We start from the raw sequence: 144,179 nt of genomic DNA, 5'->3' as shown, positions 1-144,179 counted from the left end.
CTACTCCTAGACTTGCCCTGAGCTGGGAGGGTCCGAGGAGCACCCTGAGCAAGCCAGACTGGGAGCAGGTAGAGCCGGAGACCATCAGAAGTAGGAGATACTTGGCAACGTGTAATGCAAACGTCTGTGTTTGCTTTACTTCAGGCCTGATGGAAAGGCCAGGTGAGCAGGCAAAGAATGACAACAAGAAAGTTTAAGATTGCTTTGAAATGAAAAAAACGAGAGAAAAAAGAAAAAACCATAGGGGGAGGGGCCTCGTCCACAATCCAATAGTCCCCAAAGGGGGACCCTATCTACTGGTCTCCTACATGGGGTTTTCCTGGCCGGACAGAGAGCCCACCCCACCCCACCATGGCCCTTAGTCACTAGACCTCATTAGAAGAAGGCAGATAGCTGCTGAGCAGAACTGGTATGCTCCAATAGGTCTACCGTTCTGGTGAACACCTAGAAGGCAGAAATGCCCTTCCAGCCTGGCAAGGGCCCCTTCAGGGGCAGATGCCTTACAACTCTTTCTTGGGAATGTTGCCCCAAATTACAGGCCATGCTTGCTGCCCCTAATTGGACAAACACCTGCTGTAACAGGTACCCTTGAAGGATTAGAATTACAGGTGGCCATGAGGCTCTCCCAATTCTTTTTTTTTTTTTTAAGATTTTATTTATTTATTTGAGACAGAGAGAATGAGAGACAGAGAGCATGAGAGGGAGGAGGGTCAGAGGGAGAAGCAGACTCCCCGCCGAGCAGGGAGCCCGATGCGGGACTCGATCCCGGGACTCCAGGATCATGACCTGAGCCGAAGGCAGTCGCTTAACCAACTGAGCCACCCAGGCATCCCCAATTCTTCAATCTACCCAATTCAAGTACAAAAGAAGCCCTTTAAACAAAGGTACTAATAAGGGCTTCTGGGGCCAAAATTGCAGGATCCCCAGCAGACTAACGGGTACTGGAAACTTAGAAATGGAGGCTCTGGCAGCCACTAAATCTCAGTAAAAACCATCTCAGAAGGACAGGCCATCTTAGGATTGTCCATACAAATAGCCGGACGGATGTAGCACCAAACCAAAATAGTTAACAAGGTAACAAAATTTCACACCAGGTGCCCTGAACTCCCGTGGACCTTTTCTCCTGGGTGACCGCCCCCCTCCACCTCCCGGCTCCACCTAGAGGTTCTTCTCACTTTTGCCTACTGCCAGGTGAGAAGACCCACTGGTTAGAAGGCTCTGTGATGTTCAGGCAGAGGAAAAGAGAGAGTAAGTGCCTGGAAACACACACACACACAAGACAGGAGCCTACCTACAGGATTTTTGAATAATGCCAGGTACTCAGTCTGGTGTGGGGCAGGGTTTAGGGGATGGGCTCAAAAGAATCAGGGTAGTTTGTCTCATAAGGGACTTATTGGGCATAGTGAGTACAGCTGGGGCTTCTGGCAGTTTCTGACATGACAGATGTAAATGGTTTGGTCAACTGTCGTTTTCTAGGAGTGCCTTACTGAGCTCAAACTCTGTTTTCCCACAAGTCACCCCCAACATTTGGTTCACCTTGCCAGGACTCTTGGAAGTAGCCTTGTGTGTCCGTGGCACTTGTTTACCATGCCTGGCTAAGTACGTAAGTCTGCCTGCTAGCAGGAGGGACCCTGGAATAAGACGCATAGCCAGTCACCCCAGGGTGCAGGGGTCACCCTGCAGGAGAATTTATTTGGAGTTATTTTCAGGAATCTGATGGGAATGGGGAAGGAAGGCTAAAGCACCCCAGTCCCTCAAGCTACTTCTTGACCCAAACATTTTGTGAGGGTAAAAACAAAATAACAGTGTGTGTAAAGTATCGACTACAGTGCCTGGCAGGTAGTAAGTAGAAGCTTAATAAAATCCCATTATACAATGTGGTCCACAAAGACTAGACTTACGCTACCACGATCAGCAGATTGGACTAGATTTACAATGATTCTTAGTTGTCACTATGCCCCAGAATCATTTGGGGAGCTTTTAAGAGATACCTATGCCTAGGCCCCAGCCCCAGAGGCTCTGAATCCATTGGTCTGGTGTGGGTCCCTATCATCTGTATTTTTTTTTTAATCTCACAGTGATTCCTAAAGTGCAGCAAGAGTTGAGACCAACATTAGGGCCTGGAGATACTGCTGAGGCTGTAGCTGGGGGTTAAATTATCATAGTCTAGGAAGAAGGGAGACCTGAAGGCTCTGGGGATGAGTCAGAACCTTCAAAAATAGGGGTGGGGGGGCGCCTGGGTGGCTCAGTCGGTTAAGCGTCTGCCTTTGGCTCAGGTCACGATCCCAGTGTCCTGGGATCGAGTCCCACATCAGGCTCCTTGCTCGGCAGGGAGCCTGCTTCTCCCTCTGCCTGCCTCTCCCCCTGCTTGTGTTCTGTCTCTCTCTCTGACAAGTAAATAAAATCTTTAAAAAAAAAAAAAATAGGGGTGGGGGGATGATAAGTGACACATGGATCAAACCACTGGGTGTTTCCTTTTCCTTTCTTTTGCTTGTGAGATATAGCATTGTGTCAATAGCATGATAACCACAGTGTTTTTTTTCTCATGCTGTTCCCAGTGGAAATGCCATCTCATAAGTTACTTCGGGAACCCACTGGTTAATTGAATGAATAATTCAATCTTCAGGCAATTAGAAGCAGCACAAGCAGCCTTTTTTAAAATTTCTACTTTGAGCTCAAGATGTTGCTTGGCAAATGCATTTGAGAATATATCTATCTTGTTTATTTCTGGGTCCACAGCATCCATTCCGGTGACTTATACAGAGTAGGTTCTCAGTGATTATTTGTTGAAGGAACGAATGAATGAATGAATGAAATGAACATGGCTCCCTCCCCACGCTGATCAATGGGACTGAGCTTACCTGCTAAGACATATTCTACTTTAGAAATACATACATGAGAGGCAGGTCTTTTGTCTTTCTATTACAGAGTTAATGTTACTTTAAAACAAGTTATTGTAACAAAGAGTTCTCATGTGTGTTGCCACCCTCAGAAGACTTGAGTGAAGAAGAGGTAGAATTATGACTCTGAGCTATCATAGTTCTGATACTTCCTTCTTGAATATGTGCCACTAGATCTGTGCAAGCTTGCGTCTTGATTATTGAAAAAATATTTGGGTCATAGGATACGAGATCAACACGCACGATTCCATCACATCATGTAGTAGCAACACACATGTGGAATGGAAATTAAAAACATAATACCCATTTTTAATCACCCCAAAGAAAAGGTAATACTTAGGTATAAATCTAACAAAATGTGTATAGGATCTCTATGCTGAAAATCATAAAATGCTGATATAAGACATCAAAGATTTAAATAGACATATCTTGTTCACAGATTGGAAGACTCAACATATTAAAAATGTAAATCCTCCCCCAGTTGGACTATAGGCTTAATGCATTTCCTTCTTTTTTTTTAAGTAGGTTCCACACCCAGCGTGGAGCCCAATGTGGGGCTTGAACTCATGACCCTGAGATCAAGACCTGAACTGAGATTAAGAGTCAGACGCTTAACTGACTGAGCCATCCAGGCACCCTACTTAATGCATTTCTTATCAAGGTCCCAGCAAGATGTTTTGTAGATATAGACAAGATTCTTTCAAAAATATATATGGAAAGGCAAAGGAACTAGACTAGCTAAATTAGTTCTGAAAAAGACTAAAGTGGAAGGACTCATTCTACCTAACATTAAGACTTACTATATAGCTACAGTAACCAAGACAGCATGGTATTGGCAAAGAAATAGACACTTAGATCAGTGGAACAGAATAAGGATCCTAGAGTAGATGAACTCCAATATGACCAATTGATTTTTTTTTTTTTTTACAAAGATGCAAAAGCAATCCAATGGGGGAAAAGATAGCATTTTCAACAAATGGTGATAGGACAATTAGAAGTCTGTCCACAAAGCCAGAATGGACCTCAATGTAAACTTCACGCCGCACTCAAAATTGAAAACTGATAATAGATTTAGATAAAAACATAAGATCCTTTAAACATTTTTAGAAGAAACCATAAGAGAAAAGCCTTTGGGATCTAGGGCTAATAGGCAAAATGTTCTTAGACACAATGATAAAAGCATGATCCAGAAAAGAAAAACTTAATAAGTTGGACTTCCTCACAATTAAACCTTTTCTCTGGAAAGATCCCGTCAAGGAAGTGAAAAGACCAGAGAAAGCCTGGGAGAAAATATTTACAGACTGGATTCGTTTCCCAAGGTTGCCGTAACAAATCACCGCAAACTTGGTGGCTTAAGACAGCAGAAATATATCCTGTCACAGTTCTGGAGGCTAGAAGTCCAAGACAGAGGGGTCAGCAACTTTCTCTGAAGGCTGTGTGAAGGATCCTTCCTTGCCTCTTCCTGACTTCTGGTGCTTGGCACTCCTTGGTACTCCTTGGCTGCAGACATACCGCTCCAATCCCAGTTTCCTTTGTCCCATGGCGTTCTCCTTATGTGTCTGTGACCAAAGTCCCCTCTCTTATAAGGACACCAGTTATTGGATTAAGGCCCATCCTAATCCAGTAGGACCTCATTTTAACTTGATTATAGCTGCAAAGACCCTACTTCCAAATAAGGTCACATTATAGGTATTGCGGTTTAAGACTTGAACATCTCTTTTGGGGGAATACAAATTAAGCCCACAACATAAACCATATATTCAACAAAGGTCTTACAATCATTATATATGAAGAACTTTCAAAGCTCAACAGTAAAAATGCAATGCATCCAGGTATAAAATGGGCAAAAGCCATCAACAGATATTTCGCCAAAGAAGAGACATATCTGGCAAATAAACACAGGAAAAAATGTTGAACCCTATTAGCCACCTGGGAAATGCAGATTAAAACCAAAAGGAGTGCGGGCGCCTGGGTGGCTCAGATGGCTAAGCGTCTGCCTTCGGCTCAGGTCACGATCTCAGGGTCCTGGGATCAAGTCCCGCATCGGGCTCCCTGCTCCGCGGGAAGCCTGCTTCTCCCTCTGCCTCTCTCTCTCTGTCTCTAATGAATAAATAAATAAAATCTTTAAAAAAAAAAACAAATAACAAAAGGAGTGCTCATTACACATCTATTAGAACAGCTAAAATAAAAAATAGTCATAGTACTAGATGCTGGTGAGGATGTGGAGAAATTGGACCATTCATGCACTGCTGGTGGGAAGGCAAAATGGTACAGACACTCTAGAGAACAGTTTGTCAGTTTCTCATAAATTTAAACATACCTTTAAACCATATGACCCAGCAATCACACTTCTGGGCATAAATAAACGGAAACTTCTATCCACACACAAAAAAAGTGTGCACTATTATTCATAGCAGCTTTACTTGCAATAGCCAAATATTGGAAATGTTCAAACGTCCTTCAGTGGGGTAGCACAAATTCTAGTATATCCATATAGTGGAATACAGCAATGAAAAGAAATGAACTATTACTGATACACACAACTTGGATGGACCTCAGTGGTATTATGTTTAGTGGACAAAAATAAATCTCAAAAGGGTATATACTGATTCCATTGATATAACATTTTAAAACGACAAAACTTCAGAGATGGAGAACAGACTAGTGGTTGCCAAGGGACAGGGATGGGGGTTAGATGCAAATCCACAAAGGAAGCATCAGGGAGTTATTTTATAGTAATGGAAGCAGTTCTGCATCTTTGTAGGAGGGGTTGCAGGAATCCACACTTGGGGTAATACGCACACATAAGTGAATGCAAGTTTAAAAATTGTGAAAACTGAGTCTCCTGGGTCGGTCGGTTGGTTAAGCATCCGACTCTTGATTTTGGCTCAGGTCATGATCTCGGGGTCGTGAGATCGAGCCCCATGTCCAACTCCATACTGAACATGGAGCTTGCTTAAGATTCTCTCTCCCTCCACCCCTCCCCTCCTGCTTGCATGCACATGCTCTCTCTGTCTAAATAAAAATAAAAATTGTGAAAACTGAATAAAGTCTTTAATCTAGTTAACAGTATTACACCAATGTCAATTTTCTGATTTTGATATTATACTACAGCTAGATAAGATGTCACCGTTGGGGGAAACTGGGTGCAGGGTAGGCAGATCTTTCTATTCTTTTTACAACTTCCTATAAGTATATAATTATTTCAAAGTACAAGTTATTCTTTTTTTAAGGTCTGCATGCTAGGTGTGTGGATTCTATTAAAGTATCGTAATCATCTTTAGCAGGATGATCAGAGGTATTATAAGCTCTGTGTAGTAATAATAAAGATTTACTGAGCACTTAGTATGGGTGAGCCACTGTGCTAAGCTTTTTACACTCATCCCATTTGATCTATGCCAAAGCTGGAAGAAGTGGGGAGTATTACATCACCTGCCTTTTATAGATCAGGAAACTGGAAATCAGAGAAGTTCAGTAACTTGCGCCAGATCAGAGTTAAAATTGGTAGAACTAAGTCTTGAATCTAGGGCTATCTAACTCCAAAGCTGGTGATCAAAAACGCAATGCCATAATGACTCTGTACTTGGGCAGCTGGGAGGCCAAAAGTAGGCCTCATGTGTCAAGTGCCTAGCTCTGTGTCTGGAACATAACCGACATCCAGTGACCAGCACGCTTTTCCTCTCCTCATCTTCATCACTATTATTTGCTGACTGCAGTCTTACCCTTAGCACCGAGGGGCATCTATCTGGTCCTTACACTCAGAGAGGTGTGAATCGTGCCAGAAGAAAAGTCAGATCCTCATTGGTAAAATAATAACAATGCCTACCCACACCGGGGTTATTGTGCATTTTGAGTAGAATTAAAGGTGATAATATATGTGAAAAGTGCTCTGTAAACAGTGAAGCTCGCTGCATTGCATTTTGTTCTTTTACCTTCCCTCTAGCTTGGCAGCTAAAAAGCTTTTTGCCTCTCAGCCGTGCTGCAATTCACAAGCTCATCACCCTGCTCGCTCGCTGTGTGTTTCTATGGCATCAATCACCATAGTTTCTAGATTCTCTGACAGAAATATTAGGTGAAAGGCAGTTTAACAGAAGGAATCGGTGAATTTGATTCAAAGAACTCCATTCTGTTCACCTCGAAGCAGTGTTTAGCTGAGCAGCAGTGGGTCACATATTCATTGCTTCCCCATTCACTGCTTCCAGATCCCTTTTGCAAAACTTAAAAATAAAGTGATGAATTTAGAGTTATTTGTGAGGCTTTCAATAATTGATACGTTTCTCTTGAATCAACTTCGCTCTTGGGATAGAATTTCACAGTGGTTCCTTTACATCAGGGGTTGGCAAACTATGATCCATGGGTCAAATCTGGCCTGCCATTTGTTTTTGTATGGTCCTCAAGCCAAGAGTGTTGTTTTTTTAAAAAAATATTATTTAATGCTTGAAAAAAAAAAACCACACACAAAAGAACACTATTTCGTGACACATGAAAATTACATGAAATTCACATTTCAGTGTCCTTCCATAAAGTCACATTGGAACATAGACTCTCATTTTTCAGGCCGAACTGAGTAGTTGTAAAGCTGAAAATATTTGCTATCTGATCCTTTACATCTAAAGCTTGCTGATCCCTGCTCGACGTAAGAACATCAGTGACTCAATATGGAGGCCAAGAAAGGCTAACTAGGTCTACACTCAACCTACATTTATCCCCACCCCTTCCCCCCTACACACCATCCTCCACTCCCATATCTTGAAGCAAACCTATCTCTGACGCCACACCGCAAGCTCTTTGGATGGAAGGATGCATTTTGTCTTTCACCTTTGTATCCCTCAAGGTGCTTAACACAGTGTTTCACTCTTAGAGTAAAGAAGACCTTTCTAAATATGCCAGAAAACCCAGAACCACAAACGAAAAGATTGATGCATTTGACTACACAATAATAAGGAATTTCCGCATGGCAAAAACCACCTAAACAAAGCAAAAAGACAAGCAAACTGGGGGGGCAAAGGGGTTAATATAAGATAAAGAGCAGATTTCCCTAGAGGAATACCTTTTACAAGTGAATAGGAAGAAGACCAACAAGCCTTATAGAAAAATAGGCAAAGGTGAATGAGCAGTTCACAGAAGAGCAAATACACATGACTATTGACATACGAAAAGGTGTTCAGCTTTAGTAATAATAAGACAAATGCAAATTTAAAGTCCACCATGATGCCATTTTCACCTATAACATTGACAAAGCTTAATGGCACATTTCACTGACAAAGATCTGGGGAGACAAGCCCTCTCGTGCATTGTTGGTGGAAGTATAAATTTTCTCTATATTAAAATACCCATGGGGTGCCTGGGTGGCTCAGATGGTTGAGCGTCTGCCTTCGGCTCAGGTCATGATCTCAGGGTCCTGAGATCGAGTCCCGCATCGGGCTCCCTGCTCCTTGGGAGCCTGCTTCTCCCTCTGCCTCTCTCTCTCTCTCTGTCTCTCATGAATAAATAAATAAAATCTTTAAAAAAAATAAAAATAAAATAAAATACCCATGCCTTTTGACTGACAACCTCCATTTCTAGATATTCTCTATATCTAGAATATCTATAGATATTCTAAGGTATGTGTTAAATAATTTACATACAAGGCTAGTCACTGCAGCATTTTTTATAACAGCAAAATATTAATCAGTAGTTGACAGGTTAAATAAATGATGTTAAATTCATATAGTAGAATACTAGGCAGCCTTTAAAAAGAGTAAGGGAGTGCTTTACAGACCAGGGACAGGAAAAATGGTAGAATTCTCCATATATAACCCTTTATAAATTTGGAATTTGTACTATGTGATGCATTACTTATACAAAACTAAATTTAATTTTTTTTAAAGATTTCATTTATTTATTTGAGAGAGAGAGAATGAGAGACAGAGAGCATGAGAGGGAGGAGGGTCAGAGGGAGAAGCAGACTCCCTGCCGAGCAGGGAGCCTGATCTGGGACTCGATCCCGGGACTCCAGGATCATGACCTGAGCCGAAGGCAGTCGCCCAACCAACTGAGCCACCCAGGCGCCCTAAATTTAATTTTTTTAATGTGTGGCTACTTTCGGGGTTGTTTTCCATTCCTTACCATTCAAAATAGACATTTATTTTTGATGGGTTTTATTAACTACTGAGTAGATACATTTCTATCTTTGTTAATTTAAGGAAGACTGTAGGCTACTGGTCATAAATGTTAGCACATAAAAACTGAGTCTGATGCTTTGCAATGAAAATCAAGGTTTGTGGAAATATAAACACATTTTCAATTAGTCATGGCACTGATGGTGATGAATATAGGCAAAACCTCTCACTTACACTGAATCATTAATTTTGATGATAGAAGTGTAAATAGGACCATAAATAGAATTTCCAATTATTCTCCTGTGCCAAATAAATCAGATAGGGTTTAATTATGACATATTTACAACAAGTGCTATTTCTCCCTTATTTTCTGTGCCCTGTTCTGTACAGCCTAGTATTGATTACAGGAGCATGAAGGATTCTGCCCCTCCCCAGGTCTGTTTGGTTTGTTATTTTTCCAGATAAATAGCAGACAAATTGGAATCATTAATGGCTACTGCATAAGCTAATGAAATGAGAAAAATTCTTTAATCTCTGAGTGTATTGTTTCTAAGGATGGAATTTGATTTCAAGCACGTCTATACACATATAAAATGAACTGTTGGGGTGCCTGGGTGGCTCAGTTGGTTGAGCGACTGACTCTTGATTTCGGCTTAAGTTATGATCTCAGGGTGGTGAGATCGAGCCCGGGGGCAGGGCGGGGGGCTCTGCGCTCAGCAGGGAGTCTGCTTGGGATTCTCTCCCTCTCCCCTTGCCTCTCTCCCCACTTGTGCTCTCTCTCTCAAATAAATAAAATAAAAATAAAAATGAACTGTTATAATGGTCATTAATTTTACTTACACTAACTACTAGATCTGAACTTCCTCAAGGTCCAGTGTAAGTCTCCAGTATCCAAATAATATACTATGTGATTTCAAAACTCTAGGGGCGCCTGGGTGGCTCAGTCGGTGAAGTGTCTGCCTTCAGCTCAAGTCATCCCAGGGTCCTGGCATCGAGCCCAGCGTTGGGCTCCCTGCTCAGCGGGGAGCCTGCTTCTCCTTCTCCTACTCCCCCTGCTTGTGTTCCCTCTTTCGCTGTGTCTCTGTCAAATAAATAAATACAATCTTTTAAAAAAAATAAAACTCCAGGACTAGCCAATGCTTTCCAATGACACTAACAATATCACACCCCATCCGAAGTGCTGTTTCTGGTTTGCTGGTCTACCTCCCCGACTAGCTCGTGCGCTCTATGAGAGTAGGGACGTCGCAGTTTGTCATCCTTTCAGCTTCCTGCTTTAGGTTCCCATGATTGTCATCATAGGGTAGACGTTCAGTCAGTTGTCAAATGAATGGATAAGTACCCCCTCCCTGTTGTTTTCTGCCACATTTTTAAAAGCAAGAGTAGAGACTTTATTGTGTAAGTTTTGGGGTAGAAGTCATAGGGAGGGTGAGCAGGACTTCCCAGGAGTGCTTTACTGTCCCTCTGAGCCACTGATCCACTACATCCTAAGTCATATTGTCTGCAACTACTGGCATTCACAAAGAATCAAGTATAGGAACCCAAAAGAATATATAAGCGCTAAGTTTGGACCACTGCACTCTTGGCTCCCATACCAATTTGTGCCTTGTTCATTTTGTTTCGGCTTCTGCTGCTTGATTCATTTACCAACACGGATAAAACAGAACCAGACAACATCCAACAGAAAAGCTCAGAACTCACACCAAGTTGTCTATGGAGTAAACTTCTGCTCATTAGTTTAGTGGAAATTAAGTGCTTGCAATTCATTTGAGTATGTGTTCCTAAGTAGACTTCCTGCTTTTATTCATTTTTATCTTTAAGGTTCTTGCCACACTATAAACCAGAAGTTGGCAAACTGTGACCCACGCATGGGCTGGTCACCTGTTTTTGTAAATAAAGTTTGATGGGAACACAGACACATCCCTTTGTTGGTGTCTGTGACTGTTTTCGCGGCAGGAGCCGAGCAGCTGTGACGGAGAGCATGTGGCCCACCAGCCTAAAATACTTACTATCTGGTCCTTTACAGAAAAACTTCGCTGACTCCTGCTATTTCTGCGTGATCATATAGCTTAGGATCCAAAGGAGGGTACACTCGCTCAACAAATAACTAATATTTAACTGAACTCTACTATGTGCCAGACACTAGGAATTAAAAGATAACGAAGACCCTGAATAATGTTTGTACAAGACATACTTTCGGCACCAAAGGAAGTACACATTCTCCTTCCAGATGACAAGGTAAACAACGCTGCATTTGAAATCTAAATGTTACCGTGAAAAGCCACCAAACACAGGATGGAGATCAGAGGCAGACTAATCTGCTCTGCTCCTCACAGAAGCAATTACAGACTTTCCAGAAACCTGAAAAATGTCATTCATTCCAGCTGAGAAATACTGAACTCAACCAACCGATGTACCGGGAAGCATCTAGGACTGAAGGTAGGGAGGCTCGAACTTGGCAGCTACTAATGATAGCTAATACGTACAGCATGAATTACATGCCGGGCACATATATTAACTCATCCAATGCTCATAAAAACTATGAGCTATGGGCTTTTTTAATTGAAGTATAATTCACATACGATGTTATATTAGTTTCAGGCGTGCAATGTAGCGATTCAACAATTCTATACATTGCTCAGTGCTCCCCATGAGAAGCGCAGTCCCCACCTGTCACCAAACAACATTATTACATTATTATAGACTATATTCCCTGTGCACCTGCACTTCACACATAGTGGAAACTGAGGTGCAAAGAAGTGAAATAACTTGCTCAAATCACACAGCTAGTAAGTGGGAGTAAGGATTTGAACCCACATCTTCTGGCTTTGAGGTCTGGGCTCTTCACCGTCAGTACCACCTTCAACTGCCTCTCTGACTTTGGACAACTCATCCCATCTCCCTGAGCCTCAGTTCCCTCCTCTGTAAAATGAAAACGCGGTCTTGATCTCCCAGGTGCTTATAGCTATAATATTCCAGGATTCTTGGTTTTGTTTTTTGTTTTTTATTTTTTTTTTTAAAGATTTTATTTATTTGACAGAGAGAGGCACAGCGAGAGAGGGAACCCAAGCAGGGGGAGTGGGAGAGGGAGAAGCAGGCTTCACGCGGAGCAGGAAGCCCGATGCGGGGGCTCGATCCCAGGACCCCGGGATCCTGACCTGAGCCGAAGGCAGACGCTTAACGACTGAGCCACCCAGGCGCCCCCCAGGATTCTTGGTTTTAAGAGAAGTTCACATGTACCTAACATTGTGGCAATTGCAAAAGACAGTATAAAACACACATGATCTATCTAACAAACAATTAATGAGTCTCTGCTATGTACCAAACTGGGTTTCAGTCACTGGGGATACAGCAAAGAACAAAACAGTAATGATCCTGACAAAGGCTTGCAGAGCCCTGACATCGTGCTCTGTCATTGACATGGCTTGTCTCTTTTCATCTTTACAGCAGTCATGAGCCCTATCGCACAGACGACAAACCGAGACTTGGAGAGGTTAGGTACTTAGCAGAGGTCACAGCTAGTGAGTGGCAGAGCCCAGATCTGTCTTCTCACTGAGTTCATGTGCTAGCTCGTGTGTTACGCCATTTTCCTTGTAAGGGCTTTATAACCAATTAACTGGTTAACATCCGGTTATAGTGAACTGGCTTAAAAAGAATTTCTTGGTATTTTGATCATTTTTCAAAAGTGAAGCAAGTAATCTGCAAAGTCACTTCAGAAACTCTGAGATGACCACCAGGAACACAAGGATTCCTATCTCTAATGACCCTTTGGCCTCTTGAGAGAAATCACAAAAGGGATTCGGAGATTGACAGTCTCCTGTATTAGGATTAAAATTCTGGGTTAAAGCAGGAAGGCAAACAGTGCCCTCACCTCTGTGGAGTGGGTTCAGGCCCCAGGATGACAGGGGATTTATGCTAAGGGAAAAGAGAGAGCAAGCAAGCAAGCAAGCGAACATACTTGTGGTGATTTGGGTCTTGAGTTTGAAGTAATCAAAAATGCACTGTGACCCCAAGTGGTCTCAATCAAAGGCTCTCCAGCCCTGATCCCGGAGGAACTAGAGTGTGTTACAAAGCAGGGGACCTGGGAGTCTTACAGTTTCTATGGCAAAACCATACAAGGACTCAGAGCCCAATTTTGTGAATGTCCTCAAGTTGGATGGGACATTAGGGAACAGTGTTTGCAAAACCTGAATAAATTTGACCCTTAGTGGACTTTAGGAGGTCTTTAAGTCTTTCATTATTGTGGGTCTATAGCTAAAGTAAAGCCAAAGGCTATAAAAATATCCAGTGAATTTAAAACATTACGTTGTCGCAACCATCGTACAAATGTCTTAACAATCAATTGTTGCACAAGGGATCCAACTGACTGGGTAGATGCTAGGATTTGGCTCTGTCGGTGGGATGTGTGTGGGGGGGGTGGGTCATTCAGGTTTGAATCTTTTTTTTTTTCTTTTTTTTCAGATTTTATTTATTTGACAGAGAGAGAGAGAGCACAAGTAGGCAGAACAGCAGGGAGAGGGAGAGGAAGAAGCAGGCTCTCCACCGAGCAGGGAGCCCGACGCGGGGCTTGATCCCAGGACCCTGGGATCATGACCCAAGCCGAAGGCAGCCGCTTAACCGACTGAGCCACCCAGGCGCCCCTCAGGTTTGAATCTAAGTGAGGACTCAGACATGTCTACATTCTTTGAGCTCATGGAGACCTGTAATCCACTGTTCCATTGCTTTTCCTCTTGATTCTTCAGCTGCCTCTCAACCTCCCTTCTTTGTTGTGCTCAGGTTCCATGAACCATTATTATAATCACTTCTTTACAACTTTACAACCCCCAGGTTGGTTTCTCTCTCTCTCTCTCTCTCTCACGCCTCCACTCCACCGTAGTGTTCATCTGGCAAAACTCTAACTCTGACTGAACTCAGCATCTGAGCCACTAAATGTTTCTGGACATAATCACAGAACTGGGATGCCAACCTTCACTTTAAAGACATGATCACAAAGATCAAATGTCAGTTAATACCACCAGGCAATCCTGGTACATTTCCCTGGTAAATTCATTTTCTCACTCTCCAGAACAATTATTTCATATCTTCTCCCCTCTCTCCTCAACCCTCCTACACACCTCATTCTCAGCTGGTGACCTCACTTTATATTTCATTGAGATAATGGAAGCCCTCCTGAAACATTCTTCCCTCGTATTCTTTTAGGTCTTTGCTCCTCAGAGAGGCCTTCTGTGGTTACCCTTGCAAAAAGAACCACTTCACTTCCCTGTGCACACAACTACCCACTAACCCTTTACCCTATTTTATGGCTCTTCATAATGCTTCTGTCTCTGAAATTGTATCGCGTATTATGTGTTTTAAATTCTTCATTACACGTCTTCCCCCTTAGAATGAAAACTCCATGCCATGACAACGGGGACTTTGCCTATTTCACAGTATCCTCAGATATAGCCCCAAACAGTGCCTGGTATGTGTTCATTGAATAAATGAGTCTTCTCATCACCAAACCCATGTTTCTAATCTGCAACTGCTCCTCTTTCCTCTCGATAGGATGAAAGACATCTCCCTCTTCCCAACAAAGACCAAACTCACCACTGTGATCTGTATCCCAACTCTGCCCACTCACTCGAGGCTTTGATTCCTTTCATTATCCCCCTCTTTTCTACATCTTCAATCACTCCATCTCTAGTAGAACATTCCCATTCAGCATTTGAACATACTCTATTATCTCTTTTCTTAGAAAGATCATATAACTCCACATCCCCTCCAAGATGTCCCTGCTCCCCTTTGGGGCAGAAGTCTTCACATGTTGTGCTGTCTCCACTTCCTGACCTCCCATCTATTCCTCAGCTCCCTCAGGATCTGGCTTCTTTTCCCATCACTCCATTGACACAGCCCTGAATAATTTTATCAACAATCTTTGTGTTCCCAACTTCAGTGGACCCTTTAGAGTCCTCGAATTACTTGACCTGCTAACAGCATGTGAGACCATCGATGACTCATTCCTTGAAACTCTCTCCATTCATGATGTCAGTGAATGACATCATACTTTCTGTTTTCCTTCCTATCTTACTGGTCATTCTTTCTCAGTGTCCTTTGTAGGCTTCTTCTTGTCTACCTGACCTCTAAATGTCATGATTCCTTAGAGTCCTCTTTCTCTCTGACCAGGTGGTATTATCTAGTCCCGTGGCTTTAGGGACCATCTATGCGTCAATGAGAGCTCTTGGAAGGCACTGGAGCTCAACATCTCTCCTTTAAGTTCCCCTCTGATAGGGTGTAACGACAGAACCAAAAGAGAAGAGAGACATCTTCTCTCACTGGGAAGCAGGGTAGTATAGCTTTGGTATGCTAGATGCAGTGAAAGATAGCCAAAACTACCACATATTTTCTATCTGGTGCTTTTCAGGATATTGACATGAGGGAGGGAGGGGCAAAGTTTGTGTCTGACTCTATCTTGCAAAAGCGCTTCTCACTACTTGCCCCCAACTACTAATAAATAGAAGGGAATGTCAGTCACTTTGCAATCATTATTTACTTGAGGAAACTTTAAGGGACGCAGCTGGCCAAAAAAATAGTTGAGTCAGTACATTTAGTCCATTAGTTTTCAAAACTTTCTAAACAACACAGATATAATTAGATAACCATTTTAAGTAAGTGTGGCCTTCTACTTTGATCCACCAACAGTGGCTTGTGATTTTAAAAATGGGTTTTTTTGGGCGCCTGGGTGGCTCAGATGGTTAAGCGTCTGCCTTCGGCTCAGGTCATGATCCCAGGGTCCTGGGATCGAGTCCCGCATCGGGCTTTCTGCTAGGCGGGGACCCTGCTTCTCCCTCTGCCTCTGCCTCTCTCTCTCTCTGACTCTCATGAATAAATAAATAAGATATTTAAAAATAAATAAATAAAAATGGGGTTTTTTGAGTAAAGGTTTCTATAATTTTATCAAAGAAATGACCAATTACCTGGGCCAAGTTGTCTTCCTTAAGACAGAGGAACAGGGCGCCTGGGTGGCTCAGTGGGTTAAGTGCCCACCTTTTGATTTCAGCTCAGGTCATGATCTCAAGGTCATGAGATCGAGCCCACGACGGGCTGTGTGTTGGGCATGGACACTGCTTGAGATTCCTTCTCTCCCTCTCCCTCTGCCCTTCTGCCCCTGCTCTCTCTCTCTAAAAAAAAAAAAAAAAGAAAGAGGAGCAATCATGTCCAACACAAGTCACTGCCAGTGCTGTTAGATGAAAAGCACAATAGAGTAGCAACATTCTGTGCTGACATCCAAGGGTATAGTGTCAGTTCCCTTGAAACTATGGGACCTTAAGAGATTATTAAAGTAACTCTAGCCAATGAAACGGGTATTTCCTGTTTGAGTCTACAGTATATTTTTTCTGAGCTTTTTATCTATTTTGTATTTTTATTTTTTTGTTTAAATTTTAGTTAACATACAGTGCAATATTGGTTTCCGGAGTAGAATTCAGTGGTTCATCACTTACATACAACACCCAGTGTTGAGCTTTTTATGTATACAGGGGGCGGGGGAAAGTTTGGGGATACATGATTGTTATCTTGCAGCATCCATCACTCCTGGATCATCTCTCGGAGATAATACCAGATAAATTCATGGGAATGTGATGGTCAGTGGCTGTTCTCTAACTGATGTCAGTTACAGTACTAAACCTTTTTTTTTTCTAAAGATTTTATTTATTTATTTGATATATAGAGAGAGACAGCGAGAGAGGGAACACAAGCAGGGGGAGTGGGAGAGCGAGAAGCAGGCTTCCCGCCGAGCAGGGAGCCCCATGTGGGAATCGATCCCAGGACCCCGGGATCATGACCTGAGCCGAAGGCAGACGCTTAACGACTGAGCCACCCAGGCGCCCCACTAAACCTTTTTTTAATAGATTTATTTATTTTAGAGAGAGAGTGTGTGCACGAGCAGGGGAGGGGCAAAGGGAAAGAATCTCAAGCAGACTCCACACTGAGCACAGAGCCTGAGGCAGGGCTCAATCTCACAACCCCGAGATCATGACCTGAGCCGAAACCAAGAGTCCCATGCATAACCAACTGCGCCACCCAGGCGTCCGTACGGTACTGAACTTCTAAGTAGAGATGACCAATGACCCTTATACTTACTTTAATCCGTGAGATCTCTGAGCCACTTTGTCCTCAGCCATCCTAATATTGGTCACCATGGGGATAACACTTTTTTGTTTTTAAAGATTTTATTTATTTATTCATGAGAGAGAGAGAGAGAGAGAGAGGCAGAGGCAGAGGGAGAAGCAGGCTCCCCGCGGAGCAGGGAGCCCAATGCGGGACTCGATCCCAGGACCCTGGGATCATGACCTGAGCTGAAGGCAGACGCTTAACCGACTGAGCCACCCAGGCGTCCCCATGGGGATAACACTTTAAGAATAGAATTGAGAATGTCGATATCAGAAAAGGCATAATGAAATGACAATGATCACAATAACAACAGCTACGGCAAATACTTACTGTAAACATATTATGTCTCAGCCCTGTGTGGAATGCCTCGTGTGGGTTATCCTACCTCATCTCCACATCTCCTATAAGGCAGGTGCTCCTTATTGACTCCATGTTACAGGAGGAGCCATTAAAGCTCTGAGAGATTAAATGACTCGAGGTCATAAGACTAATACGTGGCAGAGCCTGAATCCAAATCTGGATCTGTCTCACCTGAACACATACTGTGTGGCATTCACTACGCTAACCTGGAAGAAAGGAAAAGGAAGTGAAGGAGAATGACAATGGATAAAACGTAAGCTGTTATCCTGAAATGCCGGAAGATACCAGTGATGTGTCTCCAAATTTTCTCCCTCCCCCAACATAACTAAAAAGCCCAGGAAAAATAAATGTATTTCGGGCGCCTGGGTGGCTCAGTTGGTTGAGCGACTGCCTTCGGCTCAGGTCATGATCCTGGAGTCCCTGGATCGAGTCCCGTATCGGGCTCCCTGCTCAGCGGGGAGTCTGCTTCTCCCTCTGACCCTCTCCCCTCTCATGTGCTCTCTCTCTCTCTCTCTCAAATAAATAAATAAAATCTTTAAAAAAAAAAAAGTGTATTTCAGATGAAAGTCAGGCCTCTGTGGAAATCAAGAGTCAGACGCCTAACTGACTGAGCCACCCAGGCGCCCTGGCTTCATTGCATTCTTATTCTGTCTCTTGGGGTGACCTTTGGTGCAAGAACCCCCACCCCCTGCCAAGTCTCTAGCTAGGACAAGGTAGACTGCCAGGAAAGTTGTAATAGTCCCGCAGCACCATGCCAACTAGCAGAGTTCCTGTCTGACTGAGCACGCTGCTCTCTGTCCCTCCTTGCCCATGTAGGGAAGTTGGCGATGGAGGCAGAGGACCAGTGAGGATATAGACCAGAAGTGGTTGGACTTGGATGCCAAGGGCTGGAGGCTATGACGGGGCATTCCCCAAGGCAGCCAGGAGTAGAAAGAGGCAGAAGGACCAGTATAAGTCTTAAGTGGGTCCTGAGAACCAGGCTGGGGAAGCAGGTACAGTCACTGTAGCCCACCAGCAGAAGTGGGGCGGAACCGAATGGGAAGAAGGCCAGAGCCAATTGAGAAGGTCCCCGAGGACCAAGTAGTGCCTTCAAACACCTGAGCTCAGCATTCTGGGTGCTCCAACTTCCTTTCCATCACCCTCTCCCCTTCCCCCCCCCCCCCAGGAACCAACTCATCTTTCAAGGATCTACTTAAAAGCCACCTCCTCCGTGAAGCCTACCTCATCCTCCTCGACTGAGAATTAGTCACCATTGCACCCCATCTGCCTTCAGCAGCTTTAATCGTATCCTTCAGGGCAGTGAAATCACATGTGATATGGCCGTTACTGTGAACATGTCTGTGTCTCTTACTAATGTGTAAGCTCCATGAGGGCGCTTTTGTGTCTCCCTCAGACCCTGTGCCTTGAGGACATGGACTTTTCATCCTGTCCTACTTATCTTTGCGTCCCCAGAGCCTGGCAAAGGATCTGGCACAAAGTGAGGCTCTTGCTGAATGCTTATCAAATGAATGAATGAATGGCTTTGAATGATGAGCTAATGAATGGTGGAGACAAACCATGGCATATAAAACGTGAAAACAGCAGACAAGACCACCTCCCGTGCCCGACAAAAACTTGTTTTATTTGCACACATCTTGTTTCCAAAAAGAGTTTGACGTAGCTTGAAAGTCACATATATTTAGATCGGGGCAAATATACAATGAGGACGTGGCTGAAGAAGACAGCAAGTGAGTGATTTTGTTGTAACCACTAATCTCCTGGTTTAACAGTAAGAAATAAAAATCCGTCTTCAAAATCCCGTTTTCTGCTTTTTCACTCTTGGCAGAAGCACTCTAGTCTCAGCTCAGATACACAGGATACAAACACACATTGCCCTTTCCATTAAATTTTTGTTATTCCTTTCTCAGAGCTAACTGGCAGTGTACATAGGTGAGAAAACAAATGGCAAGTAGAGAAGAAGAAGAGAAGTGTCAAAAAGAAATAAAGACTCAAGGAAGAAGATGAAGTAACCTTTGCCCGCTGGGATATGCTGTTGAGTGAGTCACCTGGCTTTAAACCTAACTTCCAAATCAACTTCACTTAAACCAACTTCTAAAGAGGATTCGAAGGGGCTTACTGTGTGTGTGTGTGTCTGTGTGTGTGTGTGTGAGAGAGAGAGAGAGAGACAGAGACAGACACACACATACAGAGAACATATACCCAGATCAGTGAGAGGAAAGATAAGAAGGAAAAATCAGCCACTCCATCAGGAAAGGGGGGACAGGGCAGGGACTGAAGGTGAGGAAGTTCCTGCCTCTGGAAGCTGAAGGCGGTCTGGCTTTTCTGGCAATCAAGACAATAATTCACGATGGGCTACGAATCTCTCCCTGTCTAAAGAAAACGTAGCACTGAGAATCATCACTCTGGGCTATCTCTCCCAGGGAGGAAGGCTCTGTTTGAAGCCTTCCCCCACCTTGGCCGGCACCCTTTGTGAGCTCTGACGCACTCTGGTAGGGTTGGCTGTGACCTCGGGGTGGGGGGGCTCTGAACATTGCTGGCTCCGGGCATCCCGCCCACTGAGCTGCCCAGCCGTGGACTTTGACAAGCGGTAGATAAGAAACATCCCCCTGAAGAACCGTATTTTTAAAACAAAGATTAATATTTAAAATACAAACATTTCGATTATTTACCTTGGCTTCCTTTTTGAAAAGCAAACTCTCGAAAAGTACAGTGATGGTTTATTTCACTTCTCAATTTAGAAAACCTTTGCAGAATACAGGGACGTAATAACTGAAATTTTCTATTTCTTAATTAACTTTCCCCATTGCCAGCAGCTTAAACCTAATCCCCTCCTCCCCAGAAAGACAAGTTACAGCTAATGCTTAAACACTCATCTGCCCCTCCTAATTGCTGTGTAGGAGTACTTCTGTGATTCTGGAAGGAAACTTCAGTGAATAAACGAACGACTCTCTCATTTGCTATTTGGAAGTTATAAAAATTACAAGACATCATTCCATTATATTCTCTCATTTCCTTGTCATTGGAAAAGGTTCCAACCTTTCATCATATTAAAAAGCAATTATCAAAATGTTTTATTCCATAATAAGTTTGACTACTAGGAGAGAAAGTATTCCGAAATCAAAATAAGGGGGTTCTTTTTAGCATATAAACAGGTGAGTCAACGCTCTGAATTTGAAAAAAAAAAAAAATTCTTGGGAACTTGGTGTCTTTTCCGTTGGTGTCTCTCTCCTTCCTGTTCCCTGTGAGGCCACCGTGCTCGTCCTCTTGCCGCCTCGGCCGGTCGATGGAGTTGAGCACCGTGAGCTGCGCTCCGTTAGAAAGAATGCGGGGAGGACCCGCTCCCGCAGCCGGGCAACCAGTCGTGGGCTCCGGAGCCACCGCGGGCAGGGCACCGTGCTTCTGAGCCAGGGAGAATTACAGAGGGATTTAAAGATATGCCACGTAACCCCTTCGTAATAATCCTTAACATTTGTACAGAACCTCACAATTTACAAAGGGCTTTCCCCTAGGTTATCACTTTTGATCCTCACAATAACCCAGAGAAGCCAAGGCTCAGAGGGTTTATGCGCCCTGCCTGAAGTCGTGAAGTGAGTAAAAAAGGAGCCGGGGCCCGAGCCCACGTCCTGCGATGAGGACTACTCGGCTGCTTCTTTCGTATCAACATGATAGTGGCTGAGCAAAATCCAGTTGTACACAGAATCATCGACCTGAGTGATCAGTCAGAAAGGAGCAAAGGATAAAGTGTGCAGTGGGCTGGGCTATCACCTATGGCCGAGGCGGCCAGACCATATGGCGCTTTTGTATGAGTTAGAGAAAAGGTGCTTGCTTCCAATGGGTGCGGTCCCGGGGGTACACGGAACTTCCTGAGCCTTTGTGCGTTGCAGAAACAAAGGGGGGAAGGTGCCCCTTCCTTCCAGCATGTGTGGCCAGTACCAGGGTGCAAGGGTTGGTGGGCAGGGTTCAGATTTCAACCCTTGCCATCCTCCTTGGCTGGCTACCTTGGTACTGGGCATCTCTACCCACTGGACACGGGGGTCCCGGCTCCAGGGACTAGAAGGCCTGAAGATAGGTAGCGAACGTGAGCTGGAGTCTTCACTGCTCAAAGTGTGGTCCTTGGCCTGATGGCATGGGATTCAGCTGGGAGCTTGTTAGAGAGGCAGACTCTCAGGTACCCCTTCCCGACCTGAGCTGTGATATGATCCATGGCCCTCGGCTTGCAACTCAGTTTAGCATGACTCTTCTGGTGGCGCTGCTTGAGCCATCTCTGGCCCACTAAGCCCTGTGCGTCCCACAGTCCCTGTTCTCGAGGAGGTCACTGTCATAGGATAAGAGAGAGTGTCCAGGGGCGCCTGGGTGGCTCAGTTGGTTAAGCGACTGCCTTCGGCTCAGGTCATGATCCTGGAGTCCCGGGATCGAGTCCCGCATCGGGCTTCCTGCTCGGCGGGGAGTCTGCTTCTCCCTCTGACCCTCCCCCCTCTCATGTGCTCTCTCTCATTCTCTCTCTCTGAAATAAATAAAATCTTAAAAAAAAAAAAAAGAAAATAGCAAACCACCTGTGCCTGTGATCTTTGAGGTGGGTGTGGAAACATGAGGAGCTGCTCACACAGAGAAGGGTGTCTCTCCAGGCAGAGGTGTCCAACGCCCCGCTGAACTGTAGACCTTTTGTGGGCACTTGGTTTCCAGATATCTCCTTCCCCTTCCCCAATCTCCAGGCTTAGTGCGGGGGGTGGGGGGGTGTCAATCCGGAGCTGTTCCTCAGTTAGTGCTTGTTAACCTGTTACTCAATGAGTGCCTGTTAAGGGGACAGGCCCCTGAATAAGTGAGTGACCGGCTTTGGGGGTGGGCGGGGAGGAACCATGCAAACACGGGACCTGCAGAGACCTTATAAATGCCCAGGAATGAGGTAATTAAGATCTGCATTGGGATGATGGCTGGAGAGATGAGGGAAAGATCTAAGAAATACTGTACTATGCGAGGATCTCTCTGGAAAGAAAAATGTAGCCACGAGACAAAGACATTTTTAAAATACACCTTTGTTAAATCTGAATGCTCCTTAACAATGAGCTGAGCGAACTGCAATCAGATCCATTCTCTCCAAATGGGTTGAGTGGAGGGCGCTGGGAAAGGCTGCTGTCAGGAATTAGACCTGCTTTATCCAGCTCGCCGTGGGGTTCCATTTTTGCTTTGGGGGAGAGAAGGGGCATTTTCTTTTTACACACCTCCATTGCACAGAGCAAGGCAGGAGTCCCCTGAATGAAGTCCAGCCATTAGTCTTCCTTTTATAATCTGCATAATACTTCCGGGGAAGGGCAGAGGGAGGCCGGTCCCAGACCGATGAGCCGATGGGCCCCGGGGACCCAAAGGGGCTCCTCCCGGCCCTGTTAGCACAACAAAGCACATTGCAGCCCACCAGCCCGCAGAGCCTCCTTGCACTGAATATTCAGTTATGTAGCATAATTGGCTTGGAGGCTGCATGTACTGTAGGTTGAACACAGATGGCGTTTTCTACAATATAAGAAATACATTTCAGAAGTGTAAGTTAGACTCGGCTCCTTAGTGTAAGAGATGATCAGACATTGGGGGAAGGCTATGTAGTTCAGGGTGGTTGCAGTCAGCAGAGTCGGGGGGTGGGGTGGAAGGGGCAGGAGGGACTTTGCTTAAAAAATGTGGAGGCCCTGAACCCAGCCAGTGGTACCTGGGGAAGAAGAGGGGAGTAGGCATTCTAGAGTCATTTTGGAACCGTGGAACACATTAGATGCAGGTGGCCAGAAGTTGGAGGCAACAGAGACAGACTCCCAGCTTTCCAGTTTGGGCACTGGGACAGACTGGGGCAGACGGGGATGAAGGTAATGAGTTTGGATGTGAACACGTGGAGTTTGAGTTTATGAGTCATTTAGGGGCAGGAGTCCAATAAAAGTTGGAAATATGGGGCTGGAGTTCAGTAGAGAGCTTTGGGCTACAGATACAGACATGAAAGTTACAAGCCTGTTTCCGCTAAGGAAAGCCCTGGAAGTGAAGTCCCTCTCCCAGGGAGAATACACAAAGCAAGAGAACAAGACTAAGGAGGGGGCCCTGGGAGAAGCGGAGAGCCAGGACCGAGTAGTTAGTTGTCAAGGAAGCTGAGGGAGGACGATGCGTCAGACTGGAGAGGATAGAGGCTGGGGTGCAGGAGGGGGTCATCAGATCGGCCAATCAGTGGGTCCCCGGTGATCTTTGCCAGAGCAATTTCGGTGGTGCAGGGGACCACGGAGCCCGGTCGCAGGGGAAGGAAGAGTGGGGACTGTGAGGGGTTGGGTGTTGGCAGAAAGAAGAGGGGGCGGTGGCCTGAGGAGGAGCCAGGGCCTGGGGAAGGAAGCTTAATATGCCAGAGGGTTGGGCATTGTGAGCAGAGAGGGACAGACTTGCCTCACGGGGTGGTAGGTCGCTGAGGGGGTGATGGGAGGGTGGGTGTTAGAAAGGAAGAACTCCTTCTCTTTGAAACAGGAAGGAATTAACAAATAAACACACACAATAGAATGTGCTGTTTTGGAACACATTCTCATCATCAATAGAAATATTAGTGCCTGGAAAATTAACAGAGGAAAGATGCAATCAGACTTGGCTGTGTAAAACAATAACTAATTTGAATCACTCATGCCAACTGCTCACCAGTCATGCCTAATTAATATACGGCACCCTAACGGTCCTGTGTAACCGAGACGTACCGGTCAGGTTCACTTCGTTTTAAGTTGTGTTTTCTTTCACAACTAAACTCTCTTCCGGACTGTTCAGTCTTCATAACGCTTATGTAATACTGTTTGTTCACCATCTTAAAAAAAAAGTTTAGAGGGAGCGTCGGCTTGGACAGGAAAAAGAAAACGTCTCAGATGTCAGTTTCCTTCTATGGTACTTAACGTGGCATTTAGGGGATGAGAGAGGAAAAAGATTGTATGTACAGGAAAAAAGGAGGCAACTTTACAGCCTTGTGATACTCAAGAGACATGCTCGCTAATGGAGATGCTTGTCCCATTTTGAGAGAAGATTGTGTTTTCGAAAGAAGCTTTTTTCTTAGGCCTCTGGTAGTTACATATAATTACTATATCCTAGGGAACACAAATGTGATGAAAACTCAGCAGATGTGTTCTTTGGAGGTCATCTTGTGAGATGTGGTTTGATGTGCACTACAGCAAAACTTGTTTCTGAGATTTTTTGTTCGTTTGTTTCCCTTACACAATGACTCATCTAAGACCTCGGCCTAAGACATTAAAGTCTGTATTATGTAAAAAAGGTGTCAGAACATACTTTCGATTCCAGCGTAAACGACGTAAAGATAATGGCTGCCATTCACTGAGGACCTACTGTGTGACAGGCATGTTACATGCATTATCTTAGTAGGCAAAATCGTCTTGTTGAGTCTTGTAATTTTTTCTTTTCTTTTTTTTTTTTTAAGATTTTATTTATTTGACAGAGAGAGACACAGCGAGAGAGGGAACACAAGCAGGGGGAGCGGGAGAGGGAGAGTCAGGCCTCCCGCGGAGCAGGGAGCCCGACGCGGGGCTCAATCCCAGGACCCTGGGACCATGACCTGAGCCGAAGGCAGACGCTTAACGACTGAGCCACCCAGGCACCCCTCGTAATTTTTTCAATAACACTGAGACATAGGCAAGACGATTAGTCCTTTTTGACAGAGGAGCGAGGTAGGGCTACCACCCATTTCTTTGTTCCCATTCACAGCACATTTCATTAAAGAGTTGTCCCTATTCCCTGTCTCCAGTTTTTTTCTTAGAGCCACTCCAGTTAGGTTCTTGCCTCCACTACTCCATAAAACCTGCTCTAGTTAAGTCACCGAGAGCTTTCCCATTCCCAGCCCATGGGTCAGTTCTCAGTCATAGTCTTTCTTGATCCATCAGCAGCATTGAAGATGGTGGATCGCTCCCTCCTCCTTGTTGCACTCCCTTCCCTTGACTTTCAGGACACCATGCTGTCTTGGTTTTCCTCCAACTTCTCAGACACTTCTTTTTTTTTTTTTTGAAGATTTTATTTATTTATTTGAGAGAGAGAATGAGAGAGAGAGAACACATGAGAGGGGATAGGGTCAGAGGACGAAGCAGACCCCCCGCCGAGCAGGGAGCCCGATGCGGGACTCGATCCCGGGACTCCAGGATCATGACCTGAGCCGAAGGCAGTCGCTTAACCAACTGAGCCACCCAGGCGCCCTCTCAGACACTTCTTAGTCTCCTTTGCCGTTCGGGCCTCTCCCCTGACTTCTCCATGCTGTGGGGCCTCAGGACTCAGTCCTTGGGGCTCTTCTCTTATTTCCACTCACTCCTCTGGGGGTCTCACGAAGTCATCTCTACACCAGTGACGCCCAGATTTATACCTCTAGCCCAGACTTCCCCCTTGAACTTGTGTATCCAACTTCCTGCTCAACATCATCTTCACTTCGATTTCCAATAGACATCTCAATGTGCCCAAAACACTGCTCTTGATCTTTCCCCATGATGAAAAAGTAAGACAAAAGAAAAACCTGCTTTAAACTGTACTCTTTATCAGATGTAGGCAGTATCTCCATTCTTCTCATCGTTCAGGCCAAAAACCTTGGGGTCATTCTTGATATCTTTTTTTTTTTTTTCTCAGTCACCATACCCCAATCAATCATGAAATCATGATGGATCTACCTGCAAAATATATCCAGAATTCAACTATTTCTCACTGCTACCCCCACACCTACCTCCCCATTCCTTGATCTTGCCAAGAATACCCCTCCCTACCACGCATAGACATGTGGCTAATTCCCTTTTCTCTTTGTTCAGATGTCACCTTCTCAATAAGACCTACCCTGATCACCTGTATCCTCTCCCCGGCAACCCAATGCCCAAATATCCTTCTCAGCTTCTTCTTTAGCCCATGACACCACCTCCTACCAACATCACATAATTTACTTATTTATTATGTTAATTGTTTGTTGTCTATTTCCCCCTATTAGAATGTCAGCTCCACGAGGCAAAGGGTTTTCATCTGTTTGGCTTGCTACCCTACCCCCAAGCACCTAGAACAGTTCCTTGCATATAGCAGACCCATTTATGTTTACTGGCTCCAGTTAAAAAGCTTAAGTATCTTGCCAAAGGTTGGTTACATGGTGATAGGTCTCACATCTAAACTCTGGAGTCTCTGATACTAAAGCCCCTGCCCTTAACTATATCTCATTGCAGCCTGGAGCAGTGGTTCTCAGCAGGTGTGCCCCGAACCCTTCCTGAGTGCCAAGAAAGCGCTGTAGTTTTGTGACACTGAGCATACAACCTGTTATGACGAGGACTGTCCTAAAGAACATTGAGTTGAGTAGGTCATGTAATATAGAACAGACTGGAATTCAGTTTGTGTAAGAGGGAGGAGGCATAGGGCAACATCAAATACATGGAACAAATCTTGCAGAAAAGTATCACCCGGGTCTCCAGAAAGCTTTCACGTTCACTTGTCTCCTGGGTATATAAGTTAGGGTGGTCAGGGCAGGGAAGTGTTCTACTCAAACCATGACCCAAGGTTGACATGTGTTGAGAAGCAGAAACCACAAGATGGAGTCGAATTCATTTAAGAAGCAGACAACACACACACACACACACACACAAAGAAGCAAACAACAACAAAACATGGGAGAATTCTCCTGAGTGGGTACGCGTGGTCAGGAGAAAGGAGTCCTGGGCCCAGGAGGCCTGGGTCTAGTCTAAGCTTTGCAACTGAGGGCGTGACTTTGGCCTGGTCATTTCTCTTCTCAGGGACTCAGTCTCCTCATCCATAAAATGAACGGCGAGGGGAGGGGCAGCCCTACATGACCTGCACGCTCTCGCCCAGCTCATCCTCCTGGGTGAGCCCGTTACTCTGGGTTGGATGTAAGGTGTGGCTGGAAACAAAGTCTTCAAGAGGCTAGGAAGTGTTTCCATTTGTTTCTTTATCTTGGCATTTAGGTAGTGCCTTAGCTGCAGAGGGTTGAGTTCATCAAACCCAGCTCACGATTGGTATCTGGTTTAATTTAAATATTACTGCCTGTCACCCCCACGCTCCATTCACATGCTCCCCTCTCCCTCACTGGCAACCTTTCTCTTCTGTTTAAGTACTCTATTTTTGTTTGTATGTGTTCTTACAAAGTGTGTATTCTCATTTTCAGTAAATGTCTTTTTAAATTTCTGTAAATGATATGGTTATATATATTATTCTGTCTCTTGCTTTTTTTTTTTTTTTACCCAGCATGATGTTTTAAAAGCCTACACATGTTGCTCTATGTACATCGAATCCCCTGGTTCGAATTGCTGAAAACTACTCCAGTGTGCCTCCAACCACATTTTGCCTCTCCACTCTCTTGGTGATGAATGCCAGATTGCTTCCAACTTCCTGTCACCATAAATAATGCTGCAATAAAACGCTTTCCAATTTAGAACAGAATTGCACGTGCGGGCATGAATAGGAAAGGGGCCACTTCTGAGCTGTGACTAGAATGGCGAAGTGCTCCTGGTAGGGTCTCCTTTGCCCCAACACACTCGAGAGCCTCCGGTGACGGAATGACATCCAAATGTTCAGCTAAGGCAGTAAGCAGAATTGGGGTTCTTGCAGTGCTGAGTAGCTATAGGAGTAGGTTTTCTTCACTGAATCGACTAGGGGTTTGAATCCATCAATCTAGTTGGTCAGAGATTTTGCCGTCATGTAGACCCTCTACCTCTACCCTTACTCCCAGGAGATGGCCTCCCATGACCCCCCCAAATGACACAGACCATGGTCCTTCCCAGCAAGCGGAGCTTTAAGGAGGCCTCCCAATTCTTCTGTTTCCCTCCTCAGCACTTCCTCCTGTTCTCCATCTTATCACTTCTCCCCACACTCTCAGCAGGTTCTATCACCTCCTACTTCGTGGAGAAAATAGTAGCTATCAGATGAGAGCGCCCTTGAATTCTTTGTACCAACTCTATCCATTTGCCTGCATCTACACCCACCCTCTCCTTCCTTCTTATGGATCCCATCCCCCTCCTTCCTTGCTCTAGTGGCTAAATTACGCCCTGTCCCCCTCAATATTTGGGTCTCTACACTTCTTCTAGCTACTTCCCATCACCACGTCACCATGTGTTCAAGCCTTTCTGATTTTAAGACTACATTTTAAAAATCTCTCTCAGGGCACTTGTCTGGCTCAGTTAGGAGAGCTTCCAACTCTTGATCTCAGGGTTGTGAGTTCGAGCCCCAGATTGGGTGTTGAGATGACTTAAAATTAAAATCTTTAAAAGATTATGTAAAAAAAAAAATCCCTCTCAACCTCAGTCCCTTCCAGTGACCAACTCCTGCAACTTAGCAACTACATTTATTGAAAGAGCTACATTTGCCCCCATATGCACACAACCTCCTGGATCTCACCAAAGCTCTCTTGTCACTAAATCCAGAACACACGGTTCTCTCCTTATCATATGTCCATTTGCACCAGCATTTGTCACCACTGAGTACTTTGTCCATCATGAACTTATCTTTCCTTGGCTTGAGTGACACCTCATACTCCTGATTTTCTTCCTACCTCTCTAGTCATTCCTTCAAGGTATCGCAGGCTGATCCACTTCTGTCTGTTCCTTGATGTTCCTCATTTCTGGGTCCCTTCGCTCCCCTTAGTCCTCCACATACTATCCCTTTGTAATCTCACTCATTCCTACAGTGGCTTGGATTGCCATCCATATCCCCGAATCTTGGTCTCCATCCCTAATTGCTCTCCTCTGCCCCAGACCTACAGGTCACCTCCCTTCCAGACATCTGCATCTCAAAACCAGATGTCCAAGACTGAATTTATCATCTTTCTCACCAACCCCCCCTCTGATCACCTCCACTATGATTACCTTAGTGAGTGAAGGGCATCATCAGCCATTTGATTTCCCAAGCCAGGGAAATTCATAGCACTGTATATATTCCGATCATTGCAAAAATTTTAAATTACAAAAGTTATAGATGCTTGTTATAAAAATGAAAGCAGTACATGAGTATTTAAACTAAAAACTGAAAGCCCCCACCAGTCACTCTCCCCAGAGGTAAGCCACGGTTGACGAGGAGGGTAGCATTCACGCACACAATTTTGTTTGTACACATACTTCATTATACTATATGTACTGTTTGGCAACTTGCTTTTTAGAATAAAAATATATTGTGGATATCTTTACAGTTTTAATCATATTGATATAACTTATTCTTTTTATCAGCTGCATATCATCCCATATTACATATAGGCCATGTTTATTTATGTATTAGGATATCGCCGGACTTTAGTTTATTCCCAGTTTTCACTCTTCCAAGGTTTCAGTAAATAACTTTGCCCACGGACAAAAATAGATAAAGGGGATTAAGAGGTACAAACTTCCAGTTGTAGAATAAATAAGTCACAGAGACAAAAAGTACAGCAGAGGGAATATTAACAATAATATCATAATAACGTTGCATAATGACAGATGGGGAGTACACTTATCGTGGTGAGCACTGAATAATATAATATGTAGAGTTATTATTATTATTATTTTTAAAGATTTTATTTATTTATTTGACAGAGAGAGACACAGCGAGAGCAGGAACACAAGCAGGGGGAGTGGGAGAGGGAGAAGCAGGCTTCCCGCCGAGCAGGGAGCCCGATGTGGGACTAGATCCCAGGACCCTGGGATCATGACCTGAGCCGAAGGCAGACGCTTAACGACTGAGCCACCCAGGCGCCCAGTTATTTATTTTTTTTTTTAAGATTTTATTTATTTATTTGACACAGAGAGAGACAGCGAGAGAGGGAACACAAGCAGGGGGATTGGGAGAGGGAGAAGCAGGCTTCCGGCTGAGCAGGGAGCCTGATGCGGAGCTGGATCCCAGGACTCTGGGATCATGACCTGAGCCGAAGGCAGACGCTTAACGACTGAGCCACCCAGGCGCCCCTAATATGTAGAATTATTAAATCAATATGTTGCACACCTGAAACTCATATAACATTGTATGTTAATTAAGTTCAATTAAAAAATAAAAGGTGAACATAAGAAAAAGAATAAAACTGAAAAAAAAAAACTTTGTCCATATATCTTTGTATTCCTGTGCTGGATAGAATGTTGGAAATGGGATTTCTGGGGTGAGTATATGTACATACACATTTGGACAGATACCGCAAACGGGCCTTCCAAAGAAGTGTGCAGCTTTTTGCCTTCCACCTTTCAACTGAGACACAGCATACACACAGTAATGCATAAAGTACACTATTTCAAGTGTGCAGCTGGATGAACTCTTAAAGGTATATATTATCTGTGTAACCACCATGTAGACCAAGATCTGCACCATTTCTAGCACCCCAGAAGTTCCCTCTTGCACCTTCCCAGCACGTGCCCCTGCCCCAGAGATCACCACGATTGTGACTTCTAGAATCATCAGTTATTTTTGCCTTTATAAATAAAATCATGCACTATATACCTTTTTGTGTCTGGCTTCTATGACTCAACATATTGTTTATATTTATCCATGTGGTTACGCATACCCAGAGTTCATTCTTTTTCTTTTTTTTTAAAGATTTTATTTATTTATTTGAGACAGAGAGAATGAGAGAGAGAGAGAGAGAGAGAGAGAGAGAGAGCACATCAGAGGGGGAGGGTCAGAGGGATAAGCAGGCTCCCTGCAGAGCAGGGAGCCCGATGTGGGACTCAATCCCGGGACTCCAGGATCATGACCTGAGCCGAAGGCAGTCGCTTAACCAACTGAGCCACCCAGGCGCCCTATGTTTAACTTTTTATTAGAAGCTACGAAACAGTTTTCCAAAGAGGCCATACCTGTTTGTCCTCTCCTCAGCTGTGTAAATTGGAACCCTCAGTTGTAGTGGATGAGAATATCACACAGTGGATTGTGATTGCACGCTTCACTTTCCGTCTCCCCAGACGATTGTAGGAACTGTATCTGTCTTGTTTGGTTCCTCAATCAGAGTGGATGCTCAATAAGTATTTGTGGGATTAGATTCATAATTAAGGGGCTACTGTGTATTATACCTAAAGGTCCCTATCACACAATTTGAGGAGTGAACATATGTTACTGTGGACAGACTGTTACAGGTGTGGATGTTTTATCACCCCAACGATGGTCCCAGTTTGTTATGGGTTGAACTGTGGCTTATTCGTTGTTCTATTTTCCATGGCATAGAACTGGGCACAGAGGAAGTGCCTATAATGCCCAGCATGCTGTACTTGGTTAGATAACGGGTAGAAAGAACTTCAGACCTTCCTCAAACCTTTACTTGCTCTCATTTCTAGACTCAGGTCAAAAGGAGGCAGAGAGGGATCCTCTTCTACCACTCATTAGCTACATAGTTACTGGCCCCGATACTAGGAAATATTCTCCCAACGTCAGGTCCACAACCTTTCTGTTTTTTTTTTCCCACAGGTACAAGGCTATGTATTGCAGCATTTATTTGAAAGAGCAGAAGCTTGGAAACCGTCATTAGGGAATCTGCTTAAAAAGTTATGGTATAGCCATACCATGGATTACAATGCAGCCTTTAGAAAAAAGGAAGCTCTTTGTGTCCTGATGTATTGTTAAATGTGATGCAACAAAAACAATAACAAAAAAGTCAAGGTGCAGAAGAGTATGTCTATTACACTACCATCTGCGGTCAATAAAGTGTGGGAGAGGACTTTCTGGATGGAAGACAGCTAGAGTCTGCTGTCAGTCTTCACAACCTCATTTCTTCAGTCCATGAAAGACCCAGATGATGCTGGCTGGGGCAGTCCGACCCACCACAAAGTATCCCCCTCCATCTCTACCCCTGAAAGGGCCAGTGTCTGAAGATTGGATGGAGCCTGTTAACACTAGGTCTTCATTCTTCCCCTGTAACTGCCTCTAAAGTTTGCCATTCCTCTGGGAATTTATGGGCTGAGGATTTTTTTAAAAATTTTTCTTGCATGAACTAGGCCTTCATCAAAATTCACTGCAACTCAGATTCATTTCCATTTCTACTCCCATTGCTGCCCACAACCAAGCATGATGGATGAGCTGGCTAACATTTTGAAGGGAAAAACTCTCATCTATCTATCTATCTATCTATCTATCTATCTATCTATCTATCTATCTATCCATCCACCCTTACATCTAGCCAACCATCCATCCATCTATGATGAATACTAGGTTAACATGAGAAAAATCTTGGAAACTTGGGAATTTGCCAGTTCCAACTTTTGGGTTAATTTACATAATCATTTGCATAGGACTGCATATGTTAAGGAAACATCTGTAGTTTTCTTATATATTTAATGAGATGAATTTTTTTCAATATTTGAAGTTACCACTTACTCATGTCTTCTGGTTCCTTTTTTTTATACTCACACCAGAGTCTTTCAATGCAGGGCCCTGAGTGCCGTATGCCTCCCCCTCTTCTATGAACCTCACTTTGTTACTATCCTGCCAATAGTATGGTGAGCTGGAGAATGTAAGCTGCATTTCTTCCTTCTTAGACAACTCAGCCCCCCATAATCAGAGCTGAAGGGTCCTAGAAGTTGGGTTCAAAATATATTTTCAGATATGTGGGGGAACTTTTAGAAAGCAGTACAGCGAAGCAGCTTCACAGAAGAATATAATGAGTTGTTTTTAAAAATTATTTATTTATTTATTTATTTATTTGAAGGGGGGGGGCAGAGGGAGAAGGAGAAGCAGACTCCCTACTGAGCAGAGTCCAATGTGGGACTCTGGGATCCCAGGACCCTGCGATCACGACCTGAGCCGAAGGCAGACGCTTAACCAACTGAGCCTCCCAGGCGCCCCAAGAATATAATGAGTTGTGAAGTCTTCTGGAGAGATGGCGCAACACCATAGACCACCAAGCTCGTTTTCATATATCGATTTTCCTCAGAGTAAGGTCAACCTGTGTACCCAAGATCTCTTAAAATCACCATTTATAATAGCACTGTTCTCCATCATCCCGGGATGCTTATTTTGAACTCTTCAGCTTTCTCAACATGTCCTGATATACCCTAGCCTTTATTTTATTTTATTTTATTTTTAAAGATTTTATTTATTTATTTGACAGAGAGAGAGAGAGAGGGAACACAAGCAGGGGGAACAGCAGAGGGAGAGGGAGAAGCAGGCTTCCCGCAGAGCAAGGAGCCCGATGCGGGGCTCGATCCCAGGACCCCGGGATCATGACCTGAGCCGAAGGCAGACGCTTAACCGACTGAGCCACCCAGGCGCCCCTACCCTAGCCTTTAAAAAACAAGTGAATACATGAATGAGGTGTGTGTGTGGGGGGGGAAATCCTCTTCCAAGCATGGTTGCACTCTCATTGAAGAAGTATGTTACTGAATGAGCCATTCATTCAACCAAAATACACTCAGTCCTGTATTGTGTGCAGTGGGCAAATGGGGGATTTTCCCTACCTACTTGTCCATTCTTAACAGCACCCTCATTTCTTTTTGCAGAATGACATCTCCCCCACTGTGGGTGTTCTTGGTGGGATGATAAATCCAAGCTCCTGTCCTACCACTACCAAAACCAGGTTTCTTCTGCCATATCCCTCATCCGACTGCTTAGTGCAGCACAAAATCTAAGCTCAGCTGATCAGAAGCAGTCTCGTGAGACTCTGAATCTTAAGCTGACAACATGAGGATAGAAGAAATTACTCTTTATTTTTCCCAGGATTGATGCCCTTACAAGATGTTTCCTGGCTAGGAAGCTACCCCTATGGTTCCCGATCTGCAGACTTCTTTTTTTCAAGCCCTATTCTTTAAACTTCCCATAAATTATTTGAGTTCCCCAAGCCCATTCCACCAATTCCCTTTCCCTTGGGTAACCAGAACTGACAATATTGTCAATTTAAAGACATTTTGTTTCAGTCGCTAGCCGCCAAAGAGCCTTGACCGAAACAGTGTGTCAGGCACTGACTTTAGAGCAATTGACAAGACAGACAAGGAAGGGTTCTGCCCTCATGAGGCTCACATATGCGTGGGTAACATAGGTTTACTTAGCGCTAAGATAAGAAACCCTAGATAAGGAAGTCAGCCATTGCTTTCATATACTCCGCATTATAGACCATTCACTCATCCATGTGTATGATGAATATGTACGGAGGGCCTATGAGGTGCCAGACGTTATAAGAATGAATTTAATCCATCTCATTCTCTAATCAACAGAAGTATAACTAGGTCCTTTCTCCATTGCTCCAGACTCATCATGTCCCCTAAATGCTTGAGGGTCAGGACCAGAAAGACATCTATTAACGATAGGCCTGAGCTGTCAAAGAGACGAGCCTTACCTCCTCTTACCCTTCCAGCCACCAACCTTCCCGCGTTTCTGGGTTCAGGGGAGGCAGACCATCACAGATGGTCACCGTCACCTTTGGGACTTCTGACAAAACAAGTAAAGATTCAGGTACTAGGCAGGAGCTTCTTCAGACTTGGTCCAGATAAAGTGTAGTACTGTTCAGTGCTTTCAAGCTTGCCCGCAGGGTAGCTAAGACACAGCAGAGAATCAGAAGACAGAGCCCATGCCTTGTAGCTCCAAAGGGGCTTTGTAAATTTTCTGACCTGTACTTCATACAGATCATTTGCCTGTGGTATTGAGAAATGAAATCCTGCCTTACCGAAGCTGCCCCCCTCCAAACCTAGAATACCCCACCTTCAGCATGACTAAAAACCACATCATTGACTGCCTGTGAAGCACTACTCTTCCACCATATCTTCGCTGCTTCAATCGTTGACTCTTCTAGTGTGTGTATCTGGTCTCCTCAAGTGGACGGTAAGCTGTTGGAGGTAGTGACCTACGGATGACACCTCTGAATCTTTCTCTCCATGGCATGGCTCAATGAATACTTGGGGGTGGATTGTTGATTGAAAGCAGGACAAAGGTTCTAGGGTCTCTTCCATAATCATGTGGGCCTGCCTTCACACAAGTGTCAGCCATTTTGGGGACACAGGAGGAGCAAACCAAAGGATGCCTGAGAGATGTTTAATCGGTGTTTTCCCTATAATTTCAAATTGTTGTCTAATTTGTGGAAAACCCATGTTTTACTAATTAGTAGGAGGAGTCATGACAGGAATCATGAACTTTTCTATAAAATGTTTTTGTTCTTTTTTTTTTTTAAGATTTATTTATTTATTTGAGAGAGCGAGAATGAGAAAGAGAGAAAGAGTACATGAAGGGGGGGAGGGTCAGAGGGAGAAGCAGGCTCCTCGCCGAGCAGGGAGCCCGATGCGGGACTCGATCCAGGGACTCCAGGATCATGACCTGAGCCGAAAGCAGTCGCCCAACCGACTGAGCCACCCAGGCGCCCAAAATGTTTTTGTTCTTGACAGCACGTCAGGTCATTAGAGACGGCTGTACATTCATCGCTCCAGCAGGAGTACAACAGTCATGGGCATTTTCACAGCCAAAATGATCCCCCAAGTCAAAGCATTTGCAGAATGTATATATTTGTAGATTTGCTAATTATACCCAAGTCCTGTCCCTAAATTTGTTTTTTGAATGAAGGTGACAATATTGTCAGTTCTAAGACATTTTCCAACATTCAAGACACAGTTTGTTCATTCTGTTAGTCCTCTCACACATACACACACGCACACACACACATGCACACACGCATGCATGCACGCACACACACTCACACACTCACCTTCCCCTACAAAAAAAAGTACACATACAGACCTATGGAAAACGATGGTTGTGGGATTACCTCAAGAGCAAAATTTCGTAGGCAAGGGGATTGACTCTGAGGCAGGTATCCAGGGGCCTAAGGGCCTGCCTACGTTTTTTTATGTTACCTCAGATGGTAGAAGGGGCGGAGGGGAGTCTATGAGCTTCGTACCAGTGACCGGCACCAGCGCTCTGGTCCATTTAGTAGTCAGCATTAACTCTTGCTTACAGGATCCAAGGGGGTAGCTTTAATGGGGCAAATACGGTCGGTGCGCTACAAGGGGATCAGAGGTAAGAGGGTTAGTGGGTTATAAAGAGAAAGGGGTTCAGATGTACTGTGTTTCACTGTGCTTGAAAATGTGTAGCCTTCATGTAAGTCTCACTTGAACTCTGTAACGAATGTACTACTACTGTTATTTCCCTGGGTCTCAACTCTAAGAAGTGACAAAGCTGGGATGTGAAGCCAGCTCTTTCTCATTGGAAAGGTCCAATCCCCCATTTAGTGCCTAAAGAGCAATATATTCTCTCAGTAAAATATTCAAAAGATATCAAGAGGCATAGGGTGAAAAGTCAATCTCCCTTCTTCCCAGATACCCAGTTCCCCTTCCTGAAGGCAACCACTGATACCAGTTGCTTGTGTATCCTTCCAAAGTGTTTATCTCTTTATTTCTTGCTACCCAAGGCCATATGTGAGCAACCTGCCTGGCTGGGAAGGCTCAGTAGCAATATTTGGGAGAGGATTAAGAAGGCCACACAGCGTCATTTGCAAATATCTTCTCCCATTCTGTGCACTGCCTCTTTGTTTTGTTGACTGTTTCCTTTGCTGTGCAGAAGCTTTTTATCTTGATGAAGTCCCAGAAGTTCATCCTCAGTGGGGAAAAGCTGAGAGCCTTTCCCTTAAGATCAGGAACACGTCAAGGATGCCCACTCTCGCCACTATTGTTCAACATAGTACTAGAAGTCCTAGCAACAGCAATCAGACAACCAAAAGAAATTAAACGTATTCAAATTGGCAAAGAAGAAGTCAAACTCTCTCTTTTCGCAGATGACATGATACTTTATGTGGAAAACCCAAAAGACTCCACCCCCAAACTACTAGAACTCATACAGCAATTCAGTAATGTGGCAGGATACAAAATCAATGCACAGAAATCAGTTGCTTTCTTATACACTAACAATGCATCTGTAGAAAGAGAAATTAGAGAAATGATTCCATTTACAGTAGCACCGAAAACCGTAAGATATCTCAGAATAAACCTCACCAAAGAGGTAAAGGATCTATACTCTAGGAACTACAGAACACTCATGAAAGAAATTGAAGAAGACACAAAAAGATGGAAAAACACTCCATGCTCATGGATTGGAAGAATAAACATTGTTAAAATGTCTATGCAACCCAGCGCAATCTACACCTTCAATGCCATCCCGATCACAATTCCAATGACATTTTTCAAAGTGCTGGAACAAACAATCCTAAAATTTGTATGGAATCAGAAAGGACCCCGAATCACCAAGGAAATGTTGAAAAAGAAAAACAAAGCTTGGGGCATCACGTTGCCCGATTTCAAGCTATATTACAAAGCTGTGATCACCAAGACAGCATGGTACTGGCACAAAAACAGACATAGACCAATGGAACAGAATAGAGAACCTAGATATGGACCCTCAACTCTATGGTCAAATAATCTTCAACAAAGCAGGAAAAAACATGCAATGGAAAAAAGACAATCTCTTCAATAAATGGTGCTGGGACAATTGGACAGCCACATGCAGAAGAATGAAACTCGACCATTCTCTAACACCATTCACAAAGATAAACTCAAAGTGGATGAAAGACCTCAATGTGAGACAGGAATCCATCCAAATCCTAGAGGAGAACATAGGCAGTCACCTCTTTGACATCGCCCACAGCAACTTCTTTCAAGATACATCTCCAAAAGCTAGTGAAACAAAAGCAAAAATGAACTTTTGGGACTTCATCAAGATAAAAAGCTTCTGCACAGCAAAGGAAACAGTCAACAAAACAAAGAGGCAGCCCACAGAATGGGAGAAGATATTTGCAAATGACACTACAGATAAAGGGCTGATATCCAAGATCTATAAAGAACTTCTCAAACTCAACACCCAAAAAACAAATAATCAAGTCAAAAAGTGGGCAGAAGAGATGAACAGACACTGCTCTGAAGAAGACATACAAATGGCTAACAGACACATGAAAAAATGTTCATCATCATTAGCCATCAGGGAAATTCAAATCAAAACCACACTCAGATACCACCTTACATCAGTTAGAATGGCAAAAATGGACAGGGAAAGAAACAACAAATGTTGGAGAGGTTGTGGACAAAGGGGAACCCTCTTATACTGTTGGTGGGAATGCAAGTTTGTACAGCCACTCTGGAAAACAGTGTGGAGGTGCCTCAAAAATTTAAAAATAGAGCTACCCTATGACCCAGCAATCGCATTTCTGGGTATTTACCCCAAAGACACAGATGTAGTGAAAAGAAGGGCCATAGGCACCCCAATGTTCATAGCAGCAATGTCCGCAATAGCCAAACTGTGGAAAGAGCCGAGATGCCCTTCAACAGATGAATGGATAAAGAAGATGTGGTCCATATCTACAATGGAATATTACTCAGCCATCAGAAAGGAGGAATACCCAACTTTTACATCAATGTGGATGGGACTGGAGGAGATTATGCTAAGTGAAATAAGTCAAGCAGAGAAAGTCAATTATCATATGGTTTCACTTATTTGTGGAACATAAGGAATAGCATGGAGGACATTAGGAGAAGGAAGGGAAAAATGGGGAGGGAATTGGAGGGAGAGATGAACCATGAGAGACTATGGACTCTGAGAAACAAACAGGGTTCTAGAGGGGAGAGGGGAGGGGGGATTGGTTAGCCCGGTGATGGGTATCAAGGAGGGCACGTACTGCATGGAGCACTGGGTGTTATATGAAAACAATGGATCGTGGATCACCACATCAAAAACCAATGATGTATTGTATGGTGACTAACATAACATAATAAAATTAAAAAAAAAAAAAAAAAAAGAAGGCCACACAGCATCGAGCTTAGCTACAGAGCAAAAAGCGGGCAGAATTCATCCTCCGCGCTCACTGTTGCCTCTGGGTGACTCTTTTTCACCTCTATCCCAGCACTCTCCCGCTCACCCTGACTTGTCCCTTCCTCCATAGAGAGAACCACCAGCCTCAAGCAGCAACTACTCGTTATATTCCTCAGAACCCTGCTCACTGTCCCCTCAGGGGCTGCCTTGGCTGAGAAATCCATCCCCACTAAGGAGTTCACTGGTGTCTCTGGATTAATGAGCCACCCTCTTCACAAAACATGTTTACATGTCAACAAAGGGATTCAATCAAAGAGTGACTTGAATAATGGGGATTTCAGATGCTTTGTCATGACAGGCCAACAGGATATTTTTTCCCAAAAGGTATGACCTTGTGACTCTTCCTACTTCCCCTGTGAGTGTCAAGCCAACTGGATATCCAAAAACCTTGGCCACCTGAAATTATTTCATTCCCAGTGCAGTAAGGACCCTGATCTTGATTCTTTTCTCTCAGGATAGGACACTTAGAGTTTCTGAAACAAAATCTCCAGTGCTGTAGACATGTGTCCCCAAATATACCATAACTATAGGCTCAAATCTTACCTAGAAAAAGAAAGCAACAACTATAACAATGAATAGGAGAATTATTCTGACTTTAATATCCACTAAATGCTATTTCATTCTGCTCCTTCCAAAATAAAATTTAGAATAAAAGTCGGAGCAGATGGCTTCACAAACCCAACATTTTCCCTAATCTGGGGCTGGGGGGAGGTGGGTATCTCTGCTGGGAATTAGTCAAGAAATCTTTGTGAGTGGAACTCATTTTGACTTCCACAGGTAATATTCTTCCCACATAATTAGGCACAACTTCACAACTCAAGGGAGAGAAACAGTAGGGATCTTCATCAAAGTCACCTGCGTTAAAGAAAAAAAGAACATTTTCAGCCATGGCATCGGGGACTTCGCAGATAGTAGAAGCATCAGACATTTTTTTTACCACACGAAGGAGCGAGTAGAGGAATTAGAAAGGAAGTAAATGTGGTGGGGCTTTCCTTGGATAGTTTATACAGATCCAGGGTAAATTCATTCATCCCAACAGCACTGTTTGGGCTATTACAAGTGCATATGTTCTTCCCACATTGTGAATAACTGGCTGTATTATTCATAGTAACCTTAACCTAGGGGAGGATATTCCTGGACAAACCTTGAAGGCCTTCAGGAAGGGACAACACAAACTGGTAACACACACATATCTACAGCCCCTGTGAATCTGATATTCTTGCTCGGAAGCCTTTGCCGTTTGTCAAGCCTGAGAGCGCCCAGTGGTACAGAAGGCTCGGCTTCACTCCGTGCTAATGGAAATTAAGCGGCTAGCTCTGATTTTCTGAGGGCCACATCCAGACTGCAGATTTGGAACCTGTGGTCCAAGAGGCTACACTACCTGCCCTACCAGCTGAGTCACGGTCACAACCCCAGGCCCCTCGGCTCTCCGGATCTATCGCTTGGTACAACAACACTAAAATCCTGGGCATGGTATTAAAAACAACCCTAAAATCCTAGGCACGGTGGGCTTACCCCCCCCCCCGAAGAAAGACACGTACATTCAAGCCATATATTTGCTAATGAAACTATATCCCCCAGGGACAGCAGGAGAGCCAATACCAATTAACCCTTTTGCAAAAATGATATTTCCCTATCAGCCTCAACTATTATCTACTAAGCAGCTTCCACAACTCCTGCCCTCTATTATATGCTATGGCTCCCCAGTGCCTCCATATGAGCACCAGAACGTATCTGCAAGTTAGCTGGCCAGAGTGATGGACACTTGTGGGCACGGAAAGTGTCTTTCCATATGCATCAACTTTCCCATACAGAGAAGGAGACTGAGACTGTACACTAGTTAACCAGCCTAAACTGGGAAACAATGTTGCCCCACACAGTCCAGAAGCTGGTAGGCACTTTGGAGATTATCCACCCATCCTAGCCTCCTCATGTTGAAGGTGGAGAGAATGTAGCTCTGAGTAGGGGAGAGATGTGCCCAAGGTCACAGAGTTAGTGACAGAGCTGGGACTTGAACCAAAGCCTTCTGACTCCAAGTTTTGTGCCTTTGTCTTTTTTTTTAAGATTTTATTATTTTTTTAAATCTTTTTAGTCATCTCTACAGCCAACGTGGGGCTTGAACTCATGACCCCACGATCAAGAGTCGCATGCTCTACCAACCAAGCCGGCCAGGTGCCCCTTGGTGCCTCTATTTATTTTTTTTACCCACCATGCTGATTCCAGATTGGCCGCAGACCTTGGAAATAGAACTGCTGTGTGAAGCCAACATAATGAAAAATACAAGTGGCAGTCCCACTACCAGCCCTGAGAAGGTGTGAGAATGACTACAGCCGGGCCGCCAAAGCTGTTCTGTATGTGTGAACTGGAATCGACTTTGGTCCTTAAGAAAGGCAACCAAAGGTCACTGCACCATTGTCCAGCTGGAAGTACACAACACAGAGGCATCACAACATCAGCTTGAATTCCCAAGTTCTTGTTCCCTTTGCTTTTCCCTTCACTTTGGGCCTTCAGATCAATCCTTTCCTGGAGTGCCTGGGTGGCTCGGTCCTTAAGTGTCTGCCTTTGGCTCAGGTCATGATCCCGGAGTCCTGGGATGGAGCCCCGCATCGGGCTCCCTGCTCGGCGGGAAGCCTGCTTCTCCCTCTCCCACTCCCCCTGCTTGTGTTCCCTCTCTCGCTGGGTCTCTCTCTGTCAAATAAATAAATAAAATCTTTTAAAAAAAGATCAATCCTTTCCTTACATTTTCCCTCCCAATACCCACCTCCACCTCAACAACTATCTCTGTACCTAGAAATTTAGCTTTCTATGGAAGAAGTTGAGCAACTAAGAGTGTCGTGCAGCTCAGTGGGTGTTCTTGGTGGCGTGCGAGCCAGGCCACCTGAGTTCTGGCCCCAGTTCTGCTGCTGACGGTGAGTGAGTGTCCATAAGACCCCTTTCCTTTCCCTGCTTAAGGTTCCTCATCTGGAAAATGAGGGGATCACACTGGACATTGTCTAAGGTTCCTTCTGGCTTTCACAGTCTCTGACCGTTGTTTTGAATTACACATGAATTTGTTTTGACCTCTAGTCTCTTCCCTCCCATCTTAGTTGAATAACCCACCAGGTTTGCACTTACTAAGTTCACTAGGTGCTTCTATATGCACTTTCTCAGCCAGGAATGAGCCCAAGTATATACGTGCACACGTGTTTTCAGTTTTGAGGAGGTAGTATCTCCCAAGACCACGTATGTGGCCTCACATTAACTCAATATTTCTGGAATGCAAGGGTAGACAGCATAGATTTTCTCTCACCATTTGGGAAGCTGATTTCTGAAAGAGTGCATTGTGCAGAGCCTGAAGATTTGAAGGTAGAACTCGTGGCAGTCGACTTGAGGGATGGTGTCAACAATTTGTCCTGGAAGGTTTTCTTCAGTCTCTCTTGTTTATACCCAACATGTAGCCCATACCTGCTGTCCCCATCTGAAATGACACCAGAAAAGTTAAAACCATAAAACGCATCAAATTCTACACTTAACACAGGCGAATTGCATGATGTGTAAATTGTACCTCGATAACCTTGTTAAAAATATAAAGCTCAATGCACAGAGCATCTACTCTAGGTACCTCAAGGAGTCAGCTTCTCTATGAAGTTGTGAAAAGTAAAATTTATACTGTAATGTGTGATACAGGCAGAGCTAATCCATTTACCAAGGATGCCTGCTTTCCTTAGAGCTTGGCACAGAGACCAGTGGGTTACTGACATGCCCAGCATAAAGGAGGAAGTTCTCTGTGCTACTTGTAAAATCTTCAAGTTCAAGCACTTGCCTTCCCTAAAAGAAACAGACTGGGCTTTGCATTGAGGCTGAAAGAAGCTGTCTGAATTGGATGGAAGAGACTTTGATACATAGAAAATCAATTTGCAAAGATACCATACGATCCAGCAATTGCACTACTGGGTATTTACCCCAAAGATACAAATGTAGGGATCCGAAGGGGTACATGCACCCCGATGTTTATAGCAGCAATGTCCACAATAGCCAAACTGTGGAAGGAGCCAAGATGTCCATCGACAGATGAATGGATAAAGAAGATATGGTATATATATACAATGGAATATTATGCAGCCATTAAACGGAATGAAATCCTACCATTTGCAATGACGTGGATGGAACTGGAGGGTATTATGCTGAGCGAAATAAGTCAATCAAAGAAAGACATGTATCATATGACCTCACTGATATGAGGAATTCTTAATCTCAGGAAACAAACTGAGGGTTGCTGGAGTGGTGGGGTGTGGGAGGGATGGGGAGGTTGGGTGATGGACGTTGGGGAGGGTGTGTGCTCTGGTAAGCGCTGTGAATTGTGCAAGACTGTTGAATCACAGATCTGTACCTCCGAAACAAATAGTACATTGTATGTTAAAAAAGAAGAAGAAGAAGAAGAAGATAGCAGGAGGGGAAGAATGAAGGGGGGGAAATCGGAGGGGGAGATGAACCATGAGAGACGATGGACTCTGAAAAACAAACTGAGGGTTCTGGAGGGGAGGGGGGTGGGAGGATGGGTTAGCCTGGTGATGGGTGTTGAAGAGGGCACATTCTGCATGGAGCACTGGGTGTTGTACGCAAATAATGAATCGTGGAACACTACATCAAAAACTAATGATGTAATGTATGGTGATTAACATAACATAATAAAAAAAAAAGAAAAAAGAAAATCAATTTGCCTGGACTGGAGATATTCTCAGAGACAACATCGGGGTCTATCTCATCTTCCACTGTATAGGATGGGCCATCGCTCCATCCAGCTAGGCTTCTTCCTACCTCCACTCTCTCTCCTTGCTTCCCACATCCACTCCACCCACTGTTGGCTACAGGCCAGAAAGCCCCTGTGACCCAGGGCCTGAAACACAGTAGGGCACTCAATCAATATTCTTTTGAATTGAGTTGAGACTGAGGTGACAGCAAGGACAAGCAATCCAAGAATCTGGGCCAAAAGAGAAGTTTCCTCAAGTTAAAATATGGCCCAAGTCACATTCTTCACTTGACTTCATTCATCTCAGCACAAAAGTATAAATCATTTTCATGACATAGAAACAGCCTCCATTTTGATGCCGATGCTCTATGAACTCAAGTCAAGAGACAAGTTAATCAGATCAGTTGTGCGAAACCTGTAAAATTCAAAACCTTACGCAAACTGGCATCTTACCGGAAGAGTTATCCAGTCGTAACCACCCACAACAGAGGTGTATCTGCCACTGCTCCCGCACACTCTCCTTCATCCAGCAGTAAAACACGAAAATGAGGAATCCTAAGTCAAAAGAAGAAGGTCAGTCTATTTCAGCTTCTTTCGCCAGCGGTCACCAACACCCAGACCCAGATCTACTCTTATCACCATAGACACTCCTCCTAAATAACCTCAGGGCCATTATGGCTTTCTGAGCTCATCTTTCTAGCTTCCCTGTCAGAGGCAGTGATGGTAAGAAGGTCTGTATCAAGACTTCATATCAACCACAGTTTTCCCCCGGGGCTGCTGTCTATCCTAGAGCTGGAGAGAGCAGCCCTTCAATGGTAGTCCACCTCCGAGATGGCTCTCAATGATCCCTGTATCCTGGGATGTGTATCCTTGTGTCATCTCTTCCCACACCCACCAATAGAATATGGCAGAAGTGATGTCATGTCATTTCCAAGAATGGCTTATAAAAGACATTGTGGCTTCTCTCTATCTCTGATTACTCCCTCCAAAGGAATCCAAGTGTTATATAGCTTGAGGACACCTTGTAGCCCTGTGGAGAGGCCCACACAGTGAGGAAGTAAGGCTTCCAGTCCCTAGCCATGTGAGGGAAGCTTCCTGGAAGCAGATTCTCTGGAGCTAGTCAAGTCTCCACATGACTAAAGCCTTGGCTGACAGCTTGATTGCAACTTCATCAGAGTCCCTGAGCCGGGGCTTCCTAGGTGGCTCAGTCGGTTAAGTATCTAACTCTTGATCTCAGCTCAGATCAAGCCCTGTATTGGGCTCTAGCATGGAGCCCACTTAAAAAAAAAAAAAAAGAGTCCCTGAGCCAGAACCACCAAGCTAAGCTGTGCCTGAATTCCCAACCCTCAGTAACTAGGTACGATGATAAGTGCTATCGCTTTAGGCTGCTAAAGTTTGGGAGTAATTTGTTGCACAGCAGTAAATAACTAATAGACATGCTCTTTGGCACAATTACACTGTGTGGAAATCACAAATTTGGTGCCCTCATTTTCCACTGCCAGCCCTGATTTTGTCCTGAAAGTGGGATAGAGCGGGACTGAGGGCATCCACCAGCAGCGTTGGCCATTTCTCATCCCCATCCTCTAAAATATCTCCTTGGGAGAAAAAAGTAGGACTTGAGATTTTCCTTATGGCAAATGCTCTGGAGGGCAAATTGGATCTCCTAAAGCTTGGGGGTGGGATTGGCAGAAATAAACATTAACAAAACCTTTCCAGGTGCCTCAAACTGAAACTCATCTTTCCCACTTCTGAGCTCCCATAGCACTCTGTTTCTTATATGACTTGCTATATGTGGCCACAGTCTCCATGTATTGCCCATCTCTGCACCCAGCTGTAAAGTCTTTTCATCCTCATTATCACTTCTCCCTTTGCCTCCGGTACTATGTGTGGTAGCCCTACAGATGTTTGTTGACTTGAACTCCAAGGCACTTGATACACAAACTCTCACAGTTTTCTGCAGCCTTCATATTATCTTCTTGGGCCTCAAAATCTTTTTTTTTTTTTTTTGCCCAAGAGCAGTTTGCAACCCTTTGTTCTCTATACCAGGTTCAGCTTGCCTCCTCACTGGCCAGTTGTGCTGAAGTAAATAATTAGTAATGGGTTGGAGTGGTCTTAACTCATTGCAAGTTGAGCACGAGACAGTAGTAAATGCCCCCAAAGCTCACTTCAGCTAGGGCATTAGTGGAAGTCAAGAATGTTGGTTGAGGTGGGTTAAGAGTCTCCTGCCATCCTGCCCTGGTGTGGTCCTTTCTCCTACCAGTGCCATATTCAGTTTGGGAGGCTTCGTTTTGAAACAATGATGACAAATGGAAGTATTCAAGAATAGAGAAGACTCGGAGTGGGAACATAGGGTGGGGAGAGATGGTAGCTATAGTTACAGATCTGAAAGGGCTGTCATGAAGAGGACAAATTGGGCTTGTTCTGTGTGGTGGCCAGGTTAGAACCAGGAGCAATCGGAGGAAGCCACAGAACCACCACATGGTAACACATCGCAGCTAGTGTTTACTAAGTAATGATTATATCATAGGCATTGTGCTATGAGCATCATTTTTATAGCTGAGAGACCTCAGAGTCCAGGAAGTCTAGTACGTTTGACTGAGTCACAGGGCTAAATGCAGACAGTCTGGCTGCAGAGCCCAAGGTCTTAACCACTGCACTATACATTCTACCCTCAGAAAAGAGTGACCCGGATAAGATGCAGAGCCAATTAGAAGCTACAGTGGTAATTATATTACAACATATCGGTGTATCAAATCAACATGCTGTACCCCTTAAATTTACACAGTGTTAAATGTCAAATATATTTCCATCAGACAAAGAGAGAAATTGAATGCTCTGTTTTATGGAACGGTGAGCTCTCTGTCTCTGGAAAGTTTCAGGTAGTGACTTTCTGTCACTCCATGGGAAGTTGGATTGGGAAGAGCTCGGGTCCCCAGCCTCAGCCCTGAGACTCTCTGATTCCAGGTGGGAGGCAGCAGTCTGGAGGCTAAAAGGAATGACATGTGTCACTCACTCCCCTGAGGGCTTTATCTCCGTGTCACCACACAACTGTGGTGATGAATCGAGCAGCGCTCACTCTTTCCGAGCAGCAGAAGCAAGGGGCAACGGGGACAACAAGCACCTATTATCGTTCTGATTTCCTGCATGGAGTTTAGTTTGTTCTCAGACTTAAAGGTTATTATGTGAATTCCAATGAGCTGCCTGCCCGCTCTCCCTCTCTGCCTGTCAGCCTTCCCTTTTCTTTCCAATAACAGATTGATCTGCTTACTCACTAGAACACAGGCATGAGGGAAGATGTCAGGTTTTTGTCACCTGCATTTTTACTTGTGCATCCCTCCTTCAGAAATGGCTCATCAGGCACAGCATTTTTTCACACCAGACCACAGGGCAACCCCCTTCAGCCAGAATTACAAACTTGCCATCTGTCTTAAATGGCTAATTTGTTCACTTGTTTCATTGCGTTCTTGCTCTGGGTGCGCGCACGCGCACGTGTGTGTGTGTGTGTGTGTGTGTGTAACTTGAGTTTGAAACTCAGGGCTCTGCAAACCCCCTCTCTGTAAGATGGCACATTCTATCCTGTAAAGCAGGACTAGGAACTAGAAAGATTTGGTGCTTGGTTGACATAAAGCGTATCTGACAGACAGAGACAGCTTGGCTCTGTCGATGCTGGATCTATGGGACTTTGGGCTTAGTCCTCAGGAGATCCCCCGCTGGATTCTGCTTCTAAGCCACAGAGGCTTCCTGCTTAGAAACTACTTTCCCTTTCCACCGTAGGAATGGAGCACTTGCTGCTTTGAAGACACCCCTCCTCCATTTGTAAGCTCTAAACTGCTTTGCTTTCTTGTTCTTTTGTCAGCTTCCCCATCAGCCCCTCTTTCCATAGGGTGAGTGTGTTTCTCCTCAGAATTAGTGAATGGACTTACTGCTGAGGAAGAAATCTGCCCGGGTATCTGGTTCCTAATCGACTCCTGCACACATTCTACACCCAGGCATTTTGTGTCTTTTTACATTCCAATCAGAACATGCTTGGAAGAATCTGGTGGGACAGAAATTTCAGCTGATACACTTCATTGCTCAAAAATGAGATGGTTTCTTGAATTGAAAGACATGAGAGCAAAAATGGTGCCTTATTCTAGAATGCTCCCCCATCACCCTGCAGCACCCTGCAAATGCCTGGCAGAGAATAACTACCTACCAATTCATATTTCCCAAGATTCCACAGGGGTTAATAACCACACGACAAAGTGCTCTGAGGTTTTTTAAATGCTAGGTTAAAACAAAATTTTAAAGGTTTTTTTTTTTTTTTTCCCCAGCAGAATTTCTCAGAGCTTTTACCATGATAATATATATGGTGCCATTTTAAGAATGGGGGAGTATAGTTGGCTGCATTTCCCGAACTTTTTTGACCATAGAACTCTTCTCTTGCTGGAGCATCTCACGGGCACTTGAATAACCTGGAGACTACAGTCCAAACGGGTAAAAAAAAATACTGCTGGAGGTACTTGTGCGTATTAATGGGGGCTCCTGAACTTCACAGCTGCCCCAGTAGCTCAACTGAACTGGGCCAAATTCGAGGACAAGTAGAACATGGGGCAGAGTCCGAGACTCCCAGGAAATCATTCTGCATGCCTCTTCCTCTGAGGATTTGTAATAGGCAAAGTCAGGTTAAAATGAACATCAACAATTAGAGGTATATTAACCAGACCTCTCGCTTTTACTTCTTGTGACATCTTTGGCCTACCATGCAATCACCTACCATGTCACTATCATTTCCTCCTTTCACCAGAAAATGGGAATGAAATTAAAGAGCTATAGAGACATTAGCTTACGATCATCTAATTCAACCATTTTGGTGACTTTTCCAAAGTCGATCTGGAGCAAAACCAGACTAGAACCTTGGCCTCTTGCCTTGGCCCACTGCTCTTTGCTCTTCATCTTCATTCCTTTATGACTCTCTAATTTCCTAGTCTGGCTCCTTCCCACAATATTTGGATCTCTGATGTAGCCAGAGTCTAGGGGGTCAAAAGTTTAATGCATCTACTGTCCAGTAATTATTGTTTCCAACGGGATTGCGCACTTCAGAATGTCAACGTGAGTGCGAATTCGTACACTTACGAGCACGCTGTGGTGATGCAGTGAATACTGTAGAAAGTAGCACCAGTCAGTGTTTAATATAAACATTGCCAACTAGCTGGAGTTGAGTTAGCTCTCTGGGCTTTTCTCTATATCCCCAAGTTAGAGTGAGCTCATTTAATGAAGTCCTAACATCTGGGTAATGTTTCCAATGGCTGCCTGTCAATTCATTGATAGCAAAGGCCTCTTGGAGTATCTTTTCCTCCTCTCAATCCCCAAAATGTGAGATTATTTTCCAAAGCAGCAAAGCTTTGGTGGAGGTCTGGCTAGCCCCAGAAAGTACAAAGAAGCAGAAGTTACCTTGCAATGTGTTGAAAATGGCAAAAAGATATAAGAACAAGATCCTCACAGGTCCCCAGGCAAAAAAAGCAAACCCCCAGGTGAGGCCAAGTAAGAATGTCAGGCTCATTGTGCCTTTGAGATCATGCAGGGTCATCCTCCGCTGAGGCTTCCGGCTTTGGGAGTTAATAGAATTCAGTTGAACGAGAACAGTGCAGAACATGGAAAGATTCATTAGAAATATGAGGCAAAAATAAGCCACAACTGAGGTGTAAAAGAATCATCTTTAATCCAACAACTGTAAGAGACAAAGAGGAGAAGGCCATTGTGAGGTAGAGAAACTCAAACGTGTATTTTTCAGTGAGACTCTGAAGTTCACCTCATCAGTTTTAGTTCACCTGAGAGCATCTGCACCTAGAGAAAGGAACTGCCTTGACCAGATGACCTTCACTCATGCTCACTGGGGGCAGAGTGGGGCTTGAACCCCAATCTCCTGAGCCCCAGTCCAGGGTTCTTTCCAGAACCAGAAATCCTGGAGGATATGCAGACACTTCTCAGTCCACTTCCCCAGGAGGCTATTCTGTTCCTCAACAGCAGAAAAACAAATGATGTATTTTCCTCCAATGTGGCTCTCCCCCCACCCTGCCCCACCACCTTACACCTGAGCTTTTGTTTGCAGGATGAATTCTGCTTTGCATGATAAATATCACAGTAAAAGGACATGGGCAATGACTGGCTTTCCTGAATGCTACATCAAACAATGAAGAGATCATCAATGTTAATGATATATATTTTAAACCTCCCTCCACAGCCTCAGGTTTGGACGACAAAAGGCAACACTGGCCACTGGACTCTTAATGGCTCTACTGTTTCTATTGAAGAAGAAATATGTGATGATTCATATGAACAGATACTTCATCTAATAACATTTCCCAATACTAGAGGCATTACCTCTGAGTTGTGAACATGGACAAGCTTACTAATTTAACTGTGTGTCAACTTAGCTGAGACCTCTTTTCCAGAACCAGGAAAATCCCTTGCCATCGTATTGTTCATGTTGGTGTGGATACTTTCATGTGTGTGAGTTTGTGTGTGTTTCTGTGCACGTTGGGAGGGAGGGAGGGAAAAAAGCATTGAATTTCCCTAATAAAGTCTAATACCTAGGGTTCCCTGGATATCATCTTCAGCCTTAAAGGAGGCTATAGAAGACATTTTAAAAGGGGCAGCGTTATATGTTTGGATGCAGAACCATCTCTAAGACATTGTTAAGTACCAAACAGCGTATATCTACCATTTGGGTAACAGAGTGTACAAGAGAATATCTATACAGATCTGATTGTTGGTAATAGGAGTTGCATCAAGGAAGAGAGACAGCGTGGCTGGGGGTTGGGAGCGGGGCTTACTTTTCATCCTCTACCCTTTTGTGCGTTTGAATTTTATACCACGTGCATGTATTACTTCTTCAAAATATAATTATATTTAAAAAAAAGCTCTTAGAGCACTCTGCTTCTTACTAACCAATTCACATATGAAAGGGCTCTTTTCAGGAGGAGTGGAGTTGGTTTTGTTCTGGTTTTGCTTTTGCTTTTGATCTTTGAAGAAGAATCACCAATAGATAGACACTGGGGGCCCTTTAAGCCACAGAACAGGCGAGGAGCAAGGACAGAGGGAGAGATGAGAAGGAAGGGAAGAGAAAAGGGAGAGAAAGAAAGGATAACAAGAAGTTATATAATTAGAAGGCACCTGCTGGAAAGGACAATATAATTTTGACCCTCTAGAAACTGTCATCTGAACACAAAAGATGGCTGAGTCTGGGGGGCGAGACCTCCTACATTTGATTCCAGTCCAGTGGGAGAGGAAATCTGTACTAAAAAAAAAAAAAACAACAACAACCCAGCTTGAGAGGCAACAATAAAGAGAACGGATCTAGGTAAGTAAAAAACAATCAGAAGCATGAAAGGAAAGTACGCTGTCTAAAGGACTACATTGTAACTAGCTATGCGCCTATAAAAGAAGGTTTTGGAGAGGTAAATGCTGACTCTTTTGTGGCTGTGGATGAGAGAACCGCAGAGATGGATTTATACATCAAGAAGAAAACAAAAGATGGTGAGCACGGCATAATGTATAAACTTGTCCAATCACTAAGCTGTGCACCTGAAGCTAATGTAACATTGTGTGTCAACTGTACTCGAATAAAAATAAAATAAAAATTTTAAAAAAGAACAGAAAAAGAAGAGAAGAAAACAACAGGACAACAAAGCTGAGCCAATTTACAAAGGAAGGCAATGGAGTCTTTCAGGGGAGACCGTTGTTGATGGTGGAAAATGTCTTCCAACCATCTCTGTATTTCCTTACAGGGCTCACTACAACTCCTTCTGGGTTCCGTGAGCTTTCTAATCACAATTGCTGCCTGTTAGGTAGAATGTGTGGAACAGGCCACATGCTGAGCACTTTATATACGTGACGTCATTTTAATTTGCACACTATATTGACAGCAAACATTATTGTCCCCATTTTCCAGTGGAGGAAACGGAAGGAAGAGGTAAAGTAAGTTGCCCAAGGTCACACAGAGCCCAGGCACCTAATTATATGAGTGTGCCTGTGACTGTGTTTAGGCCAAAAAAGGCTGAGGCTGAGTGCCCCCCTGAGCCAGCGTCAAGACCAGACTGCAGGTCAGGAACCCCGCCCCACCCCCCAGACCCTGATGGTCAAGAACATCACCACCTGAGAAGCAGAGGTGCTGGTACTTACAATGGGGTCGCTGAGCTCAGAGTTCCATACAGATCTTTTTTCACGCTGAGTGTGATTGCCACCATGATCGCTGGGATTCCTAGAGGGGGAAGCAAGCCAAAGGCATCCCATTAGGAAGTGGGAGAAGTCCTGATCATTGACTGTGGGCCCTGATCCACCAAGACACTTTAAATGAGCCACAGATGTGCGGGCATCAAAATACCATTGTTTGCAAAATGTTTGTGAATTTTTCCAAGTTAAACATTTCTAGGAGTGCTCCAATCTGCTAAACTAAACAGCATGCCAAAGACTCCAATACAACACCCACTGGTTATTAAAAATAGCTCAAGTGCCAAAAAATCAACTTGGCAATCGAAGTATCTAGTTCATCGGAACACAGGTTCGCATCAAGCATTTCTTCCCAGATGATGGGCTGCCAATCTTTTTCTCCTTTTCAATAGAGCCCCTTAGTTCCCAGGATCTTTTTGTCTAGGTCACCTTGGAGGAAGGGCACAGGCAATCAGCTGCAGCCTTCGGTGCTTTCTGACAGGGGGGCTGTTTCCACACTCGTTACTAGTTTGACATTTTGACTAGATCGACCAGTTAACGACCAGTCAATTCAGCCAGACTATAATAAAGCAATCAGTTCAGTCAAAGTGGTCAAACGTGATGTGCGTGTAGACACAGGATTTAAAAATCCAATTTCATGTACATTTGTAAAACTTAAATGATTTCTTTATTTCTAACGATGTATTTCTCCTAAACTAAGAGCATTACACCTGCACACGTTTTAGGGGTTTCCTAAGATGCTTTGCAAGGCTGTTCTAAATCCCAGAGTGCCAAGCATCTTGAAAAGTACCCTCCACTGTCCTGTTCTGTGAGAAACAGGACAGTCCCGTTTGATCTGTATATCACACACTTAGCACAGTGCCTAGCATGATGTAGATATTTACAAAAATACCTGTTGAAAAAAAAAAAAAACCCAGGACAGTCCCATAAATACATAAGAACAAACTAACGGTTGCCAGGGGGGAGAGGATGGGAGAAGGGCAACATGGGTGAAGGGGAGTGGGAGGTGCAGGCTTCCAGTTATGGAATGAGGAAGTCACGGGGCTGAAAGGCACAGCATAGGGAACGTCGAGAATGGTGTTGTAACAGTGCTGTATGGGGACAGAGGGCAGACACCCTTGTGGGGAGCACGGCATAAGGTATAGACTTGTCCAATCACTATGTTGTACACCTGAAACTAATGTAACACTGAGTGTGAACTAGACTTCGATTTAAAAAGTTTTTTTTTAACCTGTTGGAGGCCAGAAAGGAGAGATGGAAGGGGGCCTCCCATCTACAGTGGAAGTTGTGAGGCGGTCCCCAAGCTGTGTTTACCCTTTGGTAATCAACAAATTAAAAAATTATCAATTAATAAACCAAAAAATCCCTACTGATTATTAAAAAAAAATGTGGACCAATCTACTGCCTTGGACAGGGATTTAAGTACAGGAGTAAAACTTCTTCAACAGGTTGGTTTGGCATTAGGAAGACAGAACTTCAAACATAAACGGATGTTAATGTTTGTTTTCCTTGCCATTGATTGCTTTTGTTTAATATTTAAATGTTCCCAAAGTCCCCTTAGCAGGACAGCTCTGAGGTGGCTCCCTGGTGACCTTGCAGGCAGAGGCTGGACCAGCAGCTGACCTGAGCTTGGGCAGAATGCCCCGTGAGCCCGCCCGAGCTGGAGGAGCCCGCAGGCGTGTGAGGAGGGGCTCTGAGGCCATCCCCTACTCGCCTCTCCATCTCCTCCAGGAGCCTTTCGTGAGGCAGTTTCTCGTCCCTCCCAGGTTCGGGGGGGTGTGGGGCTTTGCACCCTGCCCCCTCAGCACAGAGCTGCAGAGTATAAAAGTGCATAGCTCCACTTAGAACCAGCTCTTCAGCGACAGGGAATCCCTCAACTCGTGTGGCAGCTATCCGTTCCCTTTTTTTTTTTTTTTTTTTTTTTTTTGGGTGTCTTTCTTTTATAGTGTGTGGGACGAGGACTTGGGAGCTGGAGCCTTTAGCTACTCTTCCCTTTGCCGTCTATGTAAGCAATTAGCCGAATCTGCAACAGCTTGTTGCACCTGGACAGGTCAAGCCAGTCAGGCCTTGGCCTTGGCTCGGGTGTGTCTTTGACACTCCCTGGGTTTATCCCACCTCCAAGTACCAAGTCTTAGCCTTCGCGGCCGCTCCTTGCACCCCGGCAAGTGTGTGTGGAATGAGAAGATCCAAGAGAGAAGAAGAGCCCCGGGGAACACTGTTACTTAAGGAGTGAGTGAAGGAGGAGGGGTCTGAGAAGGAAGCTGAGGATGAGAGATGACAGGGGGGAAGGAAAGCCAAGACCAAGCGTGATTTCCAGCCCCTTTACAGTTAGCCATATGTGGGTTATCTGCTTTGGAGATTATTCATGAAGCCTCTTCCACAATGTTTTTCAATCTCCCGGTTGACTTAAGGTGAGGGCGTGTACTGACTGCTTTGGGCTCCATGTTTCTGATGGATTGCCAAGTGTACTAAAACAATCTTAGCTTATGCTCTGCTTAGTATTTGCCTGTCTCTGCTCCCCACATTAGCATGGATAATAGCACTGACTCTGTATCCAGTGAAAGCATGTGCTATGTTAATGAACTCATTAAAAGGATGAGGACCTAATTGGGAAACTATTGTCTTTACAAAGGCAGCAGATAAAAAGCTAGCCTCATATGGATCCTCTGCATCCCACTTCATACACGTCTCCTGTGTCTCCAACACATTCTCTGAACTCAAAATGTGTTTTGAATAGTCAAAGGGAGGGGGGAGGAGCTGCGCTGACCGTGTCGGAAATACAGGACAACAACCCAATGAAATAACATTTAAATTAGGAGATTTTTGTGCTGGGTTCCATTCCTGGTTTCTTCCATCGGGCAGCAGTGACAATGACCGCCATGAGGTGTGGTGGAATTCAGGGCGGGTCTGACCCAGCACCCCTCCACACACCGCAAGTCCTTTCCCTGTCCCTTCAACAATATGACTACCTCGTAGAGGTTGCATGTCCAAACTATGGAGCCAAATCTCTGGTTCAAATCCCAGCTCTGCCACATACTAGCTGTGTACATTGCAGCAAATTACCTCATCTCTCTGTGCCTCAGTGTCCTTACCATTAAATGGGAATAATGATGAAATCTTTCTCATAGAGATATTGTGAGTGCTGAATAAGTATGCAGCATCCTTACTGTTGATAATAACAGAATTTGGTCCTGAATAATGTGTCTCGTGAAGCCGGAATTTGAAATACACACAGGCTTGGGGCGCCTGGGTGGCTCAGTCCGTTAAGGTTAAGCAGCCAACTGTGGATTTCGGCTGAGGTCATGATCTTGGGGTCGTGAGATCGAGCCCCGCATCGGGCTCTGCATGCAGCAGGGAGTTTGCTTGAGATTCTCCTGCTGCCCCTCCCCCAACTCCCCCAACTCCCCCAACTCTCTCCCTATTTAAAATAAATAAATAACTCTTTTTAAAAAATCAAAGAAAAGAAGTGCCTATTAAAATTAACTTGCTCAGGGACACCTGGGTCAGGTCATGCCTGCCTTCAGCTCAGGTCATGATCCCAGGGTCCTGGGATCGAGTCCTGCATCAGGCTCTCTCCTCCACGGGGAGTCTGCTTCTCCCTCTGCCTGCCGCTCCCCCTGCTTGTGCTCTCTCTCTCTCTGACAAATAAATAAATAAAATCTTAAAAAAAAAACAGCTTTAAGAAAATTAACTTGCTCATTTTACCTTACATGTACTGAGCTCCCCACCCTTTTTCCAGGTAGAGTCAAAGTATCCTAAACACAGTGACCTTCACTAACAGGAATAATAGTAGCCAGTCTGAGCTAAGCAGCACCCTTTTTTCTTTTTCCTTTTCTTTTTGTATTTTGGGGAGAAGGAAGGAAGGAGTTTTCTGGACACCAACATTCTGTCATCACTCCTTCAGCAGACTCAGGGCTAGATCTACTTGTTGTTTCTTGTGTTGTTGATTTTAGCCCTACTGACAGGTGTGAGGTGATATCTCATTGCAGTTTTGATTTGCAGTTCCCTGATGATGAGTGATGTCGAGCATCTTTTCACGTATCTTTTGGGCACCTGGATGTCTTCTTCAGAGAAATGTCTGTTCATGTCTTCTGCCCATTTTTAATTGGATTATTGGTTTTTTGGGGTGTTGAGTTATATCACTTTTTTGTATATATTTTTAAACTATTGAATTGTACACTTTTTTAAAGTTTATTAATTTTTTTTAAGTAATCTCTATCCCCAACATGGGGCTCAAACTCATGACCCTGAGATCAACAGTTGCATGTTCCAGTGACTGAGCTGGCCAGGCGCCCCAGTTTTTTATATATTTTGGATACTAACCTTTTATCAGATACATCATTTGCAAATATCTTCTCTAGAGGGAATATTTTCAAATCTCAGAAGATTCCTTCATTCTTTCTCCTATTCAATAACCTTCCCCCGCCACCCAACACACAGTAGAAGTAACCAATATTCTAACTTTTGTCCCCATAGACTTAGTTAGGCCTGTACTTAGAACTTCGTATAAATGGCACCATGCAGTATGCTCTCCTATTTTTCTGGCTTCCTTTTTGTTCAACTCTATGCCTGTGAGATTTAGATATTATGTTCTGTGTTGTACAGAAGTAGTCCATTCTTTTTTTTTTTTTTTAAGATTTATTTATTTATTTATTTATCTGAGAGAGAGAATGGGAGACAGAGAGCATGAGAGGGAGGAGGATCAGAGGGAGAAGCAGACTTCCTGTCGAGCAGGGAGCCCGATGTGGGACTCGATCCCGGGACTCCAGGATCATGACCTGAGCCGAAGGCAGTTGCTTAACCAACTGAGCCACCCAGGCGCCCCTGCTGTGAATATTCTTGTATATACCTTTCAGTGGACACATGCACTCATTTCTCTCTAATAGTGAAGTTTCTGGGTCAACAGCTAGGTATGTATTTATTCTAGTAGCATTGTCAAAGAATTTTCTAAACTCCTTTGTCAGATACACGCATTGCAACTATCTTCCCCCAATTTATGGTTTGCCTTTTCACTACCTTGATTGTGTCTTTTGGTGGAAGAAGTTCTTAATTTCAATGAAGTCCAATCTATCAACTTTTTCTTTTATGGTTAGTGTTTTATATCCCATTAGAGAAATCTTACCCTACCCCAAACCTCTTTCTTTTTAAAAATCCAATTACAATCTCTCTCTCTCTTTCTCTCTCTCTTTTTTTAGAAGAGCCTTGCCTGTTTGTTTTTTTTTTAATCTGTCCACTTCATAATCTAATGGATTTGACCTCTTCCTATTGTGATGAATAGGAACATTTTATGGAATTAATGTGGTTACAATGACAACAACATCCATCAAGCCAAATTAAACCTATTCAGAGCAAGACTTTATCAACTTACTGAAAAGCTATGTATATCACTATTGCAACTCCCAGGAAAATGGAGGAGATTCCACATCCAATGTATGTTATCAGCACTAATATCCATTCATTCACTGCATCCATTGCAGACCTGGATAAATCCTAGGAAATGCAATATGTTGTATTTTATACGTTTGCCAGAGCAAGTTTATGGTAAAATGCTTCCAGGGCTCACCAATAGGAGGTTCTCAGGATATATAGCGTCTCTGCTACAGCTCTTATAAAACCAGAGTATGTGGATGAATATACAATAAGACTATATATTGTTTGTTGAATATGCTTAGTGCAACTTACTGTGTACAGGTCATGGAGAGCCATCAACAGCACTGGGAGAACATTTAGTCCTTGACTTTATTGTCATTAACATGTTCCACATTTAAAATATAACCAAACTAATAGATGTGAATTTGGGATGCAAAGTGAATCATTATTTGAACTAAGCGTCCCAAAACACTACACAGAACATAAAAAAAAGAGAAATGTTCCTTTCCCTTAGACCTTAAATAACTTTCATAAAATTGAGAGACAAAATGGACCTTAGAGATCACATAATCTCAAAATTTTCTAACCTAAAGACCATAAAAGACCTGAAATGGCATGCAAAATCATTTCCCTATATGCATGCATTGTTCTGGAGAGAAGGTCCAGGCTTTCCTCAAGTTATAGAGATTCACGAATCATAAAAGGCTAAGAAGCACTTGTCTACCCTGGTTGTTCTCAACTAGAAGCAATACTGCCCCTCCCCCCGGGACATTGGCAACGTCTGGAGACGTTTTTGGTCGTCACGCCTGGAGAAGGGGCTAACGGGCATCTAACGGGTAGAGAGGTCAGGGATGCTGCTAAACATCTTACCATGCACAGAACAGTCCCCCACAACAAAGAATTATCTGGTTCAGAATATCAACAGTGCCAAGCTTACCATGAGTAGGAGAAACAACCTGTGCACAACACATTCAGATGACAGTATATAGTATATATAATAAAGTAACTCAAGAGAACTAAAAAAGTACTCAGAGAGGAGTAAAGAAGAAGGAACATATTTGAGAGCCATTTTCTTTCTTTTTTTTTTTTAGGTAAACTCTGTGCCTAATGTGGGGCTCGAACTCCTAACCCTGAGCTCAAGAGTCAGGTGTTCTTCTGACTGAGCCAACCAGGTGCCCCTTTGAGAGCTATTTTGAAGGAAAACTCAGCAAGTCCTCATGTTAGGGAGGGCCATAGGGAACTAAAGAGATGGAAGAATTAACTAATGATGACTCTGAAGCTCTAAGCCTGAATATGAGACTTGACGAGTCTTGTTTGTTTAAGTACTGCAAGAATTTTAAAAAATATATCTTTCCTACACTGCAGTCTGACAATTAAAAAATTTAATGACCATACCCTTTGACCCGGCAATTCTTCTTCCATCAATTTATCCTACAGAAATAATTACACCAGTGTTAGAAATGAATAAAAATGTGTATTACAGCATTGTTCATAATGGAGAAAAATAGTAAACAGTAAAACTAAAATGCCTGTATATAGGGGATTGGTTAAATTCATCATGTTTACTCCACACAAGAGAATTCTATAAAGGTATTTTGAAAATTGAAGTAGATAGATATGTATTTGCCTGAAAGGTGCCCCATTGTATTGTTAGTGCAAAGCAAGTGGTAAACAGCGTGAATAATTTGATCCCATTTTTATAAAACAAAAACATATATGGGGGTGCCTGGGTGGCTCAGTCGTTAAGCGTCTGCCTTCGGCTCAGGTCATGATCCCAGGGTCCTGGGATCGAGTCCCACATCGGGCTCCCTACTCGGCAGGAAGCCTGCTTCTCCCTCTCCCGTTCCCCCTGCTTGTGTTCCCTCTCTCGCTGTGTCTCTCTCTGTCAAATAAATAAAATCTTTAAAAAAAAACATATTAATATACACATAGGAAGAAAATGTGAAAGAATTTACATCAAGGTGTTAAAGTTAGTGATCTCTTGGGAGGGGAATTATAGGGACCTTTTCTGTAATGTTTGAATTTTGAGGAGCAGGCATTACTTTTATAAGGAGAAAAAGAAATATTTATTTCAATCTGCTCTACTTTGGATGAACAAAGAAGGGGCTTTTTTTCCACTCACATGCCGCTTTTCCATCACAGTTCACCCAGGTATTTCTGGTCTGTAATCTAATAGAAGTTGTCCAAACTCTATCAAGGAGTGATTGAGACAACTCACCATTAAGACTCCAAAATGGGTGAGGTGGTCACACTGACAGATTGTGTGATTTACGTTCGTTTCCTTTACTTTACAGCCTGATGAATTCCATCCACCTTGCCCATCTGCAGGAGACAGAAGGGAATTTCAAAGCAATTTTGTTTTTCTCAGAAATGTTTAACTTTTCATTATATGCACCTTCCAAGCGTGTGTTCTAATTAGTATTTTTTGTTAAGAGAGCAAGATAGAGGTATAGTTGAACATTGAAATCAAATGAAGTCTAATAGGCAAAATTGACTTTTGGGGGACTTCGTGCATGGCATACCTTCTTGGGCTCTCACTTCCTATTCCTGCACAGGAACTCCTACAGATTAGGATAGACCCTAATCATCAACAGAGTCCTGCCACCATGCTGGAGGGACAGAGTTAGGACTGTTTTCTTAAGTAGCACAAATAGGAAACAGGTAGATCTAGAACTTTCTGAAGGACATGAGCTATGGAATCTAGGCTGACATTTGGTCCTGCTTGGTGGCCCTGGAGTAAACATCTGAAACGACCAGCTCAAGCCAGATCGCGGTCTGTCTGTCACTCCTTAGGGCCAATTAAAGCCTCTGGTTTACTTGACACTTGCCTCGTTTCTCACTCTTGAGTTTATTTAGGATTCTAAAACCAACCTCCATACCTCTGTGTAACCTGTAGACCTCAGATACTAGACCAGATGTAGAATAGAACCGCCAGGGTAGCACTAGACCAGAGAGGTTATCAAAATGTCAAAATTTGTCCATCCAGGATAACTCCATAGATTCCAGAGGCTCTGGATCCACGGACAGAGGGTGGGGGCAAAGGTGTCAGTGACAAGGCTCATCATTTTCCCGGAATCTTATCCTGGGAGACTTGGAGAGGACCAGGAAAGGACGTGCTATCTCTGTCATAGGGAAGGAGTGGTAGTCCCATGGGAGGAGAATTTCCTTTTTCTCCCACAATTTCAAGGATACTGAAAAGGGAAAAGTTCCCAGGCAGAGGGGCACGTAGCCACTCCTGGCATTCCAGGGAAAATGGATTCTGGGTGGGAATACTTTGAGATTTGGCCATATCCCCGGAGATTCCAATGGAGAAGGCAAACTGAAGAGGAATCCATTCAGCGATCCCCGTCCCAAACCCCTTCTCTTTACTGTCCCCAAAGACTCATACCTAGCCAAGCAGGAAGGGCCCTTCGAGATCAACCAAGAAGTCTTATCCCCTCAATGAAAAGATAAAAAGATTGGGGCCCCAAGAGAGTAAATGGACTCCCCAAGGTCACACAGTCAGCCTAGAAGAGACAAGGAAAAAAAGGAAGAAGATAGTAGATGTTGCAAATCCCCATGAGAAAACACAGATGAACAGCCAGGTGTTCGTTTCTCAACTTGCTTCCAACAGCTTAAGGCTACTCTGCACTGGGTCTCCCAAATTCCCTTATTCCCAAGTTGTATGACTTTTCTGATCCCCCAAATAAGCACCTTATCAAAGAGAAAGGCTTTTTTTTTTTAACCTCCCATGCCGTAACTAGATATAAAACTCATGTTCATACCTTGGTCCATCAGAGTTCTCTGTAGGATCTGGTAAAGACAGTACAGCTCCTTCTCATCCAACCGCCAACTAGGAAAATGGTCAGGGGCAAAGGCTCACTGAGAGCTGAAGACAAAGCTTGCTAAGAAAAATACTCACTGTTACTCCCAAAGTCCCAAAAGGCACAGTGAACCCAATCATAATTCTAGAAAAAAGAAAAATCAGAGGTAAACACCTTTCCATGTGATAGTTACCACACAATGGCAACTACACACAAGTGTTTTCTTCTCAATGTTTTTACAAACAGTAGACACACACACACGCACATACACTTGGACCATCTGCAAGTTGGTTTTAAGACTAACCCCAAGTGACTTGGGGCTTATAAGTGAGAAAACAGCATACTACTGCATGGTGGTCTAGTATGTGTCCTTTAAAATATTTGGTAGGGACATCTGGGTGGCTTAGTTGGTTAAGCGTCTGACTCTTGGTTTCGGCTCAGGTCATGATCTCAGGGTCCTGGGATCCAGCCCCACATTAGGCTCCACACTCAGTTGAGAGTCTATTTCTCTCCCTCTCCCTCTGCCCCTCCCCATGCTCGTGTGTGCTTTCTTTCTCAAATAAATAAAATCTTTAAAATAAACAAACAAACAAATAAAATATTTGGTCACATAGGAGTAATCAGAGCTTCTTCCAGACGTGCGTCTGCCTTTGTTCCATGGACTTTCCTCACAGCATGGCCCCCAAATGCCAGTCTTCGCTCCTGCCTCAAACGAAGAAAAGAGTCTGCCTCTTGACCCTAAGCCAGAGGAGCTGTTGACCTCTCAGCACTTGCTGAAGGGAGAAAAAGAGCAGCAGGAAGCAACTGAACACACTGATGAAGTACAGAATGAAATAGACTCATGAACAACCCAGTGTGGAGATCTTGAAAGTAGAACAGAAATATAACAAACTCCACCAACCGTGTTATTCAGAAGAGGTCAGAATTGATAGCCGAAGTCTCCAATTTAGGGGTAACAACACTTGTCAACCATTCACAAGTGTTTGCACTGCTCAGGGAGGAGGATGGAGAGATGCTGAGCTGAAGTGACAGAATTTGACGATATTAAATCAGGTAGGTTACAGGATAGATTTTTATTTTGATGAAAACCTTTACTTCGAAAATAAAGTTCTCTCCAAAGAATTTCATCTGACCGAGAATGGTGATTCGTCTTCCAAGTCCACTGAAATCAAATGGAAATCCAGAAAGGATTTGATGAAACATTTAAGTCCAATGCAGAATCGAGCCAGGAGGAAGAGACAGCATGAGGAACCAAAGCTTCTTCCCCTGGTTTCCTGACCATTCTGATGCAGGGGCGGATGAACCAGCAGAGGTCATCAAAGATGATATTTGGCCAAATCCATGACCACACTACTTGGCTCCCGATATGGATGATGAAGGAAGGGAAGAAGAAGAAGATGATGATGAAGATGGAGGATTGGAAGATATTGGTGAAGGTGGAGGATGAAGGTGAAGGAGATGAAGAAGAGGATGAAGGGAGGTAGATGAGGAGGAAGAAGGAGAAGCTGAGTCATGGAACGCCGATGGATTCCAACCTTCCTTTTTAAATTTTCTCCAGTCCTTGGCAGCAAGTTGCAGTCTTTTTTTTCCCCCTCCTCTTGTGCTCATTCGCCCTGTTTTTTCAAGTCTCTTTTCTCTTTGTCTATACCATGGTTCTCAACTTATTTTGGGGGGAAATGCCTCAAGCAGAATACAGCAGGGAAAGAATCTCTACCCTTTCTGTTCCAAATTCATTTTTATCCCCTCCTGTATCAACACAAACTTTCTGGAATCAACACCACCATACTCTGTGGGAAAAAAGGAAACCCTTCTGCTCCCCTAGGTCTGCTGGAAGCTGGAGGGTGCGGGGCCCCTGTGCAGTAATGCCTAGAGTTCCCCTTTTCCTCCTTTTTCTGGATATTGGGCTCTATGTGATTACAGTGTCTCTATGTGAGTATGGACAGTTAGCATGGACCAACATGCATCAGTCTACTTTCTCTTGGTTAAAAAAAAGAAAAAAAATTTTTTAATGGGGTTATGGGGTACCTGGGTGGCTCAGTCAGTTAAGCATCTGACTTCAGCTCAGGCCATGCTCCCAGGGTCCTGGGATTGAGCCCCACATCCGAGCTCCCTGCTCAGCCGGGACTCTACTTCTCCTTCTGCCCCTCCCCCTGCTCATGTTCTCACTCTCTCTCTCCCGCACTCTCTCTCTCAAGTAAATAAATAAAACCTTTAAAAAATAAAAATAAAATAAAATTTTAAAATGAGGTTATAGAAGATCAGCAAAAGGTAGGTTTGAGAAGTTTGGGTGGGTTAAGTGGGCATTCTGATAACATGGCTTCTCCTCTGGCATGTTTAATTGTGATGTTTAATGGAATTCCTTGCAGTTTAAGATGATACTTTTAAAATAAGATTCTCTACTAATGATGACTTGAGCCCTGCCACTGGATGGGAGAATTAGCAGTACCTGTAGGATCTTATTTGGAAATGACATTCTCTATTGTAACTTTGTTCCTCTTTATTCTTTTTTTTTTTTTTAAGTTTTTGATGTAGTGTTCCATGATTCATTGTTTGCATATAACACCCAGTGCCCCATGCAGAACGTGCCCTCCTTAATACCCATCACCAGGCTAACCCATGCCCCCACCCCCCTCCCCTCTAGAACCCTCAGTTTGTTTTTCAGAGTCCATAGTCTCTCATGGTGCATCTCCTGTTTATTCTTAAAAAAAAAATTTTTGTTGTTTCACTGGAAAGGAAAAATGATGCTCAGAGTTTTCTTTTTTAAGATTTTATTTATTTACTTGAGAGAGAGAGCATGAACAGGGGGAGGGGCAGAGGGAGAGGGCCAAGCTGACTCCCCACTGAGGGAGGAGCTTGACACGGGGCTCAATCTCAGGATCCCAAGATCATGACCTGAGCCAAAGTCAGATGCCTAACTGACTGAGCTACCCAGGCGCCCCAAGATGATGCTGTTTTAAAAGTTAAAAGTGTCTGAGTTGCTTTGTTACAATAAAACTAAATGTGTACACATACACACACACACAAATATTTGGTAACATAGGGATTTGCTACACCCTTCTGGTGCAAGGCCCAGGAGGAGGCTGAATGGTCAGGGCAGATCTGATGTGGGGTAGGTGTTTCTTGCAGAACTTTGGAATTTGGGGCTCACAGCTGAGATCAAGCTTTATGGATACAAAGTTGAGCTGCTGGCTGATTAGGCCTAGGGAGCATTCCTGGGGCCTCACCAGCTCCTACAATCTCCAGGGAACTGGAGGCAATGAGAAATTGGTTGTTGGGGGATGCTTGGAGAGCTGGGGCCCATGCTGGAATTGAGAGATCTTACCCATCTAACATGTTTCATTTGGTATCTGTTTTTTCTTCCGTCCCTCTCCCACCCTTCTTTCTTCCTTCCTAGAATTAAGACCTGTGAAAAATATGCTATACCATATGGTCGTTTAGATTGCGAATGAAAGAAGCTATTAAGACTTCACACTGGACATACATTAACATCAAAGAATGGAATAGTAGTTCATTCTTATGCTACAGCTAAATTTGATCATTTAGTAATATATACCGTATGTTATGCCATATGACTATGGTTTTAATTCATTGGTGATAACTAATACATATTTTAATGCTCTTTGTGGTAATTGAAAAGGATCAAAATGTTCAATTATTTTAAATTGTTTGCCTCACTCAAAAACAAATGGAATTAAATATCATTTAGTGTAATGGGACAACCAAAAGATCCACCTGCCCTAGTCAGTCCTCTGCCAATCTGTCACAGTGCTAGAAGCCCACATTACTTATCCCTTTAAGCGATGGCATTATTTCTAGAAGGCTTCAACTACAACACACCTCTACTGTCCGAAATGGGACAATCTTCTTTAAGTCTTAGAACCACATCTGTTAACTAGCCCATTTTTTTAAAAGATTTTATTTATTTATTTGACAGAGAGAGAGAGGGAGGGAGAGAGAAAGAACAAGCAGAGCGAGAAGGAGAAGCAGGCTCTTTGCTGAGTAGGAGCCTGATGTGGGGCTCGATCCCAGGACTCTGGGATCATGACCTGAGCCAAAGGCAGATGCTTAACTGACTGAGCCACCCAGGCGCCCCACTAGTCCATTATTTTTAACAGGAAGTCCAAGGAGGGGTTCGGAGGCCTTCCTATTCTGAGATGAAAATGGGTATAGTACCTGGTTTCCTTCAACATGCTGCAGATTGATAACCACTGGCTCAGCCAAGTTTTCAACGGGCGTATCTGAAAGGCTGGCACTCACTACGAAGGTGCTTAGTGCTTTCGTGGCGCTTCCAGTCTGCGGGTGAAACATAAGGCAGAGGAGTTCAGCTCCTAAATTTCCAATTTTCTGCATGTCAATAATCAGTTCAGAATTACTAATGCATGGCCGGAGGCACAGAAATATGGAAAATAAAATCACAGCTGAAAAGAAATTTTTATTTGTATTTATTCATTTATTTTTAAGATTTTATTTCTTTTTTAAGTGAACTCTACACCCAACTTGAGGCTCGAACTCACGACCCCGAGATCAAAAATTGCATGCTCTTCTGACTGAGCTGGCCAAGCGCCCCTGAGAAAAAGCTTTTAGAGGTCATTTAGCTCATCTCCTGTCTTCGTATAAGGTCTCGATTCTACCAAGCTAGAACAAGTCACTAACCCGAGCCCTACATCCAAATATGTATCCAGTAAGCACTGGCTTTGTTGCTGCTTTGTTGTTACCTGCTACTCAGTAGGACACTAGCAACAAAGCGAAACCATTCCTTACTTTGATAACTCTGAACCCTGACATTTCACAACTTATCTTAGCTCCAACCCCTAACCACCCTTACTCACTTTTAGGGGGCCCCTCCTCATAGGAAACATAAATTCATCGTGGGTTAGTTATAAGCCACCCCCTGGTTCATCTCCCCTGAAGTTGGAAGCAGGTGGATAAACATCCAGGTTGAAATAAGTTTCTGAGGACTGTCGTCTCCTCCCTAGGGGACCATGAACTCTGAGGTCAGAGCAGAGGCGTCACGTGGCCTCATGTCCCCCGCATGGCCAAACATACAGCAAGTATTTCGTTTTGCACCCAGAGTGAGCCAGTTACATTGTTAGGTGCTTTCCACATACACTATCTTTAGTCCTCAATGAAACAATATAGGCATTTTCTGGATAAACGGAAGGTTGGGGAGGCTCAAAGACTTGGACAAAGATCACACAGCTAGTGCATGATGGGGCAGGGATGCTTCAGAAATGTTGGTTCCAAGGAGATCAAGTAGAATGTAGCCGTTAGGACGTGGCGCTTGCTAATTCACAGGGCCAAAGCGCCACAGGCCAAGGCCCCAGGGGGCGAAGCAGCTGGGAGACTGCCTATTCTGGGGCACACTTGAAGAGACAAGAGATGAGGCAGGTGCAGGGCAGGAGGGATGGGAAGAAAGTCCTCTGAGGACTTGCCAAGAAGTCCTAGATGAGGTGAGCTTAGATGATGCCCCTTACAGAGTCTGCTGGGCCACTTTCAGAAGATGCCCAGCGCTCCTATTTCTGAGCCCTGAATCCACTGAGAACTGGCTAACTGTGAACACAGCCTGGGGCTCCACTGGGAAGCTACTCACTTCTGGTTCCTGACCAACTCTGTTCGTTCAAAGCCAGCCTGGTGGTTCCACGCTCCCTTCCCAGAGGAATTCCCCTGTGGTAGCCTGATGCAGAGGTGGATCTACAGCACAATCTGGTGGCAAGGGCCCCGGCTGACCATCCAAAGACCAAGTGCTAGCCCAAGCCCTCTTGTTCCTTGCAAGTCTCCTCCCCTCTCTGGTACACTGGTAACAGGAAGAAAAGCGGACCAGGTGACATCTAACAACCCTCTCAACTTAGTCTAAGAGATACTGTTTTCTGGAGTGGAAATGCCAAAAGAGGGGAAACACACAGGGAAACACAACCCAGGACTTAATTAACCTGGCCTCTGGTTTAATTTCCCTTTCATACAAAATGGCGGCCATGCAGGAAAAGGCGTTAAATCATTTCTCACTCTTCCACTCTTTGGCTCAAGGCTCAAGTTTTACCTGTTTCACCTCTGAACCTTTTAGAGAAGTTTCCTCGGCCGGAAGCACTCCTCCATCCTTCTCCCTGCCCCTTTTATCTCCTAGCTTCTACTCAACCTCGGGTTCCAGCCGACACCTCCCTAGGCCTTTCCTGATTTCCCTGATCTTTCCTCTATGCTCCCCAGAGCCCCTGTGCCTAGTGTTTTGTCCTTCTCCTGGAGGCCAGCCACTCGTGGAGGAGGGGGTATGTGTTTTCCAAGAGTGGCGTCTTATCAACAACTTTTTTCTCAAGATTTTATTTGTTTACAGATTATTTATTTATTTATTTGACAGAGAGAGATAGCGAGATCAGGAACACAAGCAGCGGGAGTGGGAGAGGGAGAAGCAGGCTTCCCGCGGAGCAGGGAGCCTGATGCGGGCCTCGATCCCAGGGCCCCAGGGATCATGACCTGAGCCGAAGGCAGACGTTTAACCACTGAGCCACCCAAGCACCCCTCAAGATTTTATTTTTAAGTCATCTCTACACCCAGCATGGGGCTGGAACTCACAACCCCGAGATCCAGGGTCGCCTGCAACCCTGACCGAGCCAGCCAGCCTCCCCTTATCAACCATTTTTAAGGTAAACTGTTGTGGTGACAGTGAAGATTTTGATCAAAAGATATCAGACAAAGCAGTGTGAAGGCGAGGCTGTGAGACTCGGGACTTAGGGGAAAAGGTAGTTAGAGGGTGGCATCTCTTATAAGTACCCCTTCCCCAAAAATCAGGGGCACAGGACCCAGGCTCAGGTCATCCCCTTCAGAGTTAGAATCTGTCGGTTTCTGTTCTGCTCCTCAGACCGGAAGTTCCAGGAGGGCCCACACCATGTCTCTGCTGCTCACTGTTGTATCCCCAGCACCCAGCACCGCACAAGACACAGAGCAGGATTTCGATACAGATTTGTTGGTTGAATAATAACTGTGTGACTGACAGAGTACATTGTCCCTTCCCCTCTTTGAGTCTCAATATCATCATCGGTAAAATGAGATGGGCCACTATGAATTACAAGGGCCCTTCCAGTTCTGAATGTGATGGCAGGCTACTTCTAATCCATTATCTGGCACTAGGATGTCCGTAGGCTAATTTTGGCAAAGATCTTTAATCCCCTCCAGTGGAAGATGTTAGTGAATAAAAATTACTTATTAGGTGTGAAATTTATGCAAAACAAGTTTCTCGTTTATTCTATGCAACAAGCACAGCCCTCTCAAGAAAGCAGAGAAATTAAGACAAAAATAATGGTATGTCAGATGATAACAGAGAAATTTCAAGTTTACCAAAAAGGTCAGAGTGCTACGAACAACATTCTTCGTTTTTATTAAAATTTTTGTTCATTAACTGTCTTGTCCCAGGTGTAGCCAGCTTTTTATTTTTTCCATTTAAAACCAAGGTTTAATAAATATGTATCTACTGAAAACATGTTGGGTACCTAGCCCTGTGCCAGATGCCATGAAAATAAGACATGTTTGACCCACGACATCCACCACAATCTACTTAGGGAAACCAGACTAGTGACTAGGTGGATATGGAAGACAAGAATGCAAGCAGGGGGTGGGGAGGAAAGCAGGGGCTCATGAACTCCACGCAGGCTTTCTGGATGGGATTTGAGCTGAACCCACAGGAATAAATAGAATGTACAAAGACAGAAAGGGGAGCCGCTAGAGAATTCCAGGAGAACAGAACATCCTACAGATATAACTGGAGACAATGTGTTATATTTGAGTTGGTATGTAGTATATTTAAGTTGGCCCAGTGCAATCTCCCTGCAATAACTCTGAATATTTAACAGTTATAAATTCATTCCTTTGGATAGCCTCTCTAGAAAATGAAAATACACAGGGGTGTTAATGTATGGATCTCTTAAATACTTGAAGTTTGGAGTCAGACAGCCTGGATTTGATTACTAGTTATGCCACTTCTTAGCTGTGTGACCTTGAGCAAAATCACTTAGCCTCTTTGTCTTAGTCCGTTCGAACTGTTAGAACAAAATATCAGATTGAGTGGCTTCTAAGTAACAGAAACTTCTTTGTCACAGCTCTGGAGGTTGGAATTCCAAGATCAGGGTACCTCCATGGTCAGGTTCTGGTGAAGGCTTGCTTTCCGATTCAGAGATGGCAGCTTCTTGCTGCGTCCTCACATGGAGGAAGGGTCAAGCAAGCTCTCTGGGACCTCTTGCACAAGGGCACTCATCCCATTATGACAGCTCCACCCTCATGACCTCATCCCCTCCCAAAGGCTTCATCTCCTAATAGCATCATCTTGGGGGTTAGGATGTCAACGCATGAATTCTGGGGGACACAAACATTCAGACCATAGCACTCTTTGAGTCAAGGTTTCTCGTAAGCAAATGAGGTAATAAAGTGTGAACATGAGCAATTAATAGCGATCATCAATCATTTCATGCTATAGCTCTGACGGCTGTCTTCCCAACAGCTAGATGAGACGGAGTGGGCCGAACGAATGACCCTTTTATTAGGCAGAGCCCCCAAAGAGGCAAATAATAATAGCAACGCCAAGAGTTACCCGGTGTTTATGACGTGCTAGGCAGTGTTCTAAGCACTTTATATGTATCAACTCCTTTAATCCTTAACAGCCCAGCAAAGCCCGTGGAGGTTGGGGGACCTGCCCAAGGTCCCGCAGGTAGACTATGGGATAGCTGGCTTTAAATTCAGCCGGACCGGCCCCAGATCCATGCCCATGACCACCACATCATACTGCCTCTTGGTTTTAATAATGGGTAAGGACTGGAGCCCTCAGAGAAGGTTCTGTGGAAACGGTGGAAAGGAGCAACAAATACTCGAGGGCAAGTGTCCTACTGGACACGGCTCAGCTTCAAATGAATTGGCCCAAAGAATGGGCGTGGAGGCTTTGAGGAGCCTGGGGAGATGCGGGAGGAAAGCACGAACAAGTTGAAACTACACTCATCAGGAGGACTCGCTGTCCTTTTCTTGGTTTTAAAACATCTTGAGGCCTCTGTTTGGTCACCACATGATCCTTAAGGTCCCTTGCAAAGCGGAGAAGCTGGGAAAATTAAAAACCGAGGAACACCATTAAAGAAGACGTTGATTCATGTTGAGGACCGGGGTTGTGCCAGGAGACTTGCAGAATAAATCAGAGAGCATATTCTAAAATAAACAGAACATCATGAAAATAGCAAGAGCTCATAATTACAATGAGTCACCATATGTCAGCTCATGACAGTTTCCAGAGGCAAGAATTTACCTTAAAGAGCGAAGTTTGGCCAAAAAAATTAAACAAGATGGTCTGTAAGTTGCTAGGAAGAATTCTCTCCCTCAGTGATTTAGGCAAGTATACGGAAGCCAAATTCCTTCCCAGAGGGACCTCATCCAGGTAAATCTGCCAAGACAAGGTGGGAAATGGAAACTGCAATCGTCTCCCATGAGCCTGAATACCCCTTTCCCACCCCAGCACCAGCTGCAATCTCCAGAGCATCCTGTTATAAGGTCGGAGGGGTGAGAACTGCACACACACACACACACACACGTACACACACACACACACACCTTTTTCTTCCCAAATTTATCTCTGGCCTACTTGCACCTGGGTATGCATAGAGGTGGAAAGGGGAATGATGAATCAGGCGATTTGCCCTGATTCTTGGAAATAAAGACCAGTCTTTGAAAGTAGACCCCTCTTCACCCATATAGTTCTGAGAGGAAAAAAAAAAAAAGGAACAAAAAATCAATACAGTAGCATTAGGCATTGCCCCATAAGTAAGGCAGGGAAGCGAGGCAATAAGGCCTTAGGAATTCTGCTAGAGGCTCACTAGTAGGAAAATTTGCTGATTTGATGGGTAATAGTACTTTATAAGTATTAGAACATTTTTGAGAATGACAGGGGACTTTACCAGTAAACCCAGGACTCTTCCAGGCAAAACAGGGTATATGAGCACCCTTACATGTCCTTCTATCGGCTCTGAAATGTATGTTGTATGATGATATCAGGAAATGGCAGCTCAGAGAGGTTAAGTGACTTGTCTAGGGTCACACAGCTGGGTTGTAGTTGAACAAAGATACGTGCAATTTGGGCCTCCATTTTCTCCATTATCCATGTGGCCTGTCAAGGAACTATTATCTAGCTAGCTGTAGAGGTAAGGGAGATGAGAGTTTATAATATTTTCAAAAATTATTTGTGAACCCCAAAGTCACGACTCTTCTGCCAGCATGAATAAACTCTGCTAAGGCAATGAAGTACCATGCAGAAGTTCTGATTTTTTTTTAAGATTTTATTTATTTCTCAGAGAGAGAGAGAGCATGCACAAGCAGGGGGAGGGGCAGAGGCAGAGGGAGAAGCAGGCTCTCAGCTGAGCAGGGAGCCTGATGTGGGGCTCAATCCCAGGACCCCGGGATCATGACCTGAGCCGAAGGCAGATGCTTAACCAACTGAGCCATCTGGGTGGCCCAGAGAAGTTCTGATCTAGCTTTAACATGTAAGCAGTTTGGTACCAAGAATGTGATTGGGGCTGGTTGACTTGCTTCTCCCCCAGAGTCTATAATAGAAAACTCCATATGGGGACACATGGGTGGCTCATGGGGCGCCTGGGTGGCTCAGTCATTAAGCGTCTGACTTCGGCTCAGGTCATGATCTCAGGGTCCTGGGATCGAGCCCCGCGTCAGGCTCCCTGCTCGGCAAGAAGCCTGCTTCTCCCTCTCCCACTCCCCCTGCTTGTGTTCCCTCTCTCGCTGTCTCTCTCTGTCAAATAAATAAAATCTTAAAAAAAAAAAAAAAGAAAAGAAATAGTAAAATGATTAAAAACATTAACATAACCCCAGGGACGTGTGGGGCAACATCCAAAAATCTTACATACATGTAATTGGGGTCCCAAAAGGAGAGGAGAGAAAGAAAGGTGAAGAAGCAATATTTAAAGAAATAATGATGGAAATTTCCCCAAATTTGATAAAAGACGTATATTTACAGATTCAGGAATCTCAGCAAACTTCAAATAGGATAAATGCAGAGAAAACACAACTACACACATAATACCAAACGGCAAAGAAACAAAGAAAACACTGAAAACAATCAGAGAGGGGCGCCTGGGTGGCTCAGTCAGTTAAGCATCTGGTTCTTGATTTCAGCTCAGGTCATGATTTCAGGGTTGTGGGATCCAGCCCCACATCACATTGGCTTCCACACTCAGTGGGTAATCTGTATCTCCCTCCCCCTCTGGCCCTCCCCCTGCTTGTGCCCTCTCTCTCTAAAATATAAATATTATAAAAAGGAGAATAAAGACAAAATAAAGACATTCTCAGATATATAAAAATTCATCACCATCAGACCTGTACTATGAGAAATGCTAAGTAAGTTTCTTCACCTCACACCAGTCAGAATGGCTAAAATTAACAGGTCAGGAAATGACAGATGTTGGCGGGGATGCGGAGAAAGGGGAACCCTCCTATACCGTTGGTGGGAATGCAAGCTGGTGCAGCCACTCTGGAAAACAGTGTGGAGGTTCCTCAAAAAGTTGAAAATAGAGCTACCCTACAACCCAGCAATTGCACTACTGGGTATTTACCCCAAAGATACAAATGTAGGGATCCGAAGGGGCACATGCACCCCAATGTTTATAGCAGCAACGTCCACAATAGCCAAACTATGGAAAGAGTCAAGATGTCCATCGACAGATGAATGGATAAAGAAGATGTGGTATATAGAGACAATGGAATATTATGCAGCCATCAAAAGGAATGAAATCTTGCCATTTGCAATGACGTGGATGGAACTGGAGGGTATTATGCTAAGCGAAATAAGTCAATCAGAGAAAGACATGTATCATATGACCTCACTGATATGAGGAATTCTTAATCTCAGGAAACAAACTGAGGGTGGCTGGAGTGGGGGGTGGGGTGGGAGGGAGGGGGTGACTGGGTAATAGACACTGGGGAGGGTATGTGCTATGGTGAGCACTGTGAATTGTGCAAGACTGTCGAATGACCTATCTGTACCTCTGAAACAAATAATACAATATATGTTAAGAAAAAAAGAAGATAGCAGGAAGGGAAGAATGAAGGGGGGAAATCGGAGGGGGAGACGAACCATGAGAGACTATGGACTCTGAGAAACAAACTGAGGGTTCTAGAGAGGAGGGGGGTGGGGGGATGGGTTAGCCTGGTGATTGGGCACGTTCTGCATGGAGCACTGGGTGTTATACGCAAACAATGAATCATGGAACACTGCATCAAAAACTAATGATGTAATGTATGGTGATTAACATAACATAATAAATAAAAAAAGAAGAAGGGAAATATCAGATGGAACTCTGACCTTTAGGTAAGAAGGAAGAGCATTGAAAATTATAAATATCTATATAAATATAAAAGACTATTTTTTTCTTTCAATTTCATAAAACTCTTTAAAACAAGGACGAGAACATTGTCTTGTGGGGTTTCTGATCTTAGACATAATATATATGACAACTATAACATAAAATACAGAGGGTGTAAATGGATATGTATGGTCAAAGTTTGTGTGTTTTACATGAATTGGTACAATGTTGCCTCAAAGCAGACTACAAAAATATAAGGATGCATATTGTAATCTCTAGAGCAACCTACAAAAATATAAGGATGCATATTGTAATCTCTAGAGCAACCATCAAGAAAATAATGCAAATAGATACAACTAAATAGTCGGTAAAACATTCAAGCTCAATTGTAATAAATATTAAAATAAACCAAAAGGCATCAGGAAAAGAGGAACAAAAACCAGAAGGACAGGTAGAAAATAAAATAAAATGGTAGTCTTAAATCCAACCAGATCAAAAAATACATTAAATGTTCAAAGAATTATACACTTCAATTCAAAGGCAGATATTTTCAGGATGGATAAAAAAGTGAAACACAAACTGTATGCTATCTACAAGAAGTGCACTTTAAGTATGAAGAAATAGATAGGAAGTAAGTGCATGCAAAAACATATATACAACAGTAAACATGAGAAAGCTGCAATGACTATATTAAAATCACATAAAATGGACTGCAAGACAAAGAGTATTACCAGAAATCAAGAGAACTATTTCATAATGATAAATAGGTTAGTATTAGAGTTACTATGAGGAAGACATAACAACATGTATATTCACCTTATAGCAGAGCCCCAAAATAAACAAAGCAAAATTTGACACAAGAGAGAAATAGGCAATTTCACGATCAAAGTCAGAGATTTTAACACCTCTCTAAACTAGGAAACCTAGAAAAAAATCTTTAGTAAAGACTTAGATGATTTGAGCAACATTATCAACCACTTTGAGATCTAACTGGTATTTGTAGGACAACATAACCAACAACTGCAGAACACACCAAGTGTTACAAGTGTATGAAACATCAGAATAGATCACACACTGGGTCATAAAACAAGTCTCAACAAATTTAAATGGATTGAAATTATTCTGAGTCCATTCTGTGATCCATGTGAAATAAATAAGAAATCAACAACAACAATATGTCTTGGATGTTCCTCAAATATTTGGGACTTAAAGAACACACTCCTGAATAATCCACGGATCAAAGAAGAAAGTAGGAAATATTCTGAACTGACTGCTCATGAAAATACAACATATCAGGGTGCCTGGGTGGCTCAGTCGGTTGAGGGACCAACTCTTAGTTTCAGCTTAGGTCATGATCTTGAGTAGTGGGATCAAGCCTGGATTGGGCTCCACTCAGTCTGCTTGAGGGATTCTCTCTCTCCTTCTCCCTCTGCCCCTCCCCTTGCTCGTGCTCTCTCTCTCTCTTTCTGAAAGACAGAAAGAGAAAGAAAGAAAGAAAGAAAATACAACATATCAAAATTTGCAGACCACAGCTGAACAGTGCTTAGAGAGAGATTTATAGTTTTTTATGATTATATTAGAAAAGAAGAAGTGTCTAAAATCAATGGCCTATGGATCTACCTTAAGAAACTAGATAAAGTGGGTGCCTGGGTGGCTCGGTTGGACGTCTGCCTTTGGCTCAGGTCATGATCCCAGGGTCCTGGGATGGAACCCCGCATCAGGCTCCCTGCTTGGTGGGAGTCTGCTTCTCCCTTTCCCTCTGCCCCTCCCCCTGCTTGTGCTCTCTCGCTATGTCAAATAAATAAATAACATCTTAAAAAAAGCAACTAGATAAAGAAGAGCAAAATAAGCACAAAGTAAGTACACAGAGGGAAATAATAAAGCTAAGAGCAGATGGTAACAAAATAGAAAACAAACGATAAAGAAAATTAATGAAGTTGGTTCTTAAAAAGGATCAACAAAATTGAAAAATCTCTAGTTTTACTGATCAAGAGAAAAAAAAGAACAAGAAAAGAAATTAACGTTATCAAGAATTTGGGACTCCTGGGTGGCTCAGACGGTTAAGCATCTGCCTTGGCTCAGGTCATGATTCCAGGGTCCTGGGATCGAGTCCCACATTGGGCTCCCTGTTCAGCGGGAAGTCTGCTTCTCCCTCTGTCTGCTGCTCTCCCTGCTTGTGTGCTCTCTCTCTCACACAAGTAAGTAAATAAAATCTAAAAAAAAAAAAACATTATCAAGATTAAAGAGAGATTTTTTACTGTAGATCAGAGATTGATAAATTGGTCAGCAGGCCAAATCCTACCCAAGGCTTGTTTTCATATGTCTCAAGCTAAGAATGGCTTTTACATTTCATTTTTTAAAGAATGTGACAAAGGACGGAAGGAAAGAAGGAAGGGAGAGAGGGAGGGGGAGGGAGGGAGGGAGGGAAAGAGAGAAAGAAAAAAAAATGTTCATCAGACAGAGACCACCTGTGACTTACAAAGCCTGAAATATTTATTACCTTTTACAGAAAAAGTTTGCTGACCACCCCTATAAATCCTACAGACATTAAGAAGTCATTACAAAATATTATGAACTACCATCAATAAGCTTGACAAGTTAGATGAAATAAATTCTTAGAAAAATATGACTAACCAAAACAGACACAAGATGAATCAGAACATCGAATGGCTCTACATCCATTAAATTAATTAGGTTTGCTATTAAAATACTTCCCACAAAGAAATTCCAGACCCAGAGAGTTTCCTAGTGAACCTTATCAAGCATTTGATGAAGGAATAACACCAATGTCACACAAACGCTTTCCGAAAGTAGAACAGGGACCATTTCCCAACTCACTTTTATGAAGTTGGCATGACCCTAATCTAAAGCCTGATAAAAAAAAAATTAGAAAAAAATTCCAGACCAACATCCTTCATGAACATTAGTGTAAAAATACTTAAAATATAAGCAAGTTGAAAATAGCAGTATATAAACATCATTATATATAGTATATAATATAGTATATATATATATAAAATACATCATTACCAGTAGGTTCTCTTCCAAAGACGCAAGATTGGTTTAACATCCTAAAATCAATGTAATTCACTGGATTAGAAGGATAAAAGGGAGAAGCCAAGTGATTGCTTCAAGAGATACAGAAAAAAAAAAATTGACAAAATTCAGCAACCACTCACAATAAAATTTCTCAGCAAACCAGAAAGAGAAAATAATTTTCTCAATCAAATAAAGGGCATCTAAAAACAAAACAACAACAACAAAAAACCATGGCTAACATCACAGTAATGGTAAAATTGTGACTACTTTTCTTCTGATATCAAGAACAAGACAAGGATGTCAGTTTAACTACTTCAATTCAGAATTTTATTGGAGGCACTAATAGCAAAAAGGCCAAAAGAAAGGAATAAAAGGAATAAAAAACAATAAGAAAGACATTAAACTGTCTCTGTTGCCAGATGACATTACATAGAATGTCTTAAGGAATCTCTAAAATAACCGCTACAACTAACAGGTGAGTTTAGCAAATTCATAGGATTCAAAATTAGATGATGATGATAGATAGAGAGATAGAGAGATAGAGAGATGATAGATAGAGATAGCTAGAGATAGACATAGAATATCAAATTTATTTTTATATTTAACAAAAGACATGGGAGGGGCGCCTGGGTGGCTCAGATGGTTAAGTGTCTGCCTTCGACTCAGGTCATGATCCCAGGGTCCTGGGATCGAGCCCCGCATCGGGCTCCCAGCTCAGCGGGGAGTCTGCTTCTCCCTCTCCCTCTGCCTCTCCTCCTGCTTATGCTCTCTCTGTCTCACTCTCAAATAAATAAATAAAATCTTTTAAAAAACAAAACAAAACAAAAAGACATGTGATACTACTCTGCTTAAAACTACAAAACAAAGGGACACCTGGGTGGTTCAGTCAGTTAAGAGTCCAACGCTTGATCTCGGCTCAGGTCTCGATTTCACTGTGATGAATTCAAGCCCCATATTTGGCTCCATGCTGGGTGTAAGTAAATAAATTTATTCCTAAATATTTTATGTTTTCTGATGTTGCAAATGGAATTTTTTAAATTAAATTTTCCAATGATTTGCTGCAAGTATATAAAAATAAAGTTGATAGTCTATGTCTATCTCTATTTATCACCTAGGAGTAAGTACACTTGTGATGAGCACAGGGTGATGTATGGAAGTGTTGAATCACTATATTGTACACCTGAAACTAATATAACACCGTATGTTAACTGAATGAAAATAAAAACTTAAAATAATAAATAAATAAATAAATAAATAAATAAATAAATAAATAAATAAAGTACAAAACATTGCTAAGGGAAATTAAAGTCGACCTGAGTAAATGTTCCTGGATGAGAAGACTTAATATTACTAAGAAATCAGTTCTCCCAAAATTAATCAATAGCTTCAACTCAATCCCAATCACTTTCAACACATTTCTTTTTTGTACAAATTGATAAGCATGTTTGAAAATTCCTATGGACACGGGAAAGGCCTAGAATAACCAAAGCTATCTTGAAAAAGAACAAAGTTGAAGGACTCACACTACCTGACTTCAAGACTGGAGGAATCAAGACAGTGTGATCATGGCATACACATCTATAAGAAAATTAATGGAACAGAATAGAAAGTTCAGAACTAGACCTCCATTTGCATGACTGATTTTTGGTCCAAGATGCCAAAGCAAGCCAAGAGGGAAAGAAAAGTCTCAATAAATGGTGCTGGAGTAAGTGAGTATCTAGATAGAACAAAATGAACTCCAAACCATATGCTACACCATACTTCCTCACACCATGCACAAAATTTAATTCAATTAGGTTTATAGTCCTACCCATTAAAGCTAAAACCATCGATCTTTGAAAGGAAAGCATAGAGTATCTTCATGACCTACTGGTAGGCAAAGATTTCTTAGACAAGTCACAGGTTGTTCATAAAAGAAAGAACTGATAAATTATACCTCATCAAAGGTAAAACTTATGCTCATCAGTAGACACCACTGAGGGGGCACCTGGGTGGCTCAGTCGGTTAAGCATCCAACTCTTGATTTCATTTCAGGTCATGATCACAGGGTAGTGAGGTTGAGCCCCACATTGGGCTCCACACGCAGCACAGAGTCTGCTTGAGATTCTCTCCCTCTCCCTTTGCCTGCCCCCCACCCACTCTCTCTCTCTCTCTCTCTAAAGAAAGAAAAAGACACCACTGAGGAAATGAATAGGCAAGCCGCAGAGAAAATATTTTCAAAACATATATCTGATAAATGCCTTGTATCCAGGATACATAAAAAATACAACTTAATAAGAAAACAAACAACCCAATTTAAAAGTGGGCAAAAGATTTTAACAGATGCATCACCAAAGAAGATTCCCAAATGGTCAATACAAAAATGAGGGGCCCCTGGGTGGCTCAGTCGTTAAGCGTCTGACTTCAGTTCAGGTCATGATCCCAGGGTCCTGGGATCCAGCCCCGAATCGGACTCCCTGCTCAGCAGGAAGCCTGCTTCTCCCTCTCCCACTCCCCCTGCTTGTGTTCCCTCTCTCACTGTGTCTCTCTCTGTCAAATAAATAAATAAAATCTTTTAAAAAATGAAAAATCAAACTAATGTAGTATTGTGTGTCAACTATACTTTTATTTTTTTAAGATTTTATTTATTTACTTGTCAGAGAGAGAGCACAAGCAGGGGGAGTGGCAGAGGGAGAGGAAGAAGCAGGCTCCCCGTTGAGCAGGGAGCCTGATGCAGAACTTGATCCCAGGACCCTGGGATCATGACCTGAGCTGAAGGCAGATGCTTAACCAACTGAGCCACCCAGGCACCCTGTACTTTGATTTAAAAAGACAATGAAAAATCACTCCATGATCCACTTTGGAAGACAGCATGTTAGCTTCTTACAAATTTAAACTTACATCTTATGAGCCAGCAATCCCTTTCCTAGGTATTTACTCAAGATATATGAAAACATATGTCCACACAGAGACTTTTACATGAATGTTCAATGCAGTATTTATCGTTCATAATAGCCAAAAACCAGAAACAATCCCAATGTCCATCAATAGGAGACTAGACACACAATCTTTGGTATATCCATACAATGGAATATTATTCAGCAATAAAAAAGAATGAACTATAGAAACAAAAGAATGCTACATGCAAGCAGTCTTATATAAAACAGTACATATTTTATGATTCCATTTATATAAAGTTCTAGAACAGGCAAAACTATGGTGGCAAAATATCAGAACAGTGGTTGCCAGGGGAGGTCGTAGTTGTGGGGATTGACTGGGAAGGGGCAGGAGGGGAATTTTAGGGGTGACAGTAATAGTCTATGTCTTGATGGGGGGTTGAGTTACACAGATGTACACATCTGTTAGAATTCAGAAAATATATACTTAGAATTTGTGCATTTCCCCATATGGAAATTTTATAATTTTTTTAAACAGTAAATTAAAAAAAAATGGCGCCCTCCCAAATTGTTTTCTGCAGGGGTTGGCGGCCTGTGGCCTGCCAAAGGCTGAGGTATTGTGGTGTGATGGAAAGGCCCAGACTTTAAAGCCAGACAGACATAAGTTTGAATACTGGCTTTGCCATTAGGCTCTGTGTCCTTGAGCAAGTTACTCAACTGCTCTATTTCCTTATCTGTACAGACAGTAGCTCAGTGCCCCAACATCCGGAAATGCTAGCTAATAATAAGGTAACACGTGAGATGATTTCGGGCCACAGGGCCAAAGGTGGTATCATTGCTCACCTCACAGACACCATTCCAACCAAGGTGTTAGGCTACTGGGGTTTCTATATGAATCTTTCACTGGGATATTTGTATTTTCATAAGGTCCTCTGAACACTAAAACCTTTAAGAAGTATCCCCTCTCTCTCCCAAGGAGTAAGTGAATGAAGACTTGCCTGATCTGTTCTCAGTTCCCCGAGCTGGACTCACCTCAAGGTCTGCACCTTCTTCATAGGAGCGAATGCCGAAGGTCATGCCTTCAAATGTGTGGTCCATCTGCACAACGGCCAACGCCAGCCTGTCTGCCGTCAGATTTGCTGTCCTCCCAGAAAACTCCATCTTGTGACCAGCACGCTCGATTGTCCTCAGAATTCTGCAAGGAACCACGGGGAGAGAAGAGCATTCCTACCACTTGAATATAAGGCCCATTCTCCTTCCGAGATTTCCTCAATGTAAGACTTTTCCTTCAGTTTTAATCACTGTCTTTATATTGTTTAAGGGATTAGTAAATCAGAGTGCTGACTTTGGAGTCAGACAGGCTCAGGTTTAAGTCTTAGTTCCTCTAATGTCTAACAATAACGTGGTCGAGCTTCTGTTTACTCACCTGCAAGCCAGAGGTAATCTTAGCATTCCTCTCGCAAGGTGGTTCAAGATTAAATGACATTATTGTATGTAAAGCCAGATGCTGCATGGCCTCATAAGCCAAGAAATTTGGATTTTATTCTACGTGTACCAGAAAACCACCAAGGGGTTTTAAAAGCAAGAGAATGACATGATCTGATATGTGCATGCAAAGATCTTTCTGGCTGCCATGTAGAAGAAAGACCATAGAGAAGCAAGTGCAGAGGCGGGGATCCCAGTTAGGAGGTTACTGTAGAAGGTCAGCGGAGAGGTATGAGGCTGGGGCTAGGGTGGTGGTGATGGTGGGGATGAACACAAGTAGATGGGTTCGAGGAATATTTCAGGGATTAAAAACCTCACATCCGGTGCCTCCTACAAGACTTGGTTACTGGTTGGCTGTGAGGTAGAGGGAGGTATCTAGTATTATTCCTAAGCTTTTTGCTTGAGCACTGGGCGGATGCATTTTATAGATATTGGGGGGGCACCCAGGGTGGGGAAAATAGAGTGGAGGTTTGGTTTGGGGCAACTATCTACTTGAAATGCTGCTGTGATTAATGTTGAATTAGAATTTTGCAATGCATTCCTTCACAATTGGGATTTGTGTGGGATGACCCCATTGCACTGTACTAACTCAGCTTTCGATGCATAGCCACCTGACCTTGACAATTTGGGACTGTATGCAAAGGAGTGAATAACAAATACTATAAAGTTTTATGAAATAACTTATTTTACCAAAGCATTAGTACTTACTCATTTCTCACTTCATGCAGATGAGAGGCTGAATTGTTTTGTTTTCCCAAAACAGCATTGATTATTTGTAATATAATCTGGGTTAGATTCATACTTATCTCATCACACTGGGAAATATCAGATGCTTTAGAAACAATAATCTTTGTTTCTTCTTCATCCAGAATGGGGGATGCATTTATTAAATTTAAAACGTGCTCTGCAACATCATCCACATTCTCTGGGGAAAGAAAATTGAAATGGAAAACCTGCATTATTTAGTTTGGGGCCATGCTGGTCTGCTTCCTTCCCTTTAAAAAGTAAAGGCAGTCAAATGCAAATATCTACCCAGGCAGCAAAATTTACAATAAAAAAGAAGGCTGGACCTCAATTTCTGCAACAAGCGGAGTCCCAGAAAATAGCACATAAGCCAAGTTTTTATTCATTAAATCCTTTTTAAAATACACCAGGGAAACCTTTTTGTCACTGAAGATTATCTTGCAATTAGATTCTAATTAAGTTAAGACTTTTGAGTATTGGATTGAGTTAAGTAGATCCCACCTGTACTAAAATATCAGCAAACACTCAGTCTGTGTTTTCATAATCAAGGGTGGTGATGATATTTTTCTGTCAAGAACCAGCAATCACAGAAAAAAAGCAAATATGGACCACATATAATAAAGAGCAATTTCATTTAGATTTTTTTTTTTAGAGAGAGTAAGAACAATAGATATTAACTCGCCCACTTTTTTCTTCACTTTTTATTATGGAAATTTTCAAACATGCACAAAAGTAGAAAGAATAGTATAATGAATCCCCATGTACCTCATGAATCACCTAGCTTCAACAAGTGTCAATGAAGAGCTAATCTTATTTTATCTACACTCTCACCCACTTTCCCCCAACCCCAGATTATTTTAAAGCAAATCCCAGATGTACCATTTTATCTATAAATACTTCAGTATGCATCTCTAAAACAAAAGACCTCCGTTGGTCATAACCATAATGCCAGTATTTGTTAAACAAATACAATACAAATTAGATTTTAGTTCAATATAACCCATATAAAGCTAAGTTCCTTGTGGTGCTCTCCTAGCTTAAAGCACTCACATTTAAGTCCAGTAACTGAAATATAACGGACAATAATCGAGAAATACAATCCATTGAGAAAAAGTCCAGAGAGAGATTATATTCATAACTTAACCTGGGTTACATTACAAATAACCAAGTCTGTTTGAGAAAACAAAATAAATTACCATAAACATCATCCTCTCTCTCTCTCTCTCCCTCTCTCTCTCTGCAAACAGCTCTCTGTCCTTGTCAATGTAAATTAAGCAATCTTAACTGAAATTCTCTCAATTCCCCCCCCTTAACCATTACTTCAATCTGCCCAACCATGGCCTACCTAGGAATTGAGGTAGAAGAAAGGGGGAGGTTGAACAAGGTTGTAATTACTTCTAAATTAATATTTTGTCCTTGTTACATCTATCTTCTGGTCAGTTAAAGAAACTGAGAAAACAATAAGACAGGGGATGGAAGAAAAATATAGTGCTCTCATTCACCAATCTATCATTCTTATTAAATTTTCAGGCTTTGCTGTAAATGGGATAGCCAGAGCTGCCTACCTAGAGTCATTCTTTGGGCGTTGGTGGTGTGACTTTACTTCCTGCAGTCCCTGCTGTCGCAGGAGGAAAGTAAACAATAGGCCAATGGGAGACTAACTATATTGTGGAAAGTAACTGTAGACTTTTCATCTAGAGTTATATGTTTTTTAAGTCAAACTCAGGACAAATTACACACATTGTGTAAAAATTCTAAGTCCTCGAGCCAAAGCAGTAAAAGGAATCCTCCCTTCTTCACTGTAAAATAAATAGATCTCCCATTGCTTGAAATAGTTTCAATTAATCTGCCAATAATTGCAGCCATCAAAACAATAATCATATCTGTTATTGACTGAGCAATTTCTATGAGCCAGTATTGGTGTTGTCTACAGCTGCATAACAAACTACCCCCAAACGTAACGACTTCAAACAAGAATTCATTATTATCCCTCATGGTTCTGTGTGTTGACCAATTTCCGCTGAGCGATTCTGATTTAGGGTCTCTCATGCAGTTGTGCTCAGATGGCAGCTGGGACTGGAGTCATCTGAAGACTCGACTGGGCTGGAAGTCTGAGATGGCTCGCTCACACGGCTGGCAGTTGATGCCCATGGACCAGTCAGTTGGGGCTCTTGTCCTCTGGGGGTCAGTTGAGGCTGTTCCTGACACATGGCCTTTCCCAGTGGTATAACTGGAGCCAGCTGGTATCAACTTGTCAGAATGAATTGTTAAATTTTCAGGAATTTTATGAGCTGGTTATTAAACACAGCCATTATCAAAAATTAAATTACATTAACTTTTAATTAAATAAGTTATATTAAAAACAATGGTGGGGGTGCCTGGGTGGCTCAGTCGTTAAACGTCTGCCTTCGGCTCAGGTCATGGTCTCAGGGTCCTGGGATCGAGCCCCGCATCGGGCTCCCTGCTCCGTGGGAAGCCTGTTCTCCCTCTCCCTCTGCCCCTGCTTGTGTTCCCTCTCTCACTGTGTCTCTCTCTGTCAAATAAATAAAATCTTAAAAAAAACAAACAATGGTGATACCCAAGACTCATCACTTCCTAATGAGTTTGCTACAGTTTAGTAATCTATGCTTTGGCGATTATTTATATCTACAGTATCTGTGTATCTCTTACCAACTCCATGTTCAGTAATTGCATGTTGTAGTTTGTATTCAGCCATCAGGGGAGGATCACACCAAGGAAATCAACAAGTGCGACAAAATTACCTTTTTTGGCAGAGCTGGTGGTTAAACATTTTCCAGGCTTCTTATAGCATGCTGTCTGGGTTCTGAGAGCATACAAGAGAATGGAAGCAGAAATTTCCAGTCCCCTTAAAAGTTAGTCCCACGATTGGCACAGCCTCACCACTGCCAAATTCTACTGGGCTAGGTAGTCACAAGGCAGCCCTGATTCAGCTTCTAATAGACAAGGAGGGAATGAATCGATGGCGGGCATTTTGGAGACAAGATACCACAAGGCATTATACATACATTCTCCAATTTAATGGTCATGATAGCCCTGTGTGACGGGTACTAACATTATTCCCTTTATACAGATTAAGAAATTGTGACACGGAGATTCTAACCCAGATTTTAATCCAGGCCTGTTTGATGCCGAAGCTAGTGTTCTTTGATATCACGTTCTACTTTGCCCCTTTTCTCTGCAGTTTGGGGGTTGGAACAGCTGTGCTTTGCAGTCCTTCTCCCTGACATCCTGGGAATTACATCATTCTCTCTCCACCATGCACTATCTTGCCCAGGCAGCGAGATGGACACACCCAGGAGACAGCTTTGTGAAAAGTTTCAGCCAACTTCATTAGAGTGTGATGCATCTTCAGTATTTTGGAGGTCACAAAGACAGGGCAAAGCAAAGAACCCACAGACCTTTGAAATAAGGGTACCTTTTTGAACTCTGCGATATTAAGGAGTTACATGAAATGAGCATTTAACTGGGGAACTGACAAGTTTTTCTCCAACCAAGATATCTAATGCTTGTCAGCAAGATTGAAGGCTAAAGAAAAATTGTTTCAAAGTGAATGCATTTTCTTTCCCTTACACTGTACTCATTTTTCATTAAGCTCCTGACTTACAAGGAGAAGCCTTTCTCCGAAGCTAATAAATTTGATAATTTATTTTCAGTTATATACATTACAGCCACCATGCAACTGTTCTCATCCTCTGCAGATTTGTTTTTAAATAAAGTAACTTCTGACAGTTAATTTTCTAAAAATCCTAACTCAGTGCAATGCTTTCCTTATTGTTATGGTTGTTTAACTTTTTCTCCTAAGGAGAAAATTCTATTATCATGTCTAAGAAAAATGTGTCGCTCAGAGGAGGGAGGTCAGCATGAAACACAGACCTCTCTGACTCGCTGCCTGCTTGCTTCAAGCTGCAACCCTCCCTAGTGACTCATGATTTTGGACCTAGAAACCATCAGAGCCATGCTTACTTTTCTAATTCTTCTAGATATTCCTTGGCAAGGATCTCAAATTTCCATCTTCTGCAAGAAAGACAAGTCTGAGGAGTTCATTGCCTCAAGGCAATTCTCTGGCTGTCCTGTGCCTCAGTTTCCAACTAGTCATCATGGTGGGGTGGGGGCTTCACGTGGTAGAACTACGCCTAACAAGGTATGTATAGACTGAGAGTCGATGAGGGAAACTTAGGCATGCTTTCAAAACACTGATAAGGAGGGGCAGGACTTCAAGAATAGCACTGTAAGGAGGGGTTGGGGAAAAGTTCACCAAGAGCAACCTCTGTTACACTGGTCAAAATTAGCAAAGACAACCATTCAAAGTCTCTGGGGGTTGATCTTCCAACCAACTGAGATGCATTTAATCAACAAAATCTATGGACACTTGGTCAGTACAGTGGGAGGCCATGGCATTTGGGCTAGGAAATGCACCCATCTCCCAGAGCTCTGCCTTGTGGAAAAATTGCTCTGTTGGGCTAGGCAGCTGAGCGGTAGTTACCATCTCCCCCAGGTCACTGGGGTAGAAGAACTATTCTGAATGGATTTGAGAGCCAGTGAACCTTGGAAGTTCCCATATTTCTGGCTCGCGTCTGAGTGCCAGCAGCAGGTCCCCCTTCCCCTCAAATTCAAACACAGCCCCTGCTCCATAGGGAAACCCTGGTGAAGCACCTTGTGGAGGACACATTCACCGCCCCACCATCTCCCAAGCTCTTGCCCCATAGGACAGATATTTTTTTCACAGAGAAGGGTGGGAGAAAGCCTCAAAGACTGGCAATACTCTGCCCCTGCCAAGGGGATGGACTATAATGGGATCAGACTATGGAGCAATTTATGCCCCGGGGTTTTGTCAAAAACAACAGAGCCATCAGCTAGCAATTAGGAGGCTAACAGCTGGGTGTCATACGGAGAGAGGCACACCATCCAGAAGCTCAGCAGGGAGATGGGAGAAAGAAACAGAGAGAACCTAGCTAGAACCACAGTCATCCCTGGTAGTCAGGGAGAATAGGTACAAGACCAAGGCTGCATCTTCTAAGGAGAAGAATCAGAAGATGTACACTGCAGGGACAACAGAGTTTACCGAACTAGTCTAGCTAATGGTATCTTTTACAGAAATAGAAAAAGCAATTCTAAAATTCATATGGAACCACACACACACACACACACACACACACAAACCAAATAGCCAAATCAATCTTGAGAAAGACATCACACATCTTGATATCAAAATATAATACAAAGCTACAGTAATCAAAACAGCATGGTACTGGTATAAAGACAGACCTATAAACCAATGAAACAGGGACCCTGGGTGGCTCAGTCTGTTAAGCGGCTGCCTTCGGCTTAGGTCATGATCCCAGGGTCCTGGGATTGAGTCCCACATAGGGGGGACTGCTTCTTCCTCTGCCTGCCTCTCTCTCTGCTTGTGCTCTCTCTCTGTCTTAGATAAAAATAAAATCTTAAAAAAAAAAAAGCAATGGAACAGAATAGAGAGCCCAGAAACAAATCCACACATATACCATCAACTGATCTTCAATAACAGTGCAAAGAACACACAATGGAAAAAGGATAATCTCGTCCATAAATGGTGTTGGGAAAACTGAAAATTCACATGCAAAAGAATGAAATTGGCCCTCCTGTTACACCTTACACAAAACTCAACTCAAAATTATTCAAGACTTAAATGCAAGACCTGAAAATCAAAAACTCTTAGAAGAGAACATAACGGAAAATCTTCATGACATTGATCTTGGCAACGATTTCATGGATACAACACCAAAAGCCCAGGTGACAGAAACAAAAATAAACAAGTGGGACTCCATCAAATAAAAAGTTTCTCACAACAAGGGAGATAATCAATCAATCAACAGAGTGAAAAGACAACTTACTGAATGGGAGAAAATATTTGCAAACCATATATTTGATAAGGAGTTAATCTCCAAAATATACAAAGAATTTTTTTTTAAAGATTTTATTTATTTATCTGAGAGAGAGAGAATGAGAGACAGAGAGCATGAGAGGGAGGAAGGTCAGAGGGAGAAGCAGACTCCCTGCCGAGCAGGGAGCCCGATGCGGGACTCGATGCCGGGACTCCAGGATCATGACCTGAGCCGAAGGCAGTCGCTTAACCAACTGAGCCACCCAGGCGCCCTACAAAGAATTTTTATAACTCATGGGGCACCTGGCTGGCTCAGTCAGTATAGCAGACAACTCTCGATCTCTGGGTCGTGAGTTCAAGCCCCACATTGGGCATGGAGCCTACTTAAAAAAATTTTTTTTAAGAATTTCTCTTACTCAAAAAAAAAAAAAAAATTTCTTACTCAAGAGTGAACAAACAGGTAACCTGATTTAAAAATGAACTAAGGACTCAAATAGACATTTCTCAGAAGACATAAAAAAGACCAACAGATATATGAAAAGGTACTCAACACCAGTAATCATGATGGCTATTATCAGAAATCAAGAGGTAACAAAGTGTTGTCAAGGGTGTGGAGAAAATGGTACCCTGGTACACTGTGGGTGGGAATGTAAATTGGTGCAGCCATTGTGGAAGACAAATTAAAAATAGAACTACTGTATGATCCAGCAATCTCACTTGTGTATGTATATCCAAAGGAACTAAAATCACTATCTCAAAGAGATATCTGCACGCACAAGTTCATTACATTATTCACAATAGTCAAGATACGGAAATAACGTTAAGTGTCCATCTAGAGATAAAGAAAACGTCACACACATACATACACACTGGAATATTATTCACTTTCAAAAAAAAAGGAAATCCTGCCATTTGCAACAACATGGATAAACCTGGAGAACATTATGCTAAGTGAAATAAGCCAGACACAGAAAGACAAATACTGCATGATCTCACTTATATGGGGAATCTAACATAGTGGAACTCACAAAAGCACAGAGAGGAATGGTGCTTGCGGGGGGGCTGGGGAAGGGGAAACGGGGAGTTGCTCATCAACAGGCATAAAGTTTCAGTTAAGCAAGATGAATAAATTCTGGAGGTCAGCCATACAACATTGTACTTTAAAAATTTTTCAAGAGGATGGATCGCATGTTAAGTGTTCTTACTAGAATAAAATAAAATTAAAAGAAGAAAGTAGATTGGAGGTTTCCAGGGGCTGCGGGGAGCGGGGGAATGAGAGTGCCTGCTAATGTGTATGGGGCTTCTCTTTGGAGAGATCAAAATGTTCTGGAATTAGTGGTGACTGTTGCACAATCTAGTGAACATACTAAAAACCATGGAATTATACCCAGTAAATGGGTAAAATGTTATGATATGTGAATAGCTTCATAAGAAACTTTTTAAAACCACAACGAGATATCAATTTCTGCTTATCACATCACCAAAGATCCAAAAGTCTGATAGCGTGCTGTGTTGATGGAGGTACCCCGAGACAGGTGCTTTCCTGCCTTGCAAGTGGGAGTATGAACTATTGCCAGCAAGCATTACAGAGAGCATTTTGACACCATCAAAAGTATGACTGACCCGGCAATTCTACTTTTAGGAATTTATGCTTCAAGTATATCCCACTTACACAAAATGACATATGTACAGAATCCATTACAGCAGTTTTGTAAAAATAAAATGTTATTAACAACTTAAATGCCCACCCACAGGAAATAGGGTAAAGAAATAAATTGTGGCATGTCCATGCAGTATAATATAATGCAGTGATAAAAAGCATGAGGAAGCTCTTCATATACTAAAAGGATAATTTCTGCAATATGTTGTTAAAAGAAAAAAGCAAGGTGCAGAGCAGCATGGATAGCACGCTCCACTTTGTGTACTAAGAGGGAGGGAGACTATACATGTATATGCATATGTATATATATATGTATGGTGTGTGTGTATGTAAATTTCCGCATAGATACATGAAATACCTCTGTGGGTATTTATTGAATGGCTGGGGTGAGCAGTGGGAAGATGTTTCACTGTATTTCCTTTTTGTTTTTGCAATATTGAACTATGTGAAGAATTACCTATTAAAACTGTTCTGGTTTTTGTTTTTTTTTTAAGATTTTATTCATTTATTTGACAGAGAGAGACACAGCGAGAGAGGGAACACAAGCAGGGGGAGTGGGAGAGGGAGAAGCAGGCTTCCCGTGGAGCAGGGAGCCCGATGCTGGGCTCGATCCCAGGACCCCGGGATCATGACCTGAGCTGAAGGCAGACGCTTAACCGACTGAGCCACCCAGGTGCCCCAAAACTGTTTTGGTTTTTTTTAAGATTTTTAAAATTTATTTATTTATTTATTTATTTGAGAGAGAGAGAGTAGGAGAGTGGCTGAGGGAGAGGGAGAGAACCTCCAGCAGACTCCAAGCTGAACGCAGAGCCCGACACAGGGCTCGATCCCACAACCCTGAGATCATGACTTGAGCCAAAACCAACAGTCAGATGCTCAACTGCCTGCACCACCGAGGCGCCCCAAAACTGTTTTTGTAAATATTTATTTATTTATTATTTGAAAGGGAGCGAGCAGGTGGAGGGGCAGTGGGAGAGGCAGAGAGAGAATCTAAAGCAGACTCCCCACTGAGCGTGGAGCCAGACTTGGGCTTGATCTCATGACCCTGAGATCATGACCTGAGCCGAAACCAAGAGTCAGACTTTTAACTAACTGCCCCCCCCCAGACACCCCCCCATTAAAACTGTTTTAAAATGAAAAATAATGGGACACCTGGGTGGCCCAGTGGGTTAAGCCTCTGCCTTCAGCTTAGGTCATGATCCCAGGGTCCTGGGATCAAGCCCCGAGTCAGGCTCCCCACTCAGTGGGGAGCCTGCTTCTCTCTCTCCCTCTGCCATTCGCCCTGCTCGTTCTCTCTCTCTCTCAAATAAATCAATAAAATCTTTAAAAAATAAAATGAAATGAAAAATAATAATTAGCCAAAAATTATAAAATAAAAAACACTGACGGTCCCAACTTAGCATGCCCCACTCCCACCTCTACCAACATTAACTCCTTAGTTTCCGAAATTGGATCACTGTAAGGTAGATTTTCCTACGTGAGGCTTGTCTGTACCCTCTCATCTCAGGTCAAGCAGACGAACTAACCGAGGTTCCATTATGTCATTAATGTGTACAGAACAGTCTTACCATCACTGATAGTAATGTTGGCAAGATCCATGATCTTATCAGGAAGTCCCTGAAGCAGTTTGCATTGTTTCAACTTTGGTTTTTCCCACTGAGATTTGCCAGTGTGGATACTGATTGAGCTGAAAAAGAGAGGAGGGAGGGACAAAAAGCTTTCTTATTGGAGGATGAGGCCAGAAAAGTCTTAGAGCAAACAAAGAAGGAACACGGTGTGGCTCTGGCATGCCTCCCCTCTGCCCACTCCCAGCCTCTGGGCTGAGATAGCAAAGGTGAGAGCCCCGTGGATGAATACTTTGCTCTTGGGGAACAAGGGAATGTAGGGTCCCCATGCAGGAGGTGTAAAAAGGCACGAGAGTCTGAGATGAAGCCTGGCAATGCTCAGCGGAGGGAGAGTCGAGGCGGAGATGTTGCCCCTCTGGACATGGCTGCTTACCCTCACTTTCCCTTCTTACCCCCACTTTAAGAGGAAATTCCTGGTAGAATGCGGTCCCTAGCTCTGCACATCATTTCCTGAAGGCAGTGAGCATAGTACCCTTTGTAGCTCATCGGCCTTCATCATCCACCCTCCCCTATGCCTCATCCAATTCAATCCAGTTCATTTCAAATGAGCTCGCACATTGATTGAGCACCCAGGACTGCTGAGAGGTGGCGCAGACAAGTAGGCGGGGTCCGGTCCCTGGAGGAGCTGGTTGTAACTTGGTGGTTCGAGTCTGTACAAGTAACTACATCTATGAGGCAAGACATGAGATGAAAAACTGTACCAACAAAACTGAATCTACCAAACCACCGAGCACGGAGAACTTATTTGCAACTTTTGAGCCGAGCCGGACGCTGAAAGGACAGAGATGGAGAAAGCCCCCCACCCCCACCCCGAAGCAGGGCGAATAGCACAGGCAGAGAACTAGACACAGGGAGGCACCCATTGGAGCCCACAATAGCAAATGGCCCTTTTTGGCCGGCAGACATGGTAAAAAGGGTGCCTGTGGGTCTTGAGCACCGTGTTTGGGAGTTTAGACTTAATACCCGAGGCAATGTGGAACCAGAATGGGGGAAGGCGAGGAGACTGCTCTAATAGTAGACAAGGGATGATAGTAAGGGTCTGCACTGGGGTTGTGGTGGTGGGGATGGAAAGGAAAGGGTACATACGAGCTTTGATTGTGATGACAAAACCAACATGATTTGCTGACTGATTAGATGTACAAAGAGAGTAGGACCCAGTCCAAGATGTTGCCTTCCAACAGAGAGCTTTTAAGCCTCTGTCAAACAAAACCTGCTGCCCTTCTGGTCTGCCTCCTTAAGTTAATGGCATAAACCATTAACAGCAGAGAGTCAGAGAAGAGGGACTGATGATTTAAAGAAGGAAAATGATAAGGCAACAATAGAAGGGTGATTTAGTAAATTATTATGGCCCATCAACGAGGTAGCTTCTGAGGCAATTTTTCAAAATGGTCATTAAGAAGAAGAACATAAAACATGGAAAATGTTTGATCAACTATTGAGTGAAAAGGTAAATCACATTATTGAGATGAGGACAGTGATTACCATGACATAAAACTACATAAAACTTAAAGGCACACAGGGAACAAGAAGATGAAAAATACGCCAACCTAAAAGCAGCAGTGGTGGGATTATGGGTGACTTTTTCTCCTTTGTCTTCTTGAACATTTTTCTAGAATGCTCTTATGTTGCCTGTGCATGCTTACGTAGATCCGAAGGATGAAAGAAGGCAGGACAGGGTAGAGGGGATGGGGGTGGGAGGGCTGCTCAGTCAAATGACGGAAGCATGGCCCCAATTAAGAGGATCTTTGAGTCTCTGAACCGACAATTAGAACTTGGCCAATACGTACCAGATCCTAGTAGCATTTCCATGCCTGTTTTTTATGCACCTAGCTTGGGCTGTCTCAGTAGGGTTGGTTAAGAGCCACTTACAGGTCCCTTTGTATTTAGAGACTGTTTCCTGGGCTTTGCACCTTCCTGGCTCTGTGGAGAAAACGTATGCATTTGAAGGGGTAAAAGGCACTTACAAGTGTCATGAAAATCCATTTTGTTATTATGGTAATCATTATTACCCTATACGTAAACACCAGCAAATAAAAACTTTTTCTACCAGGCCATTTAAATCAGGCTTCACTGAAAATACATGAAATGCTTTTTTTTTTTTTTTTTTTTTTTTTAATAAGCCTCCCGGGAAAAACTCACACTTAATCATTTTCATTAAAAGCACAAGTTGACAGGACAGTTTTGTTTTTGTTTTTTGGTCTTGGTTTTAAAAAAATGTTACATTTGCATTGAAAAAAGTTCAAGCCATACACAAAAAAATCAGAAGTCCTCACCTGCCAAGTGCCCTCCTTCTGAGGTACCCCCAACTGTCAGTGACAGGAAACCAAAGGCTGACTTCTCCTTCTGGATGGTTCCTCCCTTCCTAACGGACTCTGGGGTGGATTTGATTTTAGTAAACTCAGTGTATCTGCCATCGCCAGGATGAGACACGGGAGCTCTGCTCTGCTGGTGGTACCAAGGTCAAGGTTTTGCCACCAAGTGTGGTCACGTTAAGGGAGAAGTGACCTGGGCTGAGTGTGTGTGATTAGTTCCTGGTTTCTACTGACCACCCACTGGGTTTGTGACCCGGATTCCGGAAATCTTCCCTTCACATGTGGGCAGAGCGGCTGGGAGAAGCGGAGAGCCGGGAGAATCCCAGCTTCCTCTGAGGACAGCCATGAGCGCCATTTGCACAGTGGGATCTGCCTGTGGCTTCTACACTTCTCTGCCTCCCATTTCACTGTCGCTTGCAATCACAGCCTGCCCTCTGCTACCTGATCAGTTCGTTGCCAGGGACTGTGTGTTCTAAATCCTCCGCGTGGTATCTGGCTTAGCCCGATGTTTTCAGTGCAGTCCACTGGCAGCCATGGCAAGGACATGGAGTGGTGGTCCAATAGCCTTTCTCTTTACCATTAAAGGAAAGAGATGCCCTTGAGAGAAATTCTGGACTGTTCCCAGATCACTTTCCCAGATGAATAGCCTGGCTATATCAATCAATAAATTAGCAAGCATCTATTGGGCAGTTATTGTGTGGAATGAGGAAGCTCCCCAGGCCTCTGGGTATTTATGCAAGAGAGACAGTCCTCCCACTCCGCTGACGGATTGGCCACTGCTGATATCCAGAGCTGGTCCATGGTCTCTGGTAACCCCTCTGTGTTTTTCATAAGCTCTTACGGGTGGAAATGTTGTCAGGGCAAGTGAGCGCTGAGGATGTGAAAAGGAACATGAAGACAACTCCTCTCCCCCCAGAACTCAGGATGTCTGACTGTGCGTGCATTATGAGCTCTCTAATAAGGGGAGTGAATGTGTATGGAATACCCCTCCCCCCAATTACCTAGTTTTTTCACCGCAACGTGTTCAGATTTTACTATTAACGTCAGTTGACCTTTGGTGAAGTTTCCATGGGTGAGGTTGCCATGTATTTTACTTTTGATCCTGCTAATCAATTCGGTGGCTGCTAAGGAAGAGCTGGCCTTTAGGATGGTCTGACAAACATAGCTAAAAAGCAGAGCAAGAAAGAATGCTGTTGCAGTTATGTCAACAGAGCGCAACCTGCCCGTGGTGCTGAAATTCTACACAGATGACTTAATTGGGAGTCCATAAATAACAAACATTTTACATCTATCAACGGGCAAATCTTTTTTTTTTTAAAGATTTTATTTATTTATTTGAGAGAGAGAATGACATAGAGATAGCATGAGAGGGGGGAGGGTCAGAGGGAGAAGCAGACTCCCCGCTCAGCAGGGAGCCTGATGTGGGACTCGATCCCGGGACTCCAAGATCATGACCTGAGCCGAAGGCAGTTGCTTAACCAACTGAGCCACCCAGGCGCCCTCAACGGGCAAATCTTAAGAAATGATGGGAGACAGCATATTGGAATCTTCTGATAAATTTTCTCATATGCAAAACAAACAACTCAAAACCCATTTTCAAAAGAACAGTCAGCAACAGTTGCATTATATTAAAATCAACTAAGGGTGCCTGGGTGGCTCAGTCGGTTAAGCAGTTAAGCATCCGACTCTTGGTTTTGGCTCTGGTCACGATCTCAGGGTTGCAGGATCAATCCCTGACTCTCTGTGCACTCAGTGAGGAGTCTGCTCAATCCCTCTGCTCCTCCCCCTCAAATAAATAAATAAATCTTTAAAAAATAAAATAAAATAAAAAAACTAGCCATGCGTTCTCTAGGAGCTTGTACAAATTAATAGAGAAGATGGAGTACTCAGGATTTATTCCTTCAGAGAAAACCTTTTATCCTTCTGGTCTCCAATTTATCCATCATTACTGCAAGAAGGCAAATGGCACATGCTCAATTAGTCTCTAAAGATGTGTTCTGCAGAAGGCCTATTTCTATAATAGAAGAATAATGGAGATAATGGTAGTGATAGTAGCTAACATTTGTAGCCTCATGAGTAGAGCTATTATGGTCCCCATTCCACAGATGAGGGAGCTGAGACTTAGCCAAGGTCACAAATACCTATTTGTAGCCTCATGAGTAGAGCTATTATGGTCCCCATTCCACAGATGAGGGAGCTGAGACTTAGCCAAGGTCACAAATACCTAGTACATCCCTAGAGTATTCTGTCCACTAAAAGATATGTTATGAAAGAATAGGGCTGTCCTTGACCTCAACCGCTGGAGCAAGGTCCTCAGACATTCTCATTTTCTCTGCTATTCCATTACAGAGCATCTGTAAGCTTAGGGGCACCTGGGTGGTTCAGTTGGTTAAACGGCTGACTGGCTCAGCTCGTGATCCTGGGATCAAGCCCCGCGGCCAGCTCCCCGTGAGCGGGGAGTCTGCTTCTCCCTCTCCCTCTGCCCCTCTTCCCCTGTTCATGCTCTCTTGCTCTGGTATTCCAGTTAGATGTGCCTGTGTTAACTCAAACTTTCTCTTTGTCCACTCTAAGCCATGCCTCCTCCTCCACGGATCCACAGTCGGTGGAGTCCCTGCTCGCCCTCCCCTTCCACGTGGAGCCCATCTCTTCCCAGCTCTCATTTTGCCAATCTAAAGAGGACTCCTCTTTTTTTAAACGTCTCCCTTTGCTGCGACAGACTCTTTACTCTTAGCACCCTGAACATGTCAGTGACCTTCCCATGAGCCTCTCTGAGTTGCATCAAGCAGTGTTCCAGAAGGGGCTGGACCATGTGTCTGAACAGGACCAAGGCAGCTTTCCATGTTGCTTTTCCACTTCCCTGCTCAGTATTTCCTGGACTTTTTTGACGACAACAAACACTTTATTCCCCCATCCCCAAATTATGACCACTTTGGACCCCATTTTCTCTTCACTACAAAGAAGCAGGAGGCAGGCTGCTAGGCTGCACCATGACCAACCGAAACAACTTATTTCATGAAGGCAAGAGCCCAATTACAGCATCTGTAAAATAACCACCTGGTACTTTGATCTCCTTCTGACAACTCTGACCAACAGGCTCCAAATACAGAATTAAATGGAAGGAAAATCAGAACTAAATGTACCAGCTATGAATAAACTCAGCTCCTACCTGGACGGTACATGGGAAATTGTAGCCATTCCTTGCCCTTCTCTCTGTTCCAAAATAATGCAAAACAAAAGTACATCATCACTGAAATCTTTAAACAAACGTCACATTTGAGCACAGGGCTTATTGTCAACAACAGCAATCATAATTATGCTTTACATTTATGTAACTTGTTGCCATTTGCAAATCACCCTCAAAAACGTCAACGCAACTAGTCCTCACCTCACCCCTGTAGTGTGGGCAATGCAGGGATTATCACCCCATTTCCTAGACGAGGAAGCTAAGTCTCAGAGAAGTTAAATGATCTGCCCAGTATCACACAGCTGACAAGTCACAGAACTGGGAGCAGAATCTGAGGCTTCTGGATCTGGACCCTAACGGGGTGATGACAATAGTAAACACTATCGAGCATTTACTAATCATCCTATTCCATCTTTCTAACAGCCCTAGGAGGAAGGGTAATATTGTCATCCCCATTCTACAGATGAGGAAACTGAGGCACAGAGAGTCATTAGGTTGCCCAAAGTCTCCCAGCCAGGAAGTGGAAGAACAGGGATTCTAACGCAGGCAGCCTGATTCTGGGGACCACATTGTCACCAAAAGGCTTTTTACACCTATTATTTGAGAGGAATTTTACTTGTGTCATGTTATCTATAATGTATTAAATTAAGAAATTCAGACTCAGTTCTTTACAGAAAGCATTTTAAATGATGGCAGATAATTTGGAAGGCACTGTAGGCTTGATTGTACTTTGTATAATCAAAATATTTCTCTCATGTTTAAATACCTTACAAGGTCTGTGCTTACTGATCTTTTCAGAGTCTAACATGGTAATGCTTGGAGGCACTGGAATAAGGACTGAGTATTGGGGCAAGGATGATGGGAGATAATTTTATCACACCCTGATTTCAAATCTATACAGGTAAAGGGTGGATTTATTATGTGACTGCCAGTCTTGCAAAAATTGTGTCATTCTTGGAAGAACCAGGCTTCTTTCCAAGATGTCTACAACCAAGAAATTCCATTTGCCATTTACAACCAAGTCACTCCACACTTCCATAGCCCACAAAATGTGCCTCCAAAAAACTGCCCCACAGGGACTTGAGAAAAGCAGAGGATGGTTTTCTTACTGGGTTCTTGTGCAGATGCCAAAAAAAAATGTAATTTGATCCTCAATGACCACAGTTGAGCTTTGCCTGGTGTATGCTTGGGTAGAAGCACTATTTTACTTACATTTACTCAGGTATTGGAGGAGTCACAAGTAGATTCATTTTGAAAAATTACTTACTACAGTTTGGTCCATGGTTATTTCCCCCTCAGAAGAGTCTCTGTATCAAAAGCATAAACAAATTTATATATTTATATATATATATATATATATATATATATATATATATATACACACATATATATATGAAATATGGTGCCCAATACATTAGGACAAAAGCTCAGGAGAAAGACAAATGTGAGGCAGAATAGTAGAATCCCCCAGTTTGGAATTCAAATACTAGGGCTCTAAGGAGACACTTCAAAAGCCTGATTATTATCTATGTACCAAAATGGTGGTAAGTCTTTGACTGAGCAGCCCCACTTCCAGGAATCTATCCCATAATAGTACAGCAAGGGTGCATACAAACATATGAACAAGAGTGAAAATAACTGAAATGTCCATCACTAGGTAATTGGATAAATACACCTTGGCACACCCATGCAAAAGAATCCTATGCAGTCATTAAAATGAATAAGCTAAATCGTACATATTGGCCTGAAAAGATGTACATGGTGTATTTTAGAGGAAAGAACCAGAGTTCTTGGAGAGGGTGGAGAAAGGCGGGTCTTCTCTTTGTCTTTGGCTCCTTGAGACTACTCAATGCCTGCCTGCAGCAATGCAATCACCTCTCCAAATTCATGCCCCAGGCAAGTCTTAGACTGGTCAGCATTTCTCACTTTAAACACTTCAAGTTCCTTTTGGAATTTCTAACTCCTGAAAGTGCATTATTGGAAAATAAAGGGTCTTATATCTTCACCATTGGCCATCCCTAGCCTTTCATCCCTTTAAGGCGTGATTTTTCCCCCCCAAAGTCACAGAATCATAGCATTTTAAAACTAAGAGGGGCATTAAGGGTAACTGGATCCAATTCCACCATTTCCCCAATTTATTTCCTTCTGTTTTGTTCTCCCATTGGCTTTACACCCTACAGTGATGATAGAATTTCTTTGTTATTCCAAAGAGAACCTACACTCAGAAGGGAAGATGCAACTCAAAATGCAGTTCCTAAATCTCAGACAGAACAAAGAAAGAAAGAAAGAAAGAAAGAAAGAAAGAAAGAAAGAAAGAAAGAAAGAAAGAAAGAAAGAAAGAAAGAAAGAAATCCCCTCTGGATAGGAACATACCCAGAATCCCTCAAACTGCCTTTGACCCACAATAGATGACACTCACGTACCTGGTTTTGATTTGAATAGCCAGATTAGCAAGAGCAAATTCACTGTCCTGAAATATAGAATTCAACTGTAAAAGATAAAACATATCAGATTTAGTATTCTCACTCCTCTATCTTAACCCAGGAAAGGTACCTGAGACAATGCTGCATTTATTATTTTGGTTGGTTCAACATTTCCATCTGCTCCATTCAGTTTTTCTATTTTGGGGCTGAACTGTGTTGTCTCCGAAATTCATACATTGAAGCCCGAACCCCTTAATGTAACTATATTTGGAAGTAGGGCCTTTAAGGGAGGCAGTTGAGGCTAAATATGGTCATAAGGGTGGAGCCCTAATCTGATAGGACTGGTGTTCCTATAAGAAGAGAAAGAGACCCCAGATCTCTCTCTCTCTCTCTCTGGGGGGGGTGTGCGCGCGCATGCACGCTATGCGAGGACAAAGAGAGAAGACAGTCCATCTCCAAGCCAAGGAGAGAGGCCTCAGGAGAAACCAATCCTGCCAACACCTTGATCTTGGACTTCCAGCCTCCAGAACCATGAGAAAAGAAATGTCTGTTGTTTAAGACCCTCAGTGCATCCTATTTTGTTATGGCAGACCTAGTGGACAAATACACCCACCCACTTTCAAGCACTTATAATCATGTTATACACACTTGCAAAGAAACGCTGATGGAAAAAGAGAGGAAACAGACATGATCGTTTACTGTTGGTGGGGTGCAAATTGGTATCACCTGTTTGGGAGGCCACTTAACTCTAGTTATTAAAATGTGAAATGTTTGTGTCCTTTGATCCAACAATTCCAGTTCTGGGTATTTATCCTATAGAAAAACTCAAGTGTCCCCAAAATTTATTGCAAGGGCGTTATTGTCTGCATTGGTTCCAAATAGAGAAAAAACAAGTAAAAGCAACCTAAATGTCCACCAACGGATGTCTGGATTTAAAAAAAAAAAAAAATACTACATCACAACCATCGAGTGAAATCCTTGGTATCTGTTTAAGTATATGAGGTAGATCAATATTTGCAGCATGAATATGCTCAAAGATATACAGTTAAGTGAGAAAAAGCAAGTTGCAGGACAGCATAATTGTATGATTCCAGTTATTTTTGTCAAAGAACATACTTGCATCAGTGTTATCGCAGGTAGAGGAAAAAAATCTGAACGAATATACCTCAGACTGTAAGAGGAATCAATACAAGGAGCAGTATTACAGAAGACATTTACTTTCTGGGTCTCAGATTTCAGTGTCTGAATTTTTTACAGAGAGTATGTATTACTCTTATTATCAGAAAAATGTAAGGATAAATACAACATTTCTTGTGTAGGAGAGAAAAAAATTAAAATGCAGAAAACAAACATATGTAAATACAATAGCATAGACTTGGTTATCACTGCTCTCCTACTTTTCTCTAAATAAAAAAAATTTGGCAAAGGCCCAGAATTTGTGTCAGTGGAGGGAAATGTACAGTTCTAAGCGAATTAAAATAATATCCCATAAAAGCTTTCAGCATTGGCACTATGAGAGACCACATACATCCTTACGGTGTTACTTACAGAGTGGATAAATTTGCTGCAAAAAATCAAAACCAAGTAGCTGTGAAATATGCTATGGGTAGAAAAAAAGTAACCCCTAGTTTTAATCTACTCCATCTATCATATATGTATCTTCACATATTTTATATGTACCATAAATATTTAAAAGATTATTTTACCCAATTTTCTACAAATTCATTTACAACACTGGTAATAAGGATCCTTGGCTCTTTATCAAACACAGAGAAGCTCATTTCAATATTGTAGAAGGAAACTGTAATTAAAAATGAGATTAATTTCATTCACTTAGTTCAAGAAATTTAACTTCCATAAATTTGGTGAAAATTGCTTGTCATTTTAAAGAGACCAACAATGAAGTCTCATTCTTAAGTTTTGCTTAATTTAACTCCAAGGTCAAGAACCAGCACTTTGGGCTCCGTATCCAAAAGCAAAACAGATCACCATCACATTTTTGCTTTAATTATTTGGGCAGTTTCCTGATGGCTACACAGTTGATGGACATTCTGCAAATCCCCCAAATCCTCAATTTTCATTAGCCAACACATTTCCAGTCCATTTCATGGTCAAGCTGAACATTATCTCACAAGATCATTTGCCCTGAGAAAATATTTATTTCTTCCTGTGCCTTACTTTCTGCTTCAGGTTTTTCTCTCTTTTCCTCTTTCTCTTGTCTGTCCTATCAGATTTCAATTTTGGAATGTGAAAAGTGGAAGGGACATCCAATATTTGAATGACATGGAAGGCAAATACTCCCCAGCCATGGATAAGCTTCCCAAGCTGGCTGGAGGTGGAGACTGGAGAAGCTGAGGCCTGTCTAAGAGGCATTCAAAAAGGCAGGCTAGAGTATCTTCTGGTGTTTGCTGGTATGCAGTCATCATGTCAGACCTAAGGCCATATAATTCTCTACTGGGAGAGGGTGAAGTTCCTGATCCATGCTCACCCTGGCAGAGACAGAGCATCAGGAACAAAATGGATGGAAAGGTATTTAGAAGTGTCACGCTGAATGAAAAGATACATTTGCATTATATTTCAATAAAGCAGAGCTAAGCAGAATTCTGTGTTTGGACAAGGTATGCCCTGGACCCATTGTCTGAAAGAGAGAGGAAACGTCTATGCCTTCCTTTATCCTTTTCTGCCTTCAGAGAAATGGCCGCCGTAGAGAACACGTGACCCATTGTGCATGCATTTTGTTAGTGATACGCTGCCCCTATTGTGGAACATACCTATGGACTTAGTGGCTGTAAGGGAAGTTGCTGTTTCCATAGACAGAAAAGAAGGTGTGGAGTCCAACTGGGTTGTCTCAGAAGAGGAAGAGAGTAGTGAAGACAAAGCCGCTGTAGAAGGATGTGTTACTCCAGTGGATGTGAGTGGAAATGAGGCAGCCGTAAGTGTAGTGGTGGTTATATTTGGAAAGGAGTCCAGCGTGGGCTTAGGAAGAACTAAAGTAGGGCATGCTGATGCAGCTGGGATTCTGCTCCATGCAGATGTTCCTGCAGGGCGAGGCGGAAGCTCAGAACTAATAGATAGGATGTGGTCACTTGCAGGAGGTGACCTACTCATTCTGCTAAAGGGTAGAGGTTGAGACACGGTCCTGGAGTTGGCAGTCACAGTGGTTCTGGGAGATGCCTCGGGGGATTTAGAAGTGTATGCACTGTCAGCTGGGATTTGTATAGATACGGGGAGAGAAATTGGGAAGCCAGTAGTGATACTGCCCACTGTAGGTGTAGGAGTGGTTTGGGTGAGTGCGGTGCTTACAGCAGCAAAGGGTAGTGTTGCCAAGTGAGTGAATGAGCGCGCTGGTATGGTGTCAGAAGTCAGAAATGCAGACTTTGACACCTCTACTGGAGAAGAAGTTAGAGTGTGAGAAATACCGGGTACAGTTGCCAGTGGAGAACCCGAAGGGAGAGTAGATGAAATCCAAGCCAGCATGGATGAACTAGTAGCCTCTGAAAGTATAGATCCTGAAGTGGCACCAGAAGGATTCCATGCGAGGGTAGTCCCAGGAGTTACAGATGTAGCTGTCTTCTCAAATGTGTGCTTAATGTCAGCCAAAGTGATAGTGGTAGGTCTTGAAGATATTGGTGATGAAGGGCTGTCAGACATCTCCAACGTAGGAAGAATTCCTGACGTGGGAATTGATGACTTTGCCATAACATCTCCAGATACCAGACCAGTGAGAGAAGCTGTGAATGTTGACAAAGACCCAGGAACAAGGTATGGAGTCTCTGTTTCCACCTTGCAGGGTGTAGGTGTATGAGTAGTGGTGGAAATTGGAAATTGAGAACCTTTAGCTGTGGGTGTGTTCCAGGAAGTCATAAGCAGAGACTGGGTGTTACCAGATGTGATTCTCGTTCCCAGAACTGGAAATTCAACCGTTTGGGACGTAAGAGGGAAAAAAGTCTCTGGAGTGGAGAACTTGGCTTCAGTACTATGAGGTGAAAAAAGAAATGATGTCACAGAGGGTGGCATTGCGATGGATGGAGTCTGTGGGGGGTACAAAACAGGGGTAACCACAGATGTGGCACCTTTTGTTAGTTCAGCTGCTGAAGTATTTTCTGACAAGGGAGTCATCTTATCTGTATTCGAAGAAAGGTAAGTGGTGGCTTTTACCCTTTCTGTGGGTCCAGGAGTGCTCTTAAAGCTCGTCAAAGATGGGGAAACCTGAATATTCAATGAAGTATAGAGATTATCTGACGGAGTAGATGAAAGCACACTTTCAAGGGCAGCAGTTCTGGAATAAGTGTTTGTGAGAGATAATATGCCCAGAGTTGTAGTCTCATCTCTTTGTGACGAGTGCCGAGTTGTTGATCGAAATGGTGAAAATGTGGTCTTTGGAATGGAAGAAATAGCTTCAGTGTTCCTAGAACCGAGTAGAGAGGAGGCAGCGGTACCTACAGATGGAATCGCTATCCCCGCCATAACAGTGGCTGGAATGGTTTTCACAGAGGGGAAAGTTGGCTGTGTCAGAGAGGAAGAGGATGTAGGTGTGATCCTGGAGGACACCTCCAACATTCCTGAAGTAAAGGAAGCAGAGGAAGACAGTGCACTTTTTGAAGTAGGCCCAGGTGCGACATCCAATGTAGATGTTTGTAGGGTCATAGTAGTCTTAGGGGTAGACAATAATGAAGAGAATGATCCAACTCTTGTGGAAGTGTCAAAAGAAACAGCTGGAGGTGAGAAAGCAGAGCCATTAACTGACATTGAGGGCATCTCAGACATAGGCCCAGAAGTGGCTATGGAGGGACTTTTCAAATAGTCTGGGTGTGCTATTTTAGAAGATTTCTTTATTGGTATTGTGGGAGTGTCAGAAACTCTTTTGGAGCTGAAGGCAGTGACACTGACTGGCAGTGAGGACATCTGGTAGATAGGAGTCGATGTCGCCACAGAGGTTTTCCCAAGAAGTACCATAGGTGCATTTGGAGCAGACAGGGCCGCAGTGATCCCATCAGCAGAGACGACTGTAAAATTGGCACTAGCTAGTCCAGTTGTGGAAAGAGATAGGGACTCAGGGAAGGTCTGTGTACTTTCAGAAATGGGAGAAGCAACTGAAGTCACCTCAGTTTGAGTCTTAGGGGAAAGCGAGTATGAAAGGGTTGTGTTGACATTTACAGGACTGGATATTCTTGTTGTCCTGGAAGTTATGGTGTCTACAGATGAAGTACCCTGGCGGTATGAGAAAGGGTGAGTCACAGAGGTGGTACTTCCTATCATTTTCTCAGTCCTGGGAGTATATACTGAAAGGGCACTGATGCTTTCTTTTTCAGGAGACAAAAATGTGGTAATTGTCAGGGCTTGTGAAGGGAGGGCTGTTTTCCCAAGACTGGTAGACATTTCTGGAATGTGAGCATCTACTGTGTGACTTGAGAGAGAGGTAGGTGTAGTCTGTATAGTCCCAGAAGTGGGAGATGAAGCTGAAATCTTGTCAGGTGGAGTTGCAAGTGGAAACTCTGAAGGTGAATGTGTTTGGTGACTGGAAATTGTTGTGGTCTCAGCAAATCCTGTCTCTGTCATTTCCAAGGATGAAGTACTCTGGGAGTCTGAAATAAAAGGATTCTTTGATGGGGACGTTTCTGTCGCCTCCATAGTTCTAGGGGCGTTTCCCGGGGATATGGCCGTCCGCTCTTTGTCAGAAGATATGGTAGAAATGTCAGTCACTAATAGGGTGGGGACCAGTGTGTTTCCAAGACCTGTTGGAGACTGAGAAATGTGACCATCTACTGGAAGCTTATTGGCAGAGGTGTGTGAGGGCATGGTCTCATCAACAACAGAAGTTTCTGTGGAGCTAGGAGCCAAGCTAACTACATTCTCACTGCTGCTGAGAGTGTACGGAAGGCTGAGAGCGTGGGTAGAAGTCTCCTCCCCTTGAGATATGGGCTGGGTTGCTCCTGGTGTCAACGTAGTTGAAATCACATGGGTGGAGGACACAACAGGAATGTTGCTGGGGAGAGATTTAGAGCAGACAAGAGTGGGTGTAAATGGGGTTACTGTGTCAGCTGAGGTGAAGAGAAAGGTGGTCTCGGCCTTAGTTGCCACGGGAGTGGGAGGCCTCCACGAGGCGACTGGAGTCTCTGTCAGAGAGGGAACTGCCGTGGGTGTCATCCTGACAGAGAACACTGTGGCTTCTGAAGTGGTGGGAACCGAGTGTCTGTGGGTAGGCACTGTATCGCTGGTCGTGGAAGCTGTCTGATCCAATGGTGATGCGGATGCTGTGGTCACCATAGCTGATGGCGCAGGGGCTGCTGAGGAATGGGTAGCAGTAGGCTGTGGAGACAAGATGCCAGCAGACAAGGACATAGCTGTCATGTCTGTAGGGAGAGTGGCAACACTGGTTCCCCAAATCCTTGTGGTGGAAGCACCCAAGGGTTCAGGGAATGTCTGTGTGCTCCCAGAATTGGGAGATGGAGTTGGATTTCCCTCCGGTGGAGCCTCTGAAGTCCAGTGTGCTGTGTGGGTGTGGGCAGAATTAAAGATTTCTGTGGTTCCGTCGTAGGAGCTCTTAGGTGTGGTTTCCATCGATTTTGTAGAAATCCAACTTCCTCTCACCTCAGTGGTTGCAGTTTTATCATCCAACGGGGTGGTCAACTTTTCTGCGTCAGGAAAAGGGGAAACGGTGACAGAGGCTGTTACCATTTGTGCAGATTCTGTTGCTTCCAGCATTGTTGCAAATGGGGAAAGCTCAGTTGTCACTGCTAGAGTTGATTTTCCCTCAAGATACCGGGAAGCTGTTTCTGTCCTTGTCGCAAGACCGTTAGCGCTCTCCTCAGTAGAGACATTTGGTCCAATGTCAGCAAGGGTAGGTATGATATCTACCGGTGGAACCAATGTCTCCCTTGGTGTTGAAAGAAGCTCACCTCCAGCTGCTGTGGGCAGAGGAGTAGTTTTGTGTCCTAAAGTGGTAAGTTTAATCTCAGGCAATTTGGTTACAGATGTGGTTCCGGAAACTGTGGTGAAATTAGCAAGCCATGAAGTCGTGAGCGTGGATAGAGCTGTTGCGTATCTGTCTGTAGAGGCACCAGCAGTCACGCTAGCATCAGTGATAGTGGTAGCCTCGCTTCCGGAGGGGGCTTCTGGTGGGGTAGTAGCAGTGCTAGCAGTGGATGAATGTCCCGCATTAGAAGCGCTCCCATGGAACGCTGATGTCCACAAGGTCTGGTCTGGCCTGGGAGTCCACGTGGTTTCATTGGTAGCGAACAGATGGGCACCATCATCAGTTATCGATGTGTGACCAGACTCAGACGCCTTGAATGTGGAAGCTGATCTAGTGGCATTCAAAGGAAGCATTTCCGCCACCTGTGGGTGTATTCTGGGTATATACTGGCCCAGGTGTTATGGGGGGAAGTAGAGTGTCAGTTGCCTTGGGTGCAAGTGTGACCCCAAGAGTCAAGGCTGTGTGTGTAGTCTCAGCATCAATAACTGGCTGTACACTCTGAGCTCTGGTGAACGGGGAGGATGTCTTGAAAGAAAGGGCCACAGAAGAGGCCCTTTTTGGTATGAAGGTAGATATTGTATCCACCATTCTGGGTGAAGAGACGTCTTGGAAATTTGTAGATGTCAATTCTGTTTCAGCTGTTAGCACAGGCATCATCTCAATAGGCCTAGTTGGGAGCGTTTTTGAATGAACTGGAGATGCTATTTCCATGCCAGTCTTACCAATGTGGATGCTGTCTGATTTCTAGGAAATACAGAATCCACTGGAGCAACTGTGGAGCTGAGCACAGACTCAGGTGGGAATGTTGATGCAGTCCCAACGTGAGTAGTTGTAGCTGAAGTCTCTTCCACCGTGGACCAAGGTACTGTTCCAGCAGCTGTAAAGGCAAGAAACTCCTGGCTAGCTGTGGCGATTGAAGGTGCATCCATACCTGTGGATTTGTGTTTGGGCCAAGATGTTGTAGATATGGGTATCGACTCAGCAGATGAGAATAAAGATGTTGTCTTCCTAATGGTTGACTGAGATCCAGTCACTGAAGTCTTGGATATAATTGAATTCTTGGTAAGTCCGGACATGTATAGAAAATTCGTAGCTGTAGTTGGATGAAAGGTCTCAGTAGCAATGGCTTCAGCCATTTTTGTTGTCCTTGTGCTCTCTGAAGATGGGGATTTAGTTATCTTCATGGAGTTGGTAGTAGTGCCTATAGAGGTACTCTTGGTAGGCAGAGTGATGGCCGCTGAAGTAGACAAAATGTCTGCCGTGAATCTGGTTGTCTCAGCTACGGGTGTCTTCAAAAATTTTGGTGCAGTCATTGTTTCCAGAGGTGGAGATGTTGTATTGGAATATGATACGGTTGTATAATCAGTTGCAAAAAGAGGCATGCTTTTAACCAACTGAGCCACCCAGGCGCCCCAAGAGGCATGCTTTTAAACGTCATTGTAGAAGAATATATCGTCTCTTGTGGTTTTAGTCCAGTAACTTGGGATGGAGTTGTCAAATCTATTTGTTGTGAAAGAGTTGTGCTCATTTCTTGAATTGTTATATTTTCAGAAACAACTGAAAAATTAGAAAGCATGTGTTACTTTGGATTTGGCTTTAGAAATCAGAGACAATTCTGTTAGAGCTCTATAATTTTTTCTCATGTTTTTAAGAGGCGATAAGTATCAGATATAATCAAGCCACTTGATTACTTGGTTTTTCTTAAGATGATTTTCTACTTTCTAAAATCTCTATATGGTTCTCAAAATGCCCTCATTATGTAACAAGTAGAAGGATATCCATTTCAGGGGCGCCTGGGTGGCTCAGTTGGTTGTGTCCAACTCTTGATTTCGGCTCAGCTCATGATCTCAGGGTCATGAGGCTGAGCCCTGCATTGGGCTCTGTGCTGGGCATGAAGCCTGCTTAAGATTCTCTCTCTCCCTCTCCTCTGCCCCTTCCCAACCCCACTCGCATGCTCGCCCATGCTCTCTCTCTCTCTCTAAAAAAAAAAAAAAAAAATGAATTTCGTATACAGGATGGATAGGAACAGGAAGACACTGAAAGCAAGGAGACTTTTTAGGAGGCTGGTAGAGTCCTCCTCCTCACCTCACTCCCACCAACTCTGAGCCAATCCAACTCTCCATCACCTCCATACCTGCACTTGAGCGGTCAAGCACTGCCGGACACGGTCACACAAGGGGATGAACTAGTATTTCTATAATTTCATCATCACCAACCCCAAATAAGCCTTTCACACTGCCCAGCCATCCCACTACTTTTCTTTGGTCAATTTTGCTACTACTCTCTACAGTAACTATTTAAAACCTTCCTCGGGCGCCTGGGTGGCTCAGTTGGTTAAGCGACTACCTTCAGCTCAGGTCATGATCCTGGAGCCCCGGGATCGAGTCCCGCATCGGGCTCCCTGCTCGGCGGGGGGTCTGCTTCTCCCTCTGACCCTCCCCCCTCTCATGCTCTCTCTATCTCATTCTCTCCCTCAAATAAATAAATAAAATCTTTAAAAAATAAAAAAATAAATAAAACCTTCCTCATTGGGGCGCCTGGGTGGCTCAGCAGTTAAGCATCTGCCTTCGGCTCAGGTCATGATCCCAGGGTCCTGGGATCGAGCCCCACGTTGGGCTACCTGCTCAGCGGAGTGCCTGCTTCTCCCTCTCCTTCTGCCCCTCCCCCTGCTTGTGTACGCTTCCTCTCTCTCTTTCTGTCCCTCTCTCATCAAATAAAATCTTAAAAATAAATAAATACATAAAATAAAACCTTCCTCATTATCATACTCTGCCCCCACATGTTTATTAAGTAACTGTGTCCCTTACTTCACAGGAAAACCTAACTGAAGTGATCAGAAACTCAGCTGCGCTACCATCGCAGTTATCCCTCCTTTTCCTAAGGAGCCTTTCCTTCCTGATTTAAAACATCTTCTAGGGGCGCCTGGGTGGCTCAGTTGGTTAAGTGACTGCCTTCGGCTCAGGTCATGATCCTGGAGTCCCAGGATCGAATCCTGCATTGGGCTCCCTGCTCGGCGGGGAGTCTGCTTCATCCTCTGACCCTATCCCCTCTCATGTGTTCTCTCTCTCTCTGTCAAATAAATAAATAAAATCTTTAAAAAAAAAATAAAACATCTTCTAGTCTCTTACAATAAAAAAAATAAAAGCCCCACATCTCTGCAGGTACTGTCCCATCTCCCTCCTCCCCATCACATCACTTTAAAGAAAGTTTTATCTATACTGACTGTCTCCACCCTCCTCGGCCCCATTCTTTAGCCCACCCTAGTCTGGGTTTTGTCATCATTCCACCGCACAGCACCCACTAAGGCCACCAATGGCCTCCATGAGGACACATACTATGGATACTTTTTCAGTCTTCATCTTATCTGACCTCTCAACAGCTTTTGACAATGTTGACTACTCCATCCTTCTTAAAATACTCTTTTCATTATTTCCATGACATAACACACTCTTGGGCTTTCTCCTGATCCTCCGGCCACTCCTTTTCTATCTCCTTTGCAGACCCATCCTATTTAATCCAGTCATTAAATATTAGAGTTCCTCAAGCCTTGGTCCCAGCACCTCTTCTCTTCTTACCCTGTGGTTCCTCCATACACCTTCATATTTGAGTTTACACCTGTACACAGATGAAAGTCAAAGTTTATATCTCTAGACCAGATCTCTATTCTGAGCTCCACCATTGCTCACTTGACATCTCTTGGATATCTCCTTAACCCCTCAAACTCAATACGCCCCAATTTGAACTCATTGTCTTCTCTCCAAACTGGGTCCTCTTTCAGTACTCTCTCAGTGAAAGACATCATCATACATTCAATCATGCAAGCCAAAACCCTCTCCCGCGGTCTCCTTCCTTTTCTCTCTCACCTGCCATAGCCAACCCATAATTTTGCCCTATGACTCTTACCTCCTAAATAGCTCTTGATTCCATCTGTTTCTCTCCATCTCAATCACTTACCATCCTCACCAAACCACCATCAGTCTCTTCACCTGGACTCTGCAGTACCCTCCCAACTGAACTCTCTCCCTCTGCTCTTGGCCCCCCTCCAATCTGTTCCATAGTTCAATCAGGATGATCTTTTTGAAATGCAAATTTTATCATGTCTCTCTCTCTCTCTCTCTCTCTCACACACACACACACACACACAAATACACACAAACTTAGCTCCCTTTAGTGGCCTTCTATTATTCCTAGGATTAAAAAAGTGTGCCTCTTAATAGAGCTTACAAAGCTATGTGCAGTTTGGTCCCTACCCACCTATCTGGCCTCACTCTGTGTGAGGTTTCTCCCTTGTTTCTTGGGCTTCAGCCCACCAGCCTCATTTAAATCCTCCAATACTTGGCATTCTCTTTCCCACCACATGACTGCTACCTACCCTGTTACCTGTACTTGGGATGTTCTTCCCATCCCTCTTCTCCTCATCCTTCAGAGCTCAGCTCATGCATCACTTCCTCAAGGAAGCCTGCTACCTTCTTTAGCCTCTATGACTAGGTCACACCAATCTATTCTAGGCTCTGAGGACACCCCATACCTCTTCTTTTTTTTTTTTTTTTAGATTTTTTTTTTTTAAAGATTTTATTTATTTGCGAGAGAGAGAATGAGAGACAGAGAGCATGAGAGGGAGGAGGGTCAGAGGGAGAAGCAGACTCCCCGCCGAGCAGGGAGCCCGATGCGGGACTCGATCCCGGGACTCCAGGATCATGACCTGAGCTGAAGGCAGTCGCTTAACCAACTGAGCCACCCAGGCGCCCTCACCCCATACCTCTTCTTCAGAGTAGTTGTCACCACTGCAGGTTTACATCTGTGTGTGCTTATTACAGTCCGTCTTCCTCACTACACCATACGCGCAGGGCCTGGCACATGGTAGATGTCCAGTAAATATTTGCAGGTTGACTGAATAAGTGGATGGTGAGGGCTTGGAATGAAATAAAAGTAGTATGGGGGATTCCTAAAGGAAGAATTGACAGGTTATGGTAACAAAGAAGCTTATGAGTTAAAGAAGACAGAGAAATCTCAGAGGACTCAAATTTTGCTTTTGGGTGACTTGGAGAATAGGAAATAGGAAAATTGGGAAGGTGGCCTCTCTCAGAAGAAAAATATGCACTTCTGACTTGGGTAAGTGGAACTCGGGATGATGGAACATCCAAGCGAAAATGGTGCATAGTAAAATTCAAGACTGAGTCATAATTTTTCTCCAGTTCAGATCACCCAGAATGAAATCATGCATATTTACCATTGGGAAATTAGCATTTTGAATTTATCCACCTGGGAAGCATATTACTTATGAGGTAGAAATAATTATGGTGGTAGACAATCTACTAACTTGTTTCACTGTCTTGAGCATTAAAATTACTTTTAATTTGCATAGATAGAAATTCTGAGATGTGTGTAGGATGTTCTTTAGGATTTTGTGGTCATTAGCAAGTAGGATGAATGACACTCGGAAGCCTGCAACTGACTGTACAGACAGAGTTGACAAAAGTCACACATGCATAAAGTCACAACACACGTGTGCAAGGGGAAAAGTCAGAGTTAATAGAAGTACTCTCCCACTTAATTTTACGACATCATTTCAATGATCAGAGATCCACATTCTGTTAGGCCTTACCAAGAAACTGCTATGTTTCTGGAGCACAACATTTATTTCAACCTTTCTGCCTTCAAATGTGTCCATAAAGTACAAGTAGAGGGAGAATTGTCAGGATTTGGGTTTCCATTTTTTTTTTAAGATTTTTTATTTATTTGATAGAGAGAGACACAGCGAGAGAGGGAACACAAGCAGGGGGAGTGGGAGAGGGAGAAGCAGGCTTCCCGCCGAGCAGGGAGCCCGATGCGGGGCTTGATCCCAGGACCCTGGGACCATGACTTGAACCGAAGGCAGACGCTCAACGACTGAGCCACCCAGGCGCCCCGGGTTTCCATTTTTGTAAAAGGCTTTACCACAGCCAACTGGCTTAGCAAACCTGTGAAAGGGTCCCTTATACCACACTTGAGGAGCATGGCATCCCAGAGCCCGAAACACTCTCCAAGAATACACTAATTCCCATTCTTTTACAAATGATTCATGATGGAGCTGCACTCACTTTTTAGGAAAACAATAAAATACCGAATACCAGAAAAGTCCAAGTTATCCTCTTTGATACAATATTCAAAGAGCACTGTTACAGGAGTCCTAATGAGTAACGAGAAACTCAGAACACAGAGGATGGGAGTTAGGTGCGATATTTGTATCTAAAGATGGCTGAGCTGTAAATGTTAACTGTTATTAACACTTCCAATAAGCATCTCAAAAAGTAGCATAAAACTTAGGAAAGGGGGGGGTCTAGCTGGCTCAGTCGGTGGAGTGTGGGACTCTTCATCTTGGGGTTGTGAGTGTGAGCCCCACATTGGGTGTAGAAATTACTTAAAAATAAAATCTTAGGGGGCACCTGGGCAGCTCAGTTGGTTGAGCATCTGACTCTTGGTTTCAGTTCAGGTCATGATCTCAGGGTCATGAGATTTAGCCTCTCATTGGGCTCCGCACGCAGCAAGGAGTCTGCTTGAGATTCTCTCCCTCGCCCTCTCCCTCCCCCTCAGCCCCTCAGTCTCTCTCTGTAAAATAAATAAATAAATAAAATATTTTTAAAGAATAAAAGAAAATCTTAAAAAAAAAAAAACTTAGAAAAGGAAAAACAAATGAGTTGAACAAAATTGCCAAGCAGGTAGCATTTTAAGTACCAGGTATCTCTTAGAAAATAATGCAACTTACATTGCCTCACTTAAACCTGAAGCCTGGATTTCTCTATTTCAGCAGATCTCCCATCAAACCTTCCAGATGAGAGTTTTTTTCCAGAGGGATTACTGTACCAAGTTTTTCCTCTAACGTCTTTATTAACAAAGACTCGTCTGCCTTAATCAAAATCACAGAATCGTAGAACTAAGTCTTGGAGATTGTATTCAATCCCTTCATTTAGAGACTAGGCCCAGAGAGGTACAGTGTTGACAGGATGAGATTTCCACAGATGAAACGTGTAGAGAAGTAAGACGGTGTGTGCCAGTGTTTTAATCATCTAGTACCCATAAGTGCATGCCCTCAATTTACACAGAACCACCACAAACCTAGGAGAAAGAAGAGACTCTACCTAAAAAAAAAAAAAAAAAAAAACAAGGGAAGGCAAACGTAGATAATAAAAGCCAAGTTCTGTAAGTGCTGAACAGCTCAAGAATAAGCAATCACCCAAAATAATGAGACATAAACCCTAGAGGAGAGTATCACGGTGCTAAACCAAAATGTGAAGATGCCCTTGCAAGCCTAGGCATAGAATCCCAATGGGGATCCCAAATTACAGCCATGCCCTGAAACAATATCTGCCTTGAAGAATCATTCATATCCCAGATAAAGTCGATCAAATCAAGTGTCAGTAACTTTTTAACCAAGATTCATAGGAATTAAAGATTCTTTCAAACCCCAAGTCTGGCAATTAATTACGATGGGTTAGGAAACAGGTTCAATTGATACAGAAAAAGCATTTGACAAAATCCCATGTACATTCATGGTAAAATCCCTTGACAAGGTAGGAACAGAGGGTATTTACGTCAATTTGATAAAGAACATCACCAAGAAACCTACATTTAAAATCAACAAGGGGCGCCTGGGTGGCTCAGTCAGTTAAGCGTCCAACTCTTGATTTTAGCTCAGGTCACGAACTCGGGGTCTTGAGATCTAGCCCCCTCAGCCTCTGCACTCAGTGGGGTGTCTGCTTGAGATTCTCTCTCTCCCTCTCCCTCTGCCCCTCCCCCCACTCTTGCACATGCTCTCTCTCTCTCAAATAAATAAATAAATCTTTAAAAAAAAAACACATAAAATATGGCGCCTGGATGGCTCAGTCAGTTAAGCGTCTGCCTTCTGTTCAGGTCATGGTCCCAGGGTCCTGGGATCGAGCCCTGCATCGGGCTCCCTGCTCGGCGGGAAGCCTGCTTCTCCCTCTCCCACTCCCCCTGCTTGTGTTCCCTCTCTCACTGTGTCTCTCTCTGTCAAATAAATAAATAAAATCTTTAAAAAAATAAAAATAAAAAAACATAAAATCAACCATAATGGTGAAAGACTGAATGTCTTTCCTCCAAGACTGGAAGCAAGGCAAGAATGTCCACTCTCACCACTTTTAGTCAACATAGTACTGGAAGCCAGAGGCATTCCAGTAAGGAAAGAAAAAGAAATAAAAGACCTTGCAATGGTGCTGGGCTGGCTCAGTCAGTAGAGCATGCAACTCTTGATCTCAGGATTGTGAGTTTGGGCCCCATATTGGGGGTAGAGTTTACTTAATAAAAAAATTTTTTTTAAGCATTGCAGATTACATGATTGTCCATGTAGAAAATCCCAAGTAATCTAAAAAAAAAACAAAAACAAAAAAAAAAAACCCAACCCCCTGAAACTTAGAAGTGAGTTCAGTGGGAGGCCTGGGTGGCTCAGTCGGTTAAGCTCTGCCTTCAGCTCGGGTCATGATCCCAGGGTCCTGGGATCCAGTCCCACATTGGGCTCCCTGCTCAGCAGGGAGCCTGCTTCTCCCTCTGCCTGCTGCTCCCCATGCTTGTGCTCTCTCTGACAAATAAATAAATAAAACCTTTTAAAACAAACAAACAAAAAAAGAAGTGAGTTCAGCAAGGTTGGAGGGTACAAAATTAGCACTAAGCAAAGAGTTCTTCAACTTGACACCAAAAGAAAAACTGATAAATTGGACTTCACCAAAACTCAAAGGTTTTGCTCCATGAAAGCCCATGTGAAAAGAATTTTTAAAAGCAATCTATAGACTAGGAGAAAATATTTGCAAAACATATATCCAACCAAGGACTAGAATATATATAGACCTCTCAAGACTCAACAGTAAAGGAGAGCCTGGGTGGCTCAGTCGTTAAGTGTCTGTCTTCGGTTCAGGTCATGATCCCAGGGTCCCGGGATCGAGCCCCGCATCGGGCTCCCTGCTCCGTGGGGAAGCCTGCTTCTCCCTCTCCCACACCCCCTGCTTGTGTTCCCTCTCTCACCATCTCTCTGTCAAACAAATAAATAAAATCTTCTTAAAAAATAGGCAAAAGACATGAATAGTTTACTGAGGAGGATGTACAAATGGCAAATAATCATAGAAAAGGATGTTCAATGTCAGTAGGCACCAGGGAAATGCAAATGAAAACCATAATGACATCAAAAACTAATGATGTATTGCGTGGTGACTAACATAACATAATAAAATAAAATTTAAAAAATAAAACAAAATGATTTTTAAAAAAGAAAGAAAACCATAATGAAACTGCACTACACACTTACTGGAATAGCTAAAATAAAAATTAGTGGCAACACCAAATGCTGGCAAGGATGGAGAGAAACTGGATCACTCATCCATTGCTGGTGGAAATACAAGAAGGTACAGCCACTCTGGAAAACAGCCTGACGGTTTCATATAAAACTAAATGGGCAGGGCGCCTGGGTGGCTCAGTTGGTTGAGCGACTGCCTTCGGCTCAGGTCATGATCCTGGAGTCCCGGGATCGAGTCCCGCATTGGGCTCCCTCCTCAGCAGGGAGCCTGCTTCTCCCTCTGACCCTCCCGACCCTCTCCCCTCTCATGTGCTCTTTCAGTCTCTCTCTCTCAAATAAATAAATAAAATCTTTAAAAAAAAAAAAAACTAAATGGGCAACTACCATCCAGCTCAGCAATGGCACTCCTGGGCATTTATCCCAAATAAATGAAAATTTGTGTTTACACAAAAACCTGTACACAGAGATTCATGACAGGGTGTGGTTTTTTAGGGGGAGGGAGTGGCTATATCCAAAACTTAGAATCAGCCCAAATGTCCTTAATCAGGTGAATGTCTAAACAAACTGTGGCACATCCATACCATGGAACCTTACTCAGAAATGGAAAAGGACAGACTATGGATACATACAACCTAGACAGATCTCAAGGGAATGATACTGAGTGAAAAAAAAAGTCAATGCCAAAAGGTTACATACTGTCTGATTCCATTTACTAACATTTTTTAAATGACACACTCCTAGAAATGGCAGACAGATTAGTGGTCGTCAAGGGTTAGCGATGTGGGGAGCAGAGGGAGGTGGAGAGAAAGGACAGGAGGGAGGTGGGTGTGTTTATTTTATTTTTTTTTCAAAGATTTATTTATTTATTTGAGAGAGCGAGAATGAGAGAGAGTACATGAGAGGGGGGAGGGTCAGAGGGAGAAGCAGACTCCCCACCGAGCAGGGAGCCCGATGCGGGACTCGATCCAGGGACTCCAGGATCATGACCTGAGCCGAAGGCAGTCGCTTAACAAACTGAACCACCCAGGTGCCCGGTGGGTGTGTTTATGAGGGGCGATGGTGAGGGGGGGCGACGGTGAGGGGGGGGGCGGGTCCCTGAGGCATTGAAAGCATTCACTACCTTGACTGTGGTGGTAGATACACAAATCAACACAAGTGGTAGAATTATATAGAACTTAATACACACAGACACACAAATGAGTCCAAGTAGAACTAGGGAAATCTGAATAAGATTGGTGAATTGTATCAACGTCAATATTCTGGTCATTATCCTACAGCTTTGTGAAATGTTAGTCTTGGGGGAAACTGGGCAAATTGTACAAGGGATCTCCAGCCACATGTGAATCTACACTTCTCTCAATTAAAAAAAGGCAAATGCAAAAGCCCACATCATGCAGGTAGCTGAGTGAAAACCGAATGTCCATCCCTACTGGAGGGACCACAGAAACCACGGAGGCCAGCCTCCATCTTTGAAGGGCTTGCAAACATGTTTTGCCACATTCATTCTGTTCCCATTTGTGAACAAGTGATCATTTGCCCAAATGATTTGCATGAGCTTTGCTATCTCTGTATTTTAAAGTGGGGATAATCCATGCTAATTCACAGGGGCCTGTGGGCTTAATTGCCATTTGCTCCTTCACTCTAGACAAAATTGTATTATTGTAATCATTGGGAGCTGGAGAACAGAGGTATAGAGTCGCTGAATATTTATGAGGCATTTTGTTGCTGATGTACCTGCCAAGAGAATATTAAGTAGAACATTTGCTAAGGTACCAAAATCTGCCTGTGATTTGGGTATATCACCTCATATTAAATCTTTGTGTTTTCTAGCCTACCTATTGCACCTGGTTTTTTTCTTTCAATCACGACCTTTGGAAATATAATTCAGGGTGTGTTTATTAGATTTGTGAGAGATAATAGTGGCCAGAAACCGCCATAGACAGATCTGCCTGTGGGGTAGAAAAAATATGAAATGAGTATCTTTAAGATGATGAGAAAAAATATATATATATGTATATATATTTTTTTTTTTTTTCAAAATGGTGTCTGTATCCAGTTTCCAGGCAAGGACATGAAAAATGAATTCTGAGATAGGGAGAGAGACTGGCTAGAGCTTCCATCTCTGAATCTATAGGAGAACGTCACCCTGTGCAGGGGAATACAAATAAGGAGGTTTGAGCAAACTACAAACAGTTCCTGCTTATCTTTCGTGATAAAAAAGGAGGGTAGCACAGAAAATTGATATACAAGGGCCAAACCAAATTGCCTTTTAGCTAATAGAGCCCATCACTATGGAACCTTTCCTATCAGAGCTGATAATTGCTTCGAGGGCTTCATAGTGGGCCAAACAAAGGCCTTAGAAAGTGCACAAACTATATAATGAATCTCTGCATATTCGAAGAATGGTTAGTTCATAAAGTAATTCAAAGCAGCTGGAGCATGAGATCAATTAATACATCTTAGCAAATCAATAGCTCCACAGATACAGGGACCCTGGGTTTCGATACAGTGCAGATCTCCCAGGATGGACTCAGTTCGTGTTATTTCGTTCTTTCCAAAGGGGATTTCTCAAATGCGTATCTAGGAGTCATTTCATCTGCGTATCTTTAGGAAGATTCTTCGTCTTCATACATCCACAAGTCCGAACAAATCCTTTGTTGGATCATGTGTCTGAGCTAAGATTAGGCAATTATGCTCAACATACCTAGAGAGGAATTTTAACTTGTGATCCGTCCCTAATGGTCACTTCAAGAAATCCCTTCCACCGTCCATTCCTTTTCAAAATACCGTAGACTTTTGTCACAGCTAAAACCTGGAAACAACTTAAAAGTACTTCAAAGGGAGCTCACTGAATAAATTATAGGAGATCCCTACTCTGTCATACTAATCAGCATCCCCCCCCAAATAATCAGGCAGCTCTATATTCTATATTTTCTGATATGGGAATGCCTCCAAAATATATTATTAAATGGATATATGACGACTATGTGCATAATGATGATCCCAACTTTGAAAAAGAAAAACAAAGACATATTCATGTAAACCCAAGTTTTCAATTGTTCCTGAAACAATACATAAGAAATTATTAACAATTGTCACTTTTAGGGAGAGGAGCTAAGGGCAAGAGATTGACGAGAAAGGAGACTTTTACTTTTAATTTCTATCTTCATGCATTGTTAGAATTTTTACCAGCATATCTATTACTTCTACTTTAAAAAGTAAATCCATTTTAATGAATAAAGTAATAAAATAACTAGTAAAAATGGTAAATCAATTTAAATTGTAAAAGCTTATATTCTTTTCCCTTGAAATTCTACTCTTACTAATGTGTCCTATTAAATTGCAAACCCACATATACCAAGATGTATGCACAAGGAAATTTGTTACAGCATTATGTATAACTGTAAAAAATTGGGAAGCAACTTAAATGCCCATCAGTGGTGAGTTAAAGAAATCATAGCGCATCTATACAACGGATACATGTAGCCCTAACCATGCATGAGGTTGCTCTAAATGTACTGATGTGTCCATGATAATATTAAGTTAAAATACATCAAACTGTAAAACATTATGTATGTATGCATATATTATTCTTGGTTTTTTAAGACTATACACACACATGAACATTTATTATAAAGCCATTAAAAAAATCTAAAAGAATGGACACCTCTGTGGAAAAGATGTAGGATAGGTTTTACTTCATACTTCATGTACTTTGTGTTGTTTGAGTCTATTTTATAATAAACTCCATATAATAAACAACCATAATGTATTGCACTTGTGATTTTTTTTAAGATTTTGTTTTTTGGGGGCACCTGGGTGGCTCAGGCTGTTAAGCATCTGACTTCAGCTCAGGTCATGATCTCGGGGTCCTGGGATCGAGACCCCTCATCAGGCTCCCCACACAGTGGGGGGGTCTGCTTGTCCTTCTCTTGTTCCCTCTGCCCCTTCACCCACTCATGAGCGCTCGCTCTCTCTTCCTCCCTCTCCCTCTCTCTCTCAAGTAAATAAATATATTTTTTAAAGATTTTATTTTTTTTCTTTTTAGTAGGCTCCATGCCCAACGTTGAGGACTGAACTCACGACCCTGAGATCAAGAGTCCCATGCGCCACGGACTGAGCCAGCCAGACGCCCCCTGCATTTGTAATTTGTAAAAATAAAGAAAAGATGCTTAAAAACAACTCCAAAACTAAATTACAAATGACTGACAACTTTGCTGTTGTTATTATTTATCACTGTGTTGTTTAAATATTCCTGAGACATCTCCAACTCTAGTGAATACTTGTTCATTAAATCCAGGTAGGGTTCATGGTTTTCAGCAAATGTTCCCCAAAAGACTTATTCTCATGAATATATAAATATATACATATATAATTTACGGGTAAATAGATTTATTGAGATTTGTAACCTAGCAATGTGCTCATTAAAATTTATTTCTTAAAGGTCATAATCCTTCTATGGACCATAAATACCAATTTATTAGGCAAAAGCTGAAGCTGGACATGTTGTAATCACTCCTATTTATTCAGGTAATTGCCCCCTTTCCCCCAGATGCCACACGGCCAGGACGGACATAGAAGAAATTCTATGGTGTTACAGCCCCTTCAGTGGTGAGCAGTGACTGTAGCTGGTGCCCTAATTTCCCCACGTGGGTTATTAGCACCAGCAAATCCCTTCAAAGGAAGCTTCTAAAACAGTGGTCATAATCTCCATAGACTCCCTAGAGGTAGACCTGCATGGTGTGGGGGTGAAAAGAACATAAGCTTTGCAACTGGACAAATCTTTGCTCAAATCCCAGCTCCACTGCTTATTTAATAGGTGACATTAAGCAATTTTACTTAACCTCTTTGAGCCTCTCTTCCCTCATCTATAAAATGCCTGGCATGCGGCAAGAACTTCGTAAAAAGCAGCAATTATCGTATTATTTTTGAATAGGTTGGAAACTATAGACTCTGTCCTCAGAGAAAAGAATCCATCTTGCACTTTTAGTATGTTGCATGCGATTTCAAGGGCTCCGCCTACCCATCAAGGCTATTCTGGACATCAGGTTAGAAACCCCTGGTCTAAGGTTTAGAAAGAACATCTGAAGACACCTGAATAGTAAAAATAATGTTTTCTACTCCTTTTTCTGGTTGTCATTTTATTTTTTTTTTAAAGATTTTATTTATTTATTTGACAGAGAGAGACACAGCGAGAGAGGGAACACAAGCAGGGGGAGTGGGAGAGGGAGAAGCAGGCTTCCTGCAGAGCAGGGAGCCCGATGCGGGGCTCGATCCCAGGACCCTGGGATCATGACCTGAGCCGAAGGCAGACGCTTAACGACTGAGCCACCCCGGCGCCCCTGGTTGTCATTTTAGGTTGTGCTTTCTTTTCCTTTTTGTTGTGCTGGATTATTTGTGTATTATGCCTACTGGAACTCAGGCAGACCAAGAGGATAGATTGTACATTAAAGAGGGTACAAAAGAGCAAAGTAAATGAGGGTTGTCTCATACTTTAACAACATCAGTTAGATGTAGCGATTTGCCAGCAAAGTGGTAGGAAAGGCCACAGCAATTCACTGGCCGGATTAGGTTTTCAAAGCCCGCTGCTAAGCATATGGATTTAATAGAGCCATACTTCCGGTTCCTTAGATCAAAGATAAAGTGACTTTAAACTGCTTTGGGTGAGCTGTTCAGGCTTAACCTACTAGTCCCTAGCTCTGTTTTGTAATCAGAGCCAGCTAGCACTATTCTGTTTTCAAGGCTTCAGAAAAGAGAAAAACCAAATGCCTCCAGGTAGTCGCTCAAAGGAATAGTTTTCCTGTTCCTTTGCATTAGTCTGATCTCAAAGAAACACAGAAACCCCCTGCCATTAATTCAAACAGCACTCGGACTGCTGGTGAAAATATATCCCTGTAGTCTGTGAGAACCTATTAGGCGTGGATCTAGCCCCCATCCCCTAAATACCCCCCCAAAATCCCTAAGAATCGTAAATAAAACCTAAGAATGAGTAAACATTTCAGGAAATGGGGAAAAAATCCCATCTTAATGCTGTTATCACTGACTTTACCCACGCTCAGGACGGCTGCTGCTAAGGGTGGAAAAGATTGGATCTGAGGGGAGAACAGGGTTGTACAGAGAAAACCAATCCTATATTTTCTCATCGAAATGGGAAAGAAGGAGAAAAATACATGTGTCATTCCGAAGAGCCAGTTTTCTTACAAGAACTCCATCCCAAACAGTCCCTAACATCATCATTGCTCATGAAAGAAAAATGAATTGGTTTATAAATCCCATTACTTGCTAAAAGGAACCAGGACTCTTTGGTAAAATGGCTGATTCTTGCGCTGAGCAGAGGAAGTACAAGATGAGCCTATAACATCTTGTGCTAAAAGTAAGGAAGTACTCAAAAAATGATGGGAACGTGTCAAAAGGACACAAGAGCCAGATGGAAGGCCTCCCACTGGCCCAAATTGGGCCAACTTGAACATCAAAATAAATGATAGCAACAGATTGTAACCCATTGAATAAGGTAAGAATCCATGAGTTCATGCTGGTATAAACACATAAACAACTGAAGGAATATCTAAGTAAATGTGGAAGAAGAAAACACTCTTCACTGCAATAGAACACTCACTAAAAAATGTTGAAAAATGATGGAGTTTTAAAAATCAACATTTTGTGACTATTGTATAAGCCATTGAGGCAAGTACCATCGATAGATGTAAAACTACTGGATGAAAGTTTGATAACAGGGATGCCTGGGTGGCTCAGTTGGTTGGGCATCTGCCTTCCTCTCAGATCATGATCCCAGATTCCTGGGATCGAGTCCCACATCGGGCTCCTTGCTCAGCGGGGAGCCTGCTTCTCCCTCTGCTTGCTGCTCCCCCTGCTTGGGCTCTCTCTCTCTCTGACAAATAAATAAATAAAATATTTTTTTAAAAAGTTTGATAACAACAGGATATTTACATAGCCTCCAAATATCTCCCCAGAAGTTAGTTTTTTAAAAAAATATTTATTACTTTATTTGAGAGAGAGCGAGAGTGGGGGGAGGGGCAGAGGGAGAGAATCCTCAAGCAGACTCCCCATTGAGAGTGCAGCCCAATCCCACAACCCATGAACTCATGACCTGAGCCGAAACCAAGAGTCAGACGCTTAACCAACTGAGCCACCCAGGTGCCCCTCCCCAGAAATTAGTTATTAATTACAGAGGGAAAAATAGTAACAGTGGAGAAATCTAGAAAAAATAGCTATAAAAGAAATTAGTAGGACAACTGGTTATATTTTAATATTGACGATGAATTAGATACTTGTACTATAACAATGTACAGCAGTAAGAGAATGTCCTTATTTTAATGAGATACACACTGAGATATTTAGGGGTAATGAGGCATTATGTCCACAACTTACTCTTAAATGGTTAAGAAACTGTGTGTGTGTGTGTGTGTGTGTATGTGTGTAGGGAGGAGGAAAGAGGAAGAGAAAGGAATAATAATAAAACCCTGGGAAAATATAATAGTCAGTGAATCTGGGTAAAAAACATGTAGAAGTTCCTTGCCCTGTTGTAATTTTCTGCAAGTTTTAAGTGATATCAAAACAAAAGACAAGAAAGAAAGAAAGAAAGAAAGAAAGAAAGAAAGAAAGAAAGAAAGAAAGAAAGAAAGAAAGAAAATAGTCTTTGCTGTACGTTAAAAAGCAGATGACAAAACTGGTAACTCTGGGCCCCTCTGAGAAGGGCAGAGCCTTGGCCCAGAGTGGGTTATCCAGAGCAGTGAGCAGAAGACCACATCAGCACAACCAAGGAGGACAGCTCAGAAGTTACTCACAGCAGCGCAGTCTCATGTCAACAGTTGGGATGATCCTGTTGATGAGCCAAGCATCTTCTTCCCAGCTAACAACGTTTCCACCCACACACTTCAGAAACTCCTCATTTTCCAGGATGTGGTCCCAGAGTTGAAAGTAGTACAAGCTGCCAGTAAAACCAGGCAGCGTGCTTCCTACCTGGGTGTCCCAGTTCGTGAGAAAATGTCCTAGAATCAGAGTCCCATTAGGTGTCAGGTTTTGCGGTTGATCCATCATTACCAGTATCCTTTCTGTATTCAGGATAGAGCTCGAATCTACCCTTCACACCATCCCATATCAAGCAGATTGTATGCCACTGAAAGGGAGTCAGGTGGTAATGGATATAAAAGGTCTTGCCCAAGTTGTATAGTATTAGCTGCTGATGGTCTCCTCCAAGTCCAAGGTCTATGTCTTCTCTGCCCAGGAAGGTGTTATTAGTAATATAGGAGAAGGCCATCCAATCACTTAATTTGTCATCCGCAAACACCAGGTCAATGCATGCCGTGAATCGACTGAGTTCAGGAACCGTGTTGGTCAGGCTCACATGCGTGTCAACTCTTCCATAAAAATCCAGTCTTTTTCCTTTTAGTGAAAGTGCCTCTGCCCAAATCTGGGGAAGGGGAAAGAGAAAGCGAAGGAAATTTCGGTAACAAAAATTCAATGTTATCATCTTCTTTAGCCACATAGTCAATCCCAGACTACACAATGCTATTATGAGTCAATCCTGGTGCAAAAAAAAAAAAAAAAAAGCCCCAAATAGTGGATATGCAGAAATCATCTCTATTTGACATTGGCAAGTGACATTTTCTGGCAGAAGAGTTTCTTCCTAATTATATTTTGCCTGGGCTAATATGAAAAGTCAGATTAGTGTTCCCAGAGCACACACCAGCTGGACAGTTTGGGGAGGCAGTTAGAAATATGTAGCTAGTTGGCAGGGAGGAGGCCAAGGAAAAGGTAGCTTGGACTTAAAAACCTGCTGCACATAATCTTCACTCGTGTAATCAAAAGATAGCTATTTCCATCTACCTAACTGCCTTATTATATTCATGGTGCAACAGCAATTTATTTCTCCAATGCCTTTTCCTGAGCCAAATTACCTGATTTATTCGGTCTCTGGAGACTGCTTCTCACTGAAGGCACCAATGGGGGCCTGGAGGATGACCTGTTGGACAATACTGAAGCTGGGAGAAATGGCACCGCCCTGAGTGTACCCTGATTCCTTCCTTCCATCTCCTCACCAAGGGGGCTGCAAATCTTTAAGAGGGTCCAGGTGGTGGGCGCCTGCATGGTTGAGCGTCTGACTCTTGATTTTGGCTCAGGTCATGATCTCAGGGTCCTGGGATGGAGCCCCACGTCAGGCTCCCCACTCAGCAGGGCATCTGCTGGTCTCCCTGTCCCTTTGCCCCTCCCCTTGCTCTCTCTCTCTTTCTCTGAAATAAACAAATAAATCTTTTTTTTTTTAAGATTTTATTTATTTATTTGAGAGAGAGAGAATGAGAAAGAGAGAGCACATGAGAGGGGGGAGGGTCAGAGGGAGAAGCAGACCCCCTGCTGAGCAAGGAGCCCGATATGGGACTCGATCCCCGGACTCCAGGATCATGACCTGAGCCGAAGGCAGTCGCTTAACCAACTGAGCCACCCAGGCGCCCTAAATAAATCTTTAAAAAAAAAAAAAAAAAAGGTTTCAGGTGGCCATGGACCCAGTTACCACTGGCTCTGGAGTGAAAGAGCCTGAGTTGGAATCTCAGTTCTGACGTGCATCAGCTGTGTAACTTTGAGCACGTACCTTAACCTCCCGATGCCTCAACGTTTGCTTCAGTAAAATGGGGATTCAGGGAGCCGCCATTTACATTATAATCCATGCCAGATAATAGCCCTATCTACTGACCATACAAAACTGTTTGAAAATTAAGTGAGATGATGCATGCAAAGCGCTCTCCAACATTACTGAAGAACATGTCCCTCCCGCCGTGCCTGGGTGGCTGAGTCGGTTAAGCATCTGCCTCAGGCTCAGGCCATGATCCCGGAGTCCCAGGATCTAGACCCGCATGGGGCTCCCTGCTCAGTGGGGAGTCGGCTTCCCCCCTCTGCCCCTCACCATGCTCATGCTTGCGCTCTCTCTCTCAGATAAATAAATGAAGTCTTTCTTTAATAAAGATTTTATTTATTTATTTATTTGACAGAGAGAGAGAGAGCGAGAGCAGGAACACAAGCAGGGGGAGTGGGAGGGGGAGACGCAGGCTTCCCGCCGAGCAGGGAGCCCGACGCGGGGCTCGATCCCAGGACCCTGAGATCATGACCTGAGCCGAAGGCAGACGCTTAACGACTGAGCCACCCAGGCGCCCCTAAATAAATGAAGTCTTAAAAAAAAAAAAAATGTCCATCGGTAAAGTCATTTGGTGGGCAATTTGGCAATATCTATGAAAATTTTAATTGAGTATGCCTTTTGTTTCATTCATAGGAAGCTATTTGTGAATCACGATACTATCACCATGACAAACCTCACACCCCAGGCCCCCAGGCGATTATCTGAGAACTGCCCAACATCAACCTAATTCCAGGCCCAGCACAGCCCAAGACAAACCAAAAAGAGCTTTATGGCAGAACGGAATTCCAGCCTCTCTCTAAATTAGGGGTGTGACGTTGGGACTAGCGCTCTAAAATTGACCCCCAGACGGCACACTACAGAGGCTAACCGGGAGTGACCACTTCCCTGCTTCTGAGAGATGACCCCAGATGCGAGCTTCTAGATATTCTCTAGCCCTACAATTTGTCTCCCTCCATTCCTGCACTGAATATCTTTCAAAGGCAAACAAGTACATGCCTGCCCACACACATACGCATGCGTGTGCATGCAACCCTCCCCCCCCCCATGTGCCAGAGCCCCTGCCATCCACCTGCCGGGGAGCTATTTCTGAACTGTCCATGATGATGAGCAAATGTTTATTTCTGTCCCTGGCTTATGTGATTATATTATCTTATCATCTTTCATGTGGCTAATAAATCAAAAGGTAACCCCACAAGGTGATAATCACTAAGAAACCCAATATCGATTATGGTTGGCCAACTGCGTATCTGCTCAGCCCTCCAATATGACGTCAAATACAACGTTTAAGAACGGGTTTTATGGTGAGCATAAATCTCCAGGGCTTATTTGTCCCTTAAAAGAGAATGTACCATAATCCCGGATTGTCTACAGGGCTTCTCCTCTGTGCAATACACTAATATAAAGCCAGTTGCCAAAGGACACAAACAAGCAACTTACTAAATCAGAAATACAAAAAGATGGCCTCTTCCTATTTTTAAAACACAAGTTACAATGAGATACTATTTTTACGTTTTGAAATGATAGCATTTTAGACTGAGAATACCCAGCATTGACGAGTTTATGAGGAAACAAGTCATTTTAATACACCGTTTGTGGGAGCACCAATTAGTACAGTCTTTTTTTTTTTAAGTTTACTTATTTCTTATTTTTTATTTTTTAAACGTTTTTTAAATTTTTTAAAAAGATTTTTATTTATTTATTTGACAGAGAGACACAGTGAGAGAAGGAACACAAGCAAGGGGAGTGGGAGAGGGAGAAGCAGGCTTCCCGCGGAGCAGGAAGCCCGATGTGGGGCTCGATCCCAGGACCCTGGGATCATGACTTGAGCAGGCGCTTAATGACTGAGCCAGGCAGGCGCCCCAATTTATTTACTTTTCAGTAATCTCTACACCTCACGCAGGACTCGAACTTACAACCCTGAGATCAAGAATCACGTGCTCCACTAACTGAGCCTGCCAGGGGCCCCAGTAGCCTTTTTTTCTGAAGGGCAATCTGTCAGTATCTACGAACATTTGCACTGTGTATGACTGTGTATATGCTTTTGACCCAGCAATTCCACTTCTATCAATTTATTCTACACAAATGTACATATATACAAAGATGCAAGTACAAGGATATTTATTGCAGTATGTTTGTAATTGAGAAAAGGTAAGATCTGTAGGTGTATCCATAAGTGACTAGCTAAGCAATTGTTACCTCTATATCATGGACAATTAAAACAAATAAGGTAGATCTATACAGTCATGGAGAGATTGCCAAGACTTTGTACTCCATGAAATGGGAGTTACATAAGTGTAGACATAGTATTTTTTTTTAAGATTTTATTTATTTATTTGACAGAGAGAGACACAGCAAGAGAGGGAACACAAGCAGGGGGAGTGGGAGAGGGAGAAGCAGGCTCCCTGCTGAGCAAGGAGTCTAACGCAGGACTCGATCCCAGGACTCGATCATGACCTGAGCCGAAGGCAGACGCTTAACGACTGAGCCACCCAGGCACCCCAAGTGTAGATATAGTATTATCCTACTTTTTTAAATGAGAGAAAAATATGTGCATTAGCATAGCATAGAAAAAATCTGGAAGAACACACATCAAGCAGTTAAGAATGAGTATCTTTAGGGATGCCTGGGTGGCTCAGTCAGTTAAGTGTCTGCCTTCGGCTCAGGTCATGATCGAGTCCTGGGATCGAGTCCTGCGTTAGACTCCTTGCTCAGCAGGGAGCCTGCTTCTCCCTCGGCCTGCCCCTCCCCCTGCTTGTGCTCTCTCTCTGACAAATAAATAAATAAAATCTTGGAAAAAAAAAAAGAATGAGTATCTTTAGGTGCGAGATTTAGGGGGACTTTTGCTTTCTATGTTATTTATTTCAGTAATACTTGTACTTTTTATACAATCGTGTTAAATTTAAAATCAGAAAAATAAAGATGGATGGATGAATGGATGGATGGATGGATGGATGGATAGAGAACCACTTGGGCCATACTTGAGATTCTGTGGGCAGAGCTAAGTTCTACTTAGATATGAGCAGAAGTGTAGTGTAGTAGAATCCAAAAACCCCACATTTGAGCCCCAGTTCTGCCCCTTCCTAGCTGCATCAACATGGACAATTAATGCACGAGAAAGCTTTTAGGACAGCGGCACTTAGTGAGCACCCACGTCACTTCTCTGGGTCTCCTTCCTCCATGGTTAAGATAGGAATGCCAGTTAGCCTCCTGGCGGGGCCATCATGAAAAATGCTCAGGATTATAACTGCCATTTACGTTATGTATGTGAAACGTTTATAAACTATGAAGCCCCAAGTAAATGTCAGCCGCCATGTTTGTCACTGTCATGATTAGAAGTCTCTTTCTTCTCCCACAACCTCTTTTGTCCCCTTACACAGCCAAGCACATCTGCACGGAGCCCTGCCTTAGCTCCCCCCCATCCTGCCCCTCCCCCGGGCCCCCAGCAAGGGATCATAGGGAGCCAGGCTGCGACGAGGCAGGGCAAAGGCTCTGGCCCTTCTGTTTGGCCAGGCAAGCAGCGTTCTCTGCTGGGCCTCTCCGGGACCTGCTTCAAAGGCCACTTGTGTCTTTGCATATGATTTAACTCTCCATTGCAGATGTCTGCTTGGACTCTGCCATCTGTTCCCTGGCAATTTTCAAGTCCAAATTGCATGATTGCTCCCCTGAAGCGTGTTCTCTCTTGATTTGGCTCCTCTGTGTCTCCTTGCCTCTACTCTGTTTCCCTTTATTTTAAATTACATTTATTGTTGTCCGCACTTAAAAAAAAAAAAAGGTGTTTCTTCCATTATAAAAGTGATACTGTACATGCTTTTTTAAAAGAAAAAAATGGAAAGCATTAGAAAAGTGAAAAGATGAGAACAAAGTCAGCCAGAGTCCTACCACCCAGAGACCACATTTTGGTAAATTTCCTTTGGCCTTTCTTTTCTTCCGGGCCCAGGCTTCATTTGTTTCTATTTGGCTGAGATCGTATTGTATGGAAAGTTTGGTACCCTGCTTTTCTCACTTAACATGATAACATAAGTGTTTTCCATGCTAAGAAAACCTTATCACAAGCCTCATTCAAGTGGCTATGTTACAGGGGCGCCTGGGTGGCTCAGTCGTTAAGCGTCTGCCTTTGGCTCAGGTCACGATCCCAGGGTCCTGGGATCAAGCCCCGCATCAAGCCCCGCATCAAGCCCCACATCAAGCCCCACATCAAGCCCCACATCGCCGCATCGAGCCCTGCATTGGGCTCCCTGCTCCGCAGGAAGCCTGCTTCTCCCTCTCCCACTCCCCCTGCTTGTGTTCCCTCTCTTCACTGTGTCTATCTCTGTCAAATAAATAAGTAAAATCTTTAAAAAAAAAAAATGGCTATGTTACAGCCCTTGGAGTGCAGGCACCATTTTATTTGTACTGACAAAGTTCACATAACACAAAATTCACCATTTTACTCATTTTAAGGTGTACAATTCAGTGGCCTTTAGTACATTCATGATGGTGTATGACCATCACATTATCTAGTTCCAGAACATTTTCATCATCCCAAAAGGAAACCCCATATCCATTAAGCAGTCATGGCCCTTTCCCTGCTCCCTCCCACTGTCAACCACTAATCTACTTTCTGTCTGTATGGATTTGACTATCCTAGACATTTCATATAAATAGAAACATACAAGTGACCATTTGTTTCTAGTTTCTTTCGCTTCGCATAATGCTTCCAAATTCATCCATGTTTCAGCACGCATCAGTACATCATTATTTTTTTTAAGATTTTATTTATTTATTTGACAGAGAGAGACACAGCGAGAGAGGGAACACAAGCAGGGGGAGTGGGAGAGGGAGAAGCAGGCTCCCCACTGAGCAGGGAGCCCGACGCGGGGCTCGATCCCAGGACCCTGGGATCATGACCAGAGCCGAAGGCAGACGCTTAACGACTGAGCCACCCAGGCGCCCCATCATTATTTTTTTTAAGATCTTCTTTTTAAGTCATCCCTATACACAACGTGGGGCTCAACCCTGAGATCAAGAGTTGCACGCTCTACCAACTGAGCCAGCCAGACACCCCAGAACATCGTTATTTTTAATGGCTGAACGATATTCCATTGTAAGGATATACTACATTCTGTTTACTGATTCATCTGTTAATGGACATTTGGGGCTTTTTCTACCTTTTAGCTATTATGAACAGCGCTGCTGTGGACATTCATGCCATCTGTTTAGTTTGAACATGCTTTCACTTCTTTGGGGTATATATCTAGGATGGGTCATTTAGTACTTTTATGTTTAACTTACTAATAACCACTGTTTTCCACAGCAGCCATTCAACAGTCCCACCAGCAGTTCATAAGGGTTCTAATTTCTCTACCTCTTCACCAACCCTTGTTTTCCATTTTTTAATTATTCTTATAACCACTGTAGAGGGTGCAGAGTGGTATCTCATCATGGTTTTGATTTGCATTTCCCTAATGACTAATGACATTGAACATCTGTTCATGTGCATGTTGGCCATCTGCATATCTTCTTTGGAGAAATGTCTATTCAAGTCCTTTAACCATTTTTAAATTGTGCTGTTTGTGTTTTTGTTGTTGAGTTATAAGCACTCTTTATATATTCTACATACTAGGACCTTATGAGATATGTGACCTGAAAATACTTTCTCCCATTTTCTAGGCTGTCGTTTCACTGTCTTGATGGTGTCCTGTGATGCACACATCCTTAATTTTGATGAAATCCAATTGATCGATGTTTTTCTTTTGCTCCTCATTCTTTTGGTGTCAGTTCTGAGACTCTATTTGCAAATCCAAGCCCAAAGGTCATCCAAGTCCAAATCAGAGTACACATCTGTGCTTTCTTCTGATTTCTAGAGTTGTAGTTCTGATGTTTAGGAATTTCATCCATTTTGACTTAATTTTTGTATATGGTATGAAGAGGGAGTCCAAGTTCATTCTTTTTATGTGTTTACATGTATATGCATATTTACATGTGTACATGGATATGTATTTACACGTCCAGTTGGGCCAGCACCATTTATTGAAGAGACTATTTTTCCCCATTGAATGTTCTTGGCACCCTTGTGGAAAATTAATTGACCATATGTATATGCATGGGTTTCTTCCTGGACTCTCAATTCTGTTCCATTAATCTATATCTATCCCTATGCCAATAACACAGTTTTGATTACCATAGCTTTGTAGTAAGTATTGAAATCTAGATGTGTGATTTCTCCAAATTTGTTCTTTTTCAAGATTGTTTTGGCTATTCAGGGTCCGTTGCAATTCCATATGAATTGCACAATCAGCTTTCCCATGTCTGTAAAAAAAAAAAAAAAGCCATTGGAATTTGATATGGCTTGCACTGAATCTGTAAATCTCTTTGGGGGAATATTGACATTTTAATATTAAATCTTGTTCTCTTTTATTAAATCCATGAACATGGGATCTTTTCCATTTACTTAGGTCTTTTTAAATTTCTTTCAATAATGTTTGTAATTTGAGTGTAGAAGTCTTTCAACTACTTGGTTAAATTTATTCCTAGGTACTTTACTCCTTTAGATGCTATGGTAAATAAAATTGTTTTCTTAACTTTATTTCAGATTGTTCATTGCCAGTGCATAGAAATACCACTAATTTTTGTGTTGATCTTGTATCTTGCAGCTTTGCCAAATGTATTTATTAACTTAAATATCTTTTTTTGTGGATTCTTTAGGATGTTCTATATGTAAGATCATACCATCTACAAATAGAGATAGTATTACTTTTTCTTTCCAGTTTGGATGACTTATATATCTTTTTCTTGCCCAAGTGCTCTGGCTAGAACTTCCAGTGTAATGTTGAATACAAGTGATGAACATGGGCATTCTGGTCTTGTGCCTGATCTTAAGGGAAAGCTTTCAGTTTTTCACCAGTAAGTATGATGTTTACTGTGGGGTTTTCATAGATGCTCTTAACAGATTGAGGAAGTTCCCTTCCATTTCTAGTGTGTCAAGTGTTTTTATCATGAAAGGGTGTTGGATTTTGTCATACTCTTTTCCTGCATCAATTGAGATGATCATGTGGTTTTCCCCCCTTCAGTCTGTAAATGCTATGTAGTACATTAATTGATCGATTTTTATATGTTGAACCACCTTTGCATTCATTCGTGGGATAAATTCCACTTTGTCAGGGTATATAATCCTCTAAATATATTGCTGGATTTAGTCTGCTATACTATGTTAAGAATTTTTGCATCTAGGGGTGCCTGGATGGCTCAGTGGTTAAGCCTCTGCCTTCGGCTCAGGTCATGATCCTGGAGTCCTGGGATCGAGCCCCGCATCAGGCTCCCTGCTCAGTGGGGAGCCTGCTTCTCCTTCTCCTGCTTCCCCCGCTTGTACTCTCTCTCTGTCAAATAAATAAATAAAATCTTTTTTAAAAAAGAATTTTTGCATCTAACTGGGTGTTATATGCAACTGATGAATTACTGAACTCTACATTGGAAACTAATAATGTACTATATGTTGGCTAATCGAATTTAAATTAAAAAATAGCTGAAAAAAAGAATTTTTGCATCTCGGGGAGCCTGGCTGGCTCAGTTGGTAGAGCATGCAACTCTAGATCTCAGGGTCGTGAGTTCAAGCCCCACACTGAGCATATAGCTTACTTTAAAAAAAAAAGGGATTTGGGGGGGTACCTGGCTGGCTCAGTCGGCGGAGCATGTGACTCTAGATCTCGGGGTTGTGGGTTCAACTCCCACGTTGAATGTAGAGATTACTTAAAAATTTTAAAAAATCTTTTTTTTTTTTTAAGACTATTTATTTATTTGACAGAGAGAGACACAGCGAGAGAGGGAACACAAGCAAGGGGAGTGGGAGAGGGAGAAGCAGGCTTCCCGTGGAGCAGAGAGCCCGATGCGGGGCTCGATCCCAGGACCCTGGGATCATGACCTGAGCCGAAGGCAGACACTTAACGACTGAGCCACCCAGGCGCCCCTAAAAAAATCTTTTAAAAAAAGAATTGTGCATCTATATTCATAAGGGATACTGGTCTGCAGATTTCTTTTCTTATGATGTCTATGCCTGCCATCTCCCATTTTTTAACTCTCTAGCAGAGCGATATAGCGAAACATTGTGCTCCGGGTCTATCTCTGGCAGAGCCTGGGGAAAAGGAAAATAAAACTTTTGCCACAGTGGTTACTCAATATGTAATTTTAATTTGCCTTTTGCGAAGTTCCCAAGCTGCTTTGCCTGGTGATGCCATGTTTACACAATTTTTAAGCAGAACTGAATTCATGGAGCATTAAACAGTACTGGCTTTTCCCAGAATGCTTCAACTTTTGTATTCTCTGATATTTCAAGACAGTGCCTGAACCAGAGTCTTGGCCCCCTACTGCCAGTTTCCCGTGCCCAGCATAACGGTTGGCACATAGTGGGGCCTTTATAGCTATTTCCTGAATAAATGGTTTGCCCACTATTAGGGCACCGAGTTGGACTCTAATGGATGGCAGATAGAGGACTGTTCCTCGTGCAAAAATATCAGGCAATTGGGTGAAGCATTTGGCATAGAATGAGAAGTTCTTGTGTCCTGCCCAAGAACTTCGAGGAACAGTTCCGCGGAAAGTTCCTTCTTCCTATCAGACCCCAAAAGTAGTAAATACATTCATTTTAAAAGTCAGTACGTAAGTCAACAAAACCTAAAGACAACTGACAGAATGGGAAAAGATATTTGCAAATGTCTTATCAGATAAAGGGCTAGTATCCAAAATCTATAAAGAACTTACCAAACTCAACACCCAAAGAACAAATAATCCAATCAAGAAATGGGCAGAAGACATGAATGGACATTTTTCCAAAGAAGACATACAAATGGCCAACAGACACATGAAAAAGTGCTCAACATCACTCGGCATCAGGGAAATACAAATCAAGTACCTCAATGAGATACCACCTCACACCAGTCAGAATGGCTAAAATTAACAAGTCAGGAAACAACAGATGTTGGCGAGGATGTGGAGAAAGGGGAACCCTCCTAAACTGTTGGTGGGAATGCAAGCTGGTGCAGCCACTCTGGAAAACAGTATGGAGGTTCCTCAAAAAGTTGAAAATAGAGCTACCCTACGACCCAGCAATTGCACTACTGGGTATTTACCTCAAAGATACAAATGTAGTGATCCGAAGGGGTACATGCACCCCAATGTTTATAGCAGCAATGTCCACAATAGCCAAACTATGGAAAGAGCCAAGATGTCCATCAACAGATGAATGGATAAAGAAGATGTGGTATATATACATACAATAGAATATTATGCAGCCATCAAAAAAAATCTTGACATTTGCAACGACGTGGATGGAACTGGAGGATATTATGCTAAGCGAAGTAAGTCAATCAGAGAAAGACAAGTATCATACGATCTCACTGATATGAGGAATTTGAGAAACAAGACAGAGGATCATAGGGGAAGGGAGGGAAAAATGAAACAAGATGAAACCAGAGAGGGAGACAAACTATAAGAGACTCTTAATCTCAGGAAACAAACTGAGTGTTGCTGGAGTGGTGGGGGGTGGGAGGGATGGGGGGGCTGGGTGATGGACACTGGGGAGGGTGTGTGCTATGGTGAGTACTGTGAATTGTGTAAGACTGATGAATCACCGACCTGTACCTCTGAAACAAATAATACATTATATGTTAAGAAAAAAAAAAGAAGATAGCAGGAGGGGAAGAATGAAGGGGGGGAAATTGGAGGAGGAGACGAACCATGAGAGTCTATGGACTCTGAGAAACAAACTAAGGATTTTAGAGGGCAGGAGAGTGGGGGATTGATTAGCCTAGTGGTGGGTATTAAGGAGGGCACGTATTGCATGGAGCACTGGGTGTTATACGCAAACAATGAATTGTGGAACACTACATGAAAAACTAATGATGTAGGGGCGCCTGGGTGGCTCAGTCGTTAAGCGTCTGCCTTCGGCTCAGGTCATGATCTCAGGGTCCTGGGTTTGAGCCCCGCATCAGGCTCCCTGCTCAGCGGGAAGCCTGCTTCTCCCTCTCCCACTCCCCCTGCTTATGTTCCTTCTCTCGCTGTGCCTCTCTCTGTCAAATAAATAAATAAAATCTTTAAAAAAAAAAAAACTAATGGTGTAATGTATGGTGACTAACATAACATAATAAAATAAAATTAATAAAAAGAATAATTACAAACTGTGAAAAGCCCTCTGAAGGACATTAATAAGCTGATGAATTAGCTAATCGGAGGGACAGGGATGAGGGGAATGGGAATATCTATATTAGATAAGATAGTTAAGGAAGCTCTTTGAGGGAAGAGTCCTTTTCACTTATTTCTAGGAGACTAAAAACAACTAGGGTTACAAAGATGTGGAATAAGAGTGACCCAGACATGGGTAATAGCATATGTAAAGGCCTTGAAGTAGGGCTGTGCTTGGTATGTTCAAGGAATAGGTAGGAAGCCAGTGTGACTGGAGTGGCGTGAGAGTGGAAGTGTGGTAGGAAATGAGGCCCAAGAAGCATTGGGAGACCAGATCATGCAGTGCTTTTTCGGTCTTATTAAAGAGTTTGGACTGCATTCTAATTATCATGGAAACATATTGGCAGGTTTTGAGTAGAAGAGTGACATGATCTGACTTGACACAGGAAAGGATTGCTCTTGCCACCATGTTGAGAATGAGCTACAGCGGAGGAAGAGTGGAGGCAGGGAGACCAGTGAGGAGGCCATTTCAGCTTCATTTCTTATCTCCTGCTCCATTCTGCAACTATTCAGCTCCTGACCTATCCTTCATCCCTTCTTTCTGGCTCTGCTCTCAACCTTTAGACCTTATGACAAAGTTGGTTTCTTCTTCTTGACCCTTGGTATTCTTCCAAGAACATGGTTTTGCTCCACACTCTGGCTCCAACCAGTTAGGGTATCTGAGTCACCCTCTGCCTGACCCTGGCCCTCTATCCCACAATGACCCTCACAGTTGGGAAGCTGGTGACTTATCTGGAGCCTGAAGGAGACTGAACCTTAGTTACACCATTGTTTCAAGGACAGAACCTTCCCCGACCCATCCAACCCCCGGGGGAAGAAAATGATGAGTTTCTCACCAATTGAAGAATAATCAGAATTAACTGTTTGATAACCTAGAAAAATCATTGTCTTGACCCATGGTTTTGAGACTTAGTCTGCAAAACCTTGTGAATGCTCTTTTTTTTTTTAAAGATTTTATTTATTTATTTGACAGAGAGAGACAGCGAGAGAGGGAACACAAGCAGGGGGAGTGGGAGAGGGAGAAGCAGGCTTCCCGCCGAGCAGAGAGCCCGATGCGGGGCTCGATCCCAGGACCCTGGGATCATGACCCGAGCCGAAGGCAGGCGCTTAACGACTGAGCCACCCAGGCGCCCCAACCTTGTGAATGCTTTAAAGTGACCTCTTCAGGGTTCAGATCTGCACATCTATCATAATTTCCATTGACCAATGACATTCCTCTCAAACTCATTCTAATTTTCCAGTACAACACACTCTTTTACTTTTTCTTTCATGACTAAAGACTTCTAGATCCCTCTGTTCCTAGATCCCTCCATTTCATGCCCCACGACCCCTCAAAAAAAAAAAAAACCCACTTAGAGTCTGTCACAGACACCACCACCATACAGGTGTTCAAAGTTGTGTAATTTCAAACTGCGTCAATTTATTAAATAAAACAAACCTATTAAATCAGCGAATATGTACTGAATGCCTAACCTGCATGTTAAGCCTGTGCTAGACTTTTTGGATAAAGAAATGGAGAAAACAGTTTCTTGCCTTTGAGGAAACAGATGGGGGAAAGATAAATCAACATCTTAGCATGTAGTCAAGGCCAGGTGAAGAGTTGCCACGGTGCCCCATAGGTCCCCTTTCAAGCTTTATTATGAGAAACATGGTTTCCCATCAGGCCCTGCACACAGCAAGATGGCAGTCAGTGTTTGTTTTTGATGGTGATGATGATTTGCAATTTTTCCAGAGGATTAGCTCTCAATCTGAGAACTATTCAAATTAAACCCCAGGTCTATTCCTCAGGGATTGTCACTCACTGGCATGTATGACCTTTTAGCTAAAGACTGATGTGCTAAATGAACAATGTTACCAACTGAATTTACTTAATATGGACGAGATTGCAGTTTTCCAGGGCAACCTTTTCCTTAAGTCTCCAAATTATCAGCTACTTCAGTTGAACTGTCTTAATCATCTATTCACTGCAGAATAGACACAAAGACAGAATCTATCTCCATTCCTGTCACAGAGCCTAGGCAAGATCTGGGCCACCCCTGTTTGTCCCTGTCAATCAGTGACCAGCTTTTGGCGTACCTTGGTTTCCCCATCTCTATTCTATGATTGTTGCCAAATACCTATAAAGGACAGAAAGATGATCTCATAAGAAAATAAAGTAAAATACAAGAAAAGAAAAGAATAGTGATCACACAAAACAATTTAAAAAATTGTTGCATTTAAAATATATGTCTGAGAGGCATGTGGATGGCACAGTAGGTTGAGCATCTGACTCTTGGTTTTGGCTCAGGTCCTGATCTCAGGGTTGTGGGATCGAGCCCTGCTGCCAGCTCCCTGCTCAGAGCAGAGTCTGCCTGAGACTCTCCTTCTCCCTCTGCCCCTCCCTCATCTCACTCTCAAAATAAATAAATCTTTTTTAAAAATAAGATATATATCTTTAAAAAAAAAAAAGATGATGTCATCTTGTTCCAGGGAGCATTATCTTTTTAAGATTTATTTTTTTTAAAGATTTTATTTATTTGACAGAGAGAGAGGAGAGAGAGACAGCAAGAGAGGGAACACAAGCAGGGGGAGTGGGAGAGGGAGAAGCAGGCTTCCCGCTGAGCAGGGAGCCCGGTGCGGGTCTCGATCCCAGGACTCTGGGACCATGACCTGAGCCGAAGGCAGATGCTTAATGACTGAGCCACCCAGGCACCCTATTTATTTATTTTGGAGAGAGAGTAGAGAAAGAGAGTGCGCACACACTTGAAAACGGGGGAGGGGCAGAGGGAGAGGGACAAGCAGACTCCCCGCTGAGTGCGGAGCCCGACGCGGGGCTCTATCTCATGGCCCTGAGATCATGACCTGAGCTGAAATCAAGAGTCTAAAGCTTGAGGTGCCTGGGTGGCTCAGTCGGTTAAGTGTCTGCCTTCAGCTCAGGTCACGATCCCAGGGTCCTGGGGCTAAGTCAGGCTCCTTGTTCAGCAGGGAGTCTGCTCATCCCTCTCCCTCTGCCCCTTCCCCCACTCATGCTTACACTCTCTCTCTCTTTCAAATAAATAAATAAAATCATAACTAAATAACTAAATAACTAAATAAATAAATAAAAAATTTGCATGAGAGAAAACAGCCCCAAAGAAAACTCAGTTTCTGTTGGGTATGCATTAGCTATCAAATGGCATTTCAGAGTTGCATTAAGAAATGTCAAGGACAGGGGCGCCTGGCTGGCTCAGTCGGTTAAGCATCTGCCTTCGGCTCAGGTCATGATCCCAGGGTCCTGGGATCGAGTCCCGCGTTGGGCTTCCTGCTCAGCGGGGAGCCTGCTTCTCCCTCTCCCTCTGCCTGCCGCTCCCCCTGCTTGTGCTCTCTCTCTGTGTCTCTAACAAATAAATAAAATCTTAAAAAAAAAAAAATGTCAAGGACAGAGCCTGGCTGGCTCAGTCAGTAGAGCATGCAACTCTTGATCTCAGGGTTGTGAGTTCAAGCCCCACATTGGGTGTGGAGCCTACTTAGTTAGAAAGAAAGAAAGGAAAGAAAGGAAGAGAGAAAGAAAGAAAGAAAGAAAGAAAGAAAGAAAGAAAGAAAGAAAGAAAGAAAGAAAGAAAGAAAGAAAGAAAGAAAGAAAAGAAAGGAAGAAAGAAAGGAAGAAAGAAAGAAAGAAAGAAAGAAAGAAAGAAAGAAAGAAAGAAAGAAAGAAAGGAAAGAAAGGAAGAAAGGAAGAAAGGAAGAAAGAAAGAAAGAAAGAAAGAAAGAAAGAAAGAAAGAAAGAAAGAAAGAAAGAAAAAGAAAGAAAAAGAAAATGTCAAAGACAATAGTCCAAACAACTATCCCCTTGAGGCCAGTTTTCTATCAGTCTTACACAATCCTAAGTGAATGGATGGATTCGTTTCCTGAAGTTTCAACCTGTCCTACAGCCATATTGATCACAAGGAAGCCATTGGGAGGCAGCCCCACAACTTTTCAAATGGTTTATTTCTGTAACCTACTGTGTATGAGACATTGAAAGAAATCATAAGAATCCATTCTCTTACCTAAGAGAAAGATAAAACTCAACATGAGAATCAATCCATAAAGCCTCTGACACATGATGTGTTCTTCCATTGTGTAAACCTGTGTTCAAAAAGTCAGAAATATACCAGCTGAGATTTAGAACAATTACTAAGTATGTATGACCACACTTTTTCCCATCCACACTTTTTCCTATTGCTTAAAGCCACGTCCACCAGCTGCAATATTGATGCTTGCCTGAGTTACGCAGCCTTGCTGAAACCTCATTGATTGATTTATGTGTCCATCCTTCCAACAAACTTCACCGAGTGCCTACATGTGCCCTACCCTGTGTTACACACACACACACACACACACACACACACGCGGGGAGTACAGTGCTGGGAAGACAAGTTAGCCCAGAGGGGAAGACAGACATTGAATGCATAATTACAAAATGGGATGCATTCAAACTTAATGCACACAACTTCAACCCAACAACCTGCAAATGTAATGATCCTAAACATTTTGAAGACAGCACCATGCAAGAAGACTTTATTGGCAAAAGTAACTCATCAAATCATTTCTATTTTTAAAGCAGATCTGCTTAGAGAAACCTGATCATCTCCTTACATTTACCCAGATTTCTCCTTTAAAAAGTGTAATTAGGGGGGCGCCTGGGTGGCTCAGTGGTTAAAGCATCTGCCTTTGGCTCAGGTCATGATCTCAGGGTCCAGGGATCGAGCCCCGAGTTGGGCTCCCTGCTCAGCGGGGAGCCTGCTTCCCCCTCTCCCTCTGCCCCCCTCCCTGCTTGTGCTCTCTCTCTCTCTCAAATAAATGAATAAAATCTTTAAAAATAAATAAATAGGGGCGCCTGGGTTGGCTCAGTCAGTGAAGCATCTGTCTTCGGCTCAGGTCGTGATCTCAGGGTCCTGGGATCCAGCTCCGTGTCGGGTTCCCTGCTCAGCGGGAAGCCTGCTTCTCCCTCTGCCCCTCACCCCCCTCGTTCTCTCTCTCTCTCAAATAAATAAAATCTTTAAAAATATATAAATAAATAGATAAATAAAACAAAATAAAATAAAAAGTGTAATTAGGGGCTCCTGGGTGGCTCAGTCGCTTAAGCATCTGACTCTTGGTTTCGGCTCAGGTCATGATCTCAGGGTTGTGAGATTGAGCCCCACGTCTCGAGGGAGTCTGCTTGAGAGTCTTTCCCTCTGCCCCTCCCTCCACTCACTCTCTCTCTCTAAAAATATAAATAAGTAATTTTTTTTAAGTGTAATTAAAGCTGCTTATTTGGGAAATACACTGGAGATCCCTTTTTCTCCAGCCAAAACGGTGTTAAAACTATGAATCTTACAGAACCGTATTACAGAAACTTGGCAGTAGGGTGCCGATGGGCCTTTTCTGATTTTAAATAAAATGCACTTCTGAATGATTTACTACTGATTTAAACATTTCTTTTCCTATAGGATAATGCAACATATTGTATTTCTTACCACTTCTAAGTGGGATTTGGAGTGAATAGACTCGCTTTACATTTAAAGTAACAGGAGCCAATTAGGAAACCAAATGAATCTTGGGCTCGCTACCAGCACCAGCCATTAATATGGCTCTTCAGGGGCGCCTGGGTGGCTCAGTCGTTAAGCGTCTGCCTTCGGCTCAGGTCATGATCCCAGAGTCCTGGGATCGAGCCCCGCATCGGGCTCCCTGCTCCGCGGGAAGCCTGCTTCTCCCTCTCCCACTCCCCCTGCTTGTGTTCCCTCTCTCGCTGTGTCTCTCTCTGTCAAATAAATAAATAAAATCTTTAAAAATATATATATATGGCTCTTCATATTTACCAAGCAGTCTACTGCCATTCTCATTAGAATAATAATGGAATTTGTATGACTTGGACGGATTTTCTAAACTACAAGCTTAGAAGTAGGGGATGTCTAAATCTTTTATGAGTTGCAAGATGAAATTCAGCTTAAATTTACCATGTAGGAGGACCAGACTGAGAATCCATAACCAGCTGTGAGACTGTATTTCTGTTCTTTCATTTCCCTGGGCCTCAGTTTCCTTATCTGTAAAAATGGAGATAATAATCTGCCTATTTCCCAGAGCTGCTATGGAAGAGGATCAAATGAGGTGATATTTCAAAGGCAATTTTCAAAGTCTAAAGTGCTATAGAAATGGATATGATTGCTATCTATGAAATGGAATTTTCAGTAGCAAACAATCCAATTTATATCTTTCTTGCATTTCCTCTAAACTTCTATAACAATTCCAACGTATGTTTCAGAAACTTACCTGGCACCCAATAAATAACTCATGGGACACACTACAGAATACTATGCAGCCATTAAAAGGAATCAGGTAAGTCTATATGTCCATCAGGTATGAGAAGGTGGGGGGACGGGCACTGAGGACTCTCCTTTGTATAGTAGACAATTCTGTACTGCTTGGTTCTTTTTGTGATTATCATCCGTTACCTATGCAATTTTTAAAATTGAAGGAAAGGAGACAGGAAGGGAGGGAGGGGAGAGAGGAAGAGGACAAGACAGGACGGAAGAACACGTACTAAATAGGTTTCCTCTATAGCTAATACCGTTCTGTACTGTTTTGTACTGAGCATGCATTACTTTTATACTTTTTACAAAATGGAAGAAAGAAGAGAAGGAGGAAAAGAAGAGAAAGAGAAAGAAAGGGTAGAGAGTAAGAACTTTTGTTTTATGCCTCATACAATCATATGCAGTTTGGTTCTTTTGTGAGGAATATGTGTTTCTTTCGTCATTTAAAAAAATGTAAAGGCAAGAAGAAAGGAGGGAGAGAAGGAAGGAAAGAGGGATGTAGGGCAGAAAGAAAGGAGCGTGGAAGAGAGGAAGAAAGACACTTACCTGAGAGCTGGATTGCTTTAACTTCCCTCCCTGTGTCCCTATGGAATCCAGAAGAATTTGCTCTACGAATGACCAGATCTGGTCCCCAAATCCCTACACTTGATGTGAAATGGAACGAGCAAAACGCAGGAAGGCTCCTCATCTGCTGGTTATGCCTCAGTCACTGGTTTGTTTGTTGTTGTTTTTTTTTTCCTGGATCAACCCAGCCTCTCTGCTCTTAGCTTTATGGGGTTTATTGACCAGGGCAGATCCTCTTTCTGTGGCTTACGGTACGTCATGGGGCTGCTCTCCCGAGCATGAAATCAGCCTGAGCCAAGTTCTCCGGTTATTACATACCGGCAATAACCCATTAATTTGAGGGCTCTTTCCCGGGGTTCACTAAGGATTATCTGCAGTTGCTAGTTGATTATCACTTTGATTAAATTGGATATATTAAACTGGTACTTGCACACTTAACTAAGGCTCATTTCACTTTATTGAGAAAATGGGGATGGGGCAAAGTGTTCAGAACTATGAGCAAAAATCAGGGGCCAAGGAAGTGTCAGCATGATCATGTCTCATGCCGTCAAGTGAGGTCGAGCCAGCTTTGTACACCCACTGCAGATCCATTCTTCAAGTTGCTTTGAAAATCGATTTACAGAACTGGTTTTGTGTCATTTGCAAGAGGGGGGTGTAGTTTTTGCCCCAGAAGGTGTCATTATAACCCTTTGGAATGATGGAAATAGCATCAAATCCCATCGAGCATCCAGGGATGATCCCCACCAGCCTCCGTGTTTCCAAGGTCAGGACTCTAAGTTCAGAGGGTACAGTGACTTGCTCAAGGTCACAGAGATTATGAGAGCAGGAGTTAGGACTGAGGACTCCTGGTTCCCAGGCCCACGCATTTTCCCCTCCATCTCACACCCTAAATGGACAAATTCAGTCTAATAACGAACTGAGTCAACCTGTTATCTCTAGGCCAGTGGCTCTCCACAGGGGGAAAGGGGAAGGAGGGGGTGTAGCAGAATTATCCATTACTCATCTCCAAGCCCAGAAACTGTGACTGGTGTGGTGGATGAGAGCCCAGCCTTTCCAGAAAGGTAGACTAGAGTTTGATTCTCGATTGTGTGCTACAGGGCCAGTTCCTTAACCTCTCGGGAGCCCCCAGGATCCTCATTTGTAAACTGTGGCTGATGGCACTCACCTCATATCCCCGTGAAGATTACGGGAGACAGTGGGTGTAAAGGGCTGCGCCCAGGGCCTGGCCAGGGTCCCTGGGCCACTGGTCCTGCCTAGAACACCAGTTTTCTCCTCCCACTGTGTGCAAGGCTGAGCTTTTGGCCCCTGCTCCCTACGTGGCCCACACAGCTTACAAGGGGGTGTGGGGCAATGGCCAAGAATCGTCTTCGCGTTTCCTTGGCATTGGCTTCTATTTCACACCAGGTCCGCTCACCGGTCTTCCTCCCCAACCGCCATAACACTATGAGCTCTGGAAGGACAGGGCTCCATGTCATTCAGTGGTTCACACACACTGCCCAGCACAGAGAGTGCTCATTGAATACATGACTAAAGCATGCACTTGCTGAGGACAGGGAAGCACGTCTCTGTTCTCCTCATGCCTTGCCCCAGGAGTTGGCACAGCGCCTGGCACATAGTAGATGCTTCATGCATATTTGTTGAATTGAAAAAGAATTGAGAGGAGACTATATTCATATGTACTTGGATATGTTAAGAAAATTCTGTGGGAGGAGACCCCGCTGCGAAGAGCTGATTCTAGAAAAGGAGACTGAGAGGGGTTTGGATGGGAGGGAAACTTACTTTTCTCTGCATATGTTTTTGTTCTGCTAGAAGTTTCATCATTTGCATATGTTACTTTAAAAAAACCCCCACTATGTTTACTTTAAAAAGAAATCCAATGTAGTGTGGGGCACCCGGCTGGCTCAGTCAGGGGTCATGAGTTCAAGCCCCATATTGGGAGTAGAGCTCATTTAGAAAAAAAATCCAATGTAGTGCAAATGAAATAACTGACTGAAAAATGAAACATGCAGAAAAATGAAGAGGCTGGAAGTCTTTGGTCAGGAAAAAAAAAATGCCACCTGAGGAGAGAGGGTTTCAATGAGTATCTTCCATTTTCTGGAAGGTTAGAAGGAGAAAGTTGACCATCTGTTCTCTGTATCTACAGAGTAATAGGAAATGGGCTGAAATTGTAGTGGGAAATATGAGTTAAACATAAGTAAGTCATTACTGCCGATAGGAGTTGATAAACACCAGAAAAGGTTGCCATGGGATGTGATGAGCCATCCTGGAAACTTGA

General features: G+C 43.2%; 1 protein-coding gene and 1 pseudogene across 1 annotated transcript; one reads left to right on the top strand and one right to left on the bottom strand.

Moving 5' to 3' along the window:
- Positions 1-39,926: 39,926 nt before the first annotated feature.
- Positions 39,927-123,695, bottom strand: ADGRG4 (adhesion G protein-coupled receptor G4). The gene is given in 27 exon segments (XM_064573628.1): positions 39,927-40,111; positions 42,546-42,713; positions 44,439-44,540; positions 49,419-49,676; positions 49,679-49,695; positions 52,149-52,227; positions 55,289-55,362; positions 57,565-57,686; positions 59,785-59,888; positions 61,468-61,513; positions 65,543-65,662; positions 70,641-70,775; positions 80,649-80,811; positions 81,810-82,026; positions 90,955-91,073; positions 92,799-92,931; positions 94,325-94,488; positions 96,490-96,550; positions 97,783-97,814; positions 98,931-98,995; positions 100,637-100,731; positions 101,702-106,260; positions 106,262-106,625; positions 106,628-107,289; positions 107,328-107,463; positions 122,995-123,271; positions 123,273-123,695. Coding segments are annotated over 27 exon segments (8,880 nt in total).
- On the top strand, positions 62,045-62,853 carry LOC123843256 (protein SET-like; annotated as a pseudogene).
- Positions 123,696-144,179: the final 20,484 nt, after the last annotated feature.

This window comes from Mirounga angustirostris, unplaced genomic scaffold (assembly GCF_029215605.1).
Source record: "Mirounga angustirostris isolate CCGP_5_RB_7025 unplaced genomic scaffold, mMirAng1.0.hap1 SCAF_11, whole genome shotgun sequence".
NCBI lineage: Eukaryota > Metazoa > Chordata > Mammalia > Carnivora > Phocidae > Mirounga > Mirounga angustirostris.
The sequence above is the reverse complement of the archived record's forward strand: the minus strand, read 5'-3'. Positions and strand labels throughout refer to the sequence as shown.